Source organism: Pygocentrus nattereri, chromosome 12, assembly GCF_015220715.1.
Source record: "Pygocentrus nattereri isolate fPygNat1 chromosome 12, fPygNat1.pri, whole genome shotgun sequence".
NCBI classification, from domain to species: domain Eukaryota; kingdom Metazoa; phylum Chordata; class Actinopteri; order Characiformes; family Serrasalmidae; genus Pygocentrus; species Pygocentrus nattereri.
In genome coordinates, this window is record NC_051222.1 from 24,788,868 (window position 1) to 24,933,046 (window position 144,179).

General features: G+C 39.4%; 3 protein-coding genes across 4 annotated transcripts in view; 2 read left to right on the forward strand and 1 right to left on the reverse strand.

The window, feature by feature from the left end:
• The first annotated feature begins 7,581 nt into the window (after positions 1–7,581).
• On the forward strand, positions 7,582–70,755 carry prkx (protein kinase X-linked). The gene is made up of 8 exons (XM_017699127.2): positions 7,582–8,306; positions 32,318–32,486; positions 33,679–33,942; positions 50,948–51,067; positions 58,001–58,096; positions 63,648–63,705; positions 65,864–65,941; positions 67,876–70,755. Exons 1-8 carry the CDS (start codon positions 8,126–8,128, stop codon positions 67,999–68,001), a joined length of 1,092 nt encoding a protein of 363 aa, XP_017554616.1. The 5' UTR covers positions 7,582–8,125; the 3' UTR covers positions 68,002–70,755.
• A 45,945-nt stretch (positions 70,756–116,700) lies between these two features.
• On the forward strand, positions 116,701–131,171 carry mxra5a (matrix-remodelling associated 5a). The gene is made up of 6 exons (XM_037543189.1): positions 116,701–116,882; positions 117,713–117,842; positions 117,943–118,333; positions 118,741–122,928; positions 124,443–125,364; positions 127,925–131,171. The coding sequence occupies exons 1-6, from the start codon at positions 116,701–116,703 to the stop codon at positions 129,831–129,833; spliced, it is 7,722 nt and encodes a 2,573-aa protein (XP_037399086.1). The 3' UTR covers positions 129,834–131,171.
• An 8,825-nt stretch (positions 131,172–139,996) lies between these two features.
• Positions 139,997–144,179, reverse strand: part of gyg2 (glycogenin 2) — a 16,026-nt gene continuing 11,843 nt past the window's right edge. For both annotated transcript variants that reach the window (XM_017715089.1, XM_017715088.1), the window contains exons 9-10: positions 141,716–141,841; positions 139,997–140,741 (exon numbers count right to left, since the gene is read on the reverse strand). In XM_017715089.1, coding sequence (XP_017570578.1) covers positions 140,625–140,741; positions 141,716–141,841 — 243 coding nt within the window. In that variant the 3' untranslated portion in view covers positions 139,997–140,624. The remainder of the gene's footprint in view (positions 140,742–141,715; positions 141,842–144,179) is intronic.

The window sequence follows — 144,179 nt, forward strand, 5'->3', positions numbered from 1 at the left end:
GCAGTAATTAATAGCAGTAGTCTTAGTAGTAGTAATACATAGGAGTCTATGAAAACATCAGTGTAGGGTGACAGCTTAGCTAAAAGGAGAGAACCAGAAGGACACACAGACACGGCAGCACTCTGAAACAGTTTGGCATCCCTCCACTCCACCGTCCACAAACCTGAGTGACGGCGTGCGAGCAGCGGGACGACAGCACCAGCGTCTCAGTTTACTATAATTCCCTGTGTCCATGGACCCCTGGATCTGCTGCCTTTATCTAAGGGCGAACATTACCTACCAAAAGCTAAACTGAACAAGTGAGTTTTCAGCCTAGATTTGAAGATTGAGACTGTGTCTGAGTCCTGAACAGTTTCTGGAAGATCATTCCAGAGTTTGGGGGTTTTATAAGAAAAAGCTCCTCCCCCAGCTGCAGCCTTATGAATTCTGGGGACTATTAATAAGCCAGCACTCTGGGATCTGAGTAGTCATGATGGCTCGTAATAGGAAATAAGGTCTTGCAGGTACTCAGGAGCGAGCCCATATAGGGGTTTATACGTCAATAAAAAAATGTAGAATTAATACGAAATTTAACAGGCAGCCAGTGAAGTGATGATAGCGCTGGACTGATATGATCAAATTTTCTAGTTTTAGTGAGGACCCTGGCTGCGGCGTTTTGGACTAGTTGAAGTTTGCTTAGATTCCTGCTCGTACATCCTGACAGTAGTGCGTTACAGTAGTCTAGCCTAGAAGTAATAAAGGCGTGTACTAGTGTTTCTGCATCACGCAGGGATAGAGCATTTCTTATCTTGGCAATGTTGTGAAGATGTAGAAAAGCTGTCCTAGTGATGCTGCCTTTGTGTTGATCGAATGATAAATCTGAGTCAATTATGACGCCAAGATTTTTTGCCGCTGAGCCACATGTAACTGGAAAGTCGGTGAGATTTAAAATTAAATCTGATCATTTATTTCTTGTCAATTTTGGACCCAGAAGGAGAACCTCTGTTTTGTTACTGCGTAGTAGGAGGAAGTTCCGTAACATCCAGCGTTTCACATCATTTACACAGTCCTCTATTTTCTTTAATCTGTATTTGTCATCAGGCTTGGCTGATATGTACAGTTGAGTATCGTCTGTGTAACAACGAAAGTTAATGCCATGGTTACTTATAACTGTGCCTAACGGTAACATGTATAGTGTAAATAATAAAGGTCCTAATATAGACCCCTGCGGAATTCCAAATCTCACTTTTGAATAATTGGAAGAAGAATCATTTACACTAACGAACTGATGACGTTCTGTTAGGTAAGACTGGAGCCATGATAGGGCTGTCCCTGTGACTCTAACCATGTTTTCTAACCTTTCTAGCAGAATATTGTGGTCTATTGTACCGAAAGCTGCGCTGAGGTCAAGTAGCAGTAACAGGGATATGTAGCCTTGATCAGAGGCAAGAAGAAAGATCATTTGTTTTCTTAACTAGAGCCGTCTCAGTGCTGTGATCTGGCCTGAATCCAGATGGGAATTTTTCATATATATATGGTTCTTATGTAGATATGAACTAAATTGTTGGGCCACAGCTTTTTCTAAGATCTTAGATATAAACAGTAAGTTAGAAATAGGCCAATAGGCATAATTTGACAATATGTTAACATCAAGATTTGGTTTCTTGATCAGGGGTTTAATAACTGCTAGTTTAAAAGCTTTGGGTACATGGCCCAGACTAAGGGACGAGTTTACTATAGTTAAAAGATGGTTTATAATAACTGGCAGTACTTCTTTGAGTAATTTTGAGAGAATTACATTGAGTGTGCAGGTTGTACAATTTGCAGAGGAGATAATCTTCTCTAGCTCTAGCTGTCAGAGTGGGTAAAAAATTTACAGCCTTTTTTCTACAACTGTGATTTGTTTTATATCAGCCACATCAGATGACAGCCAAGTTGGATTAAATAGTGTGGGTTGAATTTGTCTAATATTTTCAATTTTATTATTAAAGAAGTCCATAAAAACTTCACTGGTGAGATTTGCCAGAATTTGTGGTTCAGTACCTGCCAGATTTTTTGTGATTCTGGAAATCACACTAAACAGTACTCTAGGATTATATTTATTATTCTCAATCAGCGCGGCCAGATATGCTCAGCGAGCTTTAGTGAGAGCATTTCCATACTCTATAAGGCTGTCCTTCCAGGTAGAGTGGAACACTTCCAGCTTGGTTGATCACCATTTCCGCTCTAGTTTCCGAACTGTTTGTTTTAAGGTCCGGGTTTTATCGTTGTACCATGGGCCGAGCTTTTTCTGCCTTATTCTTTTTATGTTAAGTGGCGCCACATTTTCTAAAGTAGATCGGAAATCTAAGTAGATCTCAGTAAATCTAACTCCATTTGGTCTGATGGAGTGAAAACTGGGGCTGATAGTTCTGGGAGGTTGCTGAGGTTTTTGGTAAGATATTAAGCTTGTCTATGTAAAGACCTAGTGTCAAAACTAAACCTAATGTGTGACTACAGTAGTGTGTAGGCCCTGTTACATTTTGGGTAATACCAACAGAGTCTAGAATTGAAGTAAATGTCTTTTTTAGTGGGTCATCTACCTTCTCAAAGTGAATATTAAAATCTCCTACAATTTTTACTTTATCATTGCACACAGCTAAGTTTGCAGCGAAATCATCTCATGATTATGATCACCTCATAATCTCATGAGGTCAGAGATTATATCACTAATTTAATTATGTTGCTTGTAATCTGTAAGTCATTGCGATATTCGCCTTTGCAATACTGACGTTGTTGAAGGCTACAGTTTACAAATAAGATTTTAACCAGTCACATTCTTCACCAGTAAGAGTTCTAGGCTGGTATTTTGATTCTATAGATGAATCAAGGTATTTGTGTAACCCAGCAGTTTATTATTTTGCATGCCAATCTTTAACTGTGTCACATTTATTGATTAACCAATTTATTGTACTCCATTGCAGGTATCACAGTCACCAAACTTAATAATTACAATACTAACATTTTGTTCTTCAGCCATAGCATTTGAATCTAACCATGTCTCTCCACCAAACCAGGTTGCTCTCCCAGATGGGAACCTGTTCGGCTCTCCAGATGGTGGGTGAGAATGCTCCAGTGATGCTTAGCCTCCTCAAACACATTTACACAATCCAGGAAACAGAGCGAGGGATGACAGAAACTCACTGTGTATCAGCCTGGCTCACACCTGAGCTCCTTCCAACCCATCCCACCCGAGAATGCACGGCCCACACGATATGAAGATTTGCTTCATTAGTCTCAGCCTCTGCTAGTCTGTGGAGAAAGCACTACAATGGGGTTCCTGCCCAGGGGTTTCTTCCATCAGCCTTGGCAATTTTGCCAGGCCTACAAACAGCCAGATCTGTTTTTACTTCACAAGTGGCATTAAGCGTGTTAGGCCATTGTACACATATAACATGCAATGCAACTCCAGCTAGCAAAACTGTATTAAAATAGCATGGTGACGCACTTTTTCAGATGAAAAGCATTTCTAAGAATTGTTTCTATGAAAATATTTTCAAGTTAATGATTGTAAATCTGATTTTATGATATGTCAGTAATTCTCAACCCTGGGACTGAGTGTCCTGCCCACCACATATTAGTAACAGTATTTTCTCACATTTTAGTTCCACACAGTTTTTACTTATTACTGATTAGCACCGCATGACTAAATCATCACGTGCCTGCCTCCGACCTTGTGAAGTGGTTTAGTAATACCAAGGATACTTGCTTATGTGGTTTCTGACACTGTAGAAGATACTGCTATCTATAAAAATAGATAAAAGTGTCAACAACAATCAGAATTTAAGTTAGCTATTGCTACTGTGCTGCAGCCATATGCTTATGATGTACTTTTGTCCATTTTTGTAGATAACCGTATGGTATGTGGTGTCAATGGTATGGTTGCAGTTTACACAATGCTAATTATTGGCTATAAGCCTGCTACTTGTTAGCTACATTGGCCTCATAGCTGCAGTACAAAACTAAAGAACAATGTGTTAAATTGACTGAATGATTCCATTAACCCCTTAACATTCATAGAAAGACGAAGTGTCCAGTAACTACAGGGACTTCAATGCAACCTGCCGTCAGGCCCGTGGCTTGTTAACAGGTTAACAACAGCATGGCATTCGCACAAGATGAAGTGATGGTAATGTGCACTACACTATTAGAAAAAAGGTTCCATATAGTACCAAAAAGTGTTTGGTTTGTAACAATAATGGAACCCTTTTTTGATGCTATTTAGAACCCCTTTTAAAAAGGTTCCATGTAGAATCATCTACAGCACATTTTCCATTGATCTGAAGAACATTTTCAGGATTCAAATACCCTTTAGATGGTGTAAAGGGTTCTTTAGGTATTCATGGTTCTATGTAGAACCATTTTCTTGACTAAGGAACCCTTGAAGAACCATGTTTTTTGTGTTATGCTGCTGCTAGCAAAATACCACTATGTTCTCATTGCAGTCCATGAGGCCTACTCATGTAGCAATGATGAACTGGTGTTTTCACATTGTAACTGACTGCACAGCACCACGAGTGGCTGTCACTGAGTGTGGTGTAATATGCTTCGAGCCTGACAGACTTCTGAAGGATTTAATGAAGTTATAAGTGCTATCCATGCCCGTTTTGCTTTCTCCTCACCACTGCTGATCAAACCAGCCTGGCAGAGCTTTAGGTTTACAGCAGATCTACAGCAAAGTGCCTGCAAGGAGGCATTTATGTTAATGTTAATAATGGAACAGCAATACCCTGGCGGTGCTCAAAAGAACATCAATTCCCCCTAAAAAATGAACCTGTTGGGCCCCAAATTTTATTATTCATTCCTTAATTAAAAATAGTGGCAACTAGTTATTACTATAGTTGATGACTCCATAAATGTTTGATTAATCAGATGATCAAACCATTATGCTTTGTGTATTTTCCTTTGTCTTAACAGCAAAGCTAATAGTACAGTTAATATGCAAAGGTCTAAATGTGCCACAAGTGTTTTTTTTTTATATGTGGTACAATAAAACAATGGAGGCCATAACTCCCTCCTACCATTCTTGTAGTTTACTACAATCTTTCAGAATAACCATGGCTATGAATGTCATATTATATATATATATGTATGTGTGTGTGTGTGTGTTACCATAAATTATTTAGTAACCACTACTAATTAGTCACAATAATTATTCAGTAGTTACTGCAAATTATTCAGTAAGTACTGAGATTTTCAGTCATTAATATAAATTGTTCAGTAAATACTATGAATCATTCAGCAAATACAATGGATTCAGTAATTAATATCGATTATTCAGTAGCTACAATGAATTGTTCAGTAACTACCATAATGCAATATTAAATCAGTGATTACTATGGATTGTTCAGAAGCTGCCATAATGCAATAATAAATCAGTAACGTCTATGGATCGCTCAGTAACCATTAAGGATTATTTAATAACTACTACAAATTATTCAATAACTACAATAATACCAATACCAACCATGGATTATTCAGTACCTACTATGAATTGTTCAGTATTATGAATCATTCAGCAGTCATTACATACAAGTCTATATAACAATGTTTTACAGTTCAGTCTTGAAACTATGAACTTCATGCAAAGATTTGTCCAGATTACAACACAGCTGCCGTTCCAGTAGTGGGTTATATTCTTTTAAAAATATTTTTCTGGGTAAGTGTAATTAGAATAGAATAAGGAATATAGCACTCATAGGCATGTAGACAAGTATAAGGGGTATGCAGTGGAATATGAGACACTGTTTGCCAGTGGGTCAGTAAGTCAGTGAGTATAAGAGCCTCTGTGTGTGTGTATGTGGATCTGGCCCTGAGCACGCTATAGCGTATCTAAAGAGTTGCCTGAGAAGCCAGCAGCTGCTCTAATTGAGTATTTTAGGATAGTCTGCGAGTGCATGCATCTTGGCTGCCTCCTCCATGGCCTCTTTTCACCATCAGTCCTACATTTTCACAGCACATTACAGTGGAAACTGAACAAAATGCTTATGTATTTCAATTGGTTTGTGCATTTGTATGCTCTTTAATTAAACATGAACATAGCATGAATGATAGTAGTCCATATTTATTACCTATAACATTTCATATTTCACTTCTTTAGTAATACAGCTGAATGGTGATGCCTTCGTGTGGAGTCAGTGTGATTATAAATAATGTAAATATGACATAAATCATTTTGCCAATTGCATATAATTTGTTCATTTAGAGACGAGGCTTCAGTTTTGAATAGGAATGGGGGGAAAGCCAAACCCCCCACCCTCCCACCCCCAATTTAGCTTTACAGTTCAGTTTAGAATCTATAATATATCATTGCTGTCAGAAAGACAACAAAAACCAAACTTGTATCTCTTTTTTTCCAAGTAAAATGCCAGCTGCCTTTTATACTGTATTATAATTTCTTCTTGAATGGACCAATAGAAATACTCAAAACTTAATAGAAAATATCTTAATGGAAAATATCTTCCCCAAAAGAATGAATGGCCTAATGTATCGTTTTTAGATGACCAAACTATAGATAGCATATGCAAAGATCTGAAAAAGCATCTTGCTGACATATTGTTGACACTTTGACAGCATAATGTGTTCGAACTGTGCTGTCAAAATCAAGAAAAAGGCAGTTTGATCGTTGATCTGTCAATAAGTTGATCTCTCAGTAACTTATAACACATCCAGACACCTACAGTTACCTTGTAAATACAAGCCTACTCATGAAAGGAGATTAAAGCACACAAATCGCCAGAATCATATCATCTGTGGACGATTCAGGGACGTTCTGAAGTTTGTTACATCAGCTACACCATAAAATGTAGTACCTACATATGCATGTCTGATGGGGTTAATTAGTACTAACTTGGCATTATCTTAAGTTATGTGAGCCCTGCTAATTTTCTGGTGTTTGGGGTCAAACTAAAGCATTAGATATCTGGACATAAATCGATTGCATAAGTCAGTCTTCAGTTTCAGTGTCAACACTTGTAAACGATCAATACTACGGAATTTAGTTTTTGTACAGAGTTTACTGTAACAAAACAAAGCAAAACTGAGTTAAAGTAAAGAAGGAAATTCTCATTTGCTACCTACAAATCTGTAATCTTTGATTACAGTAGAGTTACACATCAGTTACACACTCAACCGACAGTGGTTATTAAAAGAAAAAAGAGAATCTAAATGTTCAGTATAGACTCTGTTAAATTTCACAAATAAATCTAAATTGTATTTTTCTATAATAATTAGAGAAAGTGATTTTTGTTTTTATTTATCTATTTATTTTTGTATTATAAAGTGCTCTGCTTTTTGCACGTTGCTGTGAGGCTCAGGCTCCATTCCTCCAACCGGCATCCTTTCAGCAGCCTACATTTCCCAGGGTGTGGTCTGAGCGCTACGTCGTGTCTACATGTGCAGAGACCTCAGTGGGAAAACACTCTCGGGGCGGGTCCTCAGGCTATGCCCCGCCCTGTCCCTCACACGACTGGTTGCCTCGCCACATGTTCCACGCGCCATTGGTTAAAACGGTTGTCAATCTTTTTTTCAAGCGCTGCTCCGCTTCCTTACCGCTGAGCGAGCTGTTTTGAAGGGAGGAGGTTAGAAACCCGGTTCGGGTTTCGGTTTTTGGGGGAAGGAAAGGGGAAGTAAATAATTTAAATGTCTCGAATATCCGACAGGGACCGACAGGGACCGCCAGCTAACGAGCTAACGGGGAGAATTTCGACCGGGAATACAAAGCCGTCTTGAAGTTTTGAGCAGCTCCTGCCCACCAGTCCTGCCTTTGTTGACTGCCTGCTCAGCTCCCAGCCCTCTTGTCTTCAAAGTAGTGAGTAATGGACGTTTGGATTGACACGGGCTACTTGGGATTCACGTAGGAATCAAGACAAGCTCATTCGCCTCACTCGTTATCATGCTGTACCGGAGGGAGGGTTACACTCAGGTCCGCGTCAACAAAGGAGACGTTCATTTAAATTTACGCGAGACAGTCCAGCGTCCGTTGGATCAATAACGGCAGTAACGCTCTCTGTCGCCTTGTAGGAAAGGAAGCGTGAATCATTTCGTTTAAACAGGACACTTTCTGGTATTGAGGTCTCGGAGTTGTGGCCAAACTCACAGCTGGAAGATGGCAACAACAAAAGCCAAGGCTGGACTGAACAATGAAGGCAGTCCTTATCGAGAGACCAACGTTAGCAGGACAGAAGCCAGCAGTCCAGCGTTATCTGCTGGAGGAGCAGCGCCCTTATCAGTGGCCAACAACAGTAGGACTTATTCTCTGGATGATTTTGACACGGTGGCCACAGTTGGTAAGTTGCTTTTACTGGGTTTTACCTGCCCACACACCTGAAGTCATGCACCATAAGAACGCACAACTTTAGTACTTGCTCTAGCTCAAGCTTGCTTTGCTTTAAAGAGCCTGTGGCATGACTCAGGGCACTGTTCCATATCATTTTACACACTAGTATAGGGAGAAAATGTGACTGTATAGATAGACCATGTTAAAGGAGCTGTAACCTGAGCTTTCCAGGCTGGATGTTAAGGCCCAAAACATCCCTGGAGACTATCAGGTGCACCTGTGGCCTTCCACTAGCTGCCCCCCCCCCCCCCCAGCACTATTATATTTCACTCTGGTGGCTTCTTTGAAGGGGGGGGGGTGGTTGGGGGTTAAGTCCTATAAGTCTGGATTTCTAGATTGATTTTTAAATCAACCTTGTCACCGTTTTACTCCGTTTAAAAATGTCACCTACCATTTACATACATATTGTGTCAAAAGTCACAGGACACCATTTTATTTAATTCAGTTTTTAATTTTATTATCGACTTTTATTTCTGGGGTCATCTCAAGCAAATTGTGTATGCTGAGAAAATCCGCAACAAACACCACCTTCTGCACCGCATCGTGGAGGCTTGTGACAGCATTTCTCCAGAGATTCTCTTGTGGGTTCATGACTGGATTCTGCGCCTTCAGCTCTGTGTTCAGCACCAGGGACAGCACATTGAACACGTCAAATACCTGTGCATCACAGGTAGTGTTCCCTGTTGTTGTTGCAACTGTTTTGAACCACAAGAGATATTGCAATACGATTGTGGCAATCGACTTCTGGGACATTTCTGATCTTCTTTGATCTGCTACATGACCACCTTCCCATTGGAAAAACTTGCCCTTGACCCAAGATGGCGGCCATGTTCTGGACATAGCCTAAGAGATAGGCCCCCTCACCCATTACTTGGGGTATTCAGATCTGTCATTTTCCCTATAAAAAGGTGTCCTGTGATTTTGACTCACCCTGTATATATATATATATATATATATATATATATATATATATATATCACATCTTCTCAATCTGCAGTTCAAGCAACATCATTGGACAGCTCAACATGCTTGGAGGAGAACTCTAACTCTTTTCGTTAGCTAACAGCCACCCATGCTGGCTTCCATCTCGCTGAGGGATACGGATTGAAATAGGGAATTGCGATTGTCATACAGACTAAGGCCTGTTCACCTGGACAAAAAAATGCATGCTGTGTTTTGAAAGCAAGCACATGTATATTATTATGGTCTTTCACACCGAAACTGTGTGCATAATTTTTTAGACTGCTAGACATTGTTTGTTGTACAGATGCATTAAAAATGAAACTGACCAATCAGAGCTCCATCATCATGGTTGCAGCTCAAACAAATGTACATCAAGATGATAGCAAACCAAAAGATGAAGATTTTATACGACAAAATGCAGAGGTTAAAGAAAATATATTGCGACCAGAGCTAAAAGTCGGCAATGACAGCAAGTATCACAGTGACTGTAGGCTATGTGACCATTTTTTTAATCTACGTGTACCCTAGTCTGTTCATGCCCTTGAAAAACTGCAAACTGTTAGCTTCCCTCAATAGTGAACTCTGCTTTGTAATGAGAGGAGCAGCAAGCAAAATCTAAAACTCCCCTGTTGACTTATGAAAGTCGGTCGTTATGCAGTGGTTGAACGCCACGTGTTGTTGTGTTGTACTCAGTTTGTGCCTCATTTAGTTGCAGTGCTTAAAAGTAAAACGATGAATTCATTCATGACTTCCTACTTAAAAATCGATTTCTTGTTCGTCTTGTGTGTTCTTCTCTCAAATTCAGTTTATAACAAAGTTAATAACAGGTCCCACTTCCTTAAAAATCTCATCAGTTGGTGTACGTGGTGTGAATAAGCTTTTAGCTTTAGCCTTTCGTTTTTTTGTTTGTTAGTTAAGAGCGTTCTTCCACCACATGTAAAGTTAGGATTTCGGAAGTGTTTTTATGACGTCTTTACTATATATGATCAACATGCTCCATTTCAAGTGGGATTTTGCAGTTTTTTTTATATAATATAATGTATAATTTCCTGTTGGCCTAGTTTTCTAGTACGTAATTTACAGATGCCATTTTAACTGGTATTTTAAAATGATTTGGTCCCACAGTTTGATTCCCAAGTTGCTAACTTGTGAGTCTCTACTGTGGGTTTGTGTTAAATATGACATTTTTTCCTACTTTAGACTTCCGCACTGTAACTGCAGCTCCGACACCTTTTAATTAGTTTTATCAGGCAGCCTCTCTTTCACTATCGGAAGTGTTAGGAGAGGTGATTTTGGGTGCATGTGTGTGTTTGCATGCACATTTAAAAATTCCAGGCATGTTCTGGAACTTCTTCAGCTCGCATTGTTCAGCTGAAAGTAGGTCTCTACTTGCTTATGTGTAATTAATGTACTGATCCTTTAATTACTCGTTCACCATAACAACTCTCGCTTGTTCCCTGTTGTCACACTTGTTCCTTGAAGTCATTTGCATTAACAGAAGCTCCCAGAAGTGTTTATGTGGGAACAAACCAGCTTGTTGACCAACAAGAGGCTATGTAATATCTTTTGAAAAGAATCCGTAATGCACAAGCTGTAATTTCTGAGCCGATAACAATAACCAATAATTAACGTGTTATTCTAGTTGATACTGATACCAAGGTTTAACCATTTATTTCTTTGCAGTTCTCTTAGTTGCTTTTGGAACAAAAGCTTATATTTCCATTTCTGATTTTTTGCGTTTTTTAACAGCATTTAAAAATGTTATTAACTGTACATGTAATGGAAAAACAAGTTTTCTATACTTCTTTGAAATAAAAGAGTTGAATGCAGTATGTAAGTGTAGTTTCAAGTTTCAGAATATGCTGTTCAGTCCATATAGTCCATATAAACCAAGCTGCAAATTTTGAGTGTGATGTTTTTGTGATGTCTCGAAAACCAGTCAGTACATGTAAATATATCAGCCTATTTGGTCTACGGCAGTTTAGCTCCACACACTCACCTTGAAGTTATAAGCAGTGTTTTAGTCTGGGCTGCTTTTTGAATGGGGGACAATACAGGGGAGCCAGCCAGAACAAAGATCTTTCTTAAAAGTGCAATAAAAAAGACATGTTCAGTTAATAAAGAGAGGTTGGAAAAGGGACATGTTAAAATGAATTATGACTGGTACGTAAACCCAAATGTCAATGTAGAACTTGGAGAATAATAAATAAACCAATAGAAAAGTTCAAAAAATAAAACAAGGAATAATTGAGAATAAAAAAAAGTCTTGTTCCATTAATGTCCATTCAGAGCTAAGAAACATGCTGCTTTTTGGGAATCCATAGCATCAAGTGAAGTGCAAGACAGTTAAAATTGTAATTGATGATTTAGTTCAATCGGTCATGATACTTGTAGTAAACATTTACATTCATTTTCATAAATATTGTACTTCTTTAAAGAAATCATTTTAAAGGTACTCTTATCTAGAGGAATGTAGCATTAGGGCAAAATGCTGAGTAGGATTAGGAGTGTTGCTCAGGGGCTCTTATTAGTGTAATAGTATACACACACACACACACACATCAATGGGAGAATATATATATATATGGGAGAATTGGCTCTCTCTGCCTGTTGGAATGGATGGAATCTACCCCTGTTAGGTGCTTTTGCAATCTAACATGCTTGGAGGAGATTGCTAACTGCTAATTCTTTTTTGGCAGCTAACAGATGGCCATATTGGCTAGCCATCTAGAGAGAGCCTAGCCAGGTATTCTCAATTACGCATCGCCATGTCTGTGTCCTTATGATCGTGACAGAGCTTAGGCAGTTGCTTCAGCTGTGAGTCCTCTCATTAGTACTGAACACCAGTGATGTTACTGCTTGGAAGGAGAATATCCCCTGGTGTCCTGTGTGTTGAGTGGTAGTTTCAAGTCATTTGCACAACATGTCAGGACATTAATGCATTGAAATGCTTGTGGTGAGGCTCAAGTAATCACTATACAGAAAGTAAATAAGTAAAAGTAAAATATAAGAAACACATTGAAATATATTAAATATACACAAAATATAAAGAAAATATACACAAAATATAGAGACAATACAACATTTTAAAGTCACTAATGTGACTGTGTTATTGTTCTTTAAAGTGACTTAGTGTTAAGGTGTTATTGTCCATAGCAGGGGTATGAAATAATAATAATGCTGACAAAGTGACTGAGTGAAATGGTATTTGGGGACGGACCCATAGCTTTACAGCTTGTTCGGAAGCCTGACAGCCTGTGGATAGAAACTGTTAATTAACTGGGTTGTTCTAGCCTGTATGCTACGAAATCTCCTGACTGATGCCAGGATGGTGAACAGGCAGTGTGCTGGGTGACGCTGTCTGACCAGATCTTTTTGATCTTCCTAAGACAGCCGGGACTGGTAGATGTCCTGTAAGGATGGAAGTTGGTTGCCTATGATGGCTTCTGCCGTCCTTACCACTCCTTTTAGGGCCTTGCGGTCGTAGGCGGTGCAGATGCTGTACCAGACAGTAATGCAGCCCATGAGGAAGCTCTCTATGGTGCATCTGTAGAAGTTGGTGAGGATCTGAGGAGGCAGACCAAACTTCCTGAGCCTACACAGGAAGAAGAGACACTGATGGGCAGATCTCACAATAGTGTTGGTGTGGAGGGACCAGGTGAGGTCATCAGTGAGGTGTATGCTGAGGAACTTCACACTGCTGACTCTCTCCACTTCGGCTCCATTGATGAATAGGGGAAAGTGACCACCCCTCTGCAGCTTCCTGTAGTCCACGATCATCTCCTTTGTTTTGCTGATGTTGAGACAGAGATTACTGTCATGGCACCACTCTGATAGAGCACTGACCTCGTCTCTGTAGGCTGTTTCATCTCCATCAGTGATGAGGCCTAGGATGGTATTGTTATTATGTGTTTAGCCACACAATCATATGTATACAGGGAGCCCCTGTGTTCAGAGTCAGTGTGGAGGAGATGCTGTTCCCAACTTTCACCACCTGGGGTCTGCACGTCAGGCAGTTCAGTATCATTTGCAGAGATGAGAGTTCAGACCCAAGTCTGTGAGCTTAGTTTGGCAGGGATGATTGTGTTGAATGCTGAGCTGTAATCTATGAACAGCATTCTTACGTGTGTTCTTTCTGTTCAGGTGTGTGAGAGCAGTGTGTATTGTTAGTGCAATGGCATCGTCTGTGGATCTGTTGGAGCGGTATGCAAATTGGTGAGGGTCCATGGTGGCTTGAAGTGTTAAACAGATGTGAGCTTTGACCAGTGCTTCATAACTGTTGATGTCAGTGCAACAGGGCAGTAGTCATACAGGCGGGTGACAGACAATTTCTTGGGGATTGGAACAACTGTGGTTTCCTTAAAGCACTTGGGAATCACTGACAGTGTTAAGGAGAGGTTAAAGACGCCAATGAAAACCTCAGCCAGCTGGTTGGCACATGCTTTAAGTACAGGGCTGTGGGCGCCCTCGGGACCGGATGCCTTGTGTGGGTGAACTGCCCTGAAGGATCTCTCCACCTCAGACAGGAGAATGGCTAGAGCGCAGCTCTCCTCATCTACTGGGAGTTTCTCAGCAGGTGAGGTGTTACTTCCCTCAAAATAAGCGTAAAGAGCATGAAGTTCATCTGCAAGTGAGGAGGAAGAGCCCCTATCACAGATCACACCTTTGTAGTCATTGATGGTGCGCAGGCCACTCCACATACGTCTGAGATTAGAGCCAAGATAGTTGAATTCCATTCTGTCCCTGATATGAAGGTCATATCTGTCCTTCTTGTAGCTAGCTGGGTCACCAGAGTTGTAGGCAGCAGCCCGAGCTCTTAGTTTGGCTCGAACCTCAGTATTCATTCAGGGTTTCTGGTTGGGAAATGATCTGACATTGATTTTTGGTACAATGTCTTCACTGCATTTATTGATGTAGCTTGTGATGGAGTCAGTGTATTCACTGATGTCTGCGCCAGCCGCATCACAGAACATCTTCCAGACTGTGTATTCAAAGCAGTCCTGAAGTGTGAAGATGGCCTTTGATCAGCTTTGCCAAAGGCAGAGCAGGGGAGGGGTTTGTAACTGACCTTGGTCGTGGTGTAGCAGTGGTCAAGAGTCTTTAATGTGCTTTAATGTGCTTTAATTTAATGTGCTGGTAGTATTTGGGCAGAACCTTCTGCAAGTTTGCCCTGTTAAAATCCCCAACCACAATAAAAGCAGCCTCAGCGTGAACGTTCTCAAGTCCATTAATGGTCTCGTACAAAACTTCCAATGCACATGACTTATCTGCCTGAGGTGGGATGTAGACTGTAGTGAGAATGACTGAGCTAAAGTCCCTGGGCAAAAAAGGGTTGAACTTTGACTGTTATGAGTTCAGTGTCTGGAGAGCGGTGACTGGCAAGAACCGCTACATCTGTTCCCCATTGAGAGTTCACCATAACACATACCCTGCTGCCTCTGTCCAGAGTTCTGTCCTGGCGGTAGATGGTGAAGCTGGCCGGTGTGATGCTGTTGTTTGGTGTTGCCGTGGATAGCCGCGTCTCTGTGAGCGCTAAAACGCAGCAGCTCTCGATGTCATTCTGTAACCTGATCCTTGTGTTCAGCTCGTCTATTTTGTTCTCCAGCGATTGAACATTTGTGGGCAGAATACTTGGAAGCAGAGGGTTGAAGCACCTTTTCTTTCTCCTGCATAATATCCTGGCACGTCTGCCCGTCTTGTGCTTACTCCTGCTCCGCTGGTGCACGAGTGTTGGTAAGCAAAGAGGCAGAGAAGTCGCAAAGGGGCAGCTGCTCGCGTCCGACGTGTGTGTTACAGTCCGTCTTGAGCGATGGTACTGTTATCCACTGTGCTCAACACTAGCAAGTGCATGCGCAGTACATGTGTGATTATTAAGGGTGTAACAGTTTTGATAGAGTATTGAAAATATATTGAACATAAAAATATGTGTGGAATTACACCTCTAGATTATTGATTGTCATTACTGGCTGTAATTCCTATATCGGAGCAATAAACATTACGTTTTCGCATCGATGAGCCAATAATATATCAGCTGCTGATACATTGTGCAACTCTACTATCCTTACTCGATGTACTGGTCTGTTAATTCCATGCTAGTCTGGTGCCATTTTCCGCTTAACATGGCCAAGAATAGTTTATTATGACACTGTCACTATCACTGTTTTAGTGTGATGTGTATGGGCAGTCGGGACTGTAGCCAAACCAAAGCTATGGGAGCCAAATGTGTCGGCAAACTCACAAGGATATCTTGCTTACACTGCTTCAAAGAAAACCCAAACTTGAATAACTTTTAAAGACACAATGTCATAAATATTAGAAACCTTTTCTTTTTTTTTTTCTCCCTTTGGTCAATCCAGTGACTGTCTCACTCTGAAGGGATTACAAAACAGTCAGGTGCTTACAATCATGTGTTTCCCATCATACAGACACCACCTGTGCACAGAAGTCAGTCAAAATGAAACTGACAGAATCCTAAGAAGGATTCTTAGCAGCTTAAAATACAAAAGATATCAGGCACTCCGTGTCTACGCATGGGTGGATCGAGACTGATCACATGCTTGTTTCTTGGTGCCAGTTGCATTTAGCAGAAAGGCGTCCATCTTTGACGAAAACAACTTGTTGGTCAGCAGAAGCCTATGTAAGCTCTTGGAAAAGAATTCATGACAGAGTAAAGGCCACAGTCTAAGCTCAGTTTCTAACCCTACTGGCAGGAGTTGACAGAAACTCTGCTTGCCATAAAGCAAAAACACAGTGGTGGACACTGCAACGACAAAACACGGTGACAAACACAAGAGTCAACCTATATTTAGAGACGTAACTGTGCGTGTGCGTGTGTGTGAGGGCAGCAGTGGTAGCAGTATTGTTGTCTGCCTCTTCTGGAGTTGTTGTGGGAATTTGAAAGGACAGCTTCTCCTCAAAGGCCTGCGGGAAGAAACGGTTCATTTTAGGACACACGTCAACGCCGTATTCTCACATACTTCCACCATTACGAGTCTTGACATGCTGCTTTCGTTTTCCAGTGTGAGGGTGTTGGCTCAGTCAATATAACAGCTTAGTATTATGCTGATAATGAAATGCTCTATCACATGTTGTGTTAATCCATCCAGCTTTTGGTTTTACCTCTTCATTCAAGGAATATGTAAAGGCTGTCATTATTAGTCTATTAAACTAGATCAAACAAAAAAAACCTTCTTGAAGAATTTACTGTGCATGTGCGTGTGTGTGACAGTTGACAGTTGACAGTGTCATTGACAGTTTGCATGATTATAATGCATTCGGTTTTGAATGTGCTGTTACTGTTAATGGCTGGTTTACATTAGAAGCGGCATGGCTGCTGGAAAAGCAGAACGTTTCCCAAAAAATGTTTGTTTTTTTTAAAGAGTGGCACCTTGTGGAGCAGAAAAAAGACCCAACACACAATATGTGTGCACTCACATGTTAACAGAGGAGAAACCTCAGGGGCTTCTAGGACTTGGGAGATGACCTAATGATTTCTGGGACCTAAAAGGTGTATCTGTAATTTTTAGTTCTTTTTATTCAATACAGTCATTCTTATATTTAACCTCTGCAAGTATTATAGTACTACTATTGTTTCATTGTTATGTTCTGGATGAAAACAAAACATTTCTTCAGAGGCCAAGCAGAAAATTGGCCTGTCAAAAGGTGACCTCCATAGTATCTAAATAAGTATAGCGAAGCAAACTCTGCTATTGGTTAGGACTCGATTAACTATCCTCATAATTACGAAGTAACAGAGGAATCTTAACCTCACATTTTGATTTCTACAATACTGGACCGATTTCATGAGGAAAAAAGTCACTGTAGGCCTTCAGAAAGTCGTAGATACGCTAGTGAGAGTGAATTTCAGTGGCAGCCTAATCAGTGGGTTGATGAAACTGCTTAAAGGTAAAACATGCTGATATGTCTGTCAAGGCTTCGTGTAAAAGATGGAAGGTCTTTTAGGAGCTTTATATTGCTATGTTTAAACTAGAACAGCCCCCAATTAGCTTAATGCTAGCAGAAGTTTGCTTTATTATAGAGGTGGATTTTTTTTTGGAGTTAATATCCACACCTGTGGACATTAAAGGACTTTGTTAGCTTTTAAAAATAGACCTCACTGCAGCAGGTTGTGGATCATTTTTGTTTTACCTTTTTTTTTAGAAACATGCTTTCTAGTTTATCATGAGTTAAGTCCATTGTTATAGCTTAGTCTTTTTTATAAACTCTGACTATAATTACTATTGACAGGGAAAGCCCTACAATATATAAAATGCAAGTTATTATATAGGCCTGTCATGTCATTCAGTGTCTTTTAAACTAAATCTCCCATCCGTCCACAAGTTAATGAATGCTGGTAGGGGATTATGTTTTGTAGAACATTTTATTTATTTATTTATTTTTAAGTGTAACTTGCACCACTCGGGAAAAAGACCTCTACTTTAACCGCGGCAGAATGGGAAGCATATAGCATTAGGACTAGCATAAAAAATCCAATTTGCTGAGCCTTTGGTCGGATGCGAGGGATTTACAGCCTGTGACGAATCAGTTAAGCCACCGTCGGAGTGCTCTTATTACGGAATTGACATTAAAATGATTAGGAAACGGCTCATTCTCGTGAATCAGCAATATCTATGGCTCCCTGGTGTTTGGGCTGGACATGAATTATGGGAAAGGGTAGGTGCCGAGTCAGGATGGAGGAGAAGCGCCATTCACACTTTCTGATTTAGAGTGTGGGAAAACTGCAGTTATCATGTGAAGAAGTCATGAAAGACCCGTTTCATTGCTTAGTTAGATGTTTCTCAAATATTGCTACCTACCAGACTGCAGTGTGGCACTTGGAACATCACACATTAGTCGAGCAGTATCTGTTTAGCATCTGAAGATTACTTCTTTAGTTTTGCATGGAAACTATCAGGCTATTGAAGATAACGAGTAAGGGAAGACTGGAATCCAGTTAGCATCGTGCCAAAAGCGTGTTTAAGTCATTACTTTATGGTGTAATGCAGTAAATAGTCCTGTAGTAAACAATAGTAGCAGCCATCGTGAAGCCTGGGTTTTGCCAGTACTTTGGTCCAATTTTGTAAAAACAGTATGTCATATGTATCCGTTTGAGAGAGGTTTGTGCTGGATTAAGACTGCAGTGCTAATGAGCCCTGCTCGCATTTCCCGTTGGCCACTTCCCTCAGGTTCTCAGTTAATCATGTTTCCAGTTTTAGTATAGCACATATCACAGTCAGCGGGGCTGTAGAGTACGGCAGAAAAGCCTGCATTTGCATTTGAAACATTTTATTTGTGAAGATAAACGTGGCTGGCTCTCAATGACTCTTTACTGTGCTGGCACATAATGAACTGAGGACAAAAGATCTTGTGTAGTAGAGTCCTCATGCCCACGTAATGTGACATTTGTTTGCTCTAGCTTTAACTCAACTGAAAAAAGCAGCCTCCCTCTCTCAAGCATTCCTCCTCCTCATCAGACATGCAAAACTACCAGTTTAGCCCCCAGTTTCTAAAAATATCTTGGTGTCTTTTAATTACCAGAATATTTCTGAATAATAAAATGTTTTTCAATGTACGTCTTTCATATGGAGCTCTAAGGAACTCTGTTACTTCTGCCCTCAGTGCCGCATTTCCAAAGAAAATCTGCCATCATCAATTCCCAACCAAGTGCACATTCAGAATGAGTTCAGAGAATATGAAGAGCAGAAGATCCTAGTTTTAAAGTAAATGATGGTATATTAATGTAACTCTGTCACTGTTCAAATCTGACCTTGACTATGTGACTCGACCTTGTTCTGTTAAACTGAACAAATTCAGTGTGTTCACTGATACTTCGTTTAAGGACTTGATATTTGTATAATTTTCCATTTCCTGTAATACTAATTGCTGTGCAGGCCCAAGCCATGCATTACTTTAAATGTCCATCTGGGTTATTGTCGCATACATGGCAATTTCTGGGAATATGAAGAAGTGATCAATTAAATTCTCTCTTTAGATAAACAAATCATTATGCCTGGTTGAATTGATTGATTAAACCTGAATTATTTAATTGATTTTTAGTAATATTTTCCACTTTGTGACCAAATTCTTTCATTCTTATATTACTGCAACACAGAAAAGTTTAAAGAAATCTCTCTCTATATATATATATATATATATATTGCAAAATACATTGTGTTGCAATTTTATCTCAACACAATTGCCGCAAGCCATTGATGTTTTTCTTTTTACTTGTCCCACATAAGATTTTGTTGCTTTGGTTCCTATCCGATCCTTACAGTTTAAAGATTCAACAGTTTAAAGTAATTTAAACTCAAAAAGTGATAAATGCTGCTCATGACAAACGCAGATGGACTGTAGTCTGTAACTGTAGAACCATAAAGTGCACCTATATCGTACGGGGGGTGATAAAGTGCACAATGAGTGCAGAAAAAAAGGAGGTGGTGTAAATGTTATGATTGGTGTATGTGGATTCATTCATAAAAAACTGACCGCAGCATAGGGCTGTCCTGAGCAGTATGAATATTCAGGTATCCATTCGTAATATTGGTATTTGGTTATCATTTATTATGTGGAAGCTTTGTAGCTTTTCATAGTTTCCACTGGCCGTTTAAGCTAAAATAGCACAGATACGAAATCATGGGAGCACTTTATCTTATCAGACAGTAATGAAAATGCTCAGTGCTTTACGAGGCTGGTTTGATAAATCATTTCAAATATGTAGGTATAGTGATACTTATCTGAGCATCATTCCTGCCCTGAGTTCTGACAGTGCTGAAGCAGGGGAACACTGGCACAGTTCCCATCGTGGGAGCGGTCAGGCAGTCTCAAGTTAACTTTAGGTACTCTAGCAAGCATCTCCTCAGGCTGTGGGCTGAGAGCTGCATGACTGAGTTAAACGGCTGTGAATGTGCTCAACTCGGCTGCATGACGCCTTCAGTGCTACTTTCCATTAAAAAAAGGCGAACTAACCAGAAAAAACAAAACAAAAAACTTTGAATTGAAACTTTAAAAACGACTCTTCAGCCCAAAAAAAGTCACTGAAGAAAGATTAGAGGGCAGCAATCGCAGAATCTCTTAAAACGAACGCACAGTTTGAAAGCAACTGGACTTCATCCTGTCTAGAAACACACTGTTGCCGCTCACTGGATATATTCTTGAAATGCTGTAACACACATGCTTAAATGGAAGATTAATCACACAATATAAACATTATTCTTTGTAAGGCTCATTTGAGTCAGTATTTGAGTACTCATTCGGAAAGAGCAAGCCAGTAAAATGCTGTTTGGCCGTACTGCAGATTTATTTATTTATTTATTTTTTTGGATTAAACAAGAAACATAGTTACCTGCTTTCAGATGTCAACATGGCAACCCATAAATTGTGAAAGGGGCCTGATAATAGAGTGTTGGCTTCCATCATCTGCTAGCTACATTAGCCTTGTAGCTCTAGTAGATTTATAAAAATGTACAAAAGTACATGTCGTAGTTAATACAGCAGCAGCACCCTTCCGAAAACCTGAACTTTGTCCATACTAGATTTTAATGCACCAGACATGACTTGACTGATTTAAATGCATAAGAATATTGTTCACATTTGACTTTTGCTAAATGATTCATTTAACTGTACTTTGCACAGTGTTTTTAGACTCGAACATCTGAAGTCATGTCTTTTGTGTTCACAGAGTCTCTAGGATTCTAATATGGGTTGAATAGACTGCTCAGCAGTGTTTAATAGAAGTGTGGGTTACGATTAGGGTGGTCACTGTGGTTCTAATGGGTGTGCTCTGTTTTGAGAATGACCAATGTTTCTTGGAACTTCACCAGGCCACCTAAAAAACAGTTCATTTGGCTTAAATTTAAGGTCTGTCTTTCTAAGACTTGTTAAGGCTTGTTTGGGACAGTGTAATGTTTATGTATATCGTTTTCCACATGGGTTAGACGTCTGTCAGCCCAGACAAATGAAAGGAAAAGTGCTGTTGAACTATCACAGGCAAAGTCCAAGAGTGAGTGTGTGATTTGTCTTAAACTTCTCTGTTGAGTGTTTGCTGCTTGAAGTCGTGTTTTGAAGATGTGTTTTGTCACAGTGTGTTGCAACCCGTTTCAGCTTATAATGGGTGGCGTTTTGGAGAAGTGTCCTTTTCTATGTATAATCTGAAACCGGTTAAGTGTCTTTTCACTTCAGTGTTTTGTGCTGGGTTTTGGTAGGCTCTTAAAAAGAAGTTCTTCAAGGGTTCTTTAGAAACTGCAATGGTTATAAATACAACCTTGACAACTAAACCTATTTTATTTGCCTTCAAAAATTTATGATGGTCAACTACAGCGATGATGATGATGATTATTATGATTTATTATTTTATTATTATTTATTTATTAATTTTATTTTTAAATTATTATTATGATTACGTAGAATTTCCATGAAAGGAAGAAGAACTTCAAAATCTTTAAAAATGATTCTTCACTCTTGAAGATAATAGTTGGCAAAATAGGTTCTTTGTACAATGCCATAGAAAAGCCATCTTTGGTTTCCTAGAAAGCCTTTAAGGGGATGGCTTAGATAAGACGTGTGAATGAGAGACACTTAAGGAATGTCCACATAATGTAAACATTCTAAAAAGAACCTTTAAATTGGTTTAGAACCTCTTTACTACATAAAGGGACTGTGCACTTTGGAACTGTGGAACCTTCCAAAAGATACCGACATCACCAAAGATCCAGTGATGATTGTAGAAGCTTTTTTTGTTGTTAAATGTGTAAGGCAAGCTGATTCCACATCAGCATTAAAAGGCCACATTTCATCCATAGGTAGAATGACCCACTTAGCTAGAGGAAAGCCTGTGTCACGTGCCCTAAATGAAATCACTAGATCATGCCTGTTTGTAATCTCCTAATGTTCTGCTGTTTATGCTTTAGTTGCAAGCGATTCAGTTGCAGAGCAGAAGTTGCGTTTGCATGTTTAAGGATTTTCTCTCTTCAAAAGAACAATATCATTTTACAGAATTCTTTGTCTGATGCTGAAATATTCCATGCTGTAATTGTTCACTAAATGGAGCCAGTGTGAAAAAGGTCTAAAAGACCTTAAAGATGAAGCACAAGGCATTTAGCATTTATTGCCCTTACACATTGAAGAACCTTGGGCACTTAACGCCTTGTCAGTGGAGGTTTATCCATTCTTGGACTACTGTCGGTAGGTACTCATGACTTCTGACTGGGAGAACCCCACAAACTTAGCTGTTTCAGAGATGCCAGTTGTCTGATCATAACAATTTAGCTCTTGTCAAAGTGAGAACTCACTGTTTGCTTACCATCAAAAGTATCCCAAACTTTGACTTAAATTACTTTTGATGTGGCATTCAAATAAGTTTTAAAAAGTTTTAAACTTAACCTGTAGATGCCTGCAGACACCACAAAGAATTAGTAAACAACAGCCACCAGTTTATAGTAACTGCCAAAACTGTGTAATAAATAAACAGCTGGTTATTTGAATGTCAGCTTATAATGCTGCTATTGAGTGACCCTTATTAGTCAGTCCCACAATGGGGATATTTCACCTCTGCATTTGACCCATCTGTGCAGTGAAACACCACATACGCACTAGTGAGAACACACACTAGGGGGCAGTGAGTACACTTGCCCGGGGCGGGTATGCAGCCCTATCCACAGCGCCCGGGGGTTAGGTATCTAGCTCAAGGGGATCGACCTGGCTACCAACTAGTCACAAGGCTGGTTCCCTAACCTCTAGCCCATGACTGCCCCCAGAGTGTTGTGACCCTCCCTATTGGGGAATCGACCCCCAGTCTTCCATGTGGAGATACTGTCCACTATACTAACAAGGATTTTACTTTATTAGTTTATTTAATTTGTTTAATTCATCATTGCTTGATTTTTGGATAACACTTTATTTGAACGCTGCCTAAATAGGCACTTCATGACACATGATCAAGCACTGAGAAAAAAAATATATATGTATTATTTTAATACCTTAAAAATAATAATTTTTAAGAAAATGACATTGTATTGACATAAGAAGCCTTAAACTAAAGTGTCCTTTGTTTCATTTTTCTTTTCATAACATGTTATGACACATCATTCCCAAGTAATGGGACTTGTAAGGCAAAAGTGGATGTAAGTGGCCTTCAAATGAAGTGCTGATCTCCCTTATGTTCCTTCTTAAAAACAAAACCATTGTACTCATAGGATTCTTGTATCTGACTTTTTAGACCAACTGTCCAGATTTCAAGTTATAAATGACTAGAGTTGGGCAATATGACTTTGATTAATGATTTCACAGTATGCTGATTTTTGCAGTTTGTAAAACACATATTAAAATTATTGTAGTTGTAAATGTATAAGTTAATTAGATAGTAAATCATTATAGAATATAATAATAATAATAATCTTAACTCATTAAATCTTAGGAAAACTAAATATTGAGACGCATATTGTGTACTGTGAAAATAAACATTAACTGTTCATGAAAAAGTGTGTCTGCTGTTAGAAAAAGACCAAATTTGACCTGTATGGGAGGGGCTCCAGAATGAAGCCTTTGTTGTCTAAAAAGAACATTGGGACTAAAGTTTTCTAATGAATATCAAGGCAAGAACCTGGACTGCAGCAATGTGCAATGAAGAGACAAGTGCAAGATAGAGTTGTTTGGCAATAGCACCTGAAGCAGTACCCAGTAGTACCCAAGCATTCTATCAAAAGAACCTTATACCAACTGTAAAGCATGAGAATGGAAATGTTATAGTTTGGGGCTGCTTTGCTGCCTCAGGGCCTGGCCAACATGCAGTCATGAAATGAGCTATAAATTGTCTTTCATACCAGTAAGGGCTTAAGGAGAATGTGAAAGAATTCTGCATGGAGGAATGGATAAAAATTTATGGTAGATGTCAGAACCGGGTAGACAGATATAGGAAACGCCTACATAAAGCTGTTTCTGCCAAAGTGAGCAGTTACCAGTTACTGAAGTGAGAGGTATACTTACTTACTTTTCAGCAGACATAAATTATTCATTTTAATTTAAATTATTACATTGTCAGCATTTTATTGTTTTTTGTTCTGTTGCATAAAATGTTTCTATACTTGCTTAAAATCAAAATGCTGATATTTTCCCATATGTGAAAACAGAGAAATATTTCACAGGGTGTACTAGAGACTGCATATGTTCTAACCCAAAAATGCTCTGATGCGTCATGAAGCCTGGCTAACTTCAAAACATTTTTGATAGCATTGCCCACAGGGATTCCCTGACTCTTTATTTGACTCTGATTCTTCAGTAATCAACAGAGCACTGCACAGAAATTGAGAAGGTCTTATACTAATGGTATTCTTACAGCATGTAATTTAGACAGCCAATCATCAGTCTAGATTTTGGAACAAGTATGTTGATTCTTTGATACTGAATGAGTAATTAGGTATTGAAAATTGGCATTGAATGACAATTTTTGATACTCTGTTTTCTATTAAAATAATACAGTCAGTACCATAAAAGTACTGTTTTATTTGTATTTGGCCATATTGCCACTCTTAATGTGTGTGTGCTGGGTTGGCTGGCTGACACGTTTTGTTTAAGAATTCAACTGTCAGCTTGTATCACAAGAAGATTTTGTTTGCGGGTAAAACTGAACAGCTGACTAGACAGAGTCTTTGCCAAAGAGTGTCAATCTGACTAGCTCACCACTGAACAAAGAGCAGCACTTTCTGAGTTAATTTCCAAACTTTAGATCTGCGTCATCACTTTCAGCTCTCCTTCACAAAAGTGAGACTGGATGACTTTTGTTGTATCTGCTGCTGAACTACTCTCAGGCCCACCACGAGATGTAAGGAAAACCACTTTGCTTGATTGAATCTTTGTTGCTGTCCTAGATTGAGCAAGTTGAAGTATGTACTGTATTGATTTCTCCATGGTCTTCTTGAAAAACAACACTTCACATATTCCATGTGGTCTGTACAGCCACACCTAAAGGAAATCTAGCCGCAGCTTAGACAGAGCACTGGATCTCTGTCTGCCAAGTGAGTACATGTCCTCCATTGAAGGAAGCATGAGTTAGCAATGCCTCACAGCTAGAGTTATGATGTACTCACACTTTTAAATATTTTAGTCATCCTATTATGCACTCCTTAAAGAAATAGTTCAGCTCAGTTACTAGTAGTTTCTTAACATTACAGAGAAATATACAACCCCGATTCCAATGAAGTTGGGACGTAGTGTAAGACAAATAAAAACAGAATACGATGATTTGCAAGTCCTTTTCAACCTATATTCAACTGAATACACTACAAAGACGAGATATTTAATGTTCAGATGGGACAGGGGCATGTTTACCACTGTGTTACATCACCTTTCCTTTTAACAACACTCAATAAGCGTTTGGGAACTGAGGACACTAATTGCTGAAGCTTTGTAGGTGGAATTCTTTCCCATTCTTGCTTGATGTACAACTTCAGTTGCTCAACAGTCCGGGGTCTCCGTTGTCGTATCTTGCGCTTCATAATGCGCCACACATTTTCAATGGGTTAGACTGAGCCTTTCAGGGATGCTCCCTTTATACCCAATCATGACACTCACCTGTTTCCAATTAACCTGTTCACCTGTGAAATGTTCCAAACAGGTGTGTTTTGAGCATTCCTCAACTTTCCCAGTCTTTTGTTGCCCCTGTCCCAACTTCTTTGGAACGTGTTGCAGGCATCAAATTCAAAATGAGTGAATATTTGCAAAAAACAAAGTTTATCAGTTGGAACATTAAATATCTCATCTTTGTAGTGTGTTCAATTGAATATAGGTTGAAAAGGATTTGCAAATCATCATATTCTGTTTTTATTTATGATTTACACAACGTCCCAACTTCATTGGATGTGTGGATATGTAATGGAGTAAGAATGCAATGCATCATTTGGGAGGTAGGACCATGTCTGAAGCCCCTCCTCCTTCCAGGCTAACATACATTTTTCCTCCGATGACATTTTCAGCACCCACCACAACATGTTCTTCATTTTTACCTGTCTATCTTATCTCTTTTCATCATAAATATTGTGCCCAGCCTTTGAACTCAAAGCAGAGGCCACCCAGACCTCCAGCCCAGGTGTTTGGAATTGTCTGGCCTCCTAAAGTCATACAGTCTCACGTCATACTACAGCTGAATGCTGAAAGCAAATACAAATGTGAACACTGCTATAGTAGGTCACACCTGTTCTTAACTGTTGGCACTGACTCATGCTGTTGACGTTCTCTAACCGCAGGCCATTTTGAAGAGAAAAAGAAAGTATGAAGGATAAACTTCAGCTAGCTTTGATTTGTAATTTAAATGGCACTGTTTTATAAACTAACTTATGAAATCATTTGCCACACATTTACTTTTGTAGACTTTTATTTTGAAGCTGGCCGCTGACATTAGTTGGTAAAATGATCTTGTTAGCTCCTGCTATTATACGACATGTCAGATCACAGTTGGGGGTGGGGGGCGGGGGGTGTTATAATTACTTGTTAGCCATATTACCCTTGTAGCTCCAATGCAAAACTAAGGAAGTACACTTCATAAACCATACAGTGTACTAGGTGGTATCGAGCTGAACTGTTTTTTTAACCACACTTTCTGACTGACAGTAAAGTGTTTTGTTTTCAGTCTTCTTTATGGTAAGTAACCGTGGCGACACAGTGGGTTACAGACAGTGTTTCCTTGTGTGAGGTGAATGTGTGAAATGCCAGTATTCCACTTCAGGTATTGAAGTCATGGTCATGACTCAGAGGGCCTCCTTGTTCTTTCATGTTAAGCTGTAATGTAATGTTAGGTCTGGAATGCAGCAGAAAAAAGAGAAGTCCTTAAGGTTGCCTCACACTTGAAAACAGTATGTACAGTGAAGAAAGCTTTGTTCTCTCTTCCAAACCTTGAGCTTATTTTTGTTTGCACTTTTTTTAAAGTCATGTTTTTCTCTGTTATTTTTCAAGTGTAGACCATTTTCAAGATCCTGCAAATGTTTTTGTTAACATAAAACAGCTGTCTGCTCATGCTTTGGATATATTTGCCTTCAACCTTGTTCATTAGACTTTTTCTTAGTATGATGAGCAGGTTGTCTTTTAAAATATTGGAAATGGTTTAAATTAGATATGGCACCAGTCCAGTTGACCCAGTGTCGTCAGAAAATGCTGTATTGGTTATTGGTGGGGAAAAAAGGAGAGAATCTGATCCAGTTCTGTTACAAATCTAGCCTGAAATAGTATAAAATTGGTAGTAGCACCATGAAGCATAAAGTGAAATAGATTACATGAGTAATCACACAGTCTGAGAACAACGAGCTGGTGATAACAGTGAGCATTTCAACCAGACAGACGTTCATGAACTTCTACATTTTTGTCATATAATCATCGACATGCACTAGCAGCATGTTTCATTATACAGCAGAGCAGAATACTTTATACTTTATCCAGAAACCTTTACTTTGTTTGGAACCTGAGTGAGACAAAAACAGGTTTTGTGCAAGTCATGTTGTTGGCTATGTGTATATTTCTAACTGTACACCCTTAAAAATGATCCTTCAAGAGTTCTTTAACGAAAGCCATGATTCTGTGTAGAACCGTTAACAACTTTTTGAATGCATGAGGTTCTTTGAAGAACTTTTTTTTTAATAGCAACAAACATGGGGAGGATTTCTCTATTACAAGCCAGTGAAATGTTTTTATTAATATATAGAACTTAGTCAAATGTTTGAGCACTTTGAGTATTGAGAAGTTTAGTAGTTGTTTCAGAAGAAGTATTGGTATCAGGATTGGAACAGAAAAGTGGTATCAGCTTGAAAGTGGCAAAGTGAAAAACGTAGTATCAACCATCTCTAGTATAAATACCTGAACTAGATCGCATTGCTTATCTCCAAGTTTGTAGTTAAGTGTGTGTGTGTTTAAATTCTTTACTAAGTTCTTGATTAACACTAGTTAGTTTCAAACTGTCATTTTACCATTTTACCAGTGGTGAACTTGAACATGAAGAAAAAATAAAACACTTCTACAATAGTGCTATTTTCTACTAGCGTCCCTGTGGGACTCTCTAGTAGTTTGTTAGCACTAAGCTAACAGTAATTAGCATGGATGTTCTTGGCTGTTCTAAATTAAATGTGGATATTTGAAGCTTCTATAAGACATTCAGTGTTTTACTTGACGCTTGTGACTGGCATATTAGCTTATGTTATACCTTGTAGAGAGGCCTAGTGTAGAGCTGCACCACTGTTTCTGTTTCCGAAGGTCCGCTGGTTAGGCAGCCGCTCATATTCACAGTTAGTGATCTTGGACTTCCAAAAGGCCTAGTGTGTTTTTTCTCACTAAATTGGACCCACCCATTGGACATCCAAATGTAATTGATTGATTCCACTGTCACTTAATAATTATGTCAATAGTTCATCTAACACATTAGACCTTCTCTTTAGCTCTTGTAGTTGTAACCAGCAGGAAAGCTTGCTTAGCTGTTTCTAACTAGATACCACATAGGAAAACAGTTCCAAGATCAGCCAGTCTTAAACTCAGTGTTTGAAGAATTTAACCTTTTTGATTCTTTTCAATAAAAATGAAGAAAAATACATTTTTTAATCAGTTTTTAATACATTATCAGTATTTTTTGGTTACTAAAAATCTATCAGCTTAGAAGGCCTAGAAGGAACTGCAGGTTCTCCCCTGTATTTAGCTAAATACATTTGCACCACAAATCCATAAATCATGTCTTTACTAATATATATCTAACTGAGTAACTAACTAATGAGCTACAGGTTTCTGGGTTACTGACACAAGCAGAGCTTTGGTCTAGAAGTTTCAGCATTTGAGTCTCGCAGAACTTGAGCTATGGATATAAGCATCATGTCTGAAAAGAAACATGTCTTTCTTATTCTAATATTCAAACTAATATTCCATAGGATGTTCTAAAATGAAAATAAGCGCTAGTTGCAGCACTGCATACAGTGTTCAGCTGACCCAAAGCAAAGTGGAGCAATACTCGAATGATAAGCAATGTTTAATCACAAGTGATTGTATGTTAATACAGAATGGCTCCTGTTTATTAGTAGAAGGTTAATCTAAATGTGTGTGGTTTATCTGAGCTTTAGAAAGACCTCAGTGTGCAATTTAGGAAGAGACTGAAGGTGCCCTGCTCTCTCTGCAGACGAGCCCTCCCTGTCGCCATTGATCATGTGTGTAGCGGTAGATCTATTACTCAGCAGGGTCCCATGTTCTCCTCTGCAGGACCTGCTAGAGGCTTTGTTCTAGTCTCCATACACTGATCAGAGTAGTGCTCATCTCTCTCTCTCTCTCGCGCTCTCTCTCTCTCGTTCTTTCTCACCCTTTCCTCTTTCTTTTTCTTGTGCTTCCTCATACTCTCTCTCACTCTCTCTCACTCTCTCTCTCTCTCTCTCTCGTTTTCTCACCCTTTCCTCTTTCTTTTTCTTGTGCTTCCTCATACTCTCTCTCACACTCTCTCTCTCTCTCTCTCTCTCTCTCTCTCTCTCTCTCTCTCTCTCTCTCTCTCTCTCTCTCTCTCTCTCTCTCTCGTTCTTTCTCACCCTTTCCTCTTTCTTTTTCTTGTGCTTCCTCATACTCTCTCTCACTCTCTCTCTCTCTCTCTCTCTCTCTTTCTCTCTCTCATTCTTTCTCACCCTTTCCTCTTTCTTTTTCTTGTGCTCCCTCATACTCTCTCCCTCTCACTCTCACACTCTCTCTCACTCTCTCTCTCTCTCTCTCTCTCTCTCTCTCTCTCTCTCTCTCTCTCTCTCTCTATATCTCTTGTTATCCCTCTCTGTCTCTCTGTTTTCGTCATACATGCATACACAAGTTCTACAGACATGGTGTAATAGCTGAAGAGTGACTGATTTGGCAACAAAAAGGAGTTAAAAGGAGAAGGAAAGCCAGTAAAGCTGGTCGTTAGTGACGTCGTTTGATCTCATCTAGCACGTCTCGATTTTTTTTTTCATCTAACTCTATTGGCTTTCATTCATCAATCCAAAAAGGTTTTAAAGGGATAGAATGGATGCTTGTAGAGCTCGTTGTTAACAGCATTAGCATTGCTTGATCTAGTACTATTTGCTTTTATTCATCATTCCAGAAAGGATTTAAAAGGGAGCCCAGATAGCAGTCAATGTTTAATGAACATTAAGATGTCAACATTACCTTAACTGAATCAGTGTTCTAATCCAGTGTTGATTCTTAATCCTGAATAAATATTGAAACAACATTTAAAGTTGAACAAAAATTCAGCAGAACACAGATGCAACACATTTTTCAACCCTTAGAAAATCATATTTCTGTAGTAAAATGTTGTCAGAGCCGTCCTGCTGTATCTACAGGATAATCACCAAGCACTTCAGAGATTTCTAAGAAAACAAGAAAATTATTTGTAAGGACTTTTTAAGTACTGACACTCAAGCTGTCAATGAGTCATGAACGCCAAACAGCTGGCTTACTTCTTGAGATCTCATTTGTCTCTGTGTGACTCTGAAAAATAAAAGCAAGAAATGATGCTGTGTTATAATCAGTTGTTGTCCAAGACACGTAACAGTAAGAATATTTGTCTTTCTTTCTATTGTTTGTTCGTTAAGTGGTTCATTTTGGCTAGTGTAGCCATAGGCATGCTATTGTAATGGTCAGATAACGCTTCAACAAGGGTTCATATTCAGTCTTATTGCGTATCAGTCAACATCAAACTTTTTCAAATTGCGCTAGAAGTGAAATGTATTCTCTTACCTCTTACAGAGACAGCAGAAAGCTGAGGACATGTGGCAGGTATCACGAGATTTTGCAGTGGTGCTTCCTTCACATGAATTTGTGGTCTACAACAAAACAGTATACACACATATGTATATGTACATTTGTGTTTTCAGCAACATTAATCTTGTTTAATCTCCTCTACCACCACTTGCTTTTCTCATCAAATTAAAAAAGAAGTTTAAAATGATAGAATAAAAGATGACACTAGCATTTATTCATTGTTAACCCGGTTATCCTTCATATGTATCCGACTTATATGACATGAAGTTTTGGTCGCACAAAAACAAGCTGGAAAAAGAAAAAAATTCTCTGTGTCATTGTGTGACATCAAGAAAGAAGCAAGAGAACGGATGCATGTTGTTCAGCCTAAACACTCTTGTTGCAGTGACATCTGGCCGATAATTGAAACCAAAGACAGGCGCTAGCTCTGCAGTGATTCCCTCTTTGACATATAGCACACTTTTAGGGCAAGGGCTAATGGCTTTTACACCCCGTGTAGTACACTTTCTGACAAAGAGTGAGCCATTTCGGATTCATCAACAGCCTGTTGAGTGCTGCCATTACAGAATCTATTATTCGTTCGGGTTTCTGTGTGGTTTAAGCTGCTGCTTGTGTCTGAAACATTTGATCTGGCAGTGGATTTGAGACTTAGCTAATGGTTGAGCCTTTTGGATTGTAACCATGGCAGTCGGTAAGTCTGGGCCTCTTTAGTGTTTAAGAGACAGAGCATGAGAATTTAGTTATTTCTCTCTGACCAGAAAAAAGGTCTATTAGTGATAAGCTATGGATTTTATGCTGGGAATAAGATAATGTGGATGGACAATTTTATGCCCGGTAGGGATGCTATAGCACATTGAACGATCCTTAATTTTCCGCACTTTTTGTTTGTTGTTTTGTGAAAAACGTGATCTAACAGAGCCGAAAAGTGCAGGAATATGCCACACACTTCAGCTACCGTTAATTGTTAGTCTGATGAAACAAATCAATATTAAACTCAAAACATCACAGGGCTTTCAGCAATAATTACATCGTTCTTTTATGTAGTGATAGAATACACTTTAGCACACAGAAAGCTCCAATTCCTTATGCTGATTTATGGTCAACATGAACATGCCTGCAATTGAAGTACTCTGGGTGCAGATTCTAATGAGCAAAACTCTCTGAATGTGTCATCTGCAAGATGTTGGGTAAGATTAATAGGGCACATGGGTTATTAGACTAATGGCACATCTCATGTCTTGACCTCCTGCCCCTTTTTAACAGGTACAGGAACATTTGGCAGAGTTTTTCTGGTGAAGGACAAGAAGACGAGGGGTTTCTTTGCCCTGAAAGCGATGAAGATTCCAGATGTGATCCGATTAAAGCAGGAGCAGCACGTTCATAATGAGAAGGAAGTTCTAACGGAGGTGAACCATCCCTTCCTCATCACGCTGTGAGTGGGTTCCTTCCTGAACTGGCAACCTCCCATCCCACTGTGTTTTCTTATTTGGGTTTCAGTCAGACAGAGAAAACAGCAGGAAATATCTTGCACCACATATTATATTTGTCTTGTAGGTCTTCAGGTTTTTGCCTGTAATCTTAACTATATTAAAGGTTTTTATGAGCTTGCCTACTGACTGCCCACAGGTAAGGGCAAACAGTCTCCTCTATTTGGGTTATGGATCAACCCCTTGTACCATCATTAAGTAAATTGGCCAGTCTGTGGGGAAAAGGAGCGGAAAAGGACACCCACTAGCCAAACAGCTTGATTTAATATTGGTAATTGCTTCAGCTTCAGTTGACACGTTAATAACTAGGCTTGCAGCCAGTTATCAACCAATCCACTCCTTGAAATCAGCCACTGTTTCTGTCTTAATATACAACCGAAGCTGATCCTAATGCACATCTAGCCAAACCTAGTTTTTGTAGGTCTTTATGAGTTCAGTCAAACATCATATTTCCATTTAAGGTTACTTTATGAACATAACAAATGATTGGTTTGACAAAGTGTGCAACACTACAATAAGGTCATAGTAAGTAACCCGTTTTGCTGCAGTAATGGCCTCTACTCTGAGAAGATGATGGATGTTTACACTAGATGTTGGAACATTGATGTGAGGAGTTGATTGTGTTCAACCTCAACAGCATTAGTGAAGATGCTGATGTCAGATGATAAGTTCTGGACCACAAACAGCAGTCCAGCCCTTCCAAAAGCTATTGGATGGTGCTCCATCACTCCAGAGAGTACAAGTCCATATAGTACAAGAGGTCACTGAATGGTTTGATGAGTATGAAAATGATGTGAATCATAATGTATGGCGGTTACTAGATCTCAACCCAGTTGAACATCTGGGGGACAATTTCCTGTTTGTTCTAGTTTGGAAATTGATCCTTAGTACACATGCTCACGTTAAATGCGAGTACATCATGTTTCAGTCCCTTAAACAGAGACTTATAAAATCTGTGCCAAGCCACATTGATGTGGTTTTGTTGGCTCATGGTGGTCCAACAACTTGCTCAAATACTTTGTTAGTTTTTGCTTTAATGTGTTACCCTTTGTTGCATATATTAGCAAACATTAATCACAAGTTATATTAATTTAATGTGTCCTGGCATAAGACACCTAAAGAAAGGGCTGTCTGCAGGTTTTGGACTCACCATGACGAGCGCTTCCTGTACATGCTGATGGACTACGTACCAGGCGGTGAGCTGTTCAGCTACCTGCGCAGCCGTGGCCGCTTCAGCAACAGCACAGGCATCTTCTACTCCGCAGAAATAGTGTGTGCAATTGAGTACCTGCACTCCAAAGAGATCGTCTACAGGGACCTGAAACCTGAGAACATTCTGCTGGACGGTGAAGGACACATCCGCCTCACAGACTTCGGCTTTGCCAAGAAACTCTCAGATCGGTAAGGTTACCCTTAGAATTCTGTTATTTTTCCATTTAGAAGTTAATTGCATAATTACAAAATATCTTACATAAATGTAATGGATTACATTTACATTCAGACGGATTCCATGTTTGAATTAAGCCTCAGACTTCTAGAGGTAATATATTTTGGCTGTACATTTGATTTACATTACATAATAATTTAATTAGGTAATTGGTAGGAAATGTAATTACATCTACATTTGATTAGCGTCGTGCATTGTTTGAATCTCCACTTCTGACTCGTGGCAAAAATACAAAAGATTATTTTAATATAAGTACCTACATACCTAAATATAACATAGATGTGTATCACCTGCTGCATTTGTTATTTCAGCTAATATAACACACCTGGCCCTTAAGACTTTTTGTCATTTTTGTCATTTCTTGACATCAAGACAGAGAGATGTTAAACCTTAAAAAAGAGACTCAAAGAGACTTAAACCTGTCAATACAGAATGTAACATAATTCATTACTTAACTAGTAATTATGTTTATACTTGGAGAATTACTAAGGCTGTCAAACGATATTTTTTGTAGTTTGTAGCCTCAAATTTGACCCTAAAGAAAGATTTTGCTGCGTATCGATGTACCCATAGTTTCGATCGCTGACGTTTAGTGAGACAGTGTTCCAACTCTTCTGTGACTATAGCCCCCTCTCAGTTCTACCGTTATCTTGTTTTCAGGGGAACTGAAACCATCAGCTTTGCTGTTACTTTTGTTGGTTTGCTGTTCATTGATTTATCAATAGTTCTTCAGTGAGCACTGTCCAATGTTGTCTGCCCAAAGCATCCTCTAGTGCTAACATTACTGATAGCACAGATTTTGCTGGTACCAGTGCTGTGTTTTTCTTACTTAAGATCTCCTTTAATGATCAACAAATTCACATTATGGCAGGACCCATAAAATGTAGTCATAAAAACACGAGCCTACCTGCCATCCATGCTCACCTTAAATATGGCAATGTTAAATCCACAAACCATTTTTAATTCATTTTAAATAGCATCTTTCCATCAAATGTCTCCAGCAAGCATAATGCTAATCTCCGTTAGCCTGTCAATGGGATTTCCTATGTGATATTAGCATGAAGCTCACAGTTAGGTCCGTTCACATTTTTAGCATGATCTACCTTAAACGTGGACAATCAAAGTCTGAAACAGAAATTTGAGAATATTTTCTTTGTTAGTTTTGCCGTCTCTTCAGGATGTTTTCTTGGTAGTAAAGACTAGTGCGGTTATTGGTGTGTACAGTGCTTTGCCAACGGTGTCTCACAGAGCCAGAGCATTTAACTCTTTCAGACGCACATTATGTTCCAGGACATAATGATGATGGGCTTGCTCTTGCTTTTATTCCAAAGGCAGCCATAAACAATGATAAATCAACAAATCAAATTGATTATAATAACTGTTAACAAGCTATTTGTAATGTCTGCTACAACACATACTGGTTCTGAAGAGCATTTCACTATTAAGATGTAACAATTTTAAGAGTTGTTGCATGAAAAGCTAAACACAATCCGAGTTTACAGAGATTGTTTTGTAATGATACTTTCATTACAAAGTATGAAGTGATGTTAAAACATTACATATTTAGTGACAAACTTTATGATACACATGATGCAGGCCAAACAATCACCATCTTGTGTCCTTATTAGAGGAATCTGAATATCTATCCTAGCTATCTGCATATAGAAGCACAAGTAATAAGGTTTGTATTTCCTGTCTGCAAATGGGTGGTATATGTTATGAGGCTTTCTAAGCAAATAACTGTCTCGCTTTGCCCCCGCTACATCAGCCAATGCTGCGTTATTTATTCTGAATGAGCAACGCTCGGACCAATTTTCAGAGTAACCTTGGTGAAATTGAAAACCCCACCAGAAGTGGCCCCCGTTAGTTTCGCTCAAGTGAAAAAAAAAAAAAGAACTAGGGAGAAATATATGTGCGTGTGCGTTATCTGCAGTGCGGAGAGTGCTGCAGTGTTTCCGGGCGCTCTCTTGCACAGACGGAGCACAACCTGACCCCTGTGACATGTAAACATAACGGACTACGATTACATTTCCCCCTCTCTCTCAAGTGGGAGGGGCAGAAAAATAGATTTGGAGTGGGAAGCTCTCTGATGTGCAACTGACCCACTTATATAAATGGAAAGCAATAAAAAAAGGGGGAAAATGCCTCCGAATGCAATGGGGAAAGACAACTGCCCCTGCAAGCGTGCAGTCTTGATATGCTTACTAGAGAGAGGGAAAAGTGCATGGAATTGCCATGTACCCACACTGCCACCCACTGGCTGACAAGTGCTATTGCAGATGTCTGGCTAACGCTGTTTTAGGACCCTGGTCCTCGGTCTGTGTTAAACTTTAAGAGTCTACAAGCTCTCTTAAATACAATCGTATGGGTGCCCCTGGTCAGATTCCATGTTCATTTGATGTTCTATATGTATATATATGAGATTTGAGGGCTGAAGACTTAGATTGTTGTCTAACTGCTGATGCCCCAATTCCCTTCTGAATGTAATTATACTTTGTTGGTGGAAGTTTTTATCGTCACTTCACTGTGCTTTAAATTTGCATTGCGTAATTACTTGTATCTAATTGCATAGTTAATTAGTTAATAGATTATATTGTTAATTAGATAGTTAATTAGTTATTAGATAGTTATTAGATGGTTAATTGATAGTTACGTTTGACTTACATTCAGTATTAGCATTTTGAAGTTTGCGATTGTTTTTATTTTAATGAATCCACTCTTTTAGAATTCACACTTTTTCATGTTTTAAAATTAAAATTACACCACACTTGTTATTTCTAGACATAACTGTGACTTTTTATGTTGTGATGCATGATATCAGAATCATATCAGTATTGTCAGGTCATTGCGCATAGCAGCATGGGACAGATGTTTAAACTACCAGTATTTCAAATCGATATTTGATGTTATATGTATTGTACTCCAGAAGAGCAGAATGTTGAGGAGACTCTGGGCTGCTGTGCTGAAATGTCTGGATTTTATTTATATTTCTGCATTTGTAACTCTATAAATGTAATATTTTTCTGTAATGCTACTCCAGGAAGATGGAAATGGCTTTGGCATCGGCAGAGATGTACATTAGAAATATCAGATTTCATCATTATTGGCTCACAATTGCCTGATCAGGGCATCTTTATTTTAAATGAGTACGGTCAGATCTGTAGCCTGTAATAAAAGTTCTGTGGAGAACAGAGGAAATTGCATTCTACAGCCGTGATTGAAAGTGGAGAATCCACACTTTCAACAGAATTAGAGAAATAGAGCTGCAAACTAGAAATAAAGGTAACAATTTATGTGAATGATTTGAAATAGATTAAATTGAAACCAAAACCAAAATTCAGAACATGAAAACCAAAACCAAAGTTCTTTTATATTTGAATTAATTTGCCACTGTATTTATGATTTTAAAGTAATGTAATAACCTAGATAATGCCCTAGGGTTATTAGTTGCCTGTTGGGAAAGAGAATTGACAGGGAACTAGAGGACTAATTTAAACTTAAACACCTTGCTAAATAAAATACAACCCCATTTCCAAAAAGGTTGGGACGCTGTGCAGAATGTAAATAAAAATAGGTTGCAATGATGTGTAAATCATGTAAACCATATATTTGAAGGAAAATACTACAAAGAAAACATATTAGATGTTGAAACTGAGAAATGTAGTTGTTTTTTTGAAAAATGTATACCCATTTAGAATTTGATGCCAGCAACACATTCCAAAAAAGTTATGATGAGGGAATGTTTACCGCTGTGTTTCATCATCTCTTCTTTTAACAACACTTGTGTTTTGTAAGAGTTTGGGAACTGAGGAGACCAACTGCTGTAGTTTTAATAGTGAAATGTTTTCCCATTCTTGTTTGATACGGGATTTCAGCTGTTCCACAGTTCGGGGTCTCCTTTGTCGTATTTTTCGTTTCATCATGCGGCAAATGTTATCAGTGGTTGACAGATCTGGGCTGCAGACAGGCTAGTTTAGCACCCATACTCTTTTAATATACACTGCTCAAAAAATAAAGGGAACACTTAAACAACACAGTATAACTCCAAGTAAATCAAACTTCTGTGAAATCAAACTGTCCACTTAGGAAGCAACACTGATTGACAATCAATTTCACAGCTGTTGTGTAAATGGAACAGACAAAGTGGAAATTATTGGCGATTAGCAAGACACACTCAATAAAGGAGTGGTTCTGCAGGTGGGGACCACAGACCACTTCTCAGTACCTTTCTGCTTTCTGGCTGATGTTTTGGTCACTTTTGAATGTTGGTGGTGCTTTCACACTCGTGGTAGCATGAGACGGACTCTACAACCCACACAAGTGGCTCAGGTAGTGCAGCTCATCCAGGATGGCACATCAATGCGAGCTGTGGCAAGAAGGTTTGCTGTGTCTGTCAGCGTAGTGTCCAGAGGCTGGAGGCGCTACCAGGAGACAGGCCAGTACACCAGGAGACGTGGAGGAGGCCGTAGGAGGGCAACAACCCAACAGCAGGACCACTACCTCCGCCTTTGTGCATGGAGGAACAGGCGGAGCACTGCCAGAGCCCTGCAAAATGACCTCCAGCAGGCCACAAATGTGCATGTGTCTGCACAAACGGTTAGAAACTGACTCCATGAGGATGGTATGAGGGCCCGACATCCACAGATGGGGGTTGTGCTCACAGCCCAACACCGTGCAGGACGCTTGGCATTTGCCAGAGAACACCAGGATTGGCAAATTCGCCACTGGCGCCCTGTGCTCTTCACAGATGAAAGCAGGTTCACACTGAGCACATGTGACAGACATGACAGAGTCTGGAGACGCCATGGAGAGCAATCTGCTGCCTGCAACATCCTTCAGTATGACCGGTTTGGCAGTGGGTCAGTAATGGTGTGGGGTGGCATTTCTTTGGAGGGCCGCACAGCCATCCATGTGCTCGCCAGAGGTAGCCTGACTGCCATTAGGTACCGAGATGAGATCCTCAGACCCCTTGTGAGACCATATGCTGGTGCAGTTGGCCCTGGGTTCCTCCTAATGCAGGACAATGCTAGACCTCATGTGGCTGGAGTGTGTCAGCAGTTCCTGCAAGATGAAGGCATTGAAGCTGTGGACTGGCCCGGCCGTTCCCCACACCTGAATCCGATTGAGCACATCTGAGACATCATGTCTCGCTCCATCCACCAAAGCCACGTTGCACCACAGACTGTCCAGGAGTTGGCGGATGCTTTAGTCCAGGTCTGGGAGGAGATCCCTCAGGAGACCATCCGCCACCTCATCAGGAGCATGCCCAGGCGTTGTAGGGAGGTCATACAGGCACGTGGAGGCCACACACAATACTGAGCCTCAATTTGACTTGTTTTAAGGACATTACATCAAAGTTGGATCAGCCTGTCGTGTGTTTTTCCACTTTAATTTTGTGTGTGACTCCAAATCCAGGCCTCCATTGGTTAATAAATTTGATTTCCATTGATGATTTTTGTGTGACTTTGTTGTCAGCACATTCAACTTTGTACAGAACAAAGTATTCAATGAGAATATTTCATTCATTCAGATCTAGGATGTGTTATTTGAGTGTTCCCTTTATTTTTTTGAGCAGTGTAGATGCTGTTGTAATACATGCAAAATGTGGTGTGACACTGTCTTGTTGAAATAAGTAAGGCCTTCCCTGAAAAAGATGCAGTCTGGATGACAGCATATGTTGCCAAAACAAGTATATATTGTATGTACCATCATGAATACTGGCTTTTGAACTGTGCACTGATAACAAGCTGAGTGGTGTTTAGCCTGGAAGACACAGTGTCCATTCCAAAAATATCCAAACGTTGATTCATTGGACCACAGGACACTTTTCCACTTCCCCTCAGTCCATTTTAAATGAGTTTGGGCCCAGAGAAGGTGGCAGTGTTTCTGGAACCTGTTTATATATGATTTCTTTTTTTAGAGCTTTAACTTCTGTTTGTGGATGCAGTGATGAACTGTGTTTTCAGAAGTGTTGGGCTGAGCCCATGCAGTGATTTCCTCTACAGAATCATGTCTGTTTTTAATGTAGTGCTGCCTGAGGGCCCAAAAACCATGGCTAGCACATACTGTTTTTTGGCCTTGCAGAGATTTCTCAAGATTATCAGAATCTTTTAATGACATTTACAGTAGATGACAAAAAGCAAAAGTTGTCCGCTATTACATTGCATTTTTCTTGATTTGTTGCAAATTGCAATATTTGATCGTGCAGCTTTTACACGGTCGTGAACCCCTCCTTATCTTTACTTTTGAAAGACTCAGCCTCTCTGGGATCCTGTATTTATACCCAGTCACGTTATTGACCTGTTTCCAATTAACCACCAGTTGTTTTTAGCATTACACAACTTTACCAGCCTTTTGTTGCCCCCGTCCCAACTTTTTGGGAACGTGTTGTTGGCATCAATTTCAAAATGCACAAATATTTAAAAATTTTTGGAAAATCAGTTTAAAATAAAATAAGTAAAACACTATTAATAATATTAGTTACAGACACACGTTTGAAGTTACAAGAACGAAAGGTACAGAGTTTAATCACATTTCTCTTTTTCGTTCCATTCAGATTAAGCGTTTTTGACACTTCGGCTAAAAGGTTTCAATTTGGTGCATCACAAATAATGAACTTGCCTTTCAACTACTTATCTCTCTAAATTCATCTTAAAATTTCTCTCACTCTAAACTGAACACTTGCTCTAACCCTCCCCTTAATTTCATTCTAAACTGTAGTGTAACCCTGATGTATCTGAGAATGGGTGTCACCAAGTTGTTTGTTAATAATTTGAGCATCTCTAAATAATCTGTGTTGTACTGTGCAAATAAAGTGGGATTAAAATAAACAAATTGTAAGAAGAGGCATTTCAAAGTGCACATCTCCGGATGATTTAAAGGCAGCGTCCACCACACCTGCTGAGGGAATTGTTATTTTTTGAGCGCATTGGTACTGCCAGGCTTGTGAAGATGAGGACTCATTAGTCTGAGACGGCGGGTGATGGATTGCAGGTTTCTTGTCATCTTTCTAACCATCAAGGAAGGCTATGCGGGTGAAAGCAATGGTTGTGTGTCAGGCGGGCTGCTCCTGAACACTCTGCTGATGACTAGGCTTGTAAATAAGTGTTTCCTTCACCTTTCTCATCACCTTCATCATCAGAAAAGGTGATCTGAACCGGTCACTGCTGACAGCTACCTATAATTATTGAGCGCTTGGAGCTGGATTTAGATTCGTGGAAAGTATTGTTTTTGTGTTGAGAGTGGAAGCAGGGATGGTAGTAATAAAGCCTGTAAGATTAGAAATTCAGGGGGGTTATTTTGCAAAGCAGGATGGCTCTGTGAACTGGATAATTTAAAGGGCCCCTATCATGGAAAACTTTGCTTTACTTGTTTGTTTAAAACAAGTTTTTGTATTATGTGAACATTGTTAAGGTTTCAAAATGTAATATTCACTCACCCCCCTGTCCACACTGTGCATATATGGAATCATGGTTGTAATGCTATATACTTTAATGTTTTTACATATAACTATGCATTCAGCCCATAGTGTTGTTACTGCAGACAGTCTATAGTAGTTATTGGAGTGAAAGATGTGCGGGAAATGATTGAAATGCTGTGCTTTTCTTGATTGTCAGGAAGCAAACGGACCATTGCAACATCCCAGAGGATCCACACATCAAAAAAAAAACAAAAAAACAGCCAAAGTATATTTTTTCCATTTATTTTTCCGATTTCAGTCAAACGTATTAATTTGATCTATACGTTTCAGTGTAGACTGCCTTTTAAACGAGCCAGACCAAAAGCCAACAGAAAGACCAGTATTTTTCTCTTAATGGACAGGGCTTAACTTTAAGCTCAAGTTAAATGACTGACTGAGAAATGCTGCATTCTGAAGTACCCCATGTTCTAATGACTGTAATTTAATGGTAGATCAGATCGTAGAGAATCACTTTTACTCTTCTTTTTACAGACTTGAACATAGACGTGTCTAGAAGGTTCTTCAAAGAACCAAAAGTGATTTGTCTGTAGTATCACTTTTGGCACATTTGACACTTTTTTGGTATTATTTTAGAAGGTGAGTCTTCATAAATACATGTGTACTTTGCTGTTTTGCTTGTAGATCTTTGCAACTTATTTATTTATTTATTTACTCATGAGCCAGGCTTTGTAGAGAGGAGCAACTGCAGGGAAAGTAGTGGAGTAACCATGTACTGTGCAAAGGTCTTAGGCACCTCAGCACATAATTGAAAGCAATTTATCTTGAAAATAAGTGTGTATTTGCTTGTAAAATTATGCTGTGATATTACAACAAATGAGAGTAAACATAAATGCAATAAAAAGTAGCAAGTTTATTGGCTTTATTTATTTATTTTATTTTATTTTTCAAAAATATTGCTGAGATGTTATGAGCTAGTTTGAAGAACAAAGTTTGGTTCCAGATTTCTCCTCAAAGCCCAACCATCTCATAATTTTCTCAAATTCTATCATATTGTTAAGTATTGATTTGCCACATGAGGTACTACTTATTTTATTAATAGTATTTGTATTTCTTGTAATGTACGTTTTTATGAAGAAATAAACAGGTACTGACCAGATAAATAGTATTTTAAGTCTAAATTTTCTTAGATTCCTTGAACGTTTGTGCTGTACTGTTACAGTTGCATAATGATTTTTCATTGTGGGGTCAAGTTTCTATTAGATTTTTGATATTTTAGGATAAATGGTTTGATTCCCCAGGGCTCTAATTATATACTACATTGATTTATTTGAGTCAGATACAAAAGTCAGTGCAACTGAGCTATTAGCAATGCAAAAATACATAGGATACACTCAGATCACTGCCACAACATTAAATAAGAGACCCCTAGAAGAGATTGTATATTGTGTATTGGCACTTGGTCTTAGATTTCCATATTTTGAACATTAGTTTTCAGTTTTTCATTACTGTATCGGAATTGTTACATCCTTATGTGAAGACTGTATCTTCTGTATCTTTCTCTTCTATCGTCTAAATTACTATCATACTTTATTTAGCTTAATTTAGTCCTTTTAAGTTCCCAGTCTTTCAGAGAGTCTTCTTTTAGCCAAAGCGCAGTGCCCTATATTTGACTCATTATAATAGCACCTTTCAAAAATGCCCACTGAACAAAAATAAACATTGACATGCACATTTTGATAAGGGATGAATCAATTAGAGTTGATTGGAAAAACAACAAAGCTGTAAGTCTCGAGTTTATTTTGGAGTCATCCTCAAAACATGACTGACTGACTAATCGAGCCAGTTACAAAGAGCAGAAATAACTGTAGCAGATTGATCTAAACGTGTGTGTGTGTGAGAGAAAGAGAGAGAAAGGGGCAAATCTTTCCCAGCAGACCATCCCTCTGCATGCCAAATTACTGTCACCAAGGCAACTTGGCGAGAGCTCCTTGTAGCAAACGCAAACGTCTCTGGAACACAGCAAAATGAAAACTCAAGGGCTACTGCAAGTCTGTCCTGCAGACAATTTGAAGGGATGGTTTTGTGAAACTAAACCGCACTGTAAAAAATGGCTCATTGGATCAACCTAAAAAATTACTTCATGCAGTAACAAGCAGCTGAATTAGTTTTAATTTAAAAAAAAATTACATTGATTGAAAGAATCGTTCATTCAGAGCATTTATTTAGGTTGAATAAAATGATTCATTTTTTGTAGTAATTTGTAATTTTTTAGGTTGAATTGACAAGCCACTTTTTACTTTACAATGTACGACATGTCTGGTTTGGGTTTGGAGTGCTTCTTTAGTTTTCCACCAAGGCAAATTGTGTACATTAGATTTTTAGTCAGACTTCACCTGCACCTACTCTGATTTGCCAAGATTGGTCATAAATACTGACTGTCTGTTATTTAATGCCTGAGAATTATATCTTAAGGCAGAAAGTAGATTTTGTGGGCTCCGTGTGCTTTCAGCCAATGTTTACATTAGCCACATTAGCATGTGTCTTGAACAACAACATGCAAAGAACCACAGCATCGAACTTCCGAAATAAACTACTAACCCAGCTACCATGGTGAAGAATACTCATCTAATTTTTTAAACCACTTTGGGTAATAATATAGCAGATTGTACATCTTAGTAAAATAATATTTATCTTTGAGTTTTTAAAATGTTTTTAAAGCACGTATGTGAGTGACAGCCTTACAGCCTAGTGATCACTCTACAGTTCAGTTTTACTCGTGCTCTTTTTTGATTGGTTACCTTGTGAAAGGTGACACATGACAAGCAGAGCTTTTACACTGTAGTTCCACATTTTTTAACTCCGTTACAGTCCGTGATCAGAGCCCATGGAATTCCTATCCTGCTGTGTGATACAATGGATGGAATATGTGCTGCTGTCTCAATGCCGCCAAAAAGCTGTTTTATTTTTTACACTAATATGGATGCCATCATTTATGGTCAGAAGAAGGGAGAGTTTTTCTGACATGTGTTTAAACAAAAAAAAAACAACAAAGAAACACTTGTGAACACCGTCCATGCCGCATTATTCTTAATCTGTTGAAGGAAATCAGAAACTACTGAAACATTTTTAGAAAAGCAGTGCTTTAAACAGCTGCTTCCTAATACTTCAGATGTATTTTGCAACACTACCAAAGAGCAGGTTTTGCCTAAATAATGATTTGACACTTTTATTTTGTAAATGATTGTTAATTCCACATATTGGAAATCTTAGACTGTGTAATCCCTGCTTTACTAAAGCTACTTTTTATATTGTAGTTGCAACGCTGTGGCTTCTGTGTGCACATGGCAGAAATATTCTTTTATTAACAGGTATTCTTTTATGTGCTGCCTGAGTGCACTCAGTGAAATTAAACAGAGATTTTACAATGTCTTTTTTCCAAGTGCACTCAACACAGAACTCATTTCTCCAGGAAACATTGAACATGTTTTTCAAACCAAATTGTTAAAAATAGTTATTTGATTACCTTAAATTGAAAATCTGAGAAAATCAAAACAATTGTAAACAATTACTTTCTCAGAAAGATATATATATATATATATATATAAGTTGTCATTATTTTAATCTAAAGAGTCAAAGTATAAACCCGAAACAAAGAAGATTTAACACTTATTTTCTCCTATCTCTGTGGGCTTTTGTACAAAAAGTAAATTAGCTATTTATATTTTGCTAGTCATATGTTGTGTCTGATAGCTCACTTAATTGGCAAGCCATGTAGGCACAAAATGTCAGTACACTGTTGGTAATTAGTGCCTCTTTCAGTAAATCTTCTCAGAGAATGTCTCTGATGAACAGAGCGGTGTAAAACAGTGATGTCAAATTGTAAACATTAAACCTTTGTGTTGTTGACTGACTCAGCAAACTTTTACACTGATGTTAACTGGCTTTCTGTGGCTTAATTAGACCATATTCTTTCCTCATTAATTAGCCCCTTAAATGGCTTGGACCCACTGGCAGGCCCAACGTTTTATTATACAACTCTAGAACCTAAGAATAGCTCAACTAGTTTGCATTGAAGTATGTGTACTTACTGAATAAGTCTTAGTGTGTAATATACCTCGGATTTTAGGGGTTTGAGTCATGTGAATACCTTCTCAGTGCCCACCAAATGGACAATAGATTTTGCCAAAATTTCCTTTTAGTATAAAAATGGGCAAATTGGATCACACATACCTAAGTAGTATTCTCATCAGTCACAAGGCTGATGTGAGTTGTCCCACACACGCAGCTGAAACTAAACTGCATCCCACACAAGATCAAAGAAGCTTATAGAGAAAGCTAACAACCAAACAAAAGCTAACCCAGTAAACATAACTGACCTATCAAGCTAGCTGAACTATCTGCCTGTTTATTCAGCCATTATAAAATGCAAACATTAAGCATTATTTGTTTGATGCTAACATACCATTTAAAAAAACCCATAACCAGGCAAGTGGCAATTAGCATAATTTTCACAGTGGCAAAATGGAGAAACAAAGCTGCTTTCAAAGCAGTTGACTGGTTTCTGCATTAAACATTGCTGTGTAGTAACACGCCATTATTGAGCTCTCACACTACTGTGACTACACCCCTTATCTTGTCCATTCTACAGAGAAAGCCAATGAGAGCAGAAATCATTGGCATGTGAAAGCAACATGACGTTTTCATTACAGAGGAATAAATGACAGTATAAACCACATAATCCAGAAGTCTGAAAAAGGTGTTATCCAACTTTGTATCTTAAAGTGGTCTTGGGAATTGTGGAACTGCAGTTGCAAGCATCACATCGCAGAAAAAGTAAACTTATGAGAAAACGAGGGTTTTTCCTTTCATTTCTTTTATAGTAGTTATGTATTTTTTTATCACGATGACCACTGTGAGTAATACACTAAGATTCAAATAAGAAATTGCATTGCACTGATGCTTTAGCTGCTTGCACTGAACCCTGATACAAGTCGTCTCAGACAATCAACAGGGTAAGAATCTTTGTTCGGTAATGACGATTTGGACTACACCATGTATAGTTTGTGAGCCTTAAACAAAGCAAGAAGGACCTTGTCTGTGAAGCAGAATCGTGATAGCCTCATTGTGTTTCCCAGTGTCTTAATCCTTGACTGAATTGTGCATGCAGCTGTGTACAAAGAGTCTCTGTACACTGTGCTATACTATAAGGCCAGTCATATGATCTTCCCATGGGTCGCCAGACACGCTGATCGATCTGCCTTCAGACTTCTCAAACTAGCGGAGCGCTATCACTTTACCTTTACACGGCCCGCTCGTGTAACCAGAGGCACTTGACTTTGTCTCTAAAGCTGGACATACTTCACGTGTAATAGAAGGTGGCTGCAGGCAGGATGGAAATGTGAAGCTTCTTTTATTGTGTCCTTCCTGAACTCTGTCTTTTCCTTTAAGGGAATAGTTGAGTCAAAGATGTTGCAGTAACACCCTACTGTGGCAGTAAAGCTTACATGACAACTACATAAGCAAGTAATTACTGACGTAAACAGTTGAAGTCATAAGGTTACATACGCTTGTTGAAGTCATTAAAATGTTTTCCCTCCACATATTCCATGTCAACAATCTGTAGTTTTAGCAACTTGTTTAGGAAATCTTCTTTGTACATGACACAAGCAATTTTCCATCAAATGGTTACCAACAGATTATTTCACTTATCATTCATTATATCAATTATCCAGTGGTTCAGAAGTTTACATAAACAAAGTTTAAATAGCTTGGAAAATTCCAGAAAATGATACCATTCTTTAGAAGCTTCTGACAGGCTAATTGACATCATTTGAGTTAAGCAGAGCTGTACCTGTGGCAGTATTTTAAGGTCTACGTTCAAGGACTACTTGCCTATTTGCTTGACCTCATGGGAAAATCAAAAGAAAACTTTGGTTTGAAAAATACAAAACAAACGACCTTGTGAAGATGCTGGAGGGAACAGGTACAAAAGTATCTATGTCAACAGTATGATATGTCCTATATCGACATGACGTGAAAGGCCACTCAGCAAGGAAGAAACCACTGCTAAAAAACTGTCATTAAAAAGCCAGGTTACAGTTTGCAACTGCACATGGGGACAAAGATCTTACTTTTTGGAGAAATGGAACTGTTTGGCCATAATGACCAACATTGTGTATGGAGGAAAAAGGGGGAGGCTTGCAAGCCAAAGAACACTAATAGCTGTGAAGCATGGTGGTGGCAGCATCATGTTGTAGGGGTGCTTTCCTGCAGGATGGACAGGTACACTTCACAAAGTAGATGGTGTTATAAAGAAGAAAAATGATGTGTTTCAAATGGACAATGGCTGCAAGCATAGTTCTAGAATTGTAGCAACATGGCTTAAGGACAGCAATGTAAAGATAAAGAAGTGGCCATCACAAAGCCTTGACCTCAATCTCAAAATTTATGGGCAGAACTGAAAAATGTTTGACGCGATTCCACCAGTTCTGTCAGGGGGAATGGGCCAAAATTCCAGCCACTTATTGTGAGAAGCTTGTGGGCTACCCATGTGTCCCAAGTTAAACAATTTAAATGTAATGCTACCAAATACTAACAATGTGTACATAAACTTCTGAGCTACTGAGAATGTAAAGAAAGAAATAAAAGCTGAAATCATTGTCTTTAGCATTCTTCTGACATATTGCATTCTTACAATATAGTAGTGATACTAAATGACCTAAGAGAGGTAATGGGTACTAGAATTAAATGTCAAGATTTGACATTAAGAATGGGATCACACTCAAGTTCATATGTGTGTGAAGGCAGACAAGCAAATACTTTTAGAAATACTTTTAGAAGCTTTTTGGTTATAGTTATTTTCAGCTGTCAATCATTGCATCACCCTGCAGAAGGAAGGAATTCTTACACAAAGAATTTATATCCTTAGTTCAGCTTGGACTCCCACATTGTTTGGTGGACATATCCTTGAGTTTCAATCTTGGTAACAACGACAAAGATAAAATGATATGCTTTCCCATATTGAGATGAAGACATATCAGTGCTAGTTTTCTTGAGGTTGCGAAAGGGCTACATAAATAAAGTTTTATTATTATTATTATTATTATTATTATTATTATTATTAGTCTATATCTTCAGGAGCATTCAATACACCTAGCTGAATATTAGAGCTAGTTGTGTTGAAACTAAATTCTTCAGCAAGGTGGTTCACTAGGACCAGTTTTAGATGTTGGAGAACAGTCTGTCTGCACGAGTCAGTCCAAAAAATGATTTATTTCTAAATAAATGATATTCTCTAGACTTGCATTGCAATCTGCCACTATATATATATATATATATATATATATATATATATATATATATATATATTATCAGTGGCTGGGAGTCCAAGAGAGCTTGGTTCGTCTTGCTTGTTCTGGATGGACGGGATTCTCCTTCCTCTCCTCACATCACTCAGCAAACAAACAGAAAATATATAATTGTGTGGAGTCAGCTTGACAGTTTGAAGGATCTGGTATCTGCTCAAATCATGTATGTAACCTATACTCATTTATACTCAATGACTGATTCTGGAAAGTGATTTGTCAGAAAGAGCAAATCAGGAATAATATTTTGTTAAAATTGCTGTATAATTCTCTTAGCAGGCCTTATTCCTCTTTAACAGATACATGGAACCACAGCACAGTCTTCAGAATGTTATGACATTCTTGCAGTTACCACTTCAGACAAGATAAACACAGATAGATAGCAGGGTGGTAGTTAGCAGGGAGCAGGGGCTGTCACCTTGTTTTTGTGCTTTAGTGGAATTACAGTCTCCTTCACTGTCACTCCTACAGATAGGATCGTGTGATAGGGGTTTGTGAGAACGCTTGTGTGGATGTAAACAGTAATTAAGCTGTTGAAGCAGAGTTCTGTGGCAAATGAGCAGCAGGTAAGCTATCTGTAAACTTTAGCCAAGTTGAAATCTGGATAAGGGCAAGTGGTGTGATTGAGAAGCTTATGTTGAAGCTGCATTTGAAATTTCAGGAATATAGGTGGATCTACATAATTACACAGTGAACTTTTCCTCTATAAATGTTATATGGAAACTACCCAGCTACTATTTGTGAAATCTGTATTATATATGCATATCAAATATCTCCTCTGCCCAAGAATCTATCCAAGAATTTACCATCAAGCAACCTTAAAGGAATATCAAAGCATCTTTCATCCTTACCTCCATCTGCCAATTGCATAGCACTGCCAATTATCACCTTTCTGATGTCCATGGTGAGCAGGCAAGACCTCGGAAAAGGCCCATACCATTACGCTTATAAGGACTTCTCGCGGTGGAAAATTGGGATGGTGGAAGGGGGCACATCTGCTCAAGCCTTCCCCACTTTCTATCAAAATTAATAATGCCCTTTTTGATAGGCTCTGAATGCTTTATATGTTGCTGTGCAAAACCTTTGTGACAGCAGTTTGATAACACTTTACTGTTCAAAAGGCTACATGACACCTGTGTGAGCTTGTCAAGACAACTGACATAACCCTGCGTAAATGTTTATACTTATTCCAATAGACATGTCATAAAGGCTATTTTAATTAACTCTGATTAAAATTGGCAAATGTAATGCCCATTGCAATAAGCATTTATAAGCATTTGTGTAGGGTTTTGTCAGTTGTCATGGCAAGCAGATGTAGGTGTCATGTAGCCTACAGTAAAATACAGCTTTATAAAACACCAGCTCCTGCTTGTTTACATGTTTGAACACTTGCCTGATATTGTCATGTCCATGAATCTGTCTTTGGTCATCCCATCTGCCATTGTCTACCTGGCATCATAGATTTGGTTTTATTGGTTTAAAACACTCATGTGGTTCACTATGTTGTTTGCATAAATTAGGCTGGGTCAGCGGGGGCGACTACAGACACTAGCATCAAAATAGAAAGTAACGTTAGCTTAGATTTTGCAACGAGAAATGTAAAGTACACTGTATTTGTTATGCATGGTAGGTGTGGTGTGATATGGAAAATAGTAAAAATAGTATGTCATGATATTTTTTCTATGCACATTTAAAAACTGCTGGCCAAATATACATATAGTGGTTTTTATTAATCATTTCTCCCATTGCACTGTACAGAGATATGAGGAAACTTTTACATTCTAAAAGCTATATAGTTTGATACTTATTTCAAGAGAATGCTCTATAAGAGTCTGGATTTATCAAAAACTGATACATTTTAAGTTGTCATATCCAAGTTTGGGCAAAGCTGTCCTAAATAGCTGCTGACATCATACAGTGTTTATGTGTGGTTTTGCTTTTCGAATAACACAAAGAACAAAGCAGTAAAATAATGGTTAAATAAAGAATTTCAATAATATTAATCACTGTAATTATTTAATAGGACATTTATTATGATTAGGTCTGTTCTTCATTCTTGCTACAAGAAAACAATTTCACTTGAGCGTTACATTTTCATAATTTCAGAAATGCATACGGAATATTAGAATAACGTGAGTCAATGTTCTGTCCTCTTTTTTTTAAATCTGTCTCTAGGACATGGACACTTTGTGGCACTCCTGAGTACTTGGCTCCAGAGGTCATCCAAAGCAAAGGTCATGGCCGGGCTGTGGACTGGTGGGCTCTGGGGGTCCTCATCTTTGAGATGCTTGCAGGGTAAGACATCAAGTTCTGGGTTCTCATATGAAAGACAAACAACCAGGGCACTGAATTGCACTGTCATTTTGGATTTTCCTCTGTGAAACCTTGTTTGGCCTCAGCTTCAAGTTACACCTTGAAAGTGAAAGCAGCTCTGAGGCAGTTGAATCTGCATCTAAAGCAGTGGCCATGTAGACTGAATTTGCTGCAGTGGTTGTTTACATTCCCTTGTTTACATTTACTGTTTACATTTACAGTAGCTAGTCAGAAAGGTAGCCCAGAAAGGGGTTGAGCTGGAAGTGTTTTAGCACTAGAGGGCAGCACTCATCTGGAACTGGTCAGACTGGAAAACAGTTAAGACAGCTGTGGTCTACAGTAGAGCTGCAAAATGTACAGTTTCCTAGCTATTTAAGGACAAAGCCTTGAAGGGGTAGATGTTATTTTCAGCTGTAAAGTAGTGATCCAATACACAAGTGTTTTATATCATCTGATTCAGCACAAACTTGTTGTTGTTTCTAACTTGACCCCTAAATACACCAGTAACTTTCCACAGGGATGCCCCAACGCCACTGTACAAGCTTTCATGTCTGATTGTTCAGCTGGCTAGCCCAGCAGTGCTACTGTTTTCTCTGTTTTGAGAAGCTTCAGTGTACCATTATAAAGAGGAACTACCTGGCCATTATCCCATTGCTTAAAAGGACTACAATTTTCTTGACATCAAATAGTTTGTTTAGAAAATGTGGCTGTATTCTGTGTCCAAATATAACAGCATAGCAAACCACACAAAAGTAATTTGCACATCTTGTAAGCTGAAGATTTCTCTCCATGAAGCTTGTTTAATATCGATTATACATACTTTGTAATGTGCTGTTATTTCTTACTATGCCATTGGAGGACTTGATGTGTCTGGCACATTGCTTATTGTGTGAGTGAAACTATATGTAACAAAAAAGTGTAATGCATTGATTTTTTAGTTGTCCTAATTTGATAAAACATTTACACAAATATATGTCATAACAAAACTTATCTGAGAGAGAGTCACTTTATAGGAGGAGAGGAAAAAAGCTATTCATTTTAATCTCTAGAGGTTTTTACTGCCAGTTTTCATAGTTAAATGTAATTACACTATTACATGGTTAGTTATATATGTAGTTGTGTAATTTATTCTATTTACACTCAATATGTCTCCTTTATTGAGATGTTTGTCAACGAATGACAAAACCATGGCAAAAAAAGGAGCAATTCATTATGCAGTGTTATTAACAAAACCTGACACCAATTAGGATTAGAGTCGTTATTGTCTTTTAGTTAGAGGTTTAATTGATTTTCATCTGATTTACATTCTGTATTGACACATTCAACTCTATATTTTCTGAAAAACGGGGCGTGAAACTGTAACTTGTTTTTCATTTCAAATAATTATAAAATATCTCTTCCACTTACAAACACAAATATGGTATTGATTGAGAGTTTATTGTCCACACATTTGACAGAATCTCAGCGATTGCTTCCAAGAGCTGTGAGTTATAATTAATGTTGAATTATACTATCACTTTTTAGTGTAACAAAACTTTATCTTGATAGTTTCTGTGGGTCCATTTGTCATAAATGGTTTACATAATATAAAAGGCAGCAGTCATTTTTCAACAGGTTTTAAAAAATAATAAAATAGATTTTTTTAGAAGGCAAAATGTGCAGAAGTAGCTTCAGATTCTCATGTATGTATCCACTACCTGCCCTTTTTTCTGCTCTAAATGTGCCATAGAATTTCTCATAGACGACTGCGTAGTGGAAAAAGTGACCCACCCTCGCTCCTCACCACTTTAGAAGTGTTCAGTCCTAAGAGAGAGAGACCCGCTCCTGGCCCTCTGCTTTTTTTCCAGTCCCTTGGAAGACACACACACACACACACACACACACACACACACACACACACACACACACACAACCTCCCCTTTCCCTTCTTGCATACTCACTATAGCCTCCATCAGGCCTGTGTGGCAAATAGAGCTCCAGCGCTGCATGCCTGCTTTGTCAGAGATTGCGCATAGAAATGTAGCAAAAGCTTTGTGTAGGAAAAATATGTAGTTTCCTAGTTTGATCTGACTACGCATCATCTGACATTAGAAGTGGGTATGATAATATGATGTTGCACGTACCATTAAAAAGACAGAGTACAGAGAGTCTGTAAACAAAAACAACTGGTGTATTAGAGTTGCACAATATTTAAAATCATCTGGCAAACAGTTCAATATCTTAGTTTCAAAGTTTTCTTTAAATAAACTAGGACCAGGTTCACATCGTATTTAGTCTACATTCAAGGGACATTTCTGCATAATTCAATTGCTGAAGCAATCAGTTCAAGGCAAAACCCATTTTCTAAATGCTTCTTGGTGTGGTGAATGTTAAGCTGTGTTGCATTTCATCACCTCACTTCACACCTCACCTTCAGAATGTGAATGAGGTTATGTTTAAAACATTTAGCTGCATATTTAATTTAATATTTGAAAAATATTAATTTCTTGATCAAAAGAAAAAATGATATAATCATTCATGTTAACTAAGCTGCTCATTTTTTATGGTGGTATCTAATGGTATTGATCATTGCAGTTCTACTCTCGATATTGTTATCAAACTCCAATTTTGTTGTGACAGCCCTACAGTGTCTTCATAAACCACATAATAACAGCTTGCTGATTATATGGCAACCCATTTTGCAGTAAGCTCATTATATTCATTTAGTTTTCCATTGATTTTTTTTTTCCGCTGATCTTTTTCAAATGTGTATATTTTTGCTCTCAGCAATTATTCAAGAGGTTGCATGTGAGTGTGTGAGTAGGATGAGGATGTTGCAGTGTGCGTGTATGTGACTCCAAGCTAGCCAAGACTAGAGCTAATGTAATCCCTCACTGTAAAAGCAGATGGGCATTGCTTCCTCTTTGAACTCTGAAGGAAATTGAAGTCTCCAGACCAAGGCCTTGCTGTGGAAACTCTGCTGATTAGCTCCAGAATCTAGCTATGTAAAGTCTGCATCTGAGCCTGATCTGTGCAGGACAGTCTCCAGAATGTCAACTAGCACTCATTTTGCTCGGTTCTTTATGACCGTCCAACATCTGGGTTCTAACGAGTGGACTGATAGTAAGTATGACGTATGGCTTGTCAGTAAAGATGCCGTATGCATGACGTGTGAGTTCTACTTGGTGCTGAAAGCTTAATTTGATACAGTACTTCAGTCCAGTGCAGTCAGGGCTGTGTTATGTGGACATAATGCTGCGTTTACAGGTTGGTGTATGCTGATAATGGCATGCATTCGTGTAAACATTGTCATAGTGTCAGCCTGTGTGTAGTTGGTGTTAGCCACTATTTTATTGTAAAAGATGTTCTGAACACATGCTCATGTTTCTGGTGGTGTTTTCATTGAAATGTGGGTTTTATTGTACATGAAAAGAAAAACATGGATTATCCTGTTTGCCATTGTCATATAAACGCAGCATAAAATGTTATTGCAATAAAAGGATATTGCAATAACTGTATGATATATGATGAATGTTAATTCAGTGTTTATTTACAGTTTTTGTCAGTTTTTTTTTTTATTAAACGTTTTTCTAAAGCAAGATGCATGATAAAAATTCAAAATGAAATCTGAATCATTTTTATGTTCTAAAAACTTTACACATAAAATCATTAATTCCATACCTATCAGATTGGTAGCTAGTATTCTAGTTGGTATTCTTGCTTGGTGTACCTATGTTCTTAAAAATCAACTGGTAAATAAATCGAACAGGCAACTTAAACATCTGCACTGAAATGAAATAGTTGTAGGCGAGCTCTAAGTAATATGTTCTTTATTATGGTAGGTTAGAAATAATAGTGGCATTGGTGGAGAACATTAGATCACTGCCTTAGAGTTTCCAAATGCAATTTTGATCTTGTTCTTTACCCTGTGGAAGCCTATAGAAGGTCAGTGCACTGTCTCTCATATTAAAAGCACATTTCACAAGATAACGCCAATATTGTTTTAAAATCTTGTTTTAAAATACAATATCCATTGTCCATGATGCACAGTCTGAATTTCCCATGGCAATATCGCAATATCACACTGTCACAATGCATTGTTACATGCCTATTGACAGCCAAACAATAAAGCAGACACTTGGATGTCAGTGTATTCAAAATAAATACATATTGAATGTAACATCAAGTAGATTTCTATGCACATAATGATATGTACGTCATAAGGAAAAAATGACACTGAAATCACTGTGTTTTTCTTCTAAAGTGAAATATTAATTTGACACAAATGACAGCACTTGAAACAACGATGAACTCATTAGCCCTCTAATCCAACATCTCTCATTTTTCCTGTAATGATGGACAGATGGTCAGAGCAGGGGTCAAAGCTCTCCCACATCTTTGACAAAAAAGGGTCTTTTGGGAGTGAAACCAGAATGACACTGCAGTGAAGGCAGGGTGGCATGTTTCTGTTTCTCGCTGTGTCTCTCTTATTCAATCTCGTTCTCTCTCTCTCTCTCTCTCTCTCTCTCTCTCTCTCTTTGTTTTTGTCTCCCATGTTCTCTGTCTTCTTACAGTCTCTCTCATGCGTTGTCTCCCTCACTTTCTCTGTCTCTTCCTCTCACTCTCTCTTTCAAAAAAATCAAATATATTTTACATGGTATGACAGGGTGAGAGATCAATGTTACCAAAGTCATACAGTACATTAAAGTAAATTCAGCATAACAGTTAAAAAAAAATTAAAAGATAAAATATTAAGTTTGAATCATTAGTATGAAAATACATATAAGAAAAACAAATTAAGAAGAAAAGAAGATGAATATGGACATACAACAAATAAAATGGAGTAAACATGAAGATACAGGTTATAGTTATCTTGCTCTCTGGAAGTCCAGCCACACCTGTAGTGTTATGTAAAGCGTTTTTGGTTGCATAACTCAAAACATTTCTGTGTCTGCCATGTGTCGCCAGCATCCAACATGGCTGTACCCCTCTCTTTCTTTCTCTCTTTTCCCCTCTCTCTCTCTCTCTGGCATTCACATGTTGATCGAGCTGCTGCTGCTAAATCCATTACTGTAGCTCAACTGTGTGACTTCATACAATAGCCTTGCAGTGGAGGTTATTTGTGCAAAAAGGCCAGACACTCTGATCTGAGGCCGGTGTTGCCTTGCCTATTCTAGTGGCGCTGTGCAAGATTACATGAGAGGAAGCAAAAAAAAAAAAAAGTCAGACAGGTAACAGTCGAATCTGGACAATAATGTAAGTGTACTGTAGGAGTAATTGGTTGGGATAATGTTGTGATTAACACCTCTGCCTTCTACGCTGTAGACTGGGGTTCAATCCCCACCTGGGCAAACACCCTACATCATACCAATAAGAGTCCTTGGGCAAGACTCCTAACACCACCTTGGCCTACATGTGTAAAAAAAATGATCAAATTGTAAGTCGCTCTGAATAAGAGTGTCAGCCAAATGCCGTAAATGTAAATAATTTAGAAAAAATATCATCTGCAGAATTATTGTTATAATATAGTGATCCAGATACTGTTACTGTGACATGAGCATTACAGAGCCTTTCTCTATAGCTTGCATTTTCTTTGAGTGTAATGTTTACTATATCTAACATTATTACATCTTTTATAATAATTACTGTATCCTGCACAGACCACTCTGTTTCTCTGCCCTCGTTGATTGGAAAGCAAAATATTGCCAATGTGGCATGTTGGCACTTTAATCTAAACAAGTTTGTACATTTTACTCTCTACTTAGATCTCTTGTTCCAGAGTTTTTGTTTCATGTGCATATTCACCAGCGGTTTTTGGACTGACTGTTGTAATATTTAAACGGCTTTTAAAGTATGTATGTGTATAGTTAATTAGCCACTATGAATTATTTAGTTTCTACTATAAATTGATCAGTTTCTAATATGAATTACTCAGTACCTACTATTATTTATTTAGGAGCTACTATGAATATTTACTAATTGCTAGGAATAATTCACTAATTACTTAGAATTTTTAAGAGGTTATCATAATGTATCCAGTAATTACTGTGAACTATTCAATAATTACTGTGAATTATTTAGTAGCTACTATAAATCATTCTAAATTACATAAATTAAGCGAATTGTTCAGTAATTTCTAAGAATTATTTTGACTCTTTTCATTGTTTTTAGTGTTTTCAGAATAACTGAAGCGTAGACCCACATACAGACCGTTAGGGTTTAGGCAGCTAGCACACAAACACTCAAATTCAGTTCACTTTACTTGTTTGTTCGTTATCTTTATTTAATCAGACAGGTAAACTAAGGACACACTACCCTTCTCAGACTGACACCAAGATTCAGCATTGAAATACAAAACCAGGCACATACTGACAACATATATTACTGTCATTCTTTCATGTTTTTGTATTGTTTGACACAATGTGAAACATGATTTTAATAATGTGACAAGTGCCGCAACAAGTAGTTACTCTGATATGCATTCCTACACACATGCACGCACGCACACACCAGTTCCAGCTGAATTCTGGCCCCAATGTTTTTATTATTTGGAAGATCCGTTCTGTAACTGAGCAACTGGAGACACATCATCTGTTACATTTCATCATTTTGCACAAATGTATTAAATTCTCTAGACCTGCCAATAAGACAAACTCCACATTATTGTTTTTAAAGGTTCCCTCCTGCTCTTTTTCTCTTTGACACAAGAATTGCTATTATTTTTCAATGACAGCAAAAATATATTTATAAAAATGTATTTCTTTATTTAGTAGATTTCCCATCATCATCTGCATTTTTTTTCTTATTTGTCTAATTTTTGTCCCTTGATGTAATGTCTGTGTTCTTGTTCATATTTAAAAATGTATATTCAATCATTCAGAAGAAGTCATCAAATGCCCCATTTTAATGATGTCTGTATTTTTTTTCCTCTGCTAGGTACCCACCGTTTTTCGATGACAACCCTTTTGGCATCTATCAAAAAATCCTGGCAGGAAAGCTGGAGTTTCCACGGCATCTGGATTTCTACGTAAAGTAAGCTTGAGCCAAACGAACAAGGCAATGACAAATTAATTAACCTTAATTATGAGCTCTCCGTTAAACATATGCTTAGAAAGTACACAAGTCTATTAATCAAGCTGAGCTCTGGGTCCTTAATTGCTGGCTTTTGAAAGAAGTTAGTACACCAAATCACCTTTGCACACTTTGCTAATACATGCTTGTTGGTGGGCTTGCTTTCTGACCTGTACACAGCTTACTAGTCTGTAGTCCACAGACAAATAAGTTAGCATCCACACATGCACACCAAAATGGCCTGTAATGAACTGGCTTGTGCCCATGTGAACCCATTAGCTCAGGCCAGAGACAGCTGCAGAGTGCAGGAATGCGCTGATTATTCCCTCTTTTCGTAACAACCCGAATCCCTCTGACCCACATAGAGCATTACACAGTCAACCCTTCTACTGAAATCTCTTCTTTGTCTTCAGTCAGCTGAAGGGTAGAGTATATCACAAAATCTGATTAACACAAATTACATACTTGAAATGTAGTCAAAAGGCAAGACATACTTTGTAACTAAAGTTTGCTTCTTTAGTTTTGCACTGTAGCTCAGGTTAATGTAGCTGAAAAGGAGTGGAAATGTATGTAAATCAAATAGCATCACGCAAAACTGCCTGACTCATCTTATCTATTCCTGGAACTCAGTGAGTTATTAAGTTATCTCAAAAGGTTATATGTTTCTGAAACGGCATGACACACTCTCATCTACAAAACAAAGTCTGGGCTATCTTACAGCCTGAATACAGTCAGAAACCAAAGTAATTTATTATTAATTTTCATAGATAGAACATAGAAGAGAAAGAAGGGCAAAGTCAAAGTAAAATATACAGGGTAACTCAAAAAGATTCATCCTATTTCAAAATGATTTATTTCACTTGTAAATCATTGCAGAACAGTGCAGTACATTGTAAATGATGTAAGTGAGCTTAAAGTTTATTTTGTAATTAGACAAGTGCTCAATATGACTTCCTCCAGCTATACGGACAACATTGGCACCATTGTCATCCCATACTCATTTGAGGATGTCGGGTATCACTGAACTCACAGCTCTTTCAATGCTATTTCGGAGATCATCCAGTGTTGTAGAACCGATGACGGATGCTCTGAACAGTTGTAGGTTCACTGCTGACGAAAATCACATTGCAGTTATGACAGATTCATTCTTTTTGAAGTGGAGAATGCTAAAGGCTTTCTGCTGAGGGGTCACCATCTCCTCGCAGACTGAAGGGAGCCATCTTCTGGTGATAGTCAGAAACTCTATGACACCCTCTTTCCGTTGGTATGCGATTGGTTCCGAGGCGCCTCTCGGTTGTAAAAATATGGTTGAAATTGGATTAACCTTTTGGAATTACCCTGTATTATAAGATCGAGAAAATGGGACTCCTAACAGCTGTGAAAGACCTGGTAGACCACCAAGACCTGTCCCCATCACATAAACAGCACTTAAAGCTTTCATCTTTGAGAGAGAGGAGAAAATCAAGTTCCACTCTTACTTCAGATATGAAAAAACCGTCCAGGAGTTTCTGTCCATTTGTCCGCTGAATTTGTGATAACGTCAGGAGCAGAAAACGCAACCAACTTCTAAGACTGAAGTTTAGAAAAATATATGGAAACCTGCTTGAAATATTGAAGTGTGAGATGAATTAGGCATGCAGTTAGAATGATGATCATAACTAAAGTACAAGCTTCCATTACTTCTTATCTACATTAGACCTGTAGCTCCAAAGCAAAAGTTAAGAAGCAAACATCAGATACCAAACGTGTAATGGCTGATTGACAACATTTGGAGTAAAAGGACAATTGGGAAAATCAAACATTTTCACAAACTGTTGCTTAATTACACATTTATCAAGTAGAAGTAATATAGATAAGGCCTGGAAGAGTTCCACTTTCCTATCAAAGCAAAACTTAGGAGTTCCTCATAAAACTTGCTTTGGAAGTTCTGAGACTTTGTAAAACACTGTCGTGTACAATAGGAGCACTCAAAATATTTTGCTGATCAGGTGAGCTGAGCGATGGGAGAAATATAAGAGTTCTTGCTGTGGAATCAGCTGAAATTTATGTCACTTTCAAAATAAATATTGTCATATCAGCTAAATGAAAATCTTTTTTTGCCACCATTATGGCTTGCAGGCCGGAATCGGGCAGTCGTGCTGAAGAACAGCTTCATAGTGCTAGCATGAAAGAGGCTGCTGTAGCTTCCTAGTCCATTCACATCAGCATTATATCATGGTTTGTGGGAGCCTCGTACTTTCACGTCAGGACATACTGGAGACATATGAAGCCACTTTTACTGATTCAGACCCTTGGGCACAAAGCAGTTTTCTGACTGGAACCATATCTGTGGCTTTGACAGTGAAAAGTAGGCCGGATATCAGTAAAACCAGGGCTGTATGTCAGCAAAGGCTTAAAGAGACATACTAGATAAGCTATCTCTGAGAAACTGGTTAGCATCTGCACAGCAGTACCCTGTGCTGAGCCTAGCAAGAGTGCAGGCTAAGGTCACTACGAATGCAAGCCCTGGAGGCACTGCGCACGTTAGCTTGACAATATAATAAGCAAAGGAAATATGAGGCTCCTCTAATGCAGTCAACATACTAATAGGCTAGTTGGCAGCGCACAGAGTAAGATGCACATGGTTGCCCTTAGAATTGAATGTATGGCAAGAGATGGGAATACTTGCAATTGAATGTTGTGAAGGCAGCAATAAATCATGAATGTAAGTGGCCAAGTCAGACATGTGGATAGAATGCTGCTTCTGTGTGGTGCAAACTCTATAGAAATGCGTTTGCTTCCCAATAGGTTTCCTCCTTCCATGCCAATAATGCCATTGTAATGTGATCTCCACTTTAAGGTGGAGCTAAACTGCATAGGCTGTTACATCACAGCGCATGACATCACAATCATTTCAAAACTATTTTTGCACTCCATTTAGTTGAAACTGTAACAGTGTTTACAAAATATGTCAAGCTCTTATTTCCCCAAAAACAGGAACATGTGGTTTTCCAAGATTTAAAACCTTTCAAGATAAATTACAAGGCTGTCATGAAACTATAGTATATTGCGGAAACTTTATTGTTACTCCTGTTTTGCTGTTGCTCTAGTCATGCAGAGATTTCTTTTAAATGCATTGGCGTAGGATGTGTGTTTATTGAATTTCTTAAAATCATATTCTATCAACGGGTTAGTACAACCCATTTCCAAAAAAGTTGGGACACTGTGCAAAATGTAAACAAAAACGAAAAGATCAACAGTGTGCAGATCAACCATATAGTTCATTGAAAATGATACAAAGACAACAAATCAAATGTTGAAACATAAGATGATATAAGATTTCAGCTGCTCTTTTAATACAGAGCAGTGCTGTTGTAATACATGCAGAATGTGCTTTGACTTTGCCTTGCTAAATCAAGCAAGGCCTTCCCTGAAAAAGACATTGTCTGGATGGCAACATATGTGATCAAAACATGATAATATTGTTCAGCTTTAATGGTGCGTTCTCAGATGTGCACGTCACCCAGGCCATGTGCACTAATACACCCCTGTACCATCATGAATACTAGCTTTTGAACTGTGCAGTGATTACAAGCTGAGTGGTATTTAGCACAGAGGACATAGGGGGTTATGGCATTTCTGGATCCTGTTTATATATGAACTCTTTTTTGCATTCACAAGTTTTAATTTGCATCTGTGGATGCTCGCCGAACTGTTTTCATAGACAGTGGTTTTCTGAAGTGTTTCTGAGCCCATGCAGTGCCTTCCACTACAGAATCATGTCTGTTTTTAATGCAGTGACGTCTGAGGGCCCAAGGATCATGGCCAGCAAATACTAGTTTTTGGCCTTGTCCCTTGCATACATAGCTTTCTCCAGATTCTCTGGATCTTTTAATGTTATTATGTACCGTAGATGATGAAAAGCAAAAGGTTTTTGATATTTTATGTTAAACATTATTCTTGAATTTTTGCAATTTGATCATGCAGTCTTTCACTGGTGAACGCCTCCCCAACTTCTGAAAGTCTCGAGATGCTCATTTTGTACCCAGTTATGTCATTGACCTCTTGCCAGTCAACCACCAGATGTTTTTTTAAACATTACACAACTTTACTAGTCTTTTGTTGCTTTTTTGGAACATGTTGCTGGCATCAAATTAAAGCAATAAAACATCTCATATTCAACATTTGATGTGGTGTCTTTAAAACATTTTCAATGAAATATAGGGTTTAAATGATTTGCACATCATTGCAATTTGTTTTTATTTACATTTTTCACAGCGTCCTAAGCTTTTTGGAAATGAGGTTTTATATTTTACAAATTTTGATGTTCGATTCCAATTTTTTTACAGCCAAATAGGCTGACATACTTTTTCTTTTCTAAAACCACAGCTCACAAAGTGTAGGTAAACACATGGATCACACTAGCACATCTCAAGTACTTTCTGTTAGTAAAATTTATCAACATAAATAATATTACTTGCTTGTCAATTTGTTGGATGAGCTTATTGTAGTATATAAACAAAGTTTAAAAACCTACTGATCACTGCTCAGTCCACACTGTTCATATATATAATACTTGCTTTCACTGTTTCTGTATTGTCACATTCACATGTCTGCCTATTCAGCCTACAGCAGTTTAGCCCCTCTCCTTCATGCTGAAGTTATAAGGAGCTTTTCAACCCAGACAGGTTTTTGAGCAAGACACAATAGAGGGCAGCCAAACAGAACCGAGGTCATTTAAAGATCAGTCCTAAAAGCACAGACACAAAAGCGGACTGTTTAATTATAATGGACAAAAATAGGAAAATTGTCTTTTTTTTGGTACATAAATCCACAGTATCATTATAAGTGGACCTCAAAGAAAAAGATATAGGGTGTGGGCATTTAATATGCATTTTAAACGAGATGCGTTCTAACCGTTATATTGCCGTAACATCACGGGTTTTTCACATACACTGTATCACTCCGCTGAGACGCTGTTGCTAAGCAGCAACTTTGATAGGAGACATTCAAGCTATTTGACCGCTTTTACTTCTTACTTTACACACAAACAGAAAATGAATAGTTTGAAATATCACATTTGACCTGCAGCTGATTTGGTCAGACTCTGAAGATGAGACTACACTAAATTCCCAAACTGTCAGTTGGTCTGTGTGGAGCTGGAGAACGAACTGCCGGCTGTGCAGCGAGTGAGCAGAGCTCATTACTCTGGCGTAGCAACAAGCTGCTTGTTAAGGAACTATAATGTGGCGGAAGGAATTACTAACATTAAAACATATTAAATGCCGCGTTTATTTCTTTCTTACTTTATTTATTTAACGTTGTATAAAAGCGATAACGCACTCCCTCTCGTGTTCTATTGCTTAAATAACTTTGCAACACAGCTCAACTATAATAAAAAATAATAAATTGGCTAATTGCCAAATGTGTGTTTGGAGTAAAAATTAGTTGTTTCTGATCTTGGCTGCTTTTGATCATGCATCCCTTAGAGGCTTGAGTCCTTATGTACTTTCTGTTGTGTTTGTCCTTTCAGGGATCTCATCAAGAAATTTCTGGTAATTGACCGGGCAAGAAGACTTGGTAACATGAAGGTAAGCATGGTACTATTCTTTCACAGTCAGCTGAGCTTATCTTACATTTGAGTGCAATGACAACCCCGCAGAATAGAGAATAGAGAAAAGTGTCTAGAATCAATGAACTCAGATGCACTCATTGCCACTGTGGACACACAGCTTGCATAATCTCCATAGAAAAGCAGTGGCAATAGAATGGGACACTCTGGAGCAGCTGCAAATGATCCTAAGGCCTGGAGTGTCCAAGCTTATCCACAAAGGGCTGATGTTGCTGCAAGTTCTCATGCCAAACAAGTGGGAGCACACATGATGGAATTGGTCTCAGCCCTCAAACCATTGCTCATGTGTCCTTCTGCCTTATTGGAATAAAAACCTGTAGCCTCACTGACCCTTTGACTACAGGAGTGGATACTCTAAGGTCACCATGCCTAATGCCCAGTGTCAACTAGACAGGTATAAAGCCCCCCGGCGTTAGGCTGCATTCTTGGGAGCCATGTAGCTCCTTCTGATACCTGTGGTATGAGTTGGTGTTGCCTTTTTGATCATTCAGCATAAGTACCTGACCTCTTGGGACTGAATACAATCAAATCCTCACAATAAGGATCCAACATTTGACGTTAATACTTCCCAGAGTCTGTTACTGCAGCAAAGGAGAAACAAACTCCCTGTTAATACCCCTGATTTCAGAAGAAATATTGATTGAGCAGGTGTCTTCAAACTTTTGGACATGGTATTTAAGTGATTGAAGATGATTACTCGTATTCAGTGTTAACAGAATGTCCTAGCTTTTACACTGAAAAACTGGAACTGTTTTTGTTCTATTTTGCATGCCTTAAAATTATCCCAAAGGGAACCTTAAACCATGTTGTAAACTTTGAGACCACATTTCCAGAAAGAAGATGTGTTTAGTTTTTATGTATATTGAACTTTTCTCTTAAAATGATGTGAATCATACACCAAATTACTTATATTGCCATGTATTGCAGTTAACTGCATTTTTTTCTGTCAGTACTGCTAAAATTGAAAATCAGTATTGCTGTGTGAAGCTAATACTGTTATACCAGTATAGACAATAATATTACCTAGTGCCAATTTAGCATCAGTATCAACCATTTGTTCAGCTGAACTACTGTTATAAAATATGAAAAATTGTCATTCCTACAACAGCTTAAGCTCTAAAAGATCCCAAAATGTTTTCAAACAGTATGACTGGAAAGAAATGTGATCCTGTTTAAGAAATGTCTTCTTAATTACCAGAATGAGAAGTGAACTTATCTATGGAAAGATTAGTTGACAGAGTTTCTGAAAACCATCCATCTCTCACAATGTTTAGGCTTCTCAGCTGAAGTGATCAAGTCAGAAGGGAAAATAGTAGCTGAAAAATGGTAGCACTTGCCAGCTTTGGTGAACGTTGCCAGCCACAGTTCTCCATCTAAAGGAAGCAGTGTATTAAGTTGTACTCCAATGGAGGATATATCACAAATTAGCATTTGGTACGATGGCAGCAGTCTGCTTGGTTTGTTTTTGTAATGTGTCACATACTACTGTGCTGATGTCATCTGTCCTGAGGAGTGTGTGAATGGATGTCTAGGCATCATTTCCCGTTTTCCCATCAACTGTAGTTAGGGTAATAAACTCATAGATGATTATTCACAGCAAGTGTTGATTTTAACCTTTTGTTTTTTGCTCTGTCTGCACATCACAAATATGGTTTCCCAAAAGAACTTCAGTGTTCATGTATTGCTGCCAAATCTTTAGTTTCCCCTTCTTTATTTGAAGTTACTTGAAACAAAGAAGGCGTCATGGAAGTTCCACATGATTTAATGACATACAGGTTTTATTTTTCTGTTGTGGGCAGTCTGCCTGCGCGTCCTTTCCTGCTCTTTGGCCTTGAGTGACCTTGTGAAGATAAAAGAGCATGTTGGAGGAATTTACACTCATTGTCCGTGATTTCACCCAGCGTTCTTGAATCTTGTTCCAAGTCCATTATTATCGCTTTATAATCGGTTGTGATCCTATATGGACATAAAAGCTGATTTAGTGTGAAAGGGACATAAGTCCTTTTATTGATTCCATATTTCACAGTTCAGTTTCAATTGTCAGTTTTCTTCCTGCCTTTATACATCATTTCAAAGTCAATGATGGGCTGCTTCTTCATGTTCTTTTTATCTTGTAGAATGGAGCAGAAGACGTGAAAAAGCACAGGTGGTTTAAGTCTGTAGATTGGGAGGCAGTTCCGAATAGAAGACTTAAGGTAAATATGGCATTTCTCTTCATTTTCTAATTTCCTTTTCCTCAGTTGTAAAGTCATGTAGTCATGTGAAACCATATGGCACGGTTTTCTAAATAAACTGTTTATATACATTAATAGCTGAATGTTTATGTATATACTTTATATCGACCGGCCAATTCAGTTAGTGCACCCCCTTTCATCTGATATCTGTTTTTTGGATCATTCTGGATGGACAGTGGCATAATGGTGGTGTGTTGGTGCTGGTATGAGTAGATCAGACACGGTAATGCTGCTGGAGTTTTTAAACACTGTATCCATGCACTGTCCATTCTACATCTACCCTTGTAGATGTAAAGTCAGAGACAATAGCTCATTTTTGGCTGCACAGTTAGTGTTGGTCATTCTCTAATCCTTTATCATTGGTCACAGGATGCTGCCCACAGGACACTGTTAGATGGATATTTTGGTTGATCAGCAATCCTCCTTAGTCACAGGACTCTGCAGTTCCTTACTCAGTCACTAGATGGAAATACAGACCTCTTGACTTTTTACTATAGGAGTAAAGACCGCAACGCTGCATAATTTTAAAGACTGCTGGATTTTCTGCATTGTACTGATGGGTTAAAATCAGAGCTCCACTGTCACGGTTGCTGCCCAAACGAATGAGTGTTAGGATGGCAGCAGAACTCTTCTAGCAGAGCAAAGAAAAAAGTTTCAGAGGGTTTAGACAGAAGAATGCTTCAGACTTGGTGTGAAGATCCCACTACATTAAAATCAGTTAAAATCAATTGGTATTGGCTATTGCTGGAAGGCGATCGGTATGGGCCACAAAAAACACTGAACGGTAAAATATATGCATTGCCTTTCAAACGTCCAAAAAAAAAAATGTTTTTAGATAACGATAAAACAGGGAAGCCATTAAAAAGCCATTCTGGCCTAAAATTAGATGCGCATATAATTGCATCCCTTAGTCTTATTCATTTTACAAAATTGACCATTTTAGATTTTCATGTTTTCAGCCATCAATATTCTCTCACTACAATACTCTTCATGCAAAACACAAATAAATCGTACAACCATTGTAAATCTCTGTGGTATAAACCAATCAACCATATTTGAAGCAAAACTCAAAAACACTAGCCGGTACATGACTAGAAAACACAGATTTGAACAGTTGTTCAAACAAAAAAACTGATTTTTCATTAAATCGCAAAGACATTTATTTAATTGCAGAAAATATGTGTGTCAGTAGAGAAAGTTCTTAATGTTATGCCCTGACTTTCAGACTTTAGGACACATTTGCCTTAAAACAATAGGATCTAACTACTCACTAAATAACCAAGAAGAACAGGAATGCAGCCTCACTTCCTAAAATGAAGGATGTGACTGAAATAAGGCTCTACCTGTGGACTAAAACCCTTTGTGTCTTCATAATAACATGAAAATGTGGGACCGCATTTTTTGTTGCTTGTTATTTGTTTAAAAATTAAACTCATGATAGAACTGCACTTTTTAAAGAAATAGGTCTTAAAAATTGAAGAAAAAAATACTACTTTCACAAGTTTAGGGGTTCGGGACAGCAACCTCCCAATCGAAACTACCCTATAAATGATGATTTTGTATATATTTAGCATAGTAGTATCTCCATTAATGGATTAATATCTTGGTTTCAAAACCAATTTTTTATGTGGGGCCACAGTTTAAATTAATGCTCCATATAGGAACTCTTATAAAACCAAATTCAGCTCAACATGCTTGGTAATGCTACATGTTGACGTATCATGCCGTTCCTTTTTAAATCCTTTTATCTTCATAGAGCCCAGATATTGGCCAGATATCATAGTTTCCAGCATTCTGTGGCGGTTTCTGTGGTGGCATAATTATAAAAACCATATGTTAAGGTTTTGACTCTTTAATGTCTTAATGTCTTGCTTTTTTTCTCTTTCTCCTCAAAGCCACCCATAATTCCTAAAGTATCTCACGAAGGTGACACATCTAACTTTGACACCTACCCTGAAGATGAATGGAAGAAGGACACTCCGGTGCCACCAAAGGATCTAGAGATTTTTAAGAATTTCTGAATGAACTTTTCAGTTGGAAAAACATAAGGAAGGAAAAAGTGGCTGTCAGAATAGCGCATCCATTTATTCATTCCTAAATGGGGGCCAGTCTGTGCCTGTCCTTCTCTCCCCTTTGGACTGATGTAATGGAGAAAGATCTGAAATCGTGTTTGAGGTAGTAACCATCATCATGAGGATCAACTGTATAGAGAAGAAAATTCCATTCCCTTTACTTCTATTTCTTGGGGCCTACTTTTCTTATGCAAAAATGGATCCTGCACCAAAAAAGACTTTGTTTTTGTAACGTGCATATCTGCAATAATGTTTGTTTTTTATGGTTCCTTTTGCTGGATCAATACAACATCTTTGATTACCTCAGAGAAGTGGATTTATGTTCCTCGGTACCCAGGAGACTTTGTTTTTATGTTGCTGCAAAGCCAAGAGCGCACTACAAGCTAGCAGTCTGGTGTAGTTTATTTATTGATAAGCTATCTGAAATTTTAAGTTTGGGACATGGAGTGTGTTGTATAAATTGATATGAAGTCATATAGTCATAGATGCCTCCAGTGTCTCGGACAAAAAGCCAGAAAACCCAAAGCGTTACATGTTAAATGTTATTTTCTCAGACTGTTGCTCTAAAGTAATTAAAGGCTTTGTCACTATGGGCATGGAACCTGACTAGAGGTAAATGTACCAAATCTGCCTCAGCTTTAAAACAAATGGTCGAGGATTGAGGATTTTAATTTGAATTTTAAAAAAAAGTTGTGACTTGGTGCTTTAAGAAACACGATAACTGGAATCTTGAACACAAGCTTTGTTTACCTTAAGGTGTACTGCACCCTTAGGCTTTCTAACCTTCTAGTTATGAAGTTGTGTCCTTGTTATGTCCTACTGTAAATACTTTCTAATTAACCTTGAGTGCATGTACGTAAATGAACTTTTAGCACTTGCCTAAGGTGGCCTTATATTAGGATGTGTAAATTGTCTGTTTAAACAACATGGTACTGGTGTGTTTAAAGCAGTTGGTGCAGTCAAAGTGTTTTTACTCTGGTATATAAACACTTGATATAGAAACATGAGTGGATTTTGTTGCTATGGAAGGTGTATCTACTGTGTGTGTGTTTGAGCAAAATTCTTTGTTGAAGCTAAAATAAGGACATTTTCACATTAGTTGATCAGTGTTGACCTGCAAAACGTATATACATTGGTGAGATATATCAAAGGACAACAGACAGATCATGTCTGCTGAAGTTTACGCTTCATATTTATTAATCTGTTTTTGGATCCAGTTTTGGATAGTCATAATTGTGACAACTCCAACATGCAAAAATTATGCAAAATCTTGATGTAGCTGCAGGTAAGAACTTTGCTAATGCACTGTCAATTTCAGAAGTGTAGCAATATGAGGCAAAACAATTACAAAACTTACAATATAATACCTTTGAGAAAAATTGGTTCCCATGCACCTATGGAGGTGATTATTGATATATTTTGCATGGCTTAGGGGTGCTGGTACTGACTGTTTTTTACCATTAATAAAAAAAAGTGCAGTAAAAAGAAATAATTTAATTTCATGTTTTTAAAAAAAGCAGTTTTTGTCTTGAGTCCCAGTCACACTAGCTTTTTAACCAGCTAAATTTTGTGATCAAAAGTGTATCCATTTTAATAGAATTCACAGCCATGAACAGTTTTCCATTGCAGACTTCTATAGTGAATAAATTTTGCATGTGAAACTTGGCATCAAGTTCAACTTTGGTGAACTTCCACATGCCCTTAACCAGTAGCACTACTGCTTTGGCTGCAGGAAAGGGCTTCATGTAACCATGATGAAGATCTAAAATTAAAGTAACGCTTATTAACATTGCTTGCCTATGGGCTATAAATAAACATGTAAAAGAGAAAGTCACTCAGGAGACTGTATGAGGTAGTATTGTGCTTTTAGAGTTTACAGTTGGCAAGTTATTCAGCTTGGTAGCTGTTAGGTTACCTGCTAGACTAAGCGCTGCTGCACATACCTGTCACCTGTTTTTTGCTGCATTTTGCATCAGCATCACAGTGTGTAATTATCCAGGATACTTGTGTTTACCTTTGTGTTTTACTGTTGACGGTAGGTTAGATGCTAAGTTAGCTGAATGGCTAAGCGCTGCTGCCCTCACTGGTCACCCCACTGCCAGTTACCTACACATATTTTGCTACAACTCAGCAAAACAAAATAAATTCACAAGTATCAACTTATCCATTTTAATTATATTTATTTCTGTGCTTTGCCTTTTTTTTTCTTATATCATGTGTGTTAGTTGGTTACCAAGTTAGCTAGCTTCCTAACTGCTACAACGTGGCGGCAATCTTTTGGTCCAGCCTTGGTCATGTCATTTTCACAAGGTGACATATTGCAAATTACTAGTGTGACTGCTGATTTACATGGTGTGTGTTAGTTAGTTAGTTATCAAAGTTTATGTGCTAGGGTAAAAAGTGTGAAAGTGTGTTGTTTTCATTTTTTTAATTTTAAATGTATACTTTGCCTGTTCTGAACAGAAAAATGTGCTTTATTTTGTTCTTTTACTACAATGAAAACTGAAAAAGTTCTGTGAACTTAATGACCTGAAAATCCAATATAGAAAAATTTTATACTCAATTTTAATAATGCCTTTTATTCTGTTCTTTAGTAGGTTCCTTAGATTGCCTTCTTCCAAACTTTGACAGTGTATTTAAATTGGTGCAAGTGCAGTATTATCTGCTGTTATGGGAGCTAAAAATAAATTTTATGTGAACAGAGCTCTCGTATTCTTGCATTGTCGTGGGGTTTTTTTGTTAGTTTTTTTTGTTGTTTTTTTAATATGTTGGATTGTGGGTAGAAATTTCAGATTTTACAGCTAGATGTTGTTTCTTTGTCATCTACAGACTAACAAGCTTCTACTTGAGTAAGAGCGTTTCTAAGCTGCTTGGCTGTCATGGTGGTATCTCGGGGCATCTCTGTCAGCATGTTGGCATCTGACCAAAATCCCTGAAAGGCTTGATTCAGGGCAGTATTAATAGGTTTTTTGAACTATCACAGCCAGCTTACAGAGAAGTATCAGACCAATAATGAGCTTTCTTTTGACACTGTCCTAAACCTACTGTACTGTGCAAATGTCAGAGTTGGCAATTAAGTACCAGATGTTCATTTTTCTGCATCAGGAAACATGTAGGTTTTTTCAGATCTGAAGTGAGTGGAGCTTTCTCAAAGATGAAAGCTGAGTTTTGGTGGTCTACCATGTCTTGTTGTCAGGTTGTTAGGAGTCCCATTTTCTCTAAAACCTTAATATAGCCGTTTTGACTGGGAATATATAGTACTAGATATATCAGAATCTATCGCACCAACTGATTAGTACACTGCTCAAAAAAATAAAGGGAACACTTAAACAACACAGTATAACTCCAAGTAAATCAAACTTCTGTCAAATCAAACTGTCCACTTAGGAAGCAACACTGATTGACAATCAGTTTCACAGCTGTTGTGCAAATGGAACAGACAACAAGTGGAAATTATTGGCGATTAGCAAGACACACTCAATAAAGGAGTGGTTCTGCAGGTGGGACCTCAGACCACTTCTCAGTACCTTTCTGCTTTCTGGCTGATGTTTTGGTCACTTTTGAATGCTGGTGGTGCTTTCACACTCGTGGTAGCAGGAGACGGACTCTACAACCCACACAAGCTCAGGTAGTGCAGCTCATCCAGGATGGCACATCAATGCGAGCTGTGGCAAGAAGGTTTGCTGTGTCTGTCAGTGTAGGCTGGAGGCACTACCAGGAGACAGGCCAGAATACCAGGATTGGCAAATTCGCCACTGGCGCCCTGTGCTCTTCACAGATGAAAGCAGGCTCACACTGAGCACATGTGACAGACGTGACAGAGTCTGGAGACGCTGTGGAGAGCGATCTGCTGCCTACAACATCCTTCAGCATGACCGGTTTGGCAGTGGGTCAGTAATGGTGTGGGGTGGCATTTCTTTGGAGGGCCGCACAGCCCTCCATGTGCTCGCCAGAGGTAGCCTGACTGCCATTAGGCACCGAGATGAGATCCTCAGACCCCCTGTGAGACCATATGCTGGTGTGGTTGGCCCTGGGTTCCTCCTAATGCAGGACAATGCTAGACCTCTTGTGGCTGGAGTGTGTCAGCAGTTCCTGCAAGATGAAGGCATTGAAGCTATAGACTGGCCCGCCCGTTCCCCAGACCTGAATCCCATTCAGCACATCTGGGACATCATGTCTCGCTCCATCCACCAGGAGTTGGCGGATGCTTTAGTCCAGGTCTGGGAGGAGATCCCTCAGGAGACCATCTGCCACCTCATCAGGAGCATGCCCAGGCGTTGTAGGGAGGTCATACAGGCACGTGGAGGCCACGCACAATACTGAGCCTCATTTTGACTTGTTTTAAGGACATTACATCAAAGTTGGATCAGCCTGTCGTGTGTTTTTCCACTTTAATTTTGTGTGTGACTCCAAATTCAGGCCTCCATTGGTTAATAAATTTGATTTGCATTGATGATTTTTGTGTGATTTTGTTGTCAGCACATTCAACTTTGTACAGAACAAAGTATTCAATGAGAATATTTCATTCATTCAGATCTAGGATGTGTTATTTGAGTGTTCCCTTTATTTGGGTGTATATACAGTGCATCCGGAAAGTATTCACAGCGCTTCACTTTTTCCACATTTTGTTTTGTTACAGCCTTATTCCAAATTGAATTAAATTAATCTTTTTCCTCTAAATTCTACACAAAATACCCCATTGTGACCATGTGAAAAACGTTTTCTCGAGAGTTTTGAAAATTTATTAAAATTAAAAAACAAAGAAATCATATTTACATAAGTATTCACAGCCTTTGCTTAATACTTTGTAGAACCACCTTTGGCAGCAACTACAGCCTCAAGTCTTTTTGAATATGATGCCACAAGCTTGGCACACCTATCTTTAGGCAGTTTTGCCCATTCTTCTTTGCAGTACCTCTGAAGCTCCATCAGGTTGGATGGGAGACGTCTGTGCACAGCCATTTTCAGATCTCTCCAGAGATGTTCAATCGGATTCAAGTCTGGGCTCTGGCTGGGCCACTCCAGGACATTCACAGAGTGGTCCTGAAGCCACTGCTTTGAGATCTTGGCTGTGTGCTTCGGATCGTTGTCCTGCTGAAAAATGAACCGTCGCCCCAGTCTGAGGTCAAGAGCGCTCTGGAGCAGGTTTTTATCCAGGATGTCTCTGTACATTGCGGCATTCATCTTTCCCTCTATCCTGACTAGTCTGCCAGTTCCTGCTGCTGAGAAACATCCCCATAGCATGATGCTGCCACCACCATGCTTGACTGTAGGGATGGTATTGGCCTCGTGATGAGCAGTGCCTGGTTTCCTCCAAACATGACGCCTGGCATTCACACCAAAGAGTTCAATCTTTGTCTCATCAGACCAGAGAATTTTGTTTCTCATGGTCTGAGAGTCCTTCAGGTGCCTTTTTGCAAATTCCAGACGGGCTGCCTTGTGCCTTTTACTAAGGAGTGGCTTTCGCCTGGCCACTCTGCCATACAGGCCTGATTGGTGGATTGCTGCAGAGATGGTTGTCCTTCTGCAAGGTTCTCCTCTCTCCACGGAGGAACGCTGGAGCTCTGACAGAGTGATCATTGGGTTCTTGGTCACCTCCCTGACCAAGGCCCTTCTCCCCCGATCGCTCAATTTAGACGGCCGGCCAGCTCTAGGAAGAGTCCTGGTGGTTCCGAACTTCTTCCATTTACGAATGATGGAGGCCACTGTGCTCATTGGGACCTTCAACGCAGCAGTAATTTTTCTGTATCCTTCCCCAGATTTGTGCCTCGAGACAATTTTGTCTCGGAGGTCTACAGACAATTCCTTTGACTTCATGCTTGGTGTTTGCGCTCTGACATGCAGTCAACTGTGGGACCTTATATAGACAGGTGTGTGCCTTTCCAAATCATGTCCAATCAACCACAGGTGGACTCCATTTAAGCTGTAGAAACATCTCAAGGATGATCAGTGGAAACAGGATGCACCTGAGCTCAATTTTGAGCTTCATGGCAAAGGCTGTGAATACTTATGTAAATATGATTTCTTTGTTTTTTAATTTTAATACATTTTCAAAACTCTCGAGAAAACTTTTTTCACATGGTCACAATGGGGTATTTTGTGTAGAATTTTGAGGAAAAAGATTAATATAATTAAATTTGGAATAAGGCTGTAACAAAACAAAATGTGGAAAAAGTGAAGCGCTGTGAATACTTTCCGGATGCACTGTATATTTAAATAATGCTTCTTTTTTGACTTTTCTGTGTTCTTTCTTTAAGTTCGTATGTAAAATATAAGGATTTAAGATCCACCCGTACCTATAAAAATAAAGTTTTGTAGGTAATTCTTGTCATGGACATGAATGTGGAGGTCCTTCACACTCCTATATCTTGTTATTTTTTCTAAAATGGTCCTATGAAAGGAACCAAATCTGGTTAGTCTAAGGCATGACTTCAAAAAAGCCCTTCTTGCCATCTTTATTTTTAAGAGTGAATAACAAATTAGCATTACATTTCTTCTCTAAGGTCTCGTGCAGATATGGACGAATGAGCCTGTCTACTAATGTGGCACAAGCCTTGTACTACTGAATGTACTTTTTCATGGACTCCTAGAATTTGATTCACCCCCTGTGTGTCTCTAAACATAACTTACCTCCCTTTGCTCCTTGTAGAGCTAACGGGTGCTGTTCAAACAATGTAATGGCCTTCAGGCCAGTTAGAAAAACATGAAACTGTGAGGGTCTAATTGTAAGTTAATGGTTCCCCTATGATTATAAATAGCTCTGAGGTCGCCCTGTCAGGCTGACAGGAAAGTGGGCGAGTGCATGCTGAAAGGCTTTTAAAGCCCTAGTCCTACACTGTTTTCCCTCACATGACAGGAAAGCATAAATATTGTGTACACAAAGTTGCATAGATCCTCTGAGGTGAAAATGAGCTCCTCATTACGTGACATAAGTGTGGGCTGGTGTTTGGGCATGTTCACTTGTATGTGTACACGTCCAAAGTTCCAACACAATGTTATAAACCAGCTATGCTATTACGCATGAACTATTACGTAGGTGTTTTACCGTCTATAAATCATCAACTAGACAAAGCACCTCCTTTACCGGTGCATAAAACTGAGTGCTAAACCATTAACCCTGACCTGCAGGAGTGCTGAACGATGCTGTCACAGCTGTCTTATTCTGTCATCACACTGAAAGTAGCCTGTGAGTTGACCTTTCACAGTATGCTGATCTAGGACCTATAGCCCTTCTGCAAATCATAGCATCTGACTGAGGTAGTCCTTGAAATTATCACTCCAAAAAAAAGGCACAAAGCTGTGCAATCTCCATGAGCAAACATTGAGTGGATCTTGCTGACGAGCTCAGTGACTTCAAACGTGGTAATATTATAGGATGCCACCTTTGCCACAAGTCAGTTTGTGAAATTTGTGCCCTGCTAGATCTTCCCCAGTCAACTGTAAGTGCTGTCACTGTGACATGGAAGCGTTTAGAAGCAACAACAGTTTGGCTTTGAAGCATTAGACCATGTAAACTCACAAAGCAACATGAAAACTCTCTGCAAAACTCTGGAAGCAACATCAGCACAAAAGCTCTGCTTCAGGAGTTTTCATTGCTGAGCTGCAGCACACAAGACTAAGATCACTGCACAATGTCAAGTGTCAGCTAGAGGGGTGAATAGAACATTGTCACTGGACTTTGGAGCAGTGGAAATGTGGTCTCTGGAGTGATGAATCATGCTTTACTATCTGGAAGCTTGATAGATGAATCTGGGTTTGGTGAATGCCAGGAGGATGCTACCTAGTGCAGTGTATAGCACCAACAGTGAAGTTTGGTGGAGGATAGAATGGTCTGGGGCTGTTTTTCAGGGTTTGGGCTCAGCCCTTAAGTTATTATGCACTGTAGAAGGTGAAATACCTAATGCTTGCCATCATTCATTATGTTATTCTTAAACTGTTGTATAATTTGCTGATGCATTTAGTTTGTATTAAAAAGTGTTTTCAAGTGAAAGGGGTTTCTCTTCTTTCCTTAATACAAGAAAAGGTCAAATGACAATCCATGGTAATCAGCCATATGCTTCAGATACAGCAGATAGAGATTAGGTTAAAAACACCTCCTTCACATCCTACATAATTCTTGAGTTTTAATTCATTTCTTAGTCATAATTCATTTTTTACTTGACTGTTTTCCAATCTCTTTATCCCTTAAAACATTCAGTTTGTGTTCCTCTGCCTTTATAGCTAATACAGTGGGTTGCAAAAGTATTCGGCCCCCTTGAACTTTTCAACCTTTTGCCACATTTCAGGCTTCAAACATAAAGATATGAAATTGACATTTTTTGTGAAGAGTCAACAACAAGTGGGACACAATTGTGAAGTGGAACGAAATTTGTTGGATATTTTAAACTTTTTTTAGAAATAAAAAACTGAAAAGTGGGGCGTGCAATATTATTCAGCCCCCTTGCTTTAATACTTTGTAGCGCCACCTTTTGCTGTGATTACAGCTGCAAGTGGCTTGGGGTACGTCTCTGTCAGTCTTGCACATCGAGAGACTGAAATTTTTGCCCATTCTTCCTTGCAAAACAGCTCGAGCTCAGTGAAGTTGGATGGAGAGCGTTTGTGAACAGCAGTTTTCAGCTCTTTCCACAGATTCTCGATTGGATTCAGGTCTGGACTTTGACTTGGCCATTCTAACACCTGGATACGTTTATTTGTGAACCATTCCATTGTAGATGTTGCTTTATGTTTTGGATCATTGTCTTGTTGGAAGATAAATCTCCGTCCCAGTCTCAGGTCTTTTGCAGACTCCAACAGGTTTTCTTCCAGAATGGTCCTGTATTTGGCTCCATCCATCTTCCCATCAATATTAACCATCTTCCCTGTCCCTGCTGAAGAAAAGCAGGCCCAAACCATGATGCTGCCACCACCATGTTTGACAGTGGGGATGGTGTGTTCAGGGTGATGAGCTGTATTGCTTTTACGCAAAAAACATAAGTTCGATTTTGGTTTCATCTGACCAGAGCACCTTCTTCCACATGTTTGGTGTGTCTCCCAGGTGGCTTGTGGCAAACATTAAATGAGACCTTTTTATGGATATCTTTGAGAAATGGCTTTTTCTTTCCACTCTTCCATAAAGCCCAGATTTGTGCAGTGTACCACTGATCGTTGTCCTATGGACAAAGTCTCCCACCTCAGCTGTAGATCTCTGCAGTTCATCCAGAGTGATCATGGGCCTCTTGGCTGCATCTATGATCAGTCTTCTCCTTGTTTGAGCTGAAAGTTTAGAGGGACGGCCGGGTCTCGGTAGATTTGCAGTGGTCTGATGCTCCTTCCATTTCAATATGATCGCTTGCACAGTGCTCCTTGAGATGTTTAAAGCTTGGGAAATCTTTTTCTATCCAAATCCGGCTTTAAACTTCTCCACAACGGTATCTCGGACCTGCCTGGTGTGTTCCTTGGTCTTCATGATGCTCTCTGCGCTTTAAACAGAACTCTGAGACTATCACAGAGCAGGTGCATTTATACGGAGACTTGATTACACACAGGTGGATTCTATTTATCATCATCAGTCATTTAGGTCAACATTGGATCATTCAGAGATCCTCACTGAACTTCTGGAGTGAGTTTGCTGCACTGAAAGTAAAGGGGCCGAATAATATTGCACGCCCCACTTTTCAGTTTTTTATTTCTAAAAAAAGTTTAAAATATCCAATAAATTTCGTTCCACTTCACAATTGTGTCCCACTTGTTGTTGATTCTTCACAAAAAATTACAATTTCATATCTTTATGTTTGAAGCCTGAAATGTGGCAAAAGGTTGAAAAGTTCAAGGGGGCCGAATACTTTTGCAACCCACTGTATATGTAAATGACCACTGTTCTGACTGGCCATCCTGTATTGTGCCTGGAAAAAACACCATGGATGGGCGGAGCTAAACAGCTATAGGCAGAACAGGCGCATAGAAGTAAATACACTTTCAGGACTTTCAATAAACAATGAATTCAAGCTGTTTGCACAGCTTAGTTTCCATATATGGATTGTATTGACTGGGGAGTAAATGGTATGTTTTAAAACATAATGCATAACAGACTATATGAAAAATAAAGCAGGGAGAATGAAGTTTTCCTTGATATGGGTCCTTTAATAGATTATATCTGGTTGTGATATTGAGATGCTCCTGACGGTTAGGATCGGAAAGTCTGCTGGGAAGTTCTCCAGGAGCAGGGCTAGGCCGTTGCTGATCTCTGATCACTCTGCATGGGCCTTGATTCCAATGCCTGACCTACAGAAGTTGTTTTTTTTTTTACCTGGCCTCTGCTTTATTGAATCCTGATGACATTTATGTAATAGCAGAAGATGTTTTGACAGATGTTACAAGGTCAGCAGTATCTGAGGCACATTACTCCACAGTTTGCTGCTGTGTTTGCAAATAAACATATAAGAAATTGAATTTGCAGACGATTGATTGAAGAACAAGATTTTTAATGTACAAAGCAGAAACAAACTCTTTCTCCCTTTATAACTATAAGCTTTATTCAATGCAGGCTTTCAGGAACTCAGCATCTTTTTATTCCCCTGTTGCATCCTGTGCTGGCTTCCTACCTTGTAATTGGGACACGAGTCTAGCGCAATTAAAGGGCCTAATGCAACTCCACACACACACACACACACACACACACACACACACACACACACACACACACACACACACACAGTTCTATTAACCCCTCACCCTCTGAAGGCCACAAAACAGAGAGAACGAGTGCCACAGGTCAACAAAAACACCTCTGTTGAGAAAAAAAACACAGTCCTATTAGTCGACACCCTATAAATGACATGTTTGCTGCTCTTCCCAAAGCACTTAAAGGCTTAAAGTCAGATATCTTCAAAGAGGCCTGTGATCACACACACTCTGCCACACCCACAGTAAGAAAAGAAGGAAATGGAGCCTCTCAACAGAGCCTATTGCTCTTAATTCACAGAAAATAACTCATTCCAACACAGTATGCTTCTCTGTTTGTCTAACTTCCGCTGTAAACATCAGCTGGCTGATGAAAAAAAGCAGACTCTTTGAGGTAAACAGTATCTGAAGAGATATCTGTTTTGCTTTTTTGATGTTCTTGTATTTTTGGTAATGAAGACAAATAAATGGATCCTATGATGCGCCTGCAGAAAATTTATTGGAGCGCAACTCAAAATGCATCCAGATGGGTAACACCTAATTTACCCAGGCAACCTACATAACACATGCGTAAGCACTAAATCACATATTTTAAAAGTAGTACTTGTATATTTCTATAAAGCCTGTGTTCATAACCCATCATAAATGCGCTTAAAACTCTGTAACTTGGTAGCAGTGCATTGTAAGCATATTTTATAAACTCTAATAATGCTTCATAAGGCTCTAATAAGGAACTATAATAGATTATAAGATGTAGAACGGGGTGAAGATTCACTATAATGCCTTTTAACTTGATAATGACCTGTGCATAATTACAAAGAACCTATAATATTACCGATATAAAAATATAAGCATTTAAAATGGCATTTAATGGTTTTGTGTCAACCTATGTAAACTTATTGTTATTGAATGCTTACGCATGTGTCATTAAGTCTCTATGCAGGTAGCCTATACAATTTGGTCTTTTAGGAACTGTTATGGTAAAGATTTAGACCAAAAAGATACCAAAACTACACTTGCACACAGCCAACTTTATTTCCTGTGCTGATAGATGCTGGCTGAAGATCCTCTGCAGTGCTATAGGAAACAGTCCTCTTTTGATACCTTCTCCTTCCTTTTGCTATTGCTAACATTTTTTCTTCAATGTGACGTGGATTTAAGCTACACTACCCGCCTCTGACCATCCGTGGCAAGCAAAAAAAAAATCCAAAAGACTTTGAGCTCCTTGGATTTTGTGGAATATATTGAACTGATTTGACATTCATGGAAAATACTGTCCATGCTTTATAAAGAAAGCATGTATGGGCGGAGCGCTTTGGCCTAGTTAGTTTATTCAGTTGTGTCCTCAGCTGTATATTGCATGTATTCAGTCCAGAGTGGACAGTACAGCTGCAGCATGTTTTTTTTTTTTTAACTGGAATCCACCATGAGTTAGTTTTGGAAGGGAGTCGCCAATGGAGAACTGGCGTCTTGGCCTCTTAGGAGAAAACAGAAGTTGTTTAAAGCAGATTTGAGCCTGCTTCAGCCTAATGTCATACTCTATGGGAAATGACATCCCTTTGTTTTATTTCTTTCAGCATCTGCTCCATGCCAGTTAGAAAGTGACACGCTTCAGTTACTTGATTTAAATGTGTGCATCATTTCCACACGAATTACGCATCAACATTATTACTGACAAACATGAAACTCTCTTGATGTACACTGTTAAAATGAAAGGTGTCAGTAATGATTCTTTGGAGCGGTACCATGCACTCTTTGTTCTGGAAAGCACTAAAAAAGGTTATTTGACTCATAATGGGACTGGAATTCTTTTTGGTGCTGTAAAGAACCATGTTGAACTGTTTTTCCACCACTGAGAACCATTTAACCAGGCAAAGAACCATTTATGGTTCTATACAGAACCATTGCTTTTACTAAAGCACTCTTGAAGAACCATTTTAAAATTTTGGTTCCCTTTTGGTTCTCTTTTAATGGGTGGTTCTTTAAACACCATTTGTTTGTAATTGAGATGTCTTGTGTCAAGTGTTGATAGTTTTACAGTAGTTTAAAGTACCAAAGTTTGTACATTTTTTCTTAGAACCATTTGACCAAGAACCATTTAGGACCCTTTATTTCAAAGAATGCCATACTTTTTAGGCAACGCTTTACTTGACAAAATCATGCCATAAACACGTCATTGCAGATGCCATAAGTTGTCATAAGTTGTCATAACAGGTTTTGTTCAGTACTCTAACAATGTCTTTTTACTATTAGCTGTTACTATTAGATTACATGACGATTATCAGTAATAGTAACATAACTCTGTTATATTACTGGACATAAACTGTCATGACAACTCATGACAGCACATGACATTTGCCATGACATGTTTACAGCATGGTAATGTTAATGTTATATGACAGTGTTATGTTAGCATATTTCATCTGGAATCACATTATTTCAGGGTGGGTAGGGCTGTCCTGCAGATAGAAGCACTGCATATTATCTAATTAAGCATATTCTTTCAATTTTACAAGACAGCCATGGACAGTCAAGGACAAATGGCCAATTACTTGAGTTGGAAGAATACTGGACATTATATCATCCTTCTCAGACTGTAAAACTGAATGGGAGGAAGTCTCTGTCCTTTTTAATGCTGCCTGCTACAGTTAAGTTGAACAGATGAGGCAGAAGCGCATCTGCAACTAAGTCATGCGTTCGTCCTATTTTTCCTGCCGATGATCTCATGCCTTCTCTTCAGCCTCTTCTCTCATTTCCAAGCCATTGACCCAATGAGATTAAAGCTTAACCTAACACACCCGGCTGCTGAAAACGAAGACGAGTGCTGCCAATCAAATCATCCCTCAGGGAGTTTAGGGAGGATACGCAAGTCTGATTTCTAGAGACATTTCTGATTCTTACACTTCAGCAAATGCAAGTCTGACTCTTACATATACATCTGATTCTTATATTCAAAGGCATTAAGTCATATTTTGACCTGAAAGGATTTGCAGCTGAAATGTGATTATTGTATTTGAAGACATTCTTATGCATGCATCTCACATTTGATCACTCAAGCCACCTCTGGAGGTGATTAAGGCACTTATAACGACTTAACAGTACTGTGGATAGCAAAGCGTCCCAGTGTGTCCCATTCAGCAATAAAAGACTGTCTAATTAGCTGCTACATCACAGCAGAGACAAAAGCAGCAGTGTAGCTTCTTTCTTCTTCCTCTACCATTTGTTTACAGTTTGCATTAGCACTTCATGCAGTCTCAACATTTGTAACAGCCCATGTGAACAATGACTCATGGGACTTTTTAGTTTGACTAAAAAACATGGCAAGAGACTGACGTAAATATGCACGGTACCCACCATCCAACCACGAAATCCCATCTTAAGCAGACCCTCGAGATGCATTCCAGGCATGCCAGGTGTGAACATCTAAGCAGTTGTGTGCAAACGTTTGTCAAATGACGTTTTGTTGATTTTCTAAGAAAAACTCTGTAAACACATTCTTTACAAAGAAAACATTTCTGCACATTTTAATGCACAATTACTGTAAATTACTGTTTATTTTCACAATTTAACATACGGGGGGGGAGGGGGGGGGCATACAAAGTGGTTTGTGCAAAAGTTATGGCACATTATATATTTTGTATTTTTTTCTCAATTTGTTAACTTAGCAAATAAATACAAATGTGCTAAAATTGCAGAAAAATGCAAGATGTGTTGGCTTATTATAACACAGAAAAATAGCTAAATATGCAATTATATGTGTATCAAACTGTCCAAATGTCTCACTGACCACTTATGATTAGACCAATCGAGACGGATGTTTGAAGCAGGGCTGAATTTTTTTTCAAAAGTTCAAAGCCTTATGAAATGGGTTTAAATACATGTTTAATGCTTCAAAATACATCTTCTAAATTGTTGCATACACCAAGAAGCAGTGGCTGTATTTATAAAGGATTTCATTAGCATCTATTGTGTTCACTGCGTTTTTAATGCAGCTGGGTTTATATGCACGTCGTTGCTGTGTGGGTAACACTCCTCTGACACACCCATCAAACGGTACCTCAAAGTCTGTTGCTCACTGTTTCATACTGTTTTGACGAAACATCATTTCACCTGGAAACCGTAGCAAAACAGTGCATAAGTTTTGAGACTGAATTTGCCCCAGGTATGAACCGGGCCTTCAGAGACTATAGCTCATCTGTTCCAATGCACAGTTTATGTTAGGCTTATTTTACTCCAACTCATGTCATACATTTCCCTTAAAAATTCAGCATTGAGAGCAATTGCTCAAAGAACAATTCATCTGAGCTAAAATTATAACTGAGTGCAAATACAGCACTAATATTTCACTTTCATCTGATTTGATGTTAATGCCCACACCAGATTACATTACTGGAGGATGAACTCTTTCATCTTTGTTGTGGTTGGTGTAGTGTAGTGGTTAACACCTCTACCTTCTACGCTGTAAACTAGGGTTCAATCCCCACCTGGATAAGCACCCTACACTATACAAATAAGAGTCCTTGGGCAAGATTCCTAACACTACCTTCGCCTACTTGTGTAAAAATGCTCAAATTTTAAGTCGCTCTGGATAAGAGCGTCAGCCAAATGCCATAAATGTAAATCTTTCAATCAGTTTTCAAAGTGACCAAATCTTTGTTTTTGACTAAATGCAGCTTAGTTGTTAAACTAACCCCACCGTGTGGAGGCTGCACTTTAGGCTGGCTAACTCTCACATGCTTCAAAACACTGTTATGTCACACCATGTTACAGCAAGTTCTGTGTGAACCTGTTTAACTATATAATATAAAATATCCAGGGCACTGTTTACCCTGTGTTAGGTTCCCATATTCCAGGGATCAGCAATCCAATTGTACACCACGAGGTCAGAACTAAAACTCCATTTTGGAAACCTTTTTGAACTCTGAAGGACATTTAAGGCTAGCTGACTTCATGAGATCATAAGTAGGTCAATCTAAAGCTGCCATTTTTACGAGCACATTAGTGTAATATTTCCTGTTAAAGCAGCTGTTCAGTATGACGGCTGATTTTGGCATGAACAATGTGCTCACAAAGAACTGGAACTAGCTCTAAGGAATCTCTAGAGACAGAATGAGAGGGGCTTGCATAGCTCATGTGCAGCTCTAATGCCATTGATTAGAAGATCTCCTCATATAGACGCCACATCACTCAGAAACACACTAAGATCATTGATTATGGCAAAGGAAGGAAAGAGAGTTGGGTTAATTGGCCCCGTACTTACAATCCATTGAAGCAATCATAATTTACCAAATCATTTGAACTTCCCTAAAAAGATATATTTATTATTCTTTATTAGATTTCAGCTATAACATGATGCCATTTCCCTAGTGCTTTCAAAATGTGTCTCTGTTGTTGTTGTTGTTGAAAGCTAATAGCTTTCAGGCACTTACAGATCTGACTGCATGAGCTGTCTTTGGTCTCCAGTGAACAACCAAACCCATTCATTAGCGCACATTAAGGAATGATTATGTCTGAACTATAACTATCTTAAACATAAGGGGCCAGAAAGGGTTATTCGGAATGATGGCATAGAAGAACCACTTGCAATGTATGGTTCTTTAAAGAACCATTTTTGTGATGGTTTGAATGTGTGGTTTTGAAGAACACTTTAGAGTTTAAAGAGTCTCTATGTAATGTAAAGGTTTGAAAGAGATGGAACATTTTCTTTGAGCTTTCTGTCTAAGCCAAGAACAATTTAGGAAATTTTTTAAGTGGTAGTAAATAGGTTCTAGTGGTGAACTGTGAGTATTCAAGTGCAGCATTTCGTTTGGGCCACAAATCCCAATACTCTATCCTATTTTCTGCTTGCACTCCTAAGGGGTTTTAGTAGTATGTTAAAGCTAAGCTAATCGGAATCTGCATTTTTTATCATTTTCTAGGATAAGTGAATGCATTTTACACTTGTAAAAGACATTATATGTTACATGTAACCTTGTAAAATACATTAGCATGTTTTATACAGTGAGCTCTAACATAGAGCCTCGGTTTTCTAACAGAGATGCATTGATTGGGCTGCCACAGTGGCCTAACTACTTCCAGAAAATCTAGAGTAACATTTGCTGTCACAAACTTGGACCCACCCACTGTAAATCAAACGGTGTGACTATCAGTTCCTAGTTACTTTGAATAGTTAATCAGATACATTAGACTTTCCGTTCAGCTCCGAAAGATCTTCCCAATAGGATAGTTTTCCATTGAGCGTTTAATCCTTTTGCTTCCCAGCTCAAATGGCTACAGCCCACTGGCAGGCTCAAAGTTTTATTACACACTTCTATAACATAAGAATAGCTGAGCCAGTTTGCATTGAAGGCCCTGTAGTAACTGAATAAATAAGCATGTATGTAATGAGCCTGAGATTTTAGGGGCTAACAATTAAATAACTGCTACAATACTTGTACAATTAAAAATTGAAGATATTATTATATATTTTACAGAAATCACTAGGCATTCTCTGAAGGTCTCAAAGGACCTGAAGGTTCCCCTCTGACATACTTTTGCGAACGAAGAATCATAATCAATCATCAATGTCCAAAATATCCAGATCCCCCTTCTAATTGGTAAATTTGGCTGTAAGCTGATGTCTATAAACATTTGGACATATTGTTCCAGACCTAGATTAAGCAAAATCCTTGCCTTAAAAATTATTTATGAAGATGTGTTGTTGGCAGGGCAGTTTACGCTTAATCAGTTTCCAGTGTATTGTTGGTGTATTTGAACGCTCAGCTCAAATTACATGTTTTGTTTATGTCAAAATAGGTTAACGTAGAACATTCTTTCAGGGAACAAACTATCCATCCATCCATTCATCCATTTTCTAAGCCGCTTCTCCGTCAGGGTCGCAGGGGAACAAACTATTGTAAAAAAATAAAATAAAATAAAAATGTACCGTTGTTTTGCACAAGTCACAATTTAAGTTGTATTATTAATTCAACTAATGAGCAGTGATTGTGTATTAAAATGCAGAGGACATTAATAATGGGCTTTATAAAATAAAGTTAATTTATTTTACGAAGAAAATCACCAAAACATGCAAATTGACCACAGGCACCAAACTTTTGCATATGACCGTCAAATTGACTGATCTGCCACATTTGAGTTGAAGTGGCTTTCTGTGGTTTGTTGGGAGATTTCTTTGGATACATATGGCTTCATGTTTACTTCATGTTTACTTTGACAAACTACTGATCATGTAGTTTGTCAAATGAGCTTGAAAGGAAGGACAATAGAAGTTCTGGCTAGACATGGAATATAGCCTGTCTCTCTATGATTAACTGCATTTAGATGATTTACTGTATGGAAAACAGCTCCAATTGTTCTGTCATTGCAGCGACGGGGCCTGTAAAACATCCTCAGACTTTGACACACTGACACACTCCGTAGGCACTGAGGCGATGACTCATCTCCTGGCAGTGGCTTAATATGTTCTGGAAGGCATTCTGAACGATGTCTTCTTGGCATTGATCGAGGAAACGTAAAACATGGCCTGATAGCTGAGAAGCAGCACTGAGATTTAACAGTTCATAGACAGGTAGGCCATCCAAGTTGCAGCTGGGCCGCCCTATCAGCTCATCTCAGAATGTGAGAATGTCAATGAGCTCATCACTGGTATACTGCAGTGCAAAAGTCTTAAGCAGCCAGAAAAAGTACTTAAAACTGTTTAACTGGGCAGTAAACATGTTTTCGCTTGTCAGCAGGCTGTATAACACTAGAATAAATACAAATAATATAAATACAAGGAACACAGAGAAATTAGCCCGTGCAAATATTCAGTCAAACAACTCTTTTGGAACAATGAAAGAGAACATTAGCCAAAAATTTGACCAATAAATAACTAAAGATTGAACTGATTTAAGATTTAATTGCATTGAAAATGTGATTAAGAAATGCTGGCTGTTCCTGTCGCTCTCCTGCATTGTGCAGATGCTTTCGAACAATCTGAACAGAAGCAGATCAACAGTGAAAATGTAAAGCCGTGTGAGGTTATTTCCCAGTTTCTGTTTCCAAATATGTTTCCACTATTTCCCAGGGACTTGACATTTCCCAGAGACAAATGATATGTGATTACTGGTCATGAGTATCAAGAGGAGGAGCTAAAAAGAATAATGGAATTCATTGTCTTGGATGACCAACTCTTCTCTGCTGTTGAGGACGTTTGATTTCATGGCACATACAGTCAGCAGAGTGTGTGCTGAATTTCAGTTGCTGAATTCTCCAGATTCTCTGAATCTTTTGATGATATTATGGACTGTAGATGATGAAATCCCTAAATTCCTTGCAATTGCATGTTGAGAAACGTTCTTAAACTGTTGGACTATTTGCTCACGCAGTTGCTCACAAAGTGGTGAACCTCACTCCATCCTTGCTTGTGAACGACTGAGCCTTTCAGGGATGCTCCCTTTATACCCAATCACGACACTCACCTGTTTCCCATTAACCTGCTCACCTGTGGAATGTTCCAAACAGGTGTTTTTTGAGCATTCCTCAACTTTCCCAGTCTTTTGTTGCTCCTGTCCCAACTTCTTTGGAACGTGTTGCAGGCATCAAATTCAAAATGAGTGAATATTCGCAAAAAACAATAAAGTTTATCCGTTTGAACATTAAATATCTTGTCTTTGTAGTGTATTCAATTGAATATAGGCTGAAAAGGATTTGCAAATCATCATTTTCTGTTTTTATTTATGTTTTACACAACGTCCCAACTTCATTGGAATTGGGGTTGTACAAACATGATAAGTGGGCCTTTGTGATACCTTCAGGACACAAGCCTTTTAATGAAGAAGAACTGTGTAACTAAAGTATCACTTAACTAAAGTACACGTCCACAAACACAGGCCAGGAAATGTTACTGTTTGTGAATTAGTTAATCACTTGAGTAAATACTATAGCTATGAAATAGCCCATTATAATTTACCAAAGGTTGTTATGAACAAGATCAGTCAATGCAATGTTAAAGATTATCAGTATCATCTGCTTAAATCTGCATAAACATGCTAGTTGCCTGAATAGTTTCTCTCCCAGTGATGATTTAAAAAATAAACTAGCTGTAATATACATATATATCATGGGTACTAAATGAATCTAACACACATGATGGTGATGATGATGATGATGATGATGATGATGATGATGATGATGGATGCAAGACAACACACACACATGATCATGATGGACTCAGGATAGTACATGACGATTTAAATAGGTGACAACATGCTGTTGATGAAAAGATACTTCATCATAGCCTAATTGTCTACAGTTAGCTTAGCACTGACTACATAGGAGCAACAAAAAACACGAGCATAATGGACTCAAACCAAATGTCAAAACATTTCATTTATCTGATGGATAAAACAAGTTAGAAAGAGCTGAACATTCTAAGCTAAATTCACATACACATTACATAGACTAGCTACATACACTATATTCCCAAAAGTAATTGCTCATCTGCCTTCACATGCATATGAACGTGAGTGACATCCCATTCTTAATCCATAGGGTATAATATGATGTTGGCCCACCCTTTGCTGCTATAACAAGTTCAACTCTTCTGTGAAGGCTGTCCACAAGGTTGAGGAGTGTGATTATGGGAAATTTTTACCATTCTTCCAGAAGTGCATTTGTGAGGTCAATGATGTTGGATGAGAAGGCCTGGCTCACAGTCTCCCCTCTAATTCATCCCAAAGGTGTTCTATAGGGTTGAGGTCAGGACTCTGTGCAGGCCAGTCAAGTTCTTCCACGCCAAACTCGCTCATCCATGCATTTGTGGACCTGGCTTTGTGCACTGGTGTGCAGTCATGTTGGAACAGGAAGGGGCCGTCCCCAAACTGTTCCCACAAAGTTGGAAGCATGAAATTGTCTGAAATCTCTTGGTGCTGAAGCATTAAGAGTTCCTTTCAGTGGAACTAAGGGGCTGAGCCCAACTCCTGAAAAACACCACACCATAAACCCCCTCCACCAAACTTTACACTTGCACAGTGCAATCAGACAAGTACCGTTCTCCTGTCAATCGCCAAACCCAGACTTGTCCACTGGATTGCCAGATGGAGAAGCGTGATTCATCACTCCAGAGATGCTTTGCATTGTGCTTGATGATGTAAGGCTTGGATGCAGCTGCTCAGTCTTGGAAACCCATTCCATGAAGCTCTCTACGCTGTTCTTGAGCTAATTTGAAGGTCACATGAAGTTTGGAGGTCCGTAGCGATTGACTCTGCAGAAAGTTGGTGACCTCTGGACACTATGTACCTCAGCATCCGCTGACCCCGCTCTGTTAGTTTACTGGCCTACCACGTGGCTGAGTAGCTGCCGTTCCCAATCGCTTGTACTTTGTTGACTGTTCCACTTCCACTGACAGTTGACTGTGCAATATTTAGTAGCAAGGAATTTTCACAACTGTCCTTATTGCACAGGTGGCGTCCTATCACGGCACCACACTGGAATTCACTGAGCTCCTGAGAGTGACCCACTCTTTCACAAATGTCTGTAGAAGCAGTCTGCAGGCCTAGGAGCTTGGTTTTATATACCAGTGGCCAAGGAAGTGATTGGAACACCTGAATTCAATTATTTGGATGGGTGGGTGAATACTTTTGGAAATATAGTGTAGAAATAAATAGATAATTCAAGAAAGATACATGTAGTTGGCAAATTTTCAAATAAATACTACATTGCTATGCATTGTAGAGAATGCTAACTGCTGTTCTTGTTGTCCAGCAGTAAGACAAACTAATTGCTAACTTAACTGTCTTGCCAACATTTGCACTACAGGATATGCACCAATCTTGCTGGCTCACTACCATGTGCTAGCTTCTGTGATGATAATTGTATGAAATAACAGAAAAGCAATACATCTCTCTCTCTCTCTCTCTCTCTCTCTCTCTCTCCCTCTCTCATCAGTTTTGGAGAAGGAAATTAGTTTAAGTAGAAGCATAAAGAATAAACATTAGCTAAAAATTACAGACATGTGTTTATAGTTTCCAGAAATCATTCATCTAAAGGCCTAGAAGGCCCCAAGATTCTCCTCTTGTGATTCCATATAATGACAATGTATTCACACATAAATCCATGTGTTTTTAATCTTACTGCCTTGTCCTGGTGGACTCATATTAATTAAGATTTTCCCTTTTTGACTCTGTATTCTGTCATCACCCAGTCATTACTGTCCTATAGGCACGAGTCATGTGCTTCCCATCTTTCAGAACCTCAGGCCTCACGCAGCATGAAAATAGGGCCAAGGGGCACAGGGACACTTCATAGTGCATATCTTGCTTTTTTCTAAACATGGCTTTCCACACTTTAGGAAGTTTCTGAAGAGTATGTCTCCAATACAAAAGAATCCTGAGTCCTAAATCGCAACCTGCTGCACTCTAACCAAACTTTGTATACCCAGCCAAATGGACACTGGGATCCAAAGGATTTGAGCTGGAAAAGACATCAGACTCTCCAATACTATAAACCAGGGCCAATAAATGGCCATTTTCCCTCAGATCATTTCAATGTTTTTTTTTAGAATCAGGACATGAAAGGAATCCCTAAATGTTCCTCAAGGCTGCTGGACTCGATCTATATTCCAAGCAAGACCAACATTTGTCCTGTTGAAGGAGTGCTGCCTCAGCAATCATTCTACCACACCCAATTGAGTGGTTATGCTAATATTCAGTGACATGCTAACTGACAAAACAATCTTTTACTGGAACAGAAACATCTTATAATGGTCTCATTTCTTTTCCCCAGAACACATGTGTAGAGAAATTCTGCAAATTAATGAACAGCCAAAATAATGAGTACCTCTTAATCGGCATATATAAATAACATCTAACAACAAAATAATAAAAAGCAACTCATAAATCAAGTTCTAATCTAGTTTTAAACAAGTTCTAAACAGAAGCAACAAATCATGCAAACAGTCATATAAACAACACATGACTTGATTGTCAGATGGCCACAGCTGTGGATAGTGCTCTTAAGAAAGGTAATAATAAGACAAAAAAGCTGACTAAAGGCAATTCTGTCATGTGGCTGTCATTTTCAAACATGACTAACACAGATGGAAACCTGTTATATAGACCTGCAGGCAGGAGCAGGACAAAACGTGAAGACTTCAAGAGGGAGCAGGACAAATGGTGCAGAATGTCTGGAGGAGCAGGCTTGTAGGACCGGGAACAGGACTGAGAATTCAGTCCCTTGCTGATACACTTCTGTGCTGTGCAAAACTCAGAAACTTCATTAAATTTATTTTTGTGTCAAATCGCCCAAGTACAATTAACTAAGTAACTACAAGTTATTCAGTTTTCAGCACCAGAAAAACAAAACAAAAAAAACAGAAAACATATTGTGGCGTCAGCATAGAAAAATATGCAGGTAACATTGTGCTTTAAAACTGAATGCTCTTTCATCGAACAGGTAGCAAAGGAGAACCGCCGGTCAGCGCTAGCTGACATGGTCAGGACAGTAGTTCAGGACATCTTCACTTTATGGTAGGCATTAACATTGACACTACTACCTCACAGCCCAACACAGCAAAGCACAAGCAACACATAAACGTCTCTCTGAGCTAACAACCACATATTTACAAGAAAATTCTCTCATATCATAAGCGTGGTGCCTTCCAAAAGACCCTTTGCATGGCCATGCTTCCCACACTCCTACAACAGTATGAGCCAGTGGTCGAACACCACAATATATTTAGTAGAAAATTGTCCCACACCTCCAAAGTTCATTCTTACAAGTTGCTTGCATTTTCTGCTTCTCACAATCAAAATAATTGCAAAGACATCAAGTGATATTGATACTCCCAGTTTCTTCACATGATTTGCAAATGTTCTTCTATTTGTCTTTTCCTTTTCTCAGCAAGGGCTTCTTGACAGATACACATCCTTTCAGACCCATAGTGTTGAGTTGTCTTCTCACAGTGGAAGGATGAACAGGAACCCCTGTAGATTTTGAAGTAAGAGTGGAGCTTGATTTTCTTCTCTCTCTCAAAGATGAAAGCCTTAAAATGCTGTTCATCTGAGGACAGTTTGGTGGTCTACCAGGGACATTTAGTCATCTTTTTTTAATCGACTCTGGCTTTGAATTCAATAAATGACTGTAAATTAAATAAATTAACGAGATCTCTGACTTTTGTGCCAAATTATATGGTTAGGAAAAACCTTTAATTGATGTATAATTATGAGGAGGCTCTTAAAACTTTTAACAGGTTCCCTACTCAAATGCATCTCATTTACAAAAGCAAAAAGTTTCTGAAGCATCAATCATTGAAATATTCCTTAGGAAACTAAAAGTGTTTCTTCTACAGCATCACTCCAAAAAATCCTAGAGAACCTTAAAAAACAATTTTGGTTCCCTAAAGAACATTTCAATGTCTTATATTAAAGAACCATCCACTGGAATGCCCTTTAGGGCACCAAATCTGGTTCTTTTATGGCAAAGAACCTACAGAGGTTGCCTGAAGTCGTCATGCTCTCTGGAGGTGGTTCCTGCAATCTTCTTTCCATATGCAGTGCCCTCTCGTCTGACCCCCAGAAGGGATCCATGTGGAGATGCTCAGAGGTTCATCTGTTAAAATCCCCTGAAGCACACAGCTACTATTCCATCTGTCCTTGACTTCGCTGTTGTCTTTTCTCCTAATGCATATTTTGCACTGATGCAGTATTAATCTCTACAGCGTTATGCAAGCAGGTCCTCACAATATGGAATGCAAGTGCATCCAGACATATTTTCTGCATTAGTTTCCAGCAAAGCATTGCTCCATAGCTGAACTTGACCATTTTCAAGGACTTTCTAGAATACTTGTACATTTCTCAGCCATTTAAACATTTCTCAGAAAATTAAAATGACAAAGGAAATTATTCTGAATAGTGTTAATCAAGTAAGCCTGTGCATCTGCAAAGAATTTACAATTATTTATTTATTTATTTTTTGCATTTTTGTTTGTGTTCTCTCACTACAATGCCCAGCATGCAATGCACAAACTATGTCATACAAACATTAGTCGCTCCATAATGAAATCTGGACTACTGATGTAGAAGCTAAAAATACTGATTTTCAGCAGTAATGTTAGTGACCCTTCTGCAATAGCCAAACTAAATCAAAATCTAATGGACCCAAAGCACTTTTTTCAGATGGTTCCTCCCACCTTCAACATCCATCAGGAAATGGGTCTTTTCCTATTCTTTAAACCAGAGAGTCTTGTGCTAGAGACTACTTTGAAACCACAAGAGAAGGCAACCAGACATGCTTACTATACGTGTAGAAATGCTTACTTTTTTATTCAGAGAAATCCTTTAAAGATGGACAAATGTAGACATGGCTTTAAATATTTTTGCATGGAGTCAATCCATGAAAGCTGCTTTTCTCACAGCTTAAGTATCAGGCCTGTACCATTTTATTAAAGTAACCCATCAAGATACTGTCCAGACACTGTCTAATAATTCCACAGCCTACTTTAGATGAAACTGTTTTAAAACTCATACAGAGTTTGACCTTCTTAGCACAGAACCACAAAGGTTTACTTGAACATACAGGGGCATATTAGTGCTTGTTGTTTTTGGATCTGGTGTTTTTAAAGGCATTCTCTGAATGTGGAGAACAGCTGTTGTGCTAATTATGTGTGTGCAGTTTGTGGTTTTGCCATTACAGATGCTACAGTTACCCATTACATAATGCTGTACTTACAGTAAAAATTATTGCTTTCATGAGATTTGCATCTGGTCCCCTTGTTGAGCCAACCCAGAACATACACGTTTTGTGAGAAAATTGCTCTGACTTTTTGCTCTAACCTCAGATTCACCTTCCTGCATATTTCAAAAAGATATTTAATCTCCAAACCTTTGCACATCATCTCCAAAAGTCATTGTTATTCTGTAAATGATAAGAAATGGTTCCGTTCTGTTTGGCTCCATCAAAACAGTCTTCTTCAAGGTCTGTTACTTTGCATTATGTTTGCTTAGGGAAGGCGATATTAGCTTTTGTTTTTCTTTCTTCTTGTCTTGAGTTTCTGTCAGGGATGTTATTAATGAGGTTTTGCAGCTACTTGCCTTCAAATGCCTCAAGCTGGAATGAAAGCTGTTCATTAAAATGCCATTCCACAGATGGCACTCGTCATACTATTTTAATCAGTTTTCCTCAGGTTTTCTAGCCCTCCCCCATCCCCCTATTTCTCCAGAACACATAGATTCATTAGAGAGGTAAACGACCCAGAGACAGAGTGACTCAAGGCCAGACTATGAAGAAGATCATTTCTGTAATCGCATTTTAACTAAAAACACACTTCTTTCCGAACTGTGAGAATTGGAGATCCAAGAGCAAATATGGGCCAAGAAAACACAGTATATCCAAGGTAACCTACCAGTGTTAAAGCATATGTCTCTGGTGGTTTTTGGTTTTCAATAACAGTGATTTACTGTAACCTTAAATTAAAATAATTAGCATCAGGCAATAATTTGTAATCAGTATTGCATGATTTAGCACTACCGAGACAAAAGTTATGATTCAGAATGAGGCAAAACGAAGTGATGATCAAGCTCTTGCAACCACCAGGCCTGCATGATGACTGTACCAACACAGTGTCTAGACTGAGAAGTATCACTCAGCAAATCTCCTAAAAAGGAAGACAGAGACAGCATTGAATGTAATAATGGTATGTGGGGAGGGTGGGGTGTCTGTGTTGTACTTGTCTGATAATGAAAAATAAGCCCCTACGGACATCTACTGCTTGGCTGAATTGCAAGGAAGCCAAAAGGACAGACCTCAAAGGCTGGGTCTTAGTGCATTAATCAACTCTGCTTAGAACTAAAATGGCTTAGGATGATTCATCAACTGCAAACTAGCAGATCTGTTTGACCAACATAGGAGTCCAGGAATGTGTTAATCAAGTCCAAGCAATGTGAAGGTCTTAGCATCAAAACTTGATCAAGAAACCATAGTGGGTCCATAGAAAAGCAAAGTACACAGTTCTAGAATTCTCCACAAACACACAGTACAGTCTGCACAGTAGAAGCTACATGTCAGTAACGTTCAGAAACACCTCCAACTTCTCTGGGCTCAGGCTCATCAGAAATAAACTGATGCACAGTGGAAACGTGTGTTGTGGTCTAATGAGTCAAGCTTTCATATTGTTTATGAATATAATGTATGGTGTAATCTCCAGGGCAAAGAAGAAAACTACCAGCCTGATTGTTACCAGTATAAAGTTCAAAATCAAATATGCCCTAATTGATGGGGGTATTAATGCCCATGGCATGGGTAACCTAAACATTTGTGAAGGCAACATTAACACTGAAACATATATTCACATATTCACAAGGCAACACATGCAGCCTTCAAGATGACATCTTCTTCAAAGACATTCCTGCTTATTTCAAAATGACAACAAGAAAATAATAAACAAATTATGCTTTCAAAATTGGATCAAATGATATTTCAACATTTTCCACTGTGTTACATCATCTTTCCTTTTTAAAATGTTCCTGTTCCAACATTTTTTGGAGTGTGTTACAGGCATCAAATTCAGAATGAGCATATATGTACAAAAGATATATAAATTTAATATAATACAACATTAAATGCCTCTCCATGCATCACCACCTTATCGTGGTGGAGAGGTTTGTGTGCTTGAAGGACCCAAGGAGCTATGTTGTCTGGAGCAAAAGCTCCTGGTAGGGTCTCCCATGGCAAACTGGTCCTAGGTGACAGGCCAGACAAAGTGTGATCCATAACCACCCCTATGAGGACAACAAAGCAGGACTTGTGTACCCTGCCCGGATCAGGGTTACCGGGGCCCCACCCTGGAGCCAGGCCTGGGGGAGGGGCTCGCCAGCGAGCGTCTGGTGGCCGGGCATTCACTCATGGTGCCCGGCCGGGCCCAGCCCGAAGGAGCTACATGAGTCCCCCCTCCCATCGACCCACCACCGATGGGAGGGGCAGTAGTAGGGGTGCGGTGCATTGTGGATCGGGCAGTGTCCGAAGGCGTGGGCCTTGGCGTTCTGATCCTCGGTTGCTGAAACTGGCTTTTGGAACTTGGAACGTTACCTCACTGGCGGGGAAGGAGCCTGAGTTGGTGCGCGAGGTCGAGAGATACCGGCTAGATATAGTCGGGCTCACCTCAACACACAGCTTGGGCTCTGGGTCCAATCTCCTTGAGAGGGGCTGGACTTTTTTCTTTTCTGGAGTTGCCCATGGTGAGAGGCGACGGGCAGGTGTGGGCTTTCTCATAGCCCCTCGACTCGGCGCCTGTATGTTGGGGTTTTCCCCGGTGGACGAGAGGGTAGCTTCCCTACGCCTTCGGGTTGGGGAACGGGTCCTGACTGCTGTCTGTGCTTATGCACCGAACAGCAGTTCAGAATACCCAGCCTTCATAGAGTCCTTGGAAGGGGTGCTTGAATGTGCTCCTCCTGGAGACTCGATTGTCCTACTGGGGGACTTCAACGCTCACGTGGGCAATGACAGTAAGACCTGGATGGGTGTGATTGGGAGGAATGGCCTCTCTGATCTGAACCCGAGTGGTGTTCAGTTTTTGGACTTCTGTGCAAACCACAGTTTGTCCATAACGAACACCATGTTTGAACACAAGGATGTCCATAAGTGCACATGGCACCAGGACACCCTAGGCCGCAGTTCAATGATTGACTTTGTAGTCATGTCAGCGGACTTGCGGCCATGTGTACTGGACACTCGGGTAAAGAGAGGAGCTGAGCTGTCAACTGATCACCACCTGGTGGTGAGTTGGATCAGGTGGTGGGGGAAGATGCCAGTCAGACCAGGCAAACCCAAACGTATAGTGAGGGTTTGCTGGGAACGTCTAGCAGAAGAACCTGTCGGATTGATCTTCAACTCACACCTCCGTCAGAACTTTGACCAGATATCGGGGGAGGTGGGGGACATTGACTCAGAATGGGCCATGTTCCGCTCCTCTATTGTTGAAGCGGCTGACTGTAGCTGTGGTCGCAAGGTAGTTGGTGCCTGTCGGGGCAGTAATCCTCGAACCCGGTGGTGGACACCCCAGGTGAGAGATGCCGTCAAGCTGAAGAAGGAGTCCTACCGGACATGGTTGGCCTGTAGGACACCAGAGGCAGCTGGCAGGTATCGACAGGCCAAGCGATCTGCGGCTTCAGTCGTTGCCAATGCAAAACCCCGAGTTCGGTAAGGCCTTGGAAAGTGACTTTAAGTCGGCTCCGAAAAGATTCTGGCAAACCGTCAGGCGACTCAGAAGGGGAAAGCAGTGTGCCACTAGCACTGTATATAGTGGAGATGGTGTGCTGCTGACTTCGACTGAAGACGTCATTGGGCGGTGGAAGGAATACTTTGAGGACCTTCTCAATCCCACCAACACGTTCTCCAGTGAGGAGGCAGAGTCTGGGGACACGGGAATAGGCTTGTCCATTACTGAGGCCGAAGTCGCTAAGGTAGTTAAAAAGCTCCTTGGCGGCAGGGCTGCAGGGGTGGATGAGATCCGTCCCGAGTTCCTCAAGGCTCTGGATGTTGTGGGGCTGTCTTGGCTGACACGCCTTTTCAACATTGCGTGGACATCGGGGGTGGTGCCACTTGATTGGCAGACTGGGGTGGTGGTGCCTCTTTTTAAAAAGGGGGACCGGAGGGTGTGTTCCAACTACAGGGGAATCACACTCCTCAGCCTCCCTAGTAAGGTCTATGCAAGGGTACTGGAGAAGGGAGTCCGGCTTATAGTCGAACCTCGGATTCAGGAGGAGCAGTGCGGGTTCCGCCCTGGTCGTGGAACACTGGACCAACTCTTTACCCTCTCCAGGATTCTCGAGGGTTCATGGGAGTTTGCCCAACCAGTCCATATGTGCTTTGTGGATTTGGAGAAGGCATTCGACTGTGTTCCCCAGGGTATTCTGTGGGAGGTGCTTCGGGAGTACGGGGTACATGGCTCTTTGCTACGAGCCATTCAGGCCCTGTACAAACAAAGCAGGAGCTTGGTTCGCATGGCCGGCAGTAAGTCAGACTTTTTCCCAGTGAGAGTTGGACTCCGTCAGGGCTGCCCTTTGTCACCGATTCTATTCATAATTTTTATGGATAGAATTTCTAGGCGCAGTCAGGGGATGGAGGGTGTCCGGTTTGGTGACCTCAGGGTCACATCGCTGCTGTTTGCAGATGATGTGGTCCTATTGGGGACATCAGGCCGTGAACTTCAGCTTTCACTGGATCGGTTTGCAGCCGAGTGTGAAGCGGCCGGGATGAGGATCAGTACCTCCAAATCCGAGGCCATGGTTCTCACGCGGGAAAGGGTGGAGAGCCCTCTCTGGGTCGGGGATGAGCTCTTGCCTCAAGTGGAGGAGTTTAAGTATCTCGGGGTCTTGTTCACGAGTGATGGTACAAGGGAGCGGGAGATTGACAGGCGGATTGGTGCTGGGTCAGCAGTGATGCGGGCTCTTTACCGGTCTGTTGTGGTAAAGAAAGAGCTGAGCCATAAGGCAAGGCTCTCGATTTACTGGTCGATCTACGTTTCCACCCTCACCTATGGTCATGAGCTTTGGGTAATGACCGAAAGAACGAGATCGCGAATACAAGCGGCTGAAATGAGTTTCCTCCGCAGGGTGGCTGGACTCTCCCTTAGAGATAGGGTGAGAAGTTCGGTCATCCGGGAGGGACTCGGAGTAGAGCCGCTGCTTCTTCACGTCGAGAGGAGCCAGTTGAGGTGGTTCGGGCATCTTGTTAGGATGCCTCCTGGACGCCTCCCTTGGGAGGTGTCACAGGCAAGTCCACCGGGGAGGAGACCCCGGGGAAGACCCAGGACACGCTGGCGTGACTATATCGCCCAGCTGGCCTGGGAGCGCCTCGGAATCCCTCCCAGGGAGCTAGTGGAAGTGGCTGGGGAAAGGGAGGTCTGGGCTTCATTGCTCAGGATGCTGCCCCCGCGACCCGAACCCCGGAGAAGCGGAAGATGATGGATGGATGGATGGATGGATGGATGGATGGATGGATGGATGGATGGACAACATTAAATGTGGTTCTGTACTGCTTAAAATTGAATACAGATCAAACAGACTTTACAAATCCCTGTTTTCAGTTGTTTTAGCATTTGACATACTGTCCCAACCTTTTTTAAAATTGTACTTTGTACTACATAGATGGCAGGGTTCCATCTGAAAACATCTCATTGTTCAAGATTAGGCTTATTTCATTATTTGAACAGTTTTGTGTCTGGTCTACACAGCATAGGCCTGGAGCACACACCCATGAAGTATTTCTCAGAACCTGTTTACAGTTGCTCTTTACCGTAACCAGGTTACTTTAAATTGGCATTGGCCCCTCACAGTGAAGGAAATGGTTCCTTGCCTCAGGTGGGTTTATGTGGAGCAATGCACCCATGGTTTTCCACCGCAGACACTTCGACTCGTGCACTGGCCGCAGCTGCGCGCAGCGGGCTGGAAGACTGTTTATTGTACAGCTGTGTCCGTGAGGAGAGCCTGGGGCACAGGGCCAGAGGAGCAAGACAAAGAGTGTGAGAGACTGCTGGAAAATGACCTACAAACCTGTGAGCTCTAATACAATACACTGCAGACACTGAAGGGAAGGAGCGCCTGATGAGTCAGATTAGCTAGTTTAAAGTCACTAGCAGGGCTGGTCTGACTTTGGAGTTACCATATACATTTTGTTTTGTTTACTTTTGTAGTAATAAGAAGAGATTTAATCTTACTAATTTGATTTAATGCTATTTCTCTGAAGCGGGAGCACTAATATGATATCAGTGTTGTTAGGAACGTTGTGCTAGCAATGCTCAGGGATGCACATTTGGTCTGACAAGTGAGCAAGGCAATGCTAAGAGGCTGAAGTCTACATACTTCATTTCAAAATGATGCTCATTTCAAAGTGAAACTATAAAAAAACATAGTTCCTAAGTACAGAAAATGGTTCTATACTGAATACACAAAGAGAAAGTGCTATAGATGGTTCTATACAAATAGCACCAAAAGACCATGTCAAGCTTGTAACAATAGCAGAAGCCTTTTTTGGTGCTTTTTAGGAACATTTTTCAAAAAGGTTCTATTTAGAGCCATACATATATACATAGAGCTAAACATTGCAAGCATCTAACAGCCACCTCACAGTGCAATTCTTACATTTACGGCATTTGGCTGACGCTCTTATCCAGAGCGACTTACAGTTTGATCTTTTTTTTTTTACACAGGTAGGCAGAGGTGGTGTTAGGAGTCTTGCCCAAGGACTCTTATTGGTTTAGTGCAGGGTGCTTACCCAGGTTGGGATTGAACCCCAGTCTACAGTATAGAAGGCAGAGGTGTTAACCACTACACTATCCCAACCACTATACCAATTCTGAATAAAACACTGTGTTACTTTATAAACTGAATAAAGGCGGTAATATGCAGAAATACATTCTAATATGAGATAACTGAATGGTCTGCTTTAAGTGGCAACGATACAAATGTGGACGCTTTGAAGTGTGGAGAGACAGTAATCATATATAGTTGCCCAAAGTTTGAGATAGTGAAGTTAGCTGTTAGCCTAGCTGCTTAACACTGCTGCGCACAGCCATATGGACTGTAGTATAGCTCAGCGTGCACACAGTGACGCAAAAATGTCATCAATAATATTGATTATGTAGCCCTGGTGAAAATCACCCTGAAATATTCTCAACTTCAAAGGGGGAGGGGTATGCTTATAGTTCATTTTATTAAGTAAATTTATAGCTTAAATAAACAAACAAGCATATTTCCTGAGTATACTTTATGTAGCAAGCATACTAATATCAATGTAGTAGTAGCATTCTACCCCCCGCAACCCAGAAGGAGAAGCAGCTTAGAAGATGTGTGTGTTTGTGTAGTAGCATACTTGTAAGTGTACTATTTCAGCATGTCTTGGGATTAAATTGGCCCACTTTTTAGTCTATAAAAGTATACTTTGAAGTACCACAAGTAAAATGATGTATATCCATTGGCCTGACTGCATGTCTCTGGAATGTGTAAGGACCCCGGGTCACACCTTCACAAAAAGAACATGCCAACTCCAAACAGAAAGGACCTTGGTCACCTGGTCAGGGAATCAAACCCAAGCCCTCTGCCCTCAAACCATCAACCACTGTGCCACCCTGTTACTTTATACTTACTTATTCTTTTCTTCAGTACATCTCAGTCAAAAGATTAAGTATAATTATAGCTCTTATGACTTTTCTGTATACTTGTAATTATAAGCCAAACGTAAGTATAATTTTGTTTAATATATCTCTGGTTAATACATAAAAGTATACTATCCTTTAAAAGCTGTTTACTAATAGCACACTTCAATAAACTTATTTGTAAGGGTACCCAGTCCCCTCTCTTAATTTGCACCAGTGGCAATACTAGTAGCAGCAGCCATGCAGTTTGTTACCATCCTGTCCTGATGTTCCTTCAACTTGGCAACCATAAGAGTCGATGTTACAAGCTAATTCATCTACTCTTACCTGCATGCTAAATCACAATGTAGACCAGAGTTTCCTTAAGGCCTGCAGGTCATCTCTACTACCCTCCTGCAGTTTTTAGCTCCAAACCTAATCTAAGACACCTGATTTGGCTTAATGAAGATCCTCAGGAGCATCTGAACATTAAAGCCAGATGTACTAGATTAGTATCGGAACTTCAGCATAAACCCTGAGGAAACTTAGCTTTTAGGAGCAAGGATGGGCATCCTGACCTAAAGTGCATGAAATGTGAGGCAACAGCAGTATCCAGTATTCACACAACTGTGCTTTGCTTAGTATGGATTATTTCTTATATTCCTCTACTAAAAGCATTCATACATCTTACTTCTTGATGGATTGGTTTAATTTCTCATCTAAGAAGCCATCAAAGCCAGCCTACTGTAGAACTACTTCATCTGCCTTCATGTTAAGCTGTTATTCCTCATTCATATGAGCCAAGCAGAACAAGCCTCCATGGAAAACAAGCTGAAATGTGAGGTCACAGATTGAATGGTAGAGTGGTGTTTATTATTGCTAAGCAGTGAGGAGCTACAGGTCAGTCTCTGCAGCTACAGATGGTCCTCTTCAGGGAGAACAGGCTGCATGGTGGGAGGGAAGTCTGAAGAGGATAGATCATGACTGTCATATGTGTCACTGTCTGGAAACTTAACGTTGCGTCATTCAGCAGTTCTGAGATCAGTTTTTTGTTTCTGCTGAGCTCCAGTCACCAAGCAAAGCTAGTCCTGGATAAACAAGAGCTCCCCCTGTTTGATTCATAGACTGAGAAATTGAGAACATATTGAGGAGATCATAATGAGAAGAAGAACACATGACTGGGTTGGTAAAATACAGTAAATCTGTTCATGTAAAGGAAACAGGAACTGTGTTTGTTCTATGTAATGGTCATGACAGATTTGTTGTTAGGAGGCCCTAAAATGGGAATTCCACCTTTTAAAAAATATATAAAATACAATTATTTGCATAATAAAATTGTTAAGATGTAAATAAAGTAACTCAGAGAGCTTTGATTTGAAAAGCACCATTCTAGAGAAACCAACCAAAGGTAAATTGTTCACAGAGGTGATGGGAACCAGACATCTGAAGGGATTAAATCTTCTTAAAGCTATATGAATAAGTAATGAACAAGGTACCAGATGCCCAGGATTTTGTTTTACAAAAGCATTTGAGATTTGGTTTTTGGTTTCTAAAGCCATTCTTGGCGTAAATGTACAATGCTGTGTAAAAGTATTTGGCCCCCACCCGATTTCTTCTATTTTTGCTAATTTGTCATATTTAACTGTTTCAGATCACCCAACTAACTTTAATCTAAGATAAGCAGAACACGAGCAAACACAAAAAGCTCATTTCAATGACTGTTCTATTAACTGAAGATAACGATTTAACCGAAAACGTATATCACCCATGTGAAAAGTAGTTGCCCAGTTAGCCTAATTACTGGTTGTGCCACTCTTGGCAGTAACAACTGTAACCAAATGTTTGTGATAACTTGCAATGAGTATGTTACATCGCTGTGGAGGAATTTCTCTTTTGCAGAATTGCTTTAATTCAGCTACATTGGAGGATTTTGAGCATGAACTGCCTATTAAGGTCTCCCCACAGCATCTTAATGGGATTCAAGTCAGGACTTTGACTCAGCCATTCCAAAACCTTACTTTTGTTTCTTTTGAGCCATTCAGAGGTGGACTTGCTTGTGTGCTTGGGATTATAGTCCTGCTTCATAACCCAACTGCCCTTGAACTTCAGGTCACAAACTGATGGGCAGACATTCAAACATTTTTTATTTACTTGACCAATATTCAAAGTAGACTGATGATCTGAAATATTCAAATGTGATAAATATGCAAAATAGAAGAAATTGGGAAGCGGAAAAATACTTTCTAACTGTACATGCATGGAATTTCAGCTTCACCATGATTTTAATATTGCAAACATTACATGTAAAACTCAGAAGACACAAATTTGTTCACTGGTAGTTTTGAATAGTACATTTAATGGCTAAAATTGTTTTATAGCCATTGTGACCCCTAATTTCATAGACAGTATGCTCCTGTACAATGCATCGTTTCATGTTAGAGCACTCTGAGTGATTCATTCGACAGTTGGAATATGTAAACATTTTGAAAAAATCCTTTTTAGTACTTCTAGTCTAGTTTTTTTATTTTGATGAAATTTTAATAAAAATAAGAATAATAAGAATATTACAGATGTTTTACCACATTTAATTAAAGTTACAGTGATTGTTTAGGAGAAAAAAACATGCCTGAAGCTATTTCTAACTAATATGCTTATTGTCAATTCTTAAGTAATTAGTCTTATCATATACAGCCACATGTTAAGAATGACTCTCCGCCAGTCCTACTTCTTGTTTTGGAGCCTGGAATTCTCCATTTCACAAACTGTAGATTGACAGGCAGGAGATTGACCCTACACCTGAATGCTGTTTGCCAAAGGTCAAGCATGTACAAGGCCATGACCCTGCTACAGGAAGAAAGGGGACCAAGGATCACTGCTAGAAACTGCAGGAGCTGACATGTGCTAACCAGGTGGAATATCCGTCACCATCAGAGCAGTTACATGGTTGCTGTAAGTTCAAAACAACACCTGAGAGCAGGTGCATGCTTTGATGTGCGGCTCATGTTTAACCAACATACAACATGCCGAGCTGTAAGTTACTGCTGAAGTTTCCAACGTCCTTTGATAATGATCCTACAAAGGTTTCTGACTAGCACCCTTAACCTAGCAATTTGTAGATATACAGCAAGCACAGGAGTCCTGTAATCAAATTGAATTGAGAAACACTAAATCCTTTAACGTTTGATATGTAAAGGGAAAACAAGCTTGATTACATCACACAATCTTCGCCTCGGGAGCCAAAACAGGAAAGGACTGCTCTCCAGAGACAGCCTTGAACTTAAGGCATAAATTACAGTCACTGAAGAGTCTTTACTGAAGCTAAACTCTTTCTGCAAAACTGAACCCCAATCTGGACACAAAAACACATTTCATCCTTCTAAAAGTGCACATAAAATTTCTACTATATTCACAGTAATCCTACACTTGGCCCGTTTTTGTATCTTGGGTGATCTGACTGCTATCGTGAAAACGCCAAGTGTGAATGTAACAAAGACACTTTGGAACGCATAACTATCCATTTCTCAGACCACTTGAGGAGGGGGCTTGAGATGTGCTGGAGGAGCAACTGAGCCAGCTGTAAATCTGTTTCTTAAAGCTGTATATGTAATCCTTACTACTGTTAACTAGAAGTGTGTAAGTATTGTATACAGCAGAATCCATTTTCCATCACATAGCGGTCATTCCATGCCATGCTCACCTTCATCAGGGATTTCAACATTCAAGTAAAACCTTCAGTTTAACTGATGCAAGTGTGTAAAAATATAATCAAATACAGTATGTCATTTTTAGAAACATTAAATCATATTTTTTATTTGCCAATCATACACATTTTCGTGCTGTTTTCATTCAGGAAAGAAATAGAATTACAAACGCAGTGTGAAATAAAAGTGCTAATAAAATCAGAAACCAGTGGTAAATTCAGTCTGACCTGTACCAAATTTAAAAACCATACAAAAACACAATATGTGCACACTTTGCCTCATCAGGTTACCGATTGCATCTTGAGTATTGAATATAGCTGCTCACAGAATGTCTGAGCTGAGCTGATATTTTAACCAGGTACAGACACATACCCTGATAATAAAATATTATATTGTATACAAACAATACCTTAGTTCTATGCTAATAAATGCCCACAATAGATTTGTTTATTAAGGGTTGAACTATTTTGTCAATGTGCAGTATTTCATCTTTGAAATGTAAATGTCATCTTCAGTCAAAGTGTTTATTTATTTGATTATTTATTTTAAAATCATTTTAAAACATCCATCCATCCATCCATTTTCTAAGCCGCTTCTCCGTCAGGGCCGCGGGGGTGGGGGTGGTGCTGGAGCCTATCCCAGCTGTCATCGGGTGGAAGGCAGGATACACCCTGGACAGGTCGCCAGTCCATCGCAGGGCAGACAGACAGACACAGACAGTCACTCACACCTAGGGGCAATTTAGCATGTCCAATTGGCCTGACTGCATGTCTTTGGACTGTGGGAGGAAACCGGAGAACCCAGAGGAAACCCACGTAGACACGGGGAGAACATGCAAACTCCACACAGAGAGGACCCTGGTCACCCGGCCAGGGAATTGAACCCAGGCCCTCCTTGCTGTGAGGCAACGGCGCTACCCACCACGCCACCGTGCCGCCATTTTAAAATTAAAACATATTAAATGATATTTTTGCAGTTAATCATACAGTCCAGCTGTTTTAACATTTTAACCATCTTTATTCAGGAAATAAAATATACAAATTCAATTCAAATGTGGAAAAAAAATTTAAACCAGAAAGAAGTGATTACTAAATTCAGCCTGTCCTGTATAGAATTAAAAACAGCACAAAAACACAAAATTTTAAGTTTTACCTCACAGACACTATTGTATTTTGTAAATATTTTCTCATTTCAAATATGCCGCTTATATTACATTCCACAAACGTCATGACAGAATCATGTTACATTACCTTTCCTTTCAAACACAATACATTTTTGGGGGCTAAAGTCACCAATTGATCCAGTTTTGAAAGCAGAATTTTTTCCAGTGTTGTCAAGTTGAGACAGGTCTAGACTGCAGGAAGGCCAGTCTAGCACTCACACTCTCTGATTACATAGCCATGCTTTTGTAACACGTGCAGATTGTGGCTTGGTGTTGTCATGTTGAACTAAGCATGGACATCCCTGTAAAAGGCATCATCTGAAAAGCAGCATATGTTGCTCCAAAATGGGTTTAGCATTAATGGTGCTTTCACAGCAAGTTACCCACCAATATTGGGGGCAGATATTTCAGATGCCGGCATTTGAACTTTATGCTGGCAACAATCTGAAAGTCCTTTTCAGCTTTGGCCCAGAGAGCCCAATGTCTGAAAAATTCTGAAAGGTTGATTTGTCAGACCACAGTTCATATTTCCGTTGTGCATCAGTTCATTTCAGTATTTCAGATGAGCGTGAGTCCAGTGAAGTCGGCAGCGTTTATGGACACTGTTAACATATGGCTTCTGCTGTGCATACTACAGCCTCAACTAAGTGACGTTCAATGTTTATTGACAACAGTTTGTCAAAGTCTTCCCCAGCCCACGTGGTGATGTCCATTACAGAAGGTTGCTGGTTCGGATTTTGGCAGATTTTTGGCAAATTAGCAAGTCTTGACCCATCCTTCCTTGTGAAGGTCTAGACCTTTCATGGATGCTGTTTTTATACTCAAGCATGATTGTATCACCTGTTCAAGATGTTTTTGAACATTCTTAGTCTTAAATTGCCCTGCCCCAACATTTTTCAGTGTGTTGCAGGGATCAGAATGAGTGTATGTTTACATGCTCCAGTTTCCTCCCACATTCCGAAGACATGCAGTCAGGTGAACTGAAGATACTAAATTGCCCCTAGGTGCAAATGTGTGTGTGAATATATGTGTCTCTGTGTCTGCCCTGTGATGGACTGGCAACCTGTCCAGGGTGTTTCCTGCCTTCTACCCAGCGAGCGCAGCTGACTAATATGTAGCCAAAAAGTCCCATTAAAGGAATAGTGGAGCTTCAAATAGTGCATGCAGATAAGAATAATTAAGAGATTTACTGGAAATATAGAACTCCTACATGAAACGTAAATTTTACAAAAAGAAAATAAAAATCTAGATAGCCAGTCACAATTAGTGTCACCTAGTGCTAGCACTTTTTCACCTTCATGTCTCCTAGTCCTCCTATTGACCCCTCTCTCTTACTGATAGAGCTTTTTTATTAGTAAAGTCATCAAAGACAACAAAACCATAACTGTGTACAGCTACGGTCACCTTTTACACTTTTAAATATGTCATAAAAACCAGAGCCAGTCCCTTTATGTCTTCTGCAATGTAAAATAGCAACTTCTGTGGCAATCGGCATCATCTCAGGAGACTCTGTAAGAGCATTCTTTGGAAAAGGACTCGCAGTAGGAGTAATTCGTATCGGCTGACCTCCCAAAAATGTGACAAGTTACTCCCAAAGCAAAAATGTCATCCTGAAAAATATGAATCCATAACAATGACTATGATCTGATCCAGCATGTTTTAATGTGTCTTACTCTGACTGATTTTTACTATAAATTAACTATAAAATGACACAATCCAGATTATATGTCATTTGTTGCTGCCCAACATTGAGAGTGCTATTGCAGAATATGGCTCAAAACATCACAAAAGCTCCATGGAGTGATCTAAGCGTTTACATGTTCAAACCTCTCAAATTGCCCAACCCCCCAGGATAAGCCTGACCTCATGTCTTAAAGAGCCCACATCCTACATTTTTCTTTTCTTTTATTCTTTCTTTTGAGGTCTAGTGACTGTGACTGACAACAATCCATCTCATTCACAAAACTGAGCAAGACGGTCAACACTGATGTAACATATCCATGTGGCCAGGTGCAAATATATCTAATCTGGACGTTATCTGTATGTGAGACGCATTAAATGACGAGGCTATGGAAAGGCTATAGTTGTACTTTCTCCAGCACTTTAAACATCCACCTTTTCTTAGTGTTCTTATGACAAGCATGCTGCCATTGTCCCTGGAGACAGTCTCCAGGCAGACTATTCAGTTCAGGGTCAGAGGGATTGAGTTAGCCTCATGTTGAGTTCTGCTCACTTGTGATGGGACACAGCAGATGTCCATATGTCTGGGGTGCAAACACATTTCGGTTGGGTTTGTTTTTGATTGTCATGGTGCTTGATCAGACACAGTAAGCCTGCTCTTTCTCCACCTACCTGAGGTGGAAGTCACAGCATGCTCCATTAACGCTTCATGTGTCCTGGGACTATGGCGGGAGTATATTCGAAAAACATTTATCACTGTATCTGTGTCTTTGGTCAAACAACATTTTCAACTTTTCTCAAAGTGAAAATAAGTTAACATATCCTCTACAGAGGATGTGGGGTATCCAAACTTCTACAGGTGGTCTAATTAAGTCTGTTTGCTTTTTCTGCATTACTGTTTTTTTTAGGATTACACTTTTGAGTAGACGACATCAATACTTTCAATTTGATTTCAATTCAATTTTATTTGTATAGTATGTTTTACAATAAAGATTGTCACAAAGCAGTTGTACAGGGATTACACTGCAAGCCAGCTTTAGGAACTGAGTGGTAGAACCGGGGATAATATAAGTGGAGACACTGAAGTTAGTGAACAGTTGGAGTTATCAGGGAAGAATTGGTATGTATATGGAGATTGTGGAATCACTTTTCATGTCACTTTAGAAATCTACACTGGTGATACAAGCTTTTTTCTAAAGCTTGCATTTTTTCTACCCAACACTTACTACACTCAACATCTCACAATCTACCAAAGACTGAGCACGCGTTATGACATCGTGAGGATCCCAAAACAAGTATGATTGATGAAAGGCAAAATGTCCCTCTGGTTAAACACTTCAGAAACGGACATAATGAAATAAATGTAAGGAAAAAAATTCAAATGACTGTCAACTCATGCAGAAGTGCATCATGAAGGGGGTGTTTTTTGTTAAATCAGACTGTGTTACCAGTCTTTTATTCAAGTCTTGTAAATATTTACTTTGGTTCACTTTCTTAGACAAATGAAACACTTAGTCTGGCTATTGTGTGCATGTAAACATAGTGGTTGATGTCAGGTAGTCCAACAAAAGGGCAAGCAAGCAACATGTGGGGGGGGCACATCACATAAAATATGTCTTTGCTGAGCACAATAATGCAGTATGCAGATTCTTGTGAGCAGAGAAAATCAGCAGCTGTTTTTGTATTAAAGCCTTTTTTGCACTGAACCCTTTCAGGCGTTCTTGATTATGAATGATTAGCTTCTTTTATCAATGTGTCCAATCTTTACTATATTTTGTTCTCAGCAAAAATAAACAAAAATTCGTCAATGCTTTAGTTCTCTCGTTAAAGGGTTTTATAGATTTTGTCTCAGGCTTCTCGGCTTTTCACAGTTGACAGGACGTTTGTGGTTAAAAACTAAAATAGATGGAGCCTTTAACAGATTTTTTGTCAGAAATCTGTTGTTAGGAACTATTTCCATGCTTCCTATAGGCATACTTGACTTTCTTGATGTTTTAAATAAACAAAACTTGACAATACTAAGACAAAAAGTTTTAATGAGTAAAATGTGATTAACTGATTTATGGAAATGCAAATAGCAGTAAAATTGTCAAATATTTTCTATCTGTGTAATGTCTAGATAAATAACTAATAAATAAGCAAACACTGATGTTGGACGAGAAGGCCTGGCTCGCTTGAGTGAACTTGAGTGGCATCCAATTCTTAATCCATAGAGTTTAATATGATGTCGGCCCACCCTTTGCAGCTATAACAGCTTCAACTCTTCTGGGAAGGCTTTCCACAAGGTTTAGGAGTGTGATTATGGGATTTTTTTACCATTCTTCCAGAAGCATATTTGTGAGGTCAGACAATGATGTTGGATCAGAAAGCCTGTCTCACAGTCTCTGCTCTAATTCATCCCAAAGGTGTTCTATTGGGTTGAGGTCAGGACTCTGGGCAGGCCAGTCAAGTTGTTCCACACCAAACTCACTCATCCATGTCTTTATGGACCTTGCTTTGTGGACTGGTGCACAGTCATGTCAGAACAGGAAGCGGCCAACTTGGGAAGTTGGGAGCATGAAATTGTCCAAAATCTCTTGGTCTACTTGAAGCAGAGTTCCTTTCACTGGAACTAAGGGGCCGAACCCAACTCCTGAAAAACAACCTCACACCATATACCCCCTCCACCAAACTTTACACTTGGCACAACTGCCAAACCCAGACTCGTCCAGCAGGTTGCCAGAGAGAGAAACATGATTCGTCGCTCCAGAGAACACGTCTCCACTGCTCTAGAGTCCAGTGGCGGCGCTTTACACCACTGCACTTGACGCTTTGCATTGTGCTTGGTGATGTAAGGCTTGGATGCAGCTGCTCAGCCATGGAAACCCATTCCATAAAGCTCTCTATGCTGTTCTTGAGCTAATCTGAAGGCCACATGAAGTTTGGAGGTCTGTAGTGATTGACTCTGCAGAAAGTTGGCGACCTCTGTGCACTATGCGCCTCAGTATCCACTGACCCAGTCATTTTATGTGGCCAACCACTTCATTACTGAGTTGCTGTCGTTTCCAGTCACTTCCACTTTGTTATAATCCCACTGACAGTTGACTGTGGAATATTTAGTAGTGAGGAAATTTCACAACTGGACTTGTTGTACAGGTAACATCCTATCACAGTACCACACTGGAACTCACTGAGCTCCTGAGAGCGACTCCTTCTTTCACTGTTTGTAGAAGTAGTCTGCAGGCCTGGGTGCTTGGTTTTATACAGCTGTGGCCAAGGAAGTGATTGGAACACCTGAATTCAATTATTTGGATGGGTGAGTGAATACTTGGCAATATAGTGTAAGTGATGAGAGATGATGAGAGGTTGGGGCAGATGGGCCCACGAGGGAATTTGTTGACATCTTAATGGACGTGGCTGCACTGGGCTCTTGTTTTGTTCATTATTAGCGGTACAGGCATGGATGGTCCAATTGACAGATCAGGCTTCTGGCTAATTACTAAAGGGGCAGTACGAGGCTAAAAGAAAATTTTGGGGGCCCTGTACCATAGACTGTAGTGCCACTGGAAATACTTGGCTGCTCTGAATATGTGGAGGTGAAGAATAGGTGCAAGTAAACCCAAAGACTGTGCTCCACACAAGACTGCACAGAGGACTGCACATATAATTAATGGTACTAACACAAAAGTACCAGTTTGCTCTTGTAACCAATCAGGAGAATCCAGACGCGTGTGGACAAAACAAACAATACTGGTTTTATTATCACTAATCCAAAACGTGGTTAATGAACAGGCATGGGTCAAAACCAGAAAACGCAGAAAGATCACAATAGTTATCCTAACACCAGATGAACAAAACCAGAAAGGCAAGCCAAAAGATGTGGTCGGTAAATCAGGCAAAAAGGTTACAAAACTCAGATCAAGAGTCCAAAGCAAAGGTACCAGAGGGAATAGCAAAACAGCAGAGTCGTAGACAAGTCAAAAGGTTGGGAATCAGAATAAGGCAATCAATACAAACACTCAGTAAGCTCAAGAAGACGCAATACCTCGCACTGACTCTGACTAAAGCCCGGGCTTAAATACTGTCTTGACTAAACATGTGACAAATATGCACGGGTGAAAACCTTCTAGGAATCAGGGGACTGTGAAGGATGATAGGTAGATAGAGGGTCAGAAGTCACAGGATTGTGGGTAATGTAGTCCATTTCAGATTCCGAGTCAGAAGGAAGATGTGACGTCAGATGATCTCCCGAAGGAGTCTGGGCAATGAAGTCCATTTCAGTCTGAGACTTTGTCCTGTGCATGACAGTTCTCATGCTACTTCTTCATATGAGTGAACACATCAGTTCATTGACAGTAGTTAGTATGCAGTTAATGAGTAGATAAGCTATGAACTAATAACAAATTACAAGTTAACAGTGTACTCTATTATTAATTTATATGCACATAATCAGTTATTAAGTAATACCTTTACTTAAATAAGTAGGTAATGACTTTTTAACAAAAAAATCCAACTTTAATTTGCAATACCACCATTGTATTTACTGAGGAACTCTTGAAGAAGGGCGTGCACATTTAGAGCATAATTCTCCTCATTGTGTATTCAGATCCCTATTAGTCATGATAATGACAACACCTACATGATGTTTTCATGAAGATGTGTGATCCACTTGAAGTGACATGATGATGCATGGCACGTCCTGAGTGGACAAGAACAAGGGCAGTAACCTGCAAACTTTGACTTTGCTTGTTATTTGTTTTTGTAAGCTGTACATGCTTCAGCAGAGCTTTATAAAGACCACCGACTTCACAAGTTAGATCGCTTACACTTACTTCAGTGTGTGTGAGTGCTGTGTGTGTGGCGTGGGAGAATGCAAGCTGCCAGTAAATAACAAGGCTTTGAACCTTGCCTGACCTTTACTTAAGAGGAGCCTTACCCGTTTAACGGGAAGCTGCTTCAGCTTGTGACGAAAAGAGCAAGACATTAACAGAACCAGGTAGCATTTTCACGAACAGCTAAAGAGGTCATTACTGTGGAGGACACACTACAACTATATAGGCTACAAGCTGCTTACTGTAAAGCCTTAGGAGCTAGAATTAATTAAAAAACACACATTCTCATATCATTGCAACATATCAAAACCTTATTTTATATTTGAAATGCCAATTAGAAACACTGTCTGTCCTCTATGCTATGTGAACATTTCATTGCTGGCAAGCAACTGTACAGGAGAAGGCAAAATGTTCTTTTGTTCCTAGTTCTAGTTCATTTCTAGAAGCATAATTCTGTGGTTGAGGTGAAATTAAAAGTCATTCAGAGTGGTGTGATGTGAAATGTCTCATTGTGGAGAAACTTGACTCAAATTTCATTTGGAGAGAAAGTGGGAGTTGCAGTGTTTGGGGGGCAAATACAAGCATTTCATTCATTTCCTCAACAACCAGTGAGCCTCCATGTGTCTTATTACTCTTATAAGGAATGGTGATAATGGCAAAATAAAAAAAATAAAAAATGTATTGCCTTACAACACAATAAATGTATCAAAAAAATACTTTTTTAGACCAAAACCTTCTCAAAACAATTGTAAATAAGTGTCTCAGACATCGGGCAGTGTACCAATTCTTGTAAAAACGTCCTGTGAGGGAGCCTTTAGAGCATTTAATTCAGCAGACATCTGGTTCCTATCACCACTATGGTGGCAATTCTGACTCAGCATGTTTTTCTAGAATGAAGCACTTCACACCAAACCGCTCTGAATGGCTTTGTTTATATCTTTACCTCTTAGTCATGCAGAAATTTGAGAAAATCTGTGGAGCTCCCCTTTAATGCAAAGAGACTGCATTCCAAGTAAATTTGGAGCACTTCTACACAATATAAAGGGCAGCTGCTGTGCTCAGAAGATGTAGAACAATAAAAGATGAAAAATGATGGAGAAGCTTGTTTTTCTTTGGACAGCAATAGTTTATAATAAGAAGGCCTCAAATGCAGATTTGACAAAATAATTCACATTTCTATACATGTTTTCATATAGTTACATGCTCACACTTTATTTTGATAGTCCTATGTAAGTGCTTTTTAGGTGCTCAGACTAAGTATCTAATAAATGCAACTGAACTTGGAGTTTGTTACTAATTTAAGTTTGGGTAGATTATCTACAGGAGACCATCAGAATAAAGAGTGACCAATTATATTTAAGTGATACTTTTTTTAATCCCACAAAAAGGGAAATTCCACCTCTGCATTTAACCCATCCGTGAAGTGAAACACTTACACACACGCTAGGGGGCAGTGAGCACACCCACCTGGAGTGGTGGCAGCCCTATGCACAGCACCCAGGGAGCAACTGGGGGTTAGGTGTCTTGCTCAAGGACACCTCAGTCATGGACTGTCAGCACTGGGGATCAAACCGGGAACCTTCCGGTCACAGGGCCAGTTCCCTAACCTCCAGCCCACGACTGCCTAATAAGGTATTAAATACCTTACTGATGAACTGTACTTTGTATACAGAACATTATTACTATGGAGTAAGCCTGAGTGTCACATGTTTTTCAGTCAATACAGCATAGCTTCTAGTATTTAATACGGCTTCTAATACTTTTCCTCTATAGTGAGAGATAAAAAAAGTCACTGCCACTATTTTAAAACTTCATTAAAGGTGCAGTGTGTAAGATTTAGTGGCATCTAGTGGTGAGGCTGCAGAATGCAACCAGCTGAATGCGCCTCCACCAACCCTCCTTGTCCAAGCGTGTTGCACACCCTACAGTGGCTTGTAAGGTTTTCTGCTGTTGCCTGCCCTGATTTCGTTTTGCTTCTTTGTATTTTTGCTTCTATATCGACAAGGATTCACCCTTCCTTCCTTCTTCTTCTGCTAAATAATAAGTATGATCATCCATTTGTCCAAACTTGTGTCCTCAAACATCTCACAACAAAAAATGGTTAACAATCTCCAGCAGCAACCACTGATGCTTCTTCGTCTTGCTAAGTCTTGCAAATGGCTATAGCTCCATTAAATTTAAGCTACAGCTTCAAAGTTTAAAAAGTGAAAGGCACTGTCTAAAGCCAGTGTTTGGTTTGTCCATTCTGGGCTATTGTAGAAACATGGCAATTCAACACGGCAGCATGTGGTGGAAGAGGACTGGCTTGCTAAACAGATATGAAGGGTTCTTTCTAAGATAATGAGAACACAATTTATATGACAGATGATAAAGGCAAACATGCTTTTGTACACTGTCTTCCCTTTCTGCTAATAGACCCCTCTAAATATTACACACTGCACCTTTAAATAGTGACTTCAGAACTGCGCCTTTGTGATGGACGCAGTGTTACAGTTAAATGTGGAAGCTGAAGTGTTGCTGAGGAAAGCGCATCAAGACTAGCCAATCCGGGCGCAGGTGGGCGGGGCTTGTCGGAAAACGGGTGGGTGGGAAAATATCGCGACACACGCGGATGCGTCGCCAGAAAAAAAAAAAAAAAGTTCCACTCTCAAGTTCCCAAAACTAAACTCAGAAGCAGCTGTGCAGGAGCCGTGCAGACGAGCTGGACTACCGCGCAGCACATACAAACGCGACCCTAACAGCACTGATGCACGGGCATTTGCTCTTAAACTGAGTTTATTTATCCCCGTTTGCTTTCAGACTACACCTCCTGGAACTGCATTGGATGAGCTGAGATCCTGGAACGGGCTAAATCCTCTTCATGAATGAAAACGAGTCGTTTGTTCGTCCTATCATTCCTGCTCGTGCGTCGTGATCCATGCTGCCTGCTGGCACTTTTCGGAGGAGTGATGAATGAAAGTCATGCTGAACTTCAGCAGAAATAGCGCTTTGCTGCCAAAGAGAACGTGAGGTAGGACCTGAGGTGCTGTGTCGTTTACTGTAGCCTAACCAGGATCAACCTGCATAAGAAGCTGAAGCCTGCTTGCAACTCTGGACCGTCCTTTGTGCCAGATATCAGTCTTTCTGCTGTGATGCGCACGTCCCTGTCAGCACAGTCAGTTTTCCACATGTATTCGTCTCTCTTTCTGCATGCATTCCTTTCTTTCTTTTTTGCTTCCTCTGGGGGAAGCTTTAGCCTTCCATGGCAAATTAATATCCCTACTTCATTCGGCCTGTGAAGATCATCAAACTAGCCATCTTACAAAAGAGATCTGAAGTAATACTATAGGACACTTTATACTGTATATACAGTGCTGTATTGTACAGTCTTAAAAAAGATGGCTCTTCAAGAACCATGAGTTCTACATTGCACCATTTCATGCTTAAATGGCTCTTTGCATGCTGAACGGTTCTTCAGATTGATGGAGAGTGTGATTTATATGGATCTATATGGAACCATTTGGGAAAATTGCTCTAGATAGGGTTCTTCTATTGCTCCAAGCTTAACAGCATTATAACAGTAGTGGTGCTATATAACATAAAAAGGTTCTACATAGGACAACTTACATTGCATTCTCCATCAATCTGAAGAACTATCCACCATGCAAAGAGCCATTTAAGCATGAAATGGTTTGATATAGAATTCTTAAGAACCATTAAAGAACCACCTGGTTTAAAAATGTGCTTCCTCAGTAAACTATTGTATTTTTGCCTGGCGTAGGATTCCTGTAGTGCTGTCTTATGGTAATTTAATACTTGTGTAATATTTTATTTTACACTGTAATAAATGCACCAGTCATACATGTTTATGGCTGATTTTGATTTTGTTACAGCCAAACTGGCTGATTACGTATTTCTTATTGACTTATAAGAAATCATGAAACATATGAAACTCACTGCCATCACATGGCCAGTAGTTTCTGGTAGCTAAAGCCACAATGTACATGGCATTATGTTTTTTAATGGGCCAAACTGGCATCGATTCTTAAATGATAAGCCAGTTGCCTATCCAAGTAACATGAATCAAATCAATGTGCTACATTGAGACTGGCTATTCAGCACAATGAACCATGTATAATTATGCAACCTATTTTGGCAAACGTGCAGCAGCAGCATTCAAATATAGTCAGCAGGCACTTATTCACACAATAACATTGCAAAACAGGCAAGCAAAGAAAGAAAGAAAGAATGTCCAACTGAGTGTTTGAAGAAAAAAATGAATCATTCTGATCTTAGTTCCATTCATGCATCCCTAATATTAACTGTTCCAATTTGCTGTGAAATTCTTATAAGAATTCCGAAAGAAATTCCATGAGAAACGCTTCTTGTGTTCCATATTTCCATTGTCTTTTTTCATAAAGGTATAAAGAACTGACCCTAATGCTAACCCTCTGATAAGAATGTGATTTGTTCCACAGAGACTTAGCAAAATTTCATTCTAACACCCGTGTCCGGCTGCAGGAGGAGGCAGCCGCAGCTGCTGGGCTGAAGATGGGCCGTTCAGCCACTTACATTTGGACATTGTTCCTGCTGCTGCAAGCGCTTACAGATTTGGCACAATGTTGCCCGCGGCCATGCGCCTGTCCTCAACCCAGAGAAGTGCACTGCACCTTCCGCTCTTTGCTCACTGTGCCCGCTGGCGTGCCCAAACAAGTGGAGCGCATGAACCTGGGGTAAGAGCCTGGAGACTGAAAAAGGTTTGCCAACAAAGTAATCATTGTTTCCCGTCAAGCGAACAGGAGGAGAGCGCACACCTGCCTTCTAGAGTGATTTACACACTGGCTTACAACTCAGCACATTGTTCCAAGTCAGGATTTACTATTTAGCTTCAATGTTTCACCATTATGAAATGTACTGTATACCTAAAAGTTTGTAGGCAACTATTCATCCAATGTTTTTTTTTTGCGAAATTAAGGGTATTAATAGGGAGTTTTTTACTCTTTGCAGCAGTAACAGCTTCTACTCTTCTGGGAAGGCTTTACGCTGGGGACTGGTTTCCTTGACCCAGATCAAGCTTAATCCTAGACTAAAGATGCTTTTCAGTGGTTAATTGCCATTGACATCACAATTTAATCCTAGACTTTTGCTTAAACTGTGTCCAAGAAAGTGACACTGGATGTTGGAACATTACTGTGAGGATTTGATTACCTTCAGCCACTAAGAGCTTTAGTGGGTTCAGGTACGGATGAAGTCAAAAAAGCCACTCCAGAAGTATTGGGTTGAGCTCCATCACTCCAGACAATGCAGGTCCACTGCTCCACACCCTGATGCTGGGAGTCTTTATACTCTGCTAGCCAACAATTGGCACTGAGCACAGTGACCTTAGGCTGATATGTGGTGGGAAATTGAACACCTGTGTCAGCAATCGGATCAGATTAAAGTCGCTGAATTCACTAATAAGAAGGGTTGCCTGAATACTTTAAGATACAGCACAATATGTATAGCCTAGATCTTCAGTCTGATAAAAGACGTGGCTATTCATTTTTTTTTTTTTTTTGTACAGGTTCAACTCTATAAACCGAATAACTGACATCTCTTTCGCTGGTATGCGAAAACTAGAGCTCCTCATGATGCATGGAAACGATGTTCATAAGATTCCTAATGGGACATTCCGAGATCTGATATCCCTACAGGTGTGGCAAGTATAGTAAATAATTTTATGTCACTCCTGGTTTGTCAGGAAAAGATTATTGACAACAAATACTGTCTTATTTTCCCCTTCTCTTTTCTCAGATGATGAAGATGAGCTACAACAAGCTAAGGGTAATTAGCAGACAAACCTTCCAGGGTCTCTGGAACCTAGCCAGGCTGCACCTGGACCATAACCGGCTGGAGTTCATCCACCCAGATGCTTTCCAAGGCCTCACTTCCCTTCGTCTTCTGCAACTAGAAGGCAATCGGCTCCAGCAACTCCATCCAGCCACCTTTGCAACTCTCTCTGTATTGGGTTACTTCCCTGTGTCCACCCTCAAGAATCTGTATCTGTCAGAAAATGAGTTGACCACACTGCCACAGAGGATGTTAGCTGGCATGCCGCATTTGGAGAACCTCTTCCTGCATGACAACCCCTGGATCTGTGACTGCAGAATGAAATGGTTCAAAGATTGGAGCATAAGTGCAGCAGGTATTTACTGTTTTAGAAGAGTAATGGTATTGTAATTTAAATGTTCAGTAAATGAAAGGCATTTTATTATAGTATCTTAATATATTTATATCAATAATTAAAGCATTCGTAGTAATTAGGAAATTAGGAAACCATTTATTATTATTTTTCGGTTATTAATCTCAAAACATCTCACAAATATAAATTACTGTGCTCACTATTAAAGCAGTGTAAGTTAGCTAGGTGATGAAATTCATACAATGTGGTTCATATGGGGTTAAATGATGCTTCAAAACTGAATGTCAGCTGTTGTTTCCTTTCCTGTAATAATTTAACATAAATAATGCCTGTTAATTCAGTAACTGCCATAGTTCATACCAACATCTCCTTACTCCCTCCTAATCTCTTGTTCTATTTTCTCTCACTAGGTGTTCTCAAGTGCAAGAAAGACAGAGCCTTTGCTGGAGGCCAGCTGTGCCCTGTGTGTTCTTCTCCCAAACATCTAAAGAAAAAAGACCTTCTGGAGTTAGACAATCCAACCTGTAGCAGTCCCATCATCAGCACCCCTCACAGAACCTCTGCTTCCGACACAGAGAGTGAGCTCATGACCTTACAAGAATTTCGACAGCCTCTCGGGAACATTTCACTAGAGCTGTCAGACGAACATGGAAACAAAGTTGATCTCCACTGCCAGGTCAACGAACCCACAGAATCGACCAGAATCAACTGGGACCATGTTAACCCCTATCAGATTATTGCAAACGTTTCACTGAGGTTGGATCTGGAGTGCCCAATTGACAGGACCAACTATGAGAAACTTTGGAGACTCATTGCCTATTACAGTGATGTACCTGCCCATCTGCAAAGGGAGATCATGCTAAGTAAAGATCATGCTAGTTACAGATATCGACAGGATGCGGAAAGGGATGCTCTCTACTACACTGGGGTGAAAGTCAATATTGAGGCAGAACCTGCATGGGTAATGCAACCATCACTGGACCTACAGCTAAACAGACCCCAATCCACAAGCAAAAGGGTTAGACTTGTCCTCAGCACCCATATGACCCAGTTGGTAGAGGCAGAGGCAGTGAGGCAGCAAAGGAGAAGATGGATCATAATAGAGTCTAGAAACAACACCAGAACATCTCAGGCTACTGTTGTGGGCAGCCCTATTCAGATGCATTGCAATGTGCGTAGCTCAGGGAACCCACTTATCAAATGGATGCTTCCCAATGGCTCCAAGGTGGAGGGCCCATACCAAAGCAGTGATAAAAGAATCACAGTGACTCACTCTGGTTTGTTGGACATAAAAGCAGTGGATCACTCAGACTCAGGAGTATATTACTGTATAGCATTAGTCATAGATGATATTAGTATCCTCCCCTTTCATCTGACAGTGGAGGAGTCTTCTAGTCCACCACCTGGAGGCGAGGGGGTAGCGAAGCCTGTGACAAGAGCTGCTGGTGGGCCTGTCTCCCTTCCCTGTTTGGCCTCAGGTTCTCCTGATCCAGATATAAACTGGATCCTTCCTGATAACAGCATTATAAACACAATGTCAAACTCGTCCAAGATGTTTCTGGCCTCAAATGGAACTTTAACCATCCGTCATAGCCAGCTGTCCGACAACGGTTATTACAAATGTGTAGCAGGAAATCAACATGGTGCTGACTCATTAGCCACAAAGTTAACTCTAACAAGGCCTGCTGGAGGGGTGCATATAAGAAAATATTCCAGTAGTCCTCAGCCTGCAGAAGGAGTCTCCACCAAAATAAAAGCCCCCATAGACAATGATGTGGAGGCATCTGGGGACAATGAAAATGGAAAGCCTGAAGAAAAAGCTACTCCTGGGCAAGTGGATACTCCTATTAGAAGGAAGATCCCAAACGTCAGTGTACGGGGTGGACATCCATCTAGAAAATCTTGGAGACGGCCTACTATACCCAGAAGACGAATCATGCCTCCTGGAGCTGAGAGAAGTAACACAGTAGAAAGGAGAAAAGTCAATGTGTCAAACAGTCAGATAGATCCAAAGCGTTGGGCTAATATTCTGGCAAAGGTCCGTGGAGGTGGCAGCAGCCCAAAAACTACTACTCCAATTTCCGTTCAGACAAGCACAAATATATTACAGGAACTTGACACTGCCAGCATAAAGAAATTAGGGTCTTTTGACAGGCCTGAAGGATCATCACCAGATGGTACTACCATCCCACCTCCACAAGAAATATATAAAGTCACAGGGTCAGGAATGCCAACCCAAACTACTGATATCAGCCTGGATATTAGACCTTTGGGGTCTGCAGAACAGACACATATAACATACCAAATCGCTGCTCCTGAAATCAACCCAGATTCAGACTTGTTTACACCCAGCACATATGTCATGCAGACCACGCTTGGTCCACAGCCTACTTTTCATTCCGTGACAAGGCCAGACATTGCAAAGTGGGCTGAACTGAGCACTGTGGGGAGCACAACTTCATATGGAAGTCTTTTTCAAGAAAACCAAAGTCACACAACAGTCAGTAGCAAAGTAACTGAAACAATTCAGAAGTCTGAGGGTGATGATGATGATAATGTTGATGATGATGAAGAATTCAGCATTTCTAAAAGCTTTGGAAATGGGGTAAAGGTTTATCAAGGAGAGGCCGACCACAACCCAATATTGACCACAGCTGTAGCCTTTGAAGAACAAAGCACCGAAAAATATGCTGATGCACGCTCATTTACTGAACCCACCACAACTGCAGCTCAGCAAGCTAGGCAGAACCTAGAAAGACCCACAACTCAAGAGAAACATGGTATTTCACAAATTCCACTACTTACCACTACACCACCAACAAATGAACCCATTTCAGAAAATAACAGGGGAAAGCACACTATCTCAGCTAATCCTGTGCCTTCCTCACGTGCTAGGAATTCATCCAGTTTGAGGCGGAAGAATGGTGGCAGACGGAGGAGGCCTAATAGAAACAAAACTAGATCGAAAAGCTCTAAATCGTCTGCACACGTCACAAATGTCACACTGCAACCCACAACTTTAGCCTCAGTTTCTGAGGTCACTAAGACGACTCCCTCCTCTCAGTCTGAAATAGAAACATCTGCAGGGGCCATGAGCACTGGAGCCAAGGTGGATACCACTGTTCCATTTACTGACAGCCAAGCAACGTCACTAAGCAAAATGACTCATGAAAAGAACACAGTTCCTTTATACAAGGACAGAAATAACCTATCCTCCAATTCTTCACTCCAAGAGAAAGTGTCAGAAGCAAAGGAAACACCCTCATCATATCCCAAACCACCTAAAATATCCATGAGCACCACAACGATAGCAGTGCCTCCATCAATATCTTTAGGTTTTACAGGGCACAGAGAAACAGAGATAAACATAGAAACTATTTCCACATTACCCCCTCCAGTACACAATGCTCTGTTCACAAAAGCCTACACAGAGGGGTTTACAAGCATCCACCCTCCCACTGTTAAACTTTTTGAGGCACAAAAGGAAAGTGCTACAGGACACACAGCTGACACATTCCCAGAGAGCCTTCCCGTGCAGCCGGCAGCGATACCAGGTGTGGGTTCAGACAAAGCAGTGGATCAATTCACACCCAGTGAAGCTGAAAATGTGCCTCCATCCTCTGAACTTGTGAGGGACTTTCCTCTGAGTCCTTTCTCCTCATCTGCCCCGAGTAACCACCATGAAATCACTAAAAGCCATGACTCAGAAATCCCTAGTGGCTCAATGAAAGCAAACCTTTATGAGAGCCCTCAGGTTACAACAGAGGGGCCTGCAATTTCCCAAAGTCCTCAAGGATCTGAGTTAACTGGCATAACACAGCTTAGCCGTGCTTTAACAGATGGAGATCATTCCAAAGAAGGTACAGCCATACCTAGGATGACCATAGAAAAAAAATTACCTCTAAAGCAAGATGACATTCCTATCGTCACTCTAACGAATGTTAAAACAACATCAATAACAACGGCACCATCATCACCTCCAACAAAATCATTTTCAGAAACAACAGCGCCACCACCAACAACAGCAAAGACAGTGAGACTATCTCAAACTGATCCACTTGTATTTTTCCAAGATAGGACTAGTAGTGAGGGGAAGACCGTGGTACCTGACAGTACCAATTACATACCTGACAGACACAAAGAAAGAATTGCTGCAACAGAACAAAAGACTATTAGCAGGCCTGCTATAAACCCAACACCTGATAGAAGCAGACCTCCTGTTTCTCATTCTGCAGATCAGTCAGAAGATACTAAGCCAGATACTGTGACTCACATGATTTTAAGCACCAAAGAGCCAAAATCACAAAACACAGTTAAACAAGTTCCAACTGCTCCCCCAGAATTTCCAGTAGCATCCCGTCCAAGGGTAACCATTCCTGGAAGGCCAAATAGCGAGAATAGAGGTGTATCCACTGTCCACCATGCCTTATCTGGAGAAGTTCAGCAAACGCTTATTGTCCCAGCTAGGAGAAGACAGCCAAAGATTACCAGCACTGATATCAGCACAGTGACAGCTCAGGCTGAGTCGGATGCCTATCTGCCCTGTGTGACTGTAGGAGATCCCAGTCCTTTCCTTTCCTGGACTAAAGTCTCTACAGGTATGTAGTCTTTAATTACATTTTATTACAGCTTTACAGACACTTGCTGTAAACATTAAAAAAAATTGTCAGTTAACATGGCATAATATAATATTGGTTCCTTTTTTTAGTGTTTCACAATAGAATAAATAGATTGCCAATGTTGCCTGATAAAAACACCTAGATCATGCAGCTAATGCAAAATGTAATAATAGCAATGTGTGTGTGTGTGTGTGTGTGTGTGTGTGTGTGTGTGTGTGTGTGTGTGTGTGTGTGTGTGTGTGTGTGTACTTACTACCTCTGTGTGGACCAAATGTTCTGACAATAAAACAACCTGGAATTTTTTAACCTTTTTTTCTGTTTCTCCCTTGACAATGTGCTAATCTTACTATAGATTGACCTTTTAATTTGGAAAAACTAAAAAATCTGAAAGATTGCCTTTTGGTTATTGATGTTAAGGTTCAGGTTAGGTTTTGGTGTTGGTGTGTGTTTGTATGTTCTGATATTTTCAGGACAAATATGTTTTGGCTTAAAAACCAAAGAAAAGCAGACATAACCTACAACATCAAGACAAAAAGACTTTGTAAATTACTTAAAAAAGACTATGTTTATTTTTTTATTTATTTTTTCCCATAGATGCTATGCAGCTTCTCACCTTGTCCTTATCTAGCATTCAACTAAATATTGATTAAATGCAACAGAACTTTGTCATTATTGTTGTGCTCTTTTTAAAAAAAAAATAGATTTAAAATATCATTTTAACAGCTATCATTTGCACTCTGTTAGACTTTCATGACGAATGGAGCAATAGGAATTCTCTACAATTATCTGGGAAAAAAAGTTTCATTAAACTTCCATTCAAAACACTTTTCCCTCTCCTGTAAAGTTACCTTGTAAAGTTGTTGATTATCAACTCGAGTTTCATGAGATAGATTATTAATAATTAAAACATCTGTAGATATTCTGTAGGGGAAAATTTTTAACTGAAATGGAAAAAAATGTTTCTTTTTGGTTACTGAGGTTAAAATTATTATGTATAAGAACTTACATAATATCTTTTATATTGACTGAAAATTTCATGACTGATTTAAATGAAAGGGAATAGAATCTCTTCACATTAAGTTGCATTGAAAGCTAAGAATGTTTTGTTTTCCTTTTCCTTCAATGTTAGTTTTTCATTCAGACAATGACAATATATGTGTATAGAATGTTCATGATGGTGGCGAAGACAAGTCTTAATTCAGAACTAAGCTACTTTGTATTCAGAGCTTTTACAAAAGCTTTGTAATCAAGATAAATATAACTAAAATGAATATGATATAATTTTCCTAGCATTGAGTTTTTACCAGGTTCATCTTCTAACATGACAACCCTTACAGAGTGATTAAAAACCATGTCTGCAATTCATGTGACTTTTGTAAGAGGACTTGTATAGAGTGATGTTGAGTCTCAGTGATTTGAGATACAATCTGATGTGTAATATGTAAATGATCTGCAATATTTTCATATTGTCATGTCACTATATTTCTCTGCAGGAGCCAGCATTGCTCAGAACACCAGGATCCAGCGGTTTGAAGTCCACCCTAATGGCACGCTCATAATCCGCAATGTCCTCCCTCTGGACCGAGGCCAGTACCTCTGTAGTGTCCAGAACCAGTATGGAGAAGACAAGAAGACCGTCACTTTGGTAGTCTTAGCTGAACCGCCCAGAATGTTACAGCCACGTTATCGAGACACAGATGCATACCTAGGAGATACTGTTGAATTGGAGTGTCGTTCCCAAGGGCACCCTCCTCCTCGGACAACCTGGGTGCTCCCTGATAGGGCAATGGTTCATATGGATGCTCCCTCACCTGGTACGCCAGAAAGACGTGTCACAGTCTCAGCTAACGGCACCCTTAGAATTGTATCTGCAACCTACACAGACCATGGAGTTTACAAATGCATTGCTAGTAATGCAGCGGGTGCTGATACTATTTCTGTTCGCCTGATGGTTGCTGCTTTACCACCAGTTCTTCAACAGCTGAGACATGAAAATGTCAGTCTCCCAGAAGGCATCACTGCCTACATGAACTGCAGTGCCAGGGGTGCTCCTTCCCCTACAATCAGCTGGACTACACCTCATGGCCTGCAGCTCCGGCCTTCACAGTTTGTCAGTGTCCGCAATCTCTTTGTTTTCCCAAATGGGACCCTGTATATTCGTGGGGCGAGTCAGGCAGATGCAGGGAAATACGAATGCACAGCTACCAATGCGGTCGGGAGTTCATCAAGAACTGTTAGGTTGACTGTGAAAAACACCATTGCGTTAGCCAGAGCCAGGATTACCTCCTCATCTCCACAGAAGACAGATGTTGCCTATGGGGGAAGGCTGCAGCTGGACTGTGTTGCATCTGGTGATCCAGAGCCCAGGGTCATCTGGAGGACTCCATCCAAAAAGCTTGTGGATGCTCATTACAGGTAATGTAAACATATTGTAAACAACTCAATAAACCAACTCTCAAACATAAATTCACTCAGTAAACATACATGCAGTATTTGATTGTCTGACTTGTCAGGACTTGCACTGACTGTAGCAGTACAGCAACAGTGTACAGTGGTAAAAGAGAGAGCTTTTTTATTTTTGAAATATGTGAACACACTAGTGTGGAACTCACATCTCACATAACTGTTAAGTTAAATCTAATGCACATAAATTAAGAATAAGCACAAATAATGAAACAAAGATTCACTGATTAATCCATTAATGTCTGTCATTAACATTTTAATTTTCCTTTAATTAATATGTGAGTTTGCCTGAATACACATCTGAAATGTTTCAAAATCAATCAAACCGTAAGGCTGAAAAGTTTTAAAGAGGAATTCCTCAGATGTCTTTTCCAAATTTCAGCATCAGTAAACCATTCAGAGGTAAACAAAGTCATTCAGAACACTTTGATGTGAATTGTTTCATTCTAGAGAAACTCAATCACATCATTATTCACAGTTATACGCCACTAGAAGCCATCAGAATCTATGCACAAAAAGTGTATAGATAAAATAAAAATTTGGGCCTAATATATATATATATATATATATAGTTGGGATGTTGTGTAAAACATAAATAAAAATGGAATACAATGATTTGCAAATCCTTTTCAACCTATATTCAATTGAATACATGACAATGGCAAGATATTTAATGTTCAAACAGAAAAACGTTCTTTTTTGCAAATATTCACTCATTTTGAATTTGGTGCCTGCAACACGTTCCAAAGAAGTTGGGACAGGGGCAACAAAAGACTGGGAAAGTTGAGGAATGCTCAAAAAACACCTGTTTGGAACATTCCACAGGTGAACAGGTTAATTGGAAACAGGTGAGTGTCATGATTGGGTATAAAGGGAGCATCCCTGAAAGGCTCAGTCGTTCACAAGCAAGGATGGGGCGAGGTTCACCATTTCGTGAACAACTGTGTGAGTAAATAGTCCAACAGTTTAAGAACAACGTTTCTCAACGTACAATTGCAAGGAATTTAGGGATTTCATCACCTACAGTCAATAATATCATCAAAAGATTCAGAGAATCTGGAGAAATCTCTGCAAGTAAGCAGCAAGGCAGAAAACCATCATTGAATGCCTGTGACCTTCGATCCCTCAGGCGGCGCTGCATTAAAAACCCACATCATTCTGTAATGGATATTACCACATGGGCTCAGGAACACTTCAGAAAACCACTGTCAGTGAACTCAGTTCGTCGCTCCATCTACAAGTGCAAGTTAAAACTCTGCCATGCAAAGTGAAAGCCAGATATCAACAACACTCAGAAACACCGCCGGCTTCTCTGGGCCCAAGCTCATCTGAGATGGACTGACGCAAAGTGGAAAAGTGTCCTGTGGTCTGACGAGTCCACATTTCAAATTGTTTTTGGAAATCATGGACGTCGTGTCCTCCGGGCCAAAGAGGAAAAGGACTGTCCGGATTGTTATCAGCACAAAGTTCAAAAGCCAGCATCTCTGATCGTATGGGGGTGGCATGGGTAACTTGCACATCTGTGAAGGCACCATTAATGCTGAAAGGTACATGCAGGTTTTGGAGCAACATATGCTGCCATTCAAGCAACGTCTTTTTCAGGGACGTCCTGCTTATTTCAGCAAGACAATGCCAAGCCACATTCTGCACGTGTTAAAACAGCGTGACTTCGTAGTAAAAGAGTGCGGGTACTAGACTGGCCTGCCTGCAGACCCCGGACTGTTGAGCAATTACAGTTGTACATCAAGCAAGAATGGGAAAGAGTTCCACCTACAAAGCTTCAACCATTAGTGTCCTCAGTTCCCAAACACTTACTGAGTGTTGTTAAAAGGAAAGGTGATGTAACACAGTGGTAAACACGCCCCTGTCCTAACTTCTTTGGAACATGTTGCAGGCATCAAATTCAAAATGAGTAAATATTTGCAAAAAACAATTAAGTTTATCCGTTTGAACATTAAATATCTTGTCTTTGTAGTGTATTCAGTTGGACATATGTTGAAAAAGATTTGGAAATCATTGTATTCTGTTTTTATTTATGTTTTAAACAACATCTCAACTTCATAGGAATTGGGGTTGTGTGTGTGTGTATATATATATATATTTTGTAGATACTGCAACCTCTGTAAAGAAATTTAAATTGGGAGGTTTCTATTCAGTGAAACATTTCACATTAAACCACTTTAAATGACTTTGTTGAGCATTTGAATTAAATAGACATTTTGAAAAATGGGTAATTTTCTTGAAAAAACATGGATTTTCAAGAAAACAGTAGAAAATTCACATTTGACTGTGAATAAAAGAGAATAACAATTTACATATAATCAGAAAATGTCACGTGTGCTATTTGATGTTCTTCCAGAGTAACTACACAAAATTGTTTTTGACCCACTGAAACAAGTCCTGCCTTATTTTGTCTTAACATATTGAATTAAATTGTTTGACATAAATGGGTTAATTATGCTTGGTAAAAGACTGACTCAATAATTATGCTCTCAAAATGATCTCTTTTCAGCTATGATTCAAGGATCAAGGTGTTCGCCAATGGGTCACTTACCATGCACTCAATAACAGAGAAAGATGAAGGTGATTATCTGTGTGTCGCACGTAACAAAATAGGAGATGATTATGTGCCCCTCAAAGTCAATGTCCTGACAAAACCAGCCAAGATTGAACAGAGGAACCAGGCTAATCAGAAAGTGATGTATGGGCACGACTTGCAAGTCGATTGTGTTGCATCAGGTCTACCAAACCCAAAGATCCAATGGGCTCTGCCAGATGGCACTATGATCAACAGCATTGTGAAGACTGACAGCAGCCGTGGGGGACGCAGCCGCAGGTATGTGGTTTTTGACAACGGCACCCTTTTCTTCAACGAAGTGGGGATGCATGAAGAAGGTGACTACACGTGCTATGCTGAGAACCAGATTGGAAAAGATGAAATGAAAGTACATGTGAAAGTGGTGGCAGATGTACCTGTGATCCGAAATAAAACCTATGAGGTTTTCAGAGTCATGTATGGTAACTCAGTTTCATTGAAGTGTAGAGCCAAAGGAGAGCCTAACCCTACGATCCTGTGGTTCTCCCCAACCAATAGAGCAATTCCTTCAGCATCAGATAAGTATGTGATCCATAATGATGGAACACTGGTCATTCAGAATGTGCAGCGCTTTGATGGTGGCAACTACACTTGTCTAGCCAGGAACAGTGCAGGGCAAGATCGCAAAGTGTCCAGGCTGGAAATCTTGGTCTCACCTCCCGCTATCAATGGGTTGAGAGGTTCCACAAACTCTTTGAGAGTATCAGCAGTGAAGGATCAACAAACATTCATTCACTGTGAGGCTACAGGCATCCCTGTTCCTCGTGTGATGTGGGTTCTCCCAGAGAACGTGGTTCTTCCATCACCGTACTATGGAAGCCGGATGACAGTTCACCGAAATGGAACTCTTGATATACGTTCATTGAGGGTAACTGATGCAGCCCAGTTAACCTGTATTGCTCGTAATGAAGGTGGAGAAGCAAGGCTTGTTGTTCATCTTGATGTAACAGACATTGCAGAGAAACCAAGGCTCAGGAGTCCCAAAACAGAATCTCTCACTCTAACTGTAGGCAGGAGCATGACCTTAAACTGTTCTTTTGAGGGTTCCCCAGCCCCACAAATAACATGGATACTTCCTAGTGGTGCTCCAATAACGACTGGCTCCCAATTTAACAAGTTCCTCCACAAGTCTGATGGAACCTTGGTAATTAACAACCCTGCTCTGTCAGAAGCAGGAACTTACCGCTGCTTAGGGCGCAATGGTGGTGGAGTGGTTGAGAGGACTGTTGTACTGATGGCAGGGCGAAAACCAGAGATCAACAACAAGTACAACTCACCTATTAATGTTGTAAATGGTGAGAGCCTGCAATTGCACTGTCTGTCTACTAGTGACCCTGTCCGCCTTACCTGGACCCTACCCAGTGGAGTAGTTCTCAACCGACCTCAGCGGGCAGGCCGGTATGCCGTTCTACCAAATGGAACACTTTCCATCCACCAGGCTTCTGTCTATGACAGGGGCTCTTACACTTGCCGTGCTGCTAACGAGTATGGAAGCTCCTTGCTTACAATCCCAGTCATTATAATTGCATATCCACCACGGATCACCAGTGGCCCTGCTGCTTCCACATATGCCAGAAGAGGAGTAGCTATTCAGTTGAATTGTGTAGCTGTTGGCATCCCAAAGGCAGAGGTGGCATGGGAGACTCCAGACAGAACACGGTTAGTCATCAGTCATCAGCCACGGATGTTTGGAAACAAGTACTTGCACCCTCAGGGCTCCCTTATCATCCAGAACCCCATGCCGAAGGACGCCGGTTTCTACAGGTGCACAGCCAGAAATGTGATGGGGGTTGACTCAAAGGGTACATACCTTCATGTGTACTAAATAACAATAAATTTGGTTTATTCATTACATGCCCAAGGAACTGCGATGTTATGCTAAGCCATAGCCTTATTTCTAAACTGTCAATGTGAACATGGCTTGCTATAATTCTATATTTTTACTGTTGATTGAAAGTCTTAGCATTAATTTGGCTGAACTATTGTGTCAGTCTCTACAAATAACCAAAGAGCAAAGAGGTGCTATTTACCCTTAATACTAGTGTGATTCATGTAAATAATGCAAACTTTTGATATTTTAAAACATCCTCGTTTTAACTTTTACAGACAATGACAGTTTGTCAAATTGTATAGATGAGAAAGACTATATATTTTTTATTTAATCATGGAAAATAATCTGAGGATATTATTGACATCTTCTATGGCAGTCTATTGCAGAATTGTTTCAGGGATATTAGCCTAGACAGCTACATTGGTAATGTATTTGAATTTTAATTGGGTGTAGAAAAATTGTTTTGAGCTTATTTCACATAGCGCTTTTGAACATATAACCTTTGCTTGTTCCATTACACTTAAAGCTGTAAACTAACATTAACTTGTTAGTCTTGATTACTGTGCCTAGATCAGGCATGTCACTAATTGTAATAATAAACATGGAATAGCAAACATATTCTAACCATAGTAGAGGAGCTTACTAGAGGTCTGCACTGGCATGGAATTGAAGTCCTGTGTTTTTGTATGGCCCCATTGCAGTTGGGTCCAGTGGCAGACCTCTAGGGTGCTTACTAAAATTTCACCTCATTACATACTGTAACATTGCATGTAAAGGCTGATGTACACTTCTGCAATGATGCACATGAATGCATCTGTGTCAAGGCACACTGCATGGTAACTCAAAGAGGTCATAAAGCACATCACCAGGATGTCAACCATGTGTCAGGTGAGTCTGCAGAGCTGTGCATCAGGCAAATGCTGATTGGTTATACCACATACTCTACTTAAAGCAGAACTAGAAAGTCAAGTGAAGTAGCTTGAAGATTGGCTGGTAGAAGAGGTGCAACGTTACAAACATTTCTATGGCTCATCTTTAAAATATTCCAAATGATATAAAGCAAATAATAATTACAGAGGAGAAACTTGTGGTTCAGACACTTGTGTGAACATGTACCAATGCAGAGGTATGATTCGGCCTTAGGATTGTTTTATATATGATGCTAACATTTTCACAAAGAAACTGTTTGAGCAGAATCGTTTGTGGTTGTTTAGGCTGCATATACTGCTTTCATGTCCATGGAACTCCCTAAGGAGGCCTATTTTTGTATTCCATGCTCTTGATTTAACTTATTTGTCTTTTGAAGACGTGTATTGAGATGTATTGCTATTTTGATTATCTTTAATAAAGACAACTTGAAAAAAACAACCTACTTTAGTCCTCCAGCTAAAGTTTTTGATTACAGATAATCCAGACCATGAAATATTATATGACAATGAAGTAAAACTTCCAGTTAAAGCACACAATTTCGGCACCATCTTGCTTTCCAGTATAGACACAAGGAATGAGTCAGAAGCCTTTCTACATTGTTATGCTCTCAGGAAGATCATTAAAACTCATAAATGTTACATAGGCCAGTTTCCATCTTTGCTTTAATAAGAAACTGGTCAAGAATAAGAAGAAAATGTTGTGACAAGCAAGTGACTATTCAGGGGAAGTCTTCACTGGGAGCTATTACACAGTAGATTGCGTTCCAAAAAATGAAAACATCTGGATTCATGGGGGAAATCTCACATTCTTTTTCCATACTTACAAGGTAAAAAAGTCTCTTGTGAATTCAAGTCCCACATATGTGATCATTACAGGTTTTCAGGGATATGGATGTACTTACTGGGGAATTATAGGGGCTGATAATTAGAGTTCTGGCCCTTGAATACTGAATAGAACTATCCATATGGAAGTTATTAACAATTAACTTACTAATATGTAAATCTCTTGAGTTGAACTGACACAAGCTGCCAGGCATTTTCAGTCTTCATAATGTATTCCATTACCCAATGCATGTCATAATCTATATATTTTTAAGAAGATATTTAAATTTCAACTTTAAGCTACCTGGATATTGATGTATACAATAGCTTCTCAATAGCATCTCAGCTGACTATAATGCAGGCTTCCATATTAATATTCAAAGTACTGCAGACCACAGCTTTCATCAAATGGCAAGCGAATATCAATTCTGTTCCAATTAAGTAAGCTTGTATTCACTTCATCTAGTTCTTTCCACTTGGAAAATTCATAATGTGGTGATGAACAAACTGCTGGGTTATTGTCATTTTTCCAAGGGCTACAATTGAATAAACTTGAGGCACACACTGAGAAAGTGCTGGGCAACTGTGTAATTTAAAAGTGACAACTGTGACTACCCTCAACACAGAGTTTTCCACATAGATGTCACAAGGAAAAATGAGGAAAGGTGTAATTTTTCTGAAATGGAATAAGGCCCAGATACTCGAGGGCTGGACACCAGGGTACTTTGGCCTGCCAGGACTGGGATGAAGTGATCTATTGAGTACTGAATACTGAATATTTCAGTTTAGCTGTCTAGCTCTCCTTCCTGCTTTCAGGATTTGTGATTTTGCACCTTGGTCCCAGTGGTTAATTGGAAAGATTGGAATATATTAAAATGCCATTTAACTCACAATTCATTAATGTCTCTGTACTTTACTGGAACAAAGTTCTAGTTAAATGAGACCGTAATAGAGCTTTGGCATCAAACACATGTAGATATGGTATAAAAAGAAATAAGATTATACTTAAAAGTGTAGTATGTTGGTGTATGCGCAATGTTACGGAAATGTTGTTAGGATGCACAAAATACATGGATGCAATCAAAGCAGACAATTGTAGAATTCCAAATATGTCTGCTTGTGCCCAGAGGGTAAGAACTTGTCAATGTTTGGGTCTTTCAGCTTTCGAAGCATCCCAATGTCCTAACCTAAACCTCATTAAAATATGCATGTGACAGAAGAGGTCCAAAAGTGAAGATTACAACATCTGAAGACTTGAATGTTGTCAGTTCTCTGCCTCTCATCTCTAAGACATTTTTTAAAGCTTTTAACCCATGTTTTCCAAGGATGATGGAAAAGACAGAAATTGGGCCTTCTGGATTTTAATTAGTTGAGGCTCTGGGATCCTGAATGGCATAAATGTATACATTGCAATATATATATATATATATGAAATAATATGTAAATGAAGTATATTTTTAAGAGAAATAATTAAGTTCTTAGATTACATTGCTTTATATATTTATATATATATATATAGTCTGCCCTGCGATGAACTGGCGACCTGTCCAGGGTGTATCCTGCCTTTCGCCCAAGGACGCTGGGATGGGCTCCAGCACCCCCCCCGCGACCCTGACGGAGAAGCGGCTTGGAAAATGGAAGGCAGGATACACCCCGGACAGGTCGCCAGTCCATCGCAGGATAGATATATATATATATATTGATATATATATATATATATATATATATATATGTATATATATATATATTTATTTATTTATTTAGTTGAGGGGACCATCCACCCCCCCCCCTCCCCGCACCACCCCTTTCTCTACAGTTTCAACAATTCTAACACACTTCATCTCTCAGATAATTATACCACATTCCTGAGTTGGATCGGGTGTGTTGGGGCAGGAAACAGGTCCCAGGAACTAAACTAAGAAATCACAAGCCAGCAGTGAATGCGAGACATTAAAGTGTGGTTTATTCAGAATGTAATATGAGTTGTATTCTCTAACACGATGAAACAGTTTCTTAGAGTTCATCATCTTTTTTCATCAGTCGTCCATAAGTTTTTTTTGTTTTTTTTTAGACTAGCATGTACTTAATTTGTTCAGGGTGTTTCCTGCCTTCTGCCCAATGACCACTGGGATAGTCTGCAGCTGCCACTGCAACCCAGAAGGATAAGCGACTTAGAAAATGTGTCTGTGTATAGCATCTACTTAGCATGTTGCTTTTGAAAGGGCAACATTTGGAACATCCAAATTTAATAAGATGTCTGAACGTCTGTAAGTCATAGGCTCTCTGTGGTTATCGGCGTTATATTACAGATTAGTCTTCATGTGTGGAACAATCTGGTCTATAATCATCTTAAGATGGAGGCCTTCCACAGTGGCTTACGGTTTATTTGGAGCTTCTTTAATTAATGGAAATCAATGCTTTTCTTTACACTTATTTGGATTTATGTAGCGATATTAACCCCAGTCTTATTACATAGCCAGTCGGAGTATAAACCCAGTTCTAAATATGGGGCACCACAGCATATGTGTTCTCATCAACATGCAGATGTGGTTCATTGACCCTAGGACAGAGGAAGATGGATGTTGACTTGAGCCATATGGAGATGCTTTAGGCATTTCATTTTTCAAGGCTATAATGGGAATTAAAAACCCACTGCTGTTGGAGACCCAGCAGGCACATTCACAACAACAAATACACAAGACTATGAACATTAGTTAACGCTATTGAGCTGAGCATTGCGTCTACAGTTCATTGGGAGAATATGGTGATGGCCCTCTAAACATATATCTACTGCCAGAGGACTGAGGCACTGTGATTTTTTCAGACTTAATGCACAAGTTTATTCAGAGAGCAATTAAAAATGATAGTGCTTGATGTTTTTCATTGGCCAAAATATAGTTTGTGGCACAAATAAAAATCTTTCTTGTGCCGTTTTTCAAACAGCATTGAGAAATCATGTGATTAAATGACAGAAACAGCCATGTTTTGCCTTAAAGGGCTGAGATGCTTATAGAAGCTACACATGTTTTATTGAATTGTTATGAAGGTTTATATAAGCAATAGCATTTTATATTGATCCTCTAAAATAACACAAATCATCACAATTGTAAAAGCAAGGTGCAAAAGAGGATCACTATCTACCACATCTGTGTCAGTATGGTTTCTTCTGGAGCAGCTGCACATGAGCCTAAGGTCACCATGCTCAGTCTTACACATCAGCTAATAGGGTATAAAGACTCCCTTTCACTTGGCTTTGGAGCAGTGGAGCTGTGTTCTCTGGAGTGATGGCACTCCATCCAATATCATTGGGATGCAAGAGAATTGAGATCCAGAAATAATCATCCAACATCAGAACCTGACCTCACTAATGCTCACATGGCTGAATGCAATCAAATCCTCACAGCAATGTTCCAACATCTTGTGTGAAAGCTTCCCAGAATAATAGAGGCTGTTACAAATGTCTACAAACTTTTGGACATGTCTAAAAGTACATGTTCAGATCTAGGGCACGGTTTATTTGAACTAAAATTAAGAAAAGCAGGAAGGAAGTTTAGTAGATGAGATTTGTGAATATTAGGTCAGAGCTAGTACATGCATGAGAGGAATGTGTGGAAGACAAGGGGCAAGGCTGGACAGATGTTGAGCTTCTTTGCTTGTTTGACATCTGCTGTCCTCCTTATGGCTGCTGTTACTTTCACCAGACAAGCCAGTTTTCATGGCGCACGACTAAGTCTTAATGTACCAGATCAAGTGCCTTGAAAACATCTGGGTGTCCAAAAAGATATCTTAAAGGTTAACACTGTCTGAATGAGATTCTTTGTAAAAAAAAAACTTTTTTTGTACATTAGTGTTGCACAATGCTGTTGGATATAAAAGTACAGCTGGGCTGTAGACCAGCAAAACGGTCATGGTTTCTTATGGTTTGACCATTCACTGGGAACTTGAGACACAAGTCTGTAACACGAAGTGGGAGGAATTTGGTTTGGTGGAGCTGTTGAATAATCTTCATGATTCAGTGTAAATATTTACGGGATGGACAAATACTCTGAGTTTGTTGCCTTCGCAGAAAGCGAGGCATTATCTAAAAAATGCTCATTTTCAGTTTTTCACCACAGAAGACAGAATAAATGACAATGCCTCTTGCCATTTTGTATTCCAAGCTACTGATGTTTATGTGAGTGATAAAACAAGCAGTTTTGTGGGTTAATTATTCACAGGAAATGATCTACATATGAAATACATGCATTTGTCTCCAAATGTTTCTTCTACGTTTTGTTTTTGTTACTATTTCTTTGAGACTAATATAGGATTCCATCTTGCTGTAAACAGTCTAATACATTTGCCTTTTGTCTTTCATTTCCTTTCATTTTTTTATTTCACTTTTGTGCAGTTTGTGCTTCCTTTTATTTATTTCTTTAATTTTTTAAGTTACAGTTACTTATTTTTGTTATTTTTATTGATTTTCAATCTTGAGCACTTGAGTCTATATTGCTCCTTATGACATTCCTTTTGTTTTACTTTTGGTGAGTAAACAGTATGCTTTGAAACTTTAACAATGTTTATGTCAGTGACAGATGGTTATAATATTAGATGGTAAAGAGAATATTAGATGGGCCAAAGAAAATAAACAGCTTTCAATAGCTTACATTGTAGCATCTCATTTGAGAGCTTCTTCACAGCTTCAGCAATCAAACAGTGTAATGAACTGTTTAGCTGGCTACTGGGATACCATGGTCATCATTACCCAGTGCTGTACCAAGCTAACAGATCAAACACAGTACATTTCACAGCAGCATTGCACTTTCTATTAACACAGCTAAATATAAGTTAAATAATTACTGGAGGACAGCATTATACAAATGATAAAATACATATGACCTGAATGTCTATTACAAACAGTTATAAGCTTTTAATGTCTGTGTTTTCAGCTGCAAATGTCCATGTACAGCTGCTACAAATAGAACCCCTGTAAGCTTGTGTTAACACAATACTGCATCACATCCCATAAGATGCCTTTTGGAAAATTAGCATTATTACAATGGTGTATATTTGATGAGTACAGAAATGCTTCTACATTAAACATCGCCTACTCAATTTGACTATGTCTGGCAGTCAGTGAAAGCAAAAATATTTTCCAGTAATACTAACATTTACATTTTACGTTGAGCATGTTTATGATTTTGGTACCAAGTCTATCCACCCTAAGTACTAACTGCAGACTGTGTGAGGGTGGAGCCAGGCAACAAACACTAACCCAAATGGATAACAACTCTAGGGGTGTTTCCATCTGTGTAATACATAACAACATATTTAATGGAGAATCTCTGAATGCATATACGTGCACTTCATAATCCAATCATTATCAGATTTCAGCGATGTTCTGATTAGTCAAGTGGACATGGAAACACCTTACTCTGATGTCTTATACTGGACCAAGGCCTAGAAATCCAGAGCAGGATTTTAGTTCAGAAATCGGGTTTTCAGCACAAGTATACCCTTACTCTGATTTCTTTCAGTTTGTGCATGCACACACACAGATCCCTGTCCTGGAAACAGCAAGCAGCATTGGACACAGCACTCGCAAAATGACAACAAAAAATTTTGGAATGGAGCTGAAACCAACTACATGCTTGACGAAATGAAGGATTTGCATATTCATCTTCTATGGTGATGCATTTCATGTTTGTCATGTTTTATTCTGTTTACTGGCTGGTTGCAAAGTGCAAATCTTCTTATAGCCTGACTCCTTTAGACCTAGAGTTTTCACATTATCTGAAATGCATGTAATCACGTTGAACGAATTACTTACTAAATAAAATTTTCTGCACTTATTGGATTATTAAGCACACATAAACATACTCACAGATTGGCTGTGTGAATCTACAGCTCAGGCTAGATGTAAATCAGCCCAGTTTTAGCCGTTTCTTATTTTTCTTACAACTTTTTTTTGATGATACTGCTGTCGCTTCTACAGAAGCTCAAAATAATCTAGTCAGTTTTTAACTGCAGATAAAACGGTGCGGATGCCACTGGGTAAGGTTTCGATAATGTTATGATTGCAATAATAGTGACAAAATGGAATGTTCAATCAACAAAATTAAGGAATAGTGTCATTCAAAGTCAGTTAAAAGTGTGAAATATGTTTTCAAACTTTGGCTTTGAAAAAATTCAATAGAGTGATCCATATACATCTTTACAGTCAGATTGTAGAACAGGAACTATGCGCTTTATAGAGTGTTTAATTATGGCTCTGTCTGCAAAGTGAACCAGGATGTTTGTAGGTTACATCTGTTGTAAAAGTCTGTGAGGCCTCACAGGTTGTTTGTCATTTAGAGGTCAGGGATAACTTTCCTCTGCATGGAGATAAGTGTGTAGTAAACTTTAGAAGATAGAAATGTGGTTATGAGAGCCCCCGCCCACAAACAACCTTACTGCAAGCAGTAAATATGGCCAACAGGTTTGTTCAGAAATGGACAGGGTGGCCTAAACTCCAGATGTTCTGTTACTTTTGTGAAGTAACACTTTTTCTAAAATAAGTACAAAATCGTTTTTTAGGTGCTGGTTTTCTGGTTAAAGTGCAGCCCCTTGTTTCTTTGTCCATTTTATCTGCTTCACTTACTATATAGATGCACTTTGTACTTCTACAATTACAGATTGTAGTTCATCTGTTCCACTGCATACTTTATTAGCTGCCTTCATCCAGTTCTTCAGTGTTCAGTGGTCAGGACCTCCACAGGACCACCACAGAGCAGGTATCATTTAAATGATGGATCATTCTTAGTGCTGGAGTGACACTGAAGTGGTGGTGGTGGTGTGTTAGGACTGTGTTGTGGTGTATTTTTAAATACCTCAGTGTCACTGCTGGATTGATAATAGTCCACCAACCAAAAATATCCAGCCAACCGCGTCCTGTGGGCAGCGTCGTGTGACCACTGATGAAGGATTAGAGGATGACCAACACAAACTGTGCAGCAGATGAACTGCTGTCTCTGGCGTTACCTCCACAAGGTGGACAAAAAAGGTAGGATTGTCCAGTAGAGTGAACAGTGAGTGGACACAGTGTTTAAACACTTCAGCAGCACTGCTGTGTCTCAACTCGTACTAGCGCAACACACGCAAACACACCAGTCTCTGCCCAGATATATTTCTGATATGACCACATTAACAAAGATTAATGTGTAAATGGGAACCCCAGCATAATTTAGTGGATAAGACATAAACAAAGTCATTTAGAGTGCTTTTATGTGAAATGTTCCATTCTAGAAAAACCGAGTCAGAATTGTTCACAGTGGTAGTGAAAGGAAACAGATGTCTGCAGTTTAATGCTTCTAAACGCTCCTTCAGAGAAAGTTCTTACACCAAATGGTTACAGATTAGCTGCCTGATGCCTAAGATGTTGTTTTCCATAGTTTTGGTAAGATTTTGGTCTAAAATCCATTTTTCAAAATCCATTTTTGGAGCACTGGTACATGCAGGGTGTAATAAGGTAATAAAGTACCTAAAGACAACTTTTTCACCATTTTGAGCAGGACACATAAAGACATGTGTGGGTTCACTGAAACATAAATGAAATGGCTGTATGTGTTGTATACATTGCAACTCGTGGTTCCAAACACCACCACTGTAAAAAGTTGTGTGGGAAATGTGAGAAAGTTTCTGCACAATAAAATATTTTACATCAAACCACTCTGAGTGACTTTTTTCCATCTTAACCACTGAATTATGCAGAAAGTGGAAAAAAATCAGTGGAAATTTTTATTTATATTTATTTATTTTTTTAATATCTGGACCACAAAAGGATTAAATTCATTTTAAGTGTAAAGTATACTAAGTTCAATTATAAAATATAAAAAATTTAATTGTAGTGAAGTCTGCGACCATCCAAAAATTTGTTGCCCTAAATTACCAAACGCAAACCATAAAGGTATGTTTATGATTTTAGTACACTGCATGTATACCAGAGCTGTGTCTTGCTGTGTCTTGCTGTAAGTGGTGGAAGCAAGGTATGTATCATTTATTAATTTTAATATATCATACATTTCCTCTGTGTGTCTATATATATATATATATATATATATATATATATATATATACACTGGGGTGAGCAGTCAACCCTCAAATAAAACATTGCTTGAGACCCCAAAATGTTCATAAGTGAACTTAATGTACACTTGCTTCCCATCCTTAAATGACAGTGATAATAATTTATACCCTTCATTAAGGATTTCATGAATATATTGTTTGTTGGGCTGATCTAATGTGAACTCACTCTATATTCATTCATGGGTGAACAAACTGACCTGACTCTATACAAGTACACGGCCTTAAAAAATGTGCACATAACTGAGAGAGTGCCCCCTAGTGACAGATAAAGGTCAACTCCAAGCAGTGCCAAGGCATCATACATAAATCCATCAAAAATCTTTATGTAAGAGTTAAAATAGTGTAAAACATGTTTTTCATCAGAATATCATTATACACACATGAACTAGGTTGGGGTTGCACAGTCATGTGATATGAGAATCTTAAGATCAGCTCGATCAGTGACTCTAACTGAGCTCTAGAAGTATAAAATGACTCACATACAGCGTGATTATGTTTTAAGAACAACAAATTAAATAGAAAATAATACATACTTGTCAAGTATGTGTCACACAATGTGTACAAGAACAAAATCTTGATCATTTGAAAATGTTAAATAGCCATTATTACATTATGTCAACACTTCATCACAAATGGACTAATAGAAATGGTCCAAAATGAACTGGAACAAAATCTTGCATTTAAGGTTCAATATGTTTTCTCCACTTTTACAAAGTTACCCTTTCGATGATGCAAGGTTTTATTTCAGCACTGATAATATGGATCAGTAACAAAAGTTGTGTATCAATATGTTGAGTATAGTTGACTATTAGACTTTCAGTTTAAGCAGCCATTTATTTTTTTCAGTAGCAGCTGTATTAAAGCAGTTATTTAGATAACGGTTGATGTGAAAGCAGATAGATGTAAATGAGAATTTGTTGGACCATTGTTCCTAATTTAGGAACTGGTCAAGTCTTTTCTGGATGTTTTCAAAGGCATCTTTGCCCAGATAATCTGCTCGGCCCTCCTCCCACTGCCTCCGACGTTCCACCTCAGTCTCCACTGCAGCCTGCCAAGGAGACAAAGCGGAAAAATGTCTTAATTGAAAGAGTAACCCTGAAATGCACTGCATCTGTTTGCTCAGGAGTGTACAATGTACATTATTATCAGATTGTTGGAGACATTATGGCACATGTAAATATTTGTGACAGTACTATCCTGAAAACAATAACACATTTTCAAATGTTTAAACCACCTTTAGGCCAAAAGATCTCTAATACGCACTTTTGACAGCAGTTTGGAAAGGAAAGCTTTTATATCGTTATTTAGGCTAAAGCTGCTGTTCGTGGCAAGGAAGTTACTTTGAAGCTGTTTTGAAACTAAACGCAAATAGTTATTGGTAAATACCTTTGATAGTATTTTTTCTTACCTAATAGAAAGTAATAGCCAAAACTTTTTTGGCTAGTGTACACATGAAGTGACCCCCAGTGACCCCCTTTTTCCACTGGTATGTGATTGGTTCCTAGGCACCTCACGATTGTAAAAATATGGCGCTTGATTATTTTTAAATCACTTTGTATGTATATATATATTTCTGTTCAACTGTTGTCTTTCTCATAATCACATGAGCAAACCTGCAGGCAATACTTTAAATCTTATAATAATTAAAATAGCAACGACTCTCATAAGCTGCCTCATCAGTAGTGTTTGATGTTGTAACAAAACCCTCAACAAGCAACATTGCTACAATATATCACTGACTCAAATGTGCACTTTGTCCTTAAAAGTCCATGCAGTACCAGTTATTCACAGGCAGATGGCAGTATTAATCTTAGGAAAACTCAAAGGCTTTTCAGTTCCAGTGGAAAAATAAAGTCATTTGCTGACTTGTGACTAAATAAGTCTGACTTCATTTCCTGTTTTGTTCGACCCTGGCCTGAAAACATTAAAGTCAAATGGCATCAGATTAAAAGGCAACGTTTCCACACTATGAGGACAGTGATCTAGAGAAAGAATGATGGCTTTTGGCACCGTCCTACATACAGCGACTGGTTCTGATACAGTCAGTTTTTCAGCAGACTCTGTCCCCACATCTTCTTCTTCCTGATCAGAGGATGAGCCCTGGAACTCTGAGCAGTCTGATTCCTCAGCGTCACTCAGGTCAGAACTCTGTCGTGTTAAGAGACCATATTGTCAATAACACTAACAAACATCTGAGGTACAGTAGTCGTGTGGAATTACATTCAGTGTAAACCAGATTTTTATGTGTTCTCCATGTTGTGTGTTGGAGCTGATGCGTTTTTCACTAGGTGTGCCTACATTCTTCAGTGGTGACTTAAAGAACTGATGCCTGGAGGGCTTATTGCTGATCCTCTAAAGACAAGGTGGAGCTCTTTTATTGTGACACACACAGAGAGAGAGAGTGAGTGAGAGAGAGAAAAAGAGAGAGACTGAGAGAGGGAGAGAGAGAGAGAGAGAGAGAGAGAGAGACTGAGAGAGGGAGAGAGAAAAAAGAGTGTGTGTGAGAGAGAGAGAGAAAGAGAGAGAGAGAGAGAGAGAGACTGAGAGAGGGAGAGAGAAAAAAGAGTGTGTGTGAGAGAGAGAGAAAGAGAGAGAGAGACTGAGAGAGGGAGAGAGAAAGAAGAGTGTGTGTGAGAGAGAGAGAGAGAAAGAGAGAGAGAGACTGAGAGAGGGAGAGAGAAAGAAGAGTGTGTGTGAGAAAGAGAGAGAGAGAGAGAGAAAGAGAGAGAGAGACTGAGAGAGGGAGAGAGAAAGAAGAGTGTGTGTGAGAGAGAGAAAGAGAGAGAGAGAGAGAGAGAGAGAAAGAGAGACTGAGAGAGGGAGAGAGAAAGAAGAGTGTGTGTGAGAGAGAGAAAGAGAGAGAGAGAGAGAGAGAGAGAGACTGAGAGAGGGAGAGAGAAAGAAGAGTGTGTGTGTGTGTGAGAGAGAGAGAGAGAGAGAGAGAGAGAGAGAGAGACTGAGAGAGGGAGAGAGAAAGAAGAGTGTGTGTGTGTGTGTGTGAGAGAGAGAGAGAGAGAGAGAGAGAGAGAGAGAGAGAGAGAGAGACTGAGAGAGGGAGAGAGAAAGAAGAGTGTGTGTGTGTGAGAGAGAGAGAGAGAGAGAGACTGAGAGAGGGAGAGAGAAAGAAGAGTGTGTGTGTGAGAGAGAGAGAGAGAGAGAGAGAGAGAGAGAGACAGAAAAGTCAGAGAGAAGAGTGAGTCAGTGTGAATGGGAGATCATAACGCCTTCCTTCCGTACTTCCGTATATTTGTGATTGAAACACAGTATTAGGAAGGATCTCTAAACTACCTGACTGTACCTGAGCTAGAGATGACACATGTTATTACTGATTAATGTTATTTTCATTATTATTGTTTTACCCACCTGCTGGTACATAGTCACAATCAAAATACAGAAGATCGGCTAAAGTCAATACACTTTGATGAAACATTACAGGAGGACAAGAACCGTGGTTTAATGTATGCTAAGACAGAGGTTTTCTGACCCACCACCCAATTATGTTCTACTAAATATCTATTAAATGCAAATGGATGTTACGTTGAATGTAATAGATTCTTGAAAATCCAGTGGGGAACCCTCAGGGCTGGATTTAATTAGAGCTTCAGGGAAGGCCTAGGGCTTTTTGTGATGTTAAACAATAAGTGTCTGTAATTTTACTTTCATTAATATACTGCAGTAATTCACAGATAACAGTATTAGGTAACATTTTATTTGGATGGTCCGCTGTAGATACGTTTTAGATGCTTAGTATATCCTTAAATAATAACATTCAACTAAATAATCTACGAAATGCAGTAAATGCTCAAAATAGAGTTTACATTTTTATTTGTAGCAATTATGTAAAAATAATACTATCTAAATCTAGTTTTTCTGTCTGCATTGTAGCTGCAAGGCTGAATTTTGCTGTAATACTTAGCCACATTTGTCTGATAGCTCCAGTGCAAAACTAAAGAAGCAAAGAGACATTAAACATGTCTTGGCTGATCAAACCTTTAGAGTAAAGGGTCAATTGTGTAATTTTGATACTGGGCTGAATAACTTTAAAGTCATCATAAATGAGAAATCTCCCTTACTGTACTGTGACATATTTCTGAGCGAAACACGTTTTCAGGGAGGGTCTTTGGGCTAGCAGACTGTTTTGCTGGATGATTGAGGGTGATGATGGGTTAATATTGTTTTCCCCCACCTACTGGTGGACAATGAAAAGTCAGACAGAATTCAAGGCAGGCAAAAATCATTCCATTTCAACTGCTATACCGCAAATAAAGTGGAAACAAGAATTTTGTCATTTGAATAACATGACATGATGAATTGTATTCAATACTTAATATGACCAGGAACATGAAGTAAGAAACTACAAGAGAAATTCCTCTGATTTTTCTAAATGTTTGCATAATTCAATCATTTAGATATAAACAAAGTTATTCAGAGTGGTTTTGTGTGAAATGGTACATTTAGAGAAACTACAAATGTGTATTCTTTACAG

Excerpts from the sequence above, each read along its gene's own strand:
- prkx (XM_017699127.2), top strand. The coding sequence starts at position 8,126 with ATGGCAACAACAAAAGCCAAGGCTGGACTGAACAATGAAGGCAGTCCT. Across the intron at positions 33,943-50,947 it reads GCCAAGAAACTCTCAGATCG|GACATGGACACTTTGTGGCA; the intron begins GTAAGGTTACCC and ends ATCTGTCTCTAG. Across the intron at positions 51,068-58,000 it reads ATCTTTGAGATGCTTGCAGG|GTACCCACCGTTTTTCGATG; the intron begins GTAAGACATCAA and ends TTCCTCTGCTAG.
- mxra5a (XM_037543189.1), top strand. The coding sequence starts at position 116,701 with ATGGGCCGTTCAGCCACTTACATTTGGACATTGTTCCTGCTGCTGCAA. Across the intron at positions 116,883-117,712 it reads GTGGAGCGCATGAACCTGGG|GTTCAACTCTATAAACCGAA; the intron begins GTAAGAGCCTGG and ends TTTTTTGTACAG. Across the intron at positions 118,334-118,740 it reads TTGGAGCATAAGTGCAGCAG|GTGTTCTCAAGTGCAAGAAA; the intron begins GTATTTACTGTT and ends TTCTCTCACTAG.